The sequence below is a fragment of the Alnus glutinosa genome, chromosome 7 (genome assembly GCF_958979055.1).
Source record: "Alnus glutinosa chromosome 7, dhAlnGlut1.1, whole genome shotgun sequence".
Taxonomy (NCBI): Eukaryota; Viridiplantae; Streptophyta; class Magnoliopsida; order Fagales; family Betulaceae; genus Alnus; species Alnus glutinosa.
The window spans coordinates 9232793-9376971 of NC_084892.1; the positions used below are offsets into that span (position 1 = coordinate 9232793).

General features: G+C 35.4%; 11 protein-coding genes and 1 non-coding gene across 18 annotated transcripts in view; 5 read left to right on the top strand and 7 right to left on the bottom strand.

Annotated features, from left to right (window-relative positions):
• Positions 1-1959, bottom strand: part of LOC133872807 (E3 ubiquitin-protein ligase RHF2A-like) — a 5977-nt gene extending 4018 nt beyond the window's left edge. For both annotated transcript variants that reach the window (XM_062310421.1, XM_062310420.1), the window contains exons 1-3: positions 1708-1959; positions 666-803; positions 480-526 (exon numbers count right to left, since the gene is read on the bottom strand). In XM_062310421.1, the coding sequence (XP_062166405.1) occupies positions 480-526; positions 666-803; positions 1708-1713 (191 nt within the window). In that variant the 5' untranslated portion in view covers positions 1714-1959. The remainder of the gene's footprint in view (positions 1-479; positions 527-665; positions 804-1707) is intronic.
• A 10111-nt stretch (positions 1960-12070) lies between these two features.
• Positions 12071-12559, bottom strand: LOC133873222 (uncharacterized). The gene has a single exon (XM_062310954.1). It carries the CDS (start codon positions 12557-12559, stop codon positions 12071-12073), a length of 489 nt encoding a protein of 162 aa, XP_062166938.1.
• Positions 12560-28266: 15707 nt separating this feature from the next.
• LOC133872856 (uncharacterized) lies at positions 28267-36331 on the bottom strand. Of its 3 annotated transcripts, none has more exons than XM_062310478.1 (8): positions 36132-36331; positions 31292-31613; positions 30871-30963; positions 30256-30400; positions 30034-30144; positions 29878-29960; positions 29738-29795; positions 28267-28602 (listed from the first exon to the last, which is right to left on the bottom strand). In XM_062310478.1, exons 2-8 carry the CDS (start codon positions 31580-31582, stop codon positions 28523-28525), a joined length of 861 nt encoding a protein of 286 aa, XP_062166462.1. In that variant the 5' UTR covers positions 31583-31613; positions 36132-36331; the 3' UTR covers positions 28267-28522. The 3 variants fall into 3 exon arrangements, with proteins under 3 accessions (XP_062166462.1, XP_062166461.1, XP_062166460.1); XM_062310477.1 differs by lacking the exon at positions 36132-36331 and adding an exon at positions 33292-33432; XM_062310476.1 differs by lacking the exon at positions 36132-36331 and adding an exon at positions 32381-32794.
• Positions 36332-45616: 9285 nt separating this feature from the next.
• On the bottom strand, positions 45617-46499 carry LOC133873635 (uncharacterized). The gene is made up of 2 exons (XM_062311365.1): positions 46112-46499; positions 45617-46047 (listed from the first exon to the last, which is right to left on the bottom strand). Exons 1-2 carry the CDS (start codon positions 46332-46334, stop codon positions 45914-45916), a joined length of 357 nt encoding a protein of 118 aa, XP_062167349.1. The 5' UTR covers positions 46335-46499; the 3' UTR covers positions 45617-45913.
• A 12516-nt stretch (positions 46500-59015) lies between these two features.
• On the top strand, positions 59016-59087 carry TRNAC-GCA (transfer RNA cysteine (anticodon GCA)). The gene has a single exon. It is a non-coding gene; the product is annotated as a tRNA-Cys (tRNA).
• A 401-nt stretch (positions 59088-59488) lies between these two features.
• LOC133874128 (sucrose-phosphatase 2) lies at positions 59489-64275 on the bottom strand. Of its 2 annotated transcripts, XM_062311963.1 has the most exons (10): positions 64073-64275; positions 63058-63109; positions 62523-62603; positions 62136-62435; positions 61854-61955; positions 61568-61762; positions 61178-61468; positions 60314-60500; positions 59962-60008; positions 59489-59860 (listed from the first exon to the last, which is right to left on the bottom strand). In XM_062311963.1, exons 3-10 carry the CDS (start codon positions 62580-62582, stop codon positions 59762-59764), a joined length of 1281 nt encoding a protein of 426 aa, XP_062167947.1. In that variant the 5' UTR covers positions 62583-62603; positions 63058-63109; positions 64073-64275; the 3' UTR covers positions 59489-59761. The 2 variants fall into 2 exon arrangements, with proteins under 2 accessions (XP_062167947.1, XP_062167946.1); XM_062311962.1 differs by lacking the exon at positions 63058-63109 and having other exon boundaries at positions 64073-64274.
• Positions 64276-65998: 1723 nt separating this feature from the next.
• Positions 65999-68693, top strand: LOC133874009 (membrane magnesium transporter-like). Its single transcript, XM_062311833.1, has 4 exons — positions 65999-66208; positions 66347-66399; positions 66488-66588; positions 68438-68693. Exons 1-4 carry the CDS (start codon positions 66136-66138, stop codon positions 68520-68522), a joined length of 312 nt encoding a protein of 103 aa, XP_062167817.1. The 5' UTR covers positions 65999-66135; the 3' UTR covers positions 68523-68693.
• Positions 68694-70010: 1317 nt separating this feature from the next.
• Positions 70011-77010, top strand: LOC133872369 (prolycopene isomerase, chloroplastic). The gene is made up of 14 exons (XM_062309868.1): positions 70011-70988; positions 72225-72431; positions 72585-72684; positions 73310-73392; positions 73559-73615; positions 73692-73844; positions 73952-74030; positions 74233-74381; positions 74485-74619; positions 74776-74889; positions 75233-75343; positions 75436-75544; positions 75792-76027; positions 76603-77010. The coding sequence occupies exons 1-13, from the start codon at positions 70212-70214 to the stop codon at positions 75863-75865; spliced, it is 2148 nt and encodes a 715-aa protein (XP_062165852.1). The 5' UTR covers positions 70011-70211; the 3' UTR covers positions 75866-76027; positions 76603-77010.
• Positions 76351-87581, bottom strand: LOC133872368 (ABC transporter G family member 22). 2 transcript variants are annotated; one of them, XM_062309866.1, is made up of 11 exons: positions 87498-87581; positions 86679-87056; positions 82615-82685; positions 81563-81798; positions 80787-80942; positions 80414-80597; positions 79844-80152; positions 78997-79284; positions 77854-78138; positions 77664-77771; positions 76351-76864 (listed from the first exon to the last, which is right to left on the bottom strand). In XM_062309866.1, exons 2-11 carry the CDS (start codon positions 87043-87045, stop codon positions 76643-76645), a joined length of 2226 nt encoding a protein of 741 aa, XP_062165850.1. In that variant the 5' UTR covers positions 87046-87056; positions 87498-87581; the 3' UTR covers positions 76351-76642. The 2 variants fall into 2 exon arrangements, with proteins under 2 accessions (XP_062165850.1, XP_062165851.1); XM_062309867.1 differs by lacking the exons at positions 82615-82685; positions 86679-87056; positions 87498-87581 and adding an exon at positions 81950-82169.
• An 11949-nt stretch (positions 87582-99530) lies between these two features.
• On the bottom strand, positions 99531-106602 carry LOC133872202 (calcium-dependent protein kinase 20-like). Of its 2 annotated transcripts, XR_009900991.1 has the most exons (9): positions 104915-106602; positions 104006-104149; positions 103749-103901; positions 101685-101800; positions 101212-101379; positions 100668-100892; positions 100480-100581; positions 100321-100388; positions 99531-99929 (listed from the first exon to the last, which is right to left on the bottom strand). XR_009900991.1 is itself a non-coding variant. In XM_062309647.1 (8 exons), exons 1-8 carry the CDS (start codon positions 105840-105842, stop codon positions 100374-100376), a joined length of 1851 nt encoding a protein of 616 aa, XP_062165631.1. In that variant the 5' UTR covers positions 105843-106602; the 3' UTR covers positions 100112-100373. The 2 variants fall into 2 exon arrangements, 1 of the variants encoding a protein (XP_062165631.1); XM_062309647.1 differs by lacking the exon at positions 99531-99929 and having other exon boundaries at positions 100112-100388.
• Positions 106603-120873: 14271 nt separating this feature from the next.
• Positions 120874-121568, top strand: LOC133872206 (protein MKS1-like). The gene has a single exon (XM_062309652.1). It carries the CDS (start codon positions 120885-120887, stop codon positions 121275-121277), a length of 393 nt encoding a protein of 130 aa, XP_062165636.1. The 5' UTR covers positions 120874-120884; the 3' UTR covers positions 121278-121568.
• Positions 121569-125501: 3933 nt separating this feature from the next.
• On the top strand, positions 125502-125930 carry LOC133873223 (protein MKS1-like). Its single transcript, XM_062310955.1, has one exon. The coding sequence runs from the start codon at positions 125502-125504 to the stop codon at positions 125928-125930; it is 429 nt and encodes a 142-aa protein (XP_062166939.1).
• The last annotated feature ends 18249 nt before the right edge of the window (positions 125931-144179 follow it).

The window sequence follows — 144179 nt, forward strand, 5'->3', positions numbered from 1 at the left end:
TGTCATTTTTTTTCCTGAGCCCATGTAGCCATCATTTAGAAAGAAGAAAATGGTACATCAAGCAAAACTCTGTCCGTATTAGGTGTTTCAAGTACCACTTTTTTCCCAAAAACAAAAAGACTACAACTCTCTATGCCACAACCAGTTTTGTTCCATTAGAGACGTGCAAATAGAACCTAGTTTTTCTTTCTTTCTTTCTTTCTTTTTTTGAAAGTTGGTTTTAAACTATCTAAAATCTAATTTTACCAGTTGAATCACTAGGCACCATCTATTTATCAAGGAAAGAGGGGAAAAATAGATCAAACAAAATCTATTCCACTGATTTTTTAAACAAATGTAAGTATTTAACAACATACACAAATACAAAATAATTATCAAAAGTTGGAAAATACATAACAGCAAAGGTCGGAGAGAATGAATTATGTCAAAAAGGAAAGTCACACAAGAAATTCAACAGTTGAAAATAACACGAATTATACCATTCAAGGATGCATTGAAGGTGAAATTCGTGTTTGCAAGTAGTCACCTGCAACAAAAAGGATAGAATAAAATCAACCATTCGTTTCTAAAATATTAGCAGATTAAAATAATGCATAAGTTTTCAAAAGAGAGAGAGAGGGGGGGGGGGGGGGGGGGGGGTGTAGATGTATCATGAAATGTATTACCGTTGATGGATCACTATCAGAAAAATCCTCAAGGCATATGCTACAAGAATCATCACAGGCTTGTTGTATTCCCCCTTCCACAAAGGCTGCAGCTGATGTCAGATGAGTTTCAGGATTTGCCTCGTCCATCTCCGGAACCTATCAAACATAAAACCGTCCAAATTTCAGAACAGATACAACAAAGTAGAATTTGATATTCCCGAAAATCAAATAAGTAATCCTCCTGAGTATGTCATTCAAGAAATGCAGCATATTTAAAACCCTAGAGAAAGAACAATCAATATTCAAGACGTAAACATACCAGTTCCTGAAATTGATAACACCCTAATACATATAAATATTCTGGATCTACAACAGATCAACAGAGCTAACTAAAATTTGTTACATTTCGCTAGAAAGCTAACTAGCTTTGAAAGTACTTCATCTTATATTAAATGCTTAAGCATAAATCATTTATTCCTAGAGGACAATATCTCATACTTCTTTCAGTTCTTCCATCTGATCAATTTTTTTCCATGATGATTCACATTAGATTCTCAATAATTACATCACTGACACCGATCTTAACCATCTGGCACAGAACTAGAATTCATTTGCGTTCTGCTTTCTGTATAAATACACTAACTGAATCAGAAATGCAGGCAGACAATTTAGAACGTTAAATTTTCCTCCCTATATTAACAAGAACAGGAAAATTTTAGCTGTAACATTCTTTGTACCAACCAGCAGAAAACTGATCGGTGGCTCTTTTGGGTTTCATCTAAAAACCAGAATAAAGATGAGGATCATCCCTATTTCCACGCGGAAAATCTTACTTTTTCTGTCAAAACTCTCTAGGACATATAGAATTTTATATAGAAACGAACTTGGCTAAACTATACACATACACATATAAAAATGAATACAGACCGAAACCCAGACGGGATATGCATATGCTGCCACATAACAGAAATAAATCCGTGAAAACAAAAATTGAGATTTTCTGAACAGAAATAAAAAAAACTTTTGATTGAATTTCAGTGAAAAAAGATATTGACTTTACCTCCATAGGTGAATTGGAAATGCTACAAAGAAAGGGGTCAAGGATTTAGGGGAAGCCCATGAAACAAGAACCAAGCTTTGAATTTCCCAACCCAATCCAGAAGCAATGCTAGAGATCCATACCAGAAAACCAAAACCCTAGAATTCGGTGATGATTGTGATAAACAAGTGGTAGAGAGAGAGGGATAGAGAGAGAGAGAGAGAGAGAGAATTGAAAGAAAGAACAAGACTTATGTGTATGTGTGGCCTCCACCTTTACCTTTAATTATGGGATGGTTTGTTGCTTCTTTTTTTTTTCTTTTTTTTTTTTTTTTTTTTTCTTTATTTCTTTGGTTTATGTGTTGGAAAACAAACCCACCACCCCCACAGCATCTCAGAGGGGGCCTCTGCTATCCCTCTCTTCTTCCAACGCTTTGAATAATTGGAATCTTATCTCATAGTATAAAGTGGATTCTCATTTTCATTATTTTGATTTTTTTCCTTTTTTTTTTTTATAATTTATTTCTGAGTTTCTTAGTGCTTTTATATATATATATATATATATATATATATATATATTGATTAATTATCAGTTATTCGTAATCATAGGCAATATATTGTCATCATCAATCTATATTTTATCATATTCATGAAACAATATTCCTGCAGGATACAAATTACATCCTTACATGAATGAGTCCCTGTAATTTTTAAAATTTTATATTTTCTTTGATTCTTTTTTGGTTTAACAGGCAATAATTAATAATTCATAATTTGTAGGCTATTGAATGTGACAGGGCTTCCTTTCGGATTAGATTGCTTTCTCCTTATCTATATATATATATATATTTTTTATTGACTTTTTAGAACTCCTATGATATTATAAAAGTAGAAATTACGAATGTTGTTACATTCTTGTAAAAGAATGCTATACACAACAAAAATATTATTGAATCAATCATTGTTAAAAAAAAAAAAAAATTGTTAAATATCTCACTTTTATTCTATTTTTATCCTACTATATTGACGTGACAGAATGTAGTATTCACTGGATCATCCATTGCTTTTAAAAAAATATATCCAATGACTATTAGACCTTGTCACGTCAGCATAGCGGGATAAAAGTGTGATGTATATATCATTACTAAAAAAAAAAAAATTGATAACTATTAGACCCTATCGTGTTAGCATAATAATAAGATAAAAGTGTGGTGTATAACATTACTCTTTCATATAAATCGTGTTATTTTTCTTAAAAAATAAAGAAAGAAAGAATAATAATAACTTAGAATAAGGTCTAATTGAATGCTAGTTTTTAAATTTTAAGGGCCAGTTTAATGGTTGGTTGGGGAGGAGAAAATATGGATGGTTTCTTATATTAAATATATTATATGGGTTGTAATTCAATGATTTATTTAATTCATAAATTTTTTTTAAAAAAAAAATAGAAAAAGAAAAAGTGTTGAATGAGTTGGTCAACATAGAATGGGCCCTTATGGGCAGCCGTCTAATATTATATGGACATCCTTAATAATAAAAGAAGACAACTGACAAGTCTTCGACACAAGCTTAGCAGCCTCAGAAGACTTGGAAATTGAATGTAATATCATTTGAATTTGGAGCATAATAAGAGCAAACCTAAAAAAAACTACTAAAACTAGGGTTTAGAATATTCTAGGCAATCTAGGGAGACCACTTAGATTAGTTTATTATCATCATCATTGTGTTAATTCCTGTTATGTTTTGTACCATCTACTGCCAAAACAGCTTGTAGTCAATTAGGGAACCAGATTTCTACAGAAATCCCACTAATTGTGATTAGTTTGTTGCAGATAACCTTTAATCTTCCCTATGCCCTAATTTAAGCTTGTCAAGTCCAAATAAGACCATGAATGATGCATCTCTTTGATACTTGTTTGAGATGATTTGCTGGAATTTGGAGTTTGGTGACCTGTTCAACCTAGTTTCACTTGTAAACCTAACACTTTCATTCTTTTTAGCCTAACTCCTTTGACGGTATTAATAACGACAATGACGTTAAAAGCTACATTTTTATTTTATAATTATTTCACAATGCTGACGTGACAATATCAATTAACCATCAGACCAATCATTACGCTTTTTGGATCATCAATAGTTAGTTGAAACTGTGAATAAAACGTTACTCATTAATAACGTACTAAAAATTGTTTTACTTAAGTGGATGTCAATTAGTCAAATTGGTAATTTTATTTTTTTTTTAGGAAAAGCTTCACTTAATCCTTCAACTTATATCACTTTTACAATATACCCTCCAAAATTTAAAAATTCTCAATTTGGTGTACAAAATTTTCAATTTTTTGCAATCTTACCCATTTCGTTAAGGTTTGAGGTTAAATCAGGCGGTCAAAGGGTAACCTTTATACACATGTAAACTTTATAAAATTACAAAATTACCCTTACATTACAATTATTTTTTTAATTAAAAAATAAGGGTATTTTGGAAATTTTTCTCCACATCCGTTAGGATTTAGCGGGTGAGATTACAAATTTTTTAAAGTTTAATACATTAAATTGAGAGTTTTTAAACTTTGAAAGGAAGAAGATTGAAAAAGTGATGAAAGTTCAGGGGTTAAGTGAAGTTTTTTTTTTTTTTTTTTTTTTAATTACAATGGAATCAAATTCCACTTGTACGGAGGTGAATACGTAAAATATTTAATTAAAATGAGAAGTGATGACAGAGTCAAGGTTTGGACTTAGAACCTTTAGCTCTAATGCCAAATTAAATCATCACTTATTTTAAAATCTTATACAAATAATAATAATAAAAATTTAATCATTTATTTTATTATAACAACAACACATTTTTTTTTCAAAATCATTATCAAACATGCATTAAAAAATAAAATAAAAAATAAAAAAAAGGAGAGAGAGAGAGAGAGAGAAAAGAAGAAGAAGAAATGACTACATTTAGGTGTTTGATTTGTGGCGACGCAACTAAATATATAGATGCAGGTATGATTGTCTGTTATCATTGAGATGGGTGGTTAAATTTAACCGTTGAAAAGTTGAAACTAAATCTTCATTGGCCAGCCAGCCAGCCAACCAACACTCTAACCAATCATGGTTTCTAAATCTCTTACGGCAGATTATCCCCTCTCCCTACAAAGACAAAAGGATAAAACAGTTGTTCTAATTAAAGAACAGGAGTTGAGGTTAACCATCGTCACTTTTGATTGGTTATCCGGCCAACAACTTTGCTCAATGTAATTGGAAGTTCGAAACGGCACATGATAAGATCCCCTCGACCATTTCATCCTCGGTCCACCGAGTTAGGTTTTACAGGTTTAATGGTGTATATATTGCTATATTATTTTAAAAATTTAAATATCGTGACATTATATACACGGTCAAAGGTAATAAAACTCAATTTAAATAGTAAATAGTTTTTTTCCGTTTCAAGTCAAAGAGTAATACTAGAAATTACATTTTTTATCATATAATTATTTCATAATACTGACGTGACAATCTCAAGTCCTGACTGACCCTTTAATTCTTTTGGAGTAATGATAGAAACCTTTTATGTGGCATTACCAACTAACCCTTGGAACAATCAAAAAAAAAATTTATAAAAAAAAAGTCTCGGGATTGGTTGGGGCTACCATATCAATATTATGGTATATAGCATTACTTTTATTTATTTATTGCCACATTAGCCTAGTAGGATGCGGGTATAATATGTAGCATTACCTTTTCTTTTTTCTTTTTCTTTTTTTTTTTTTTAAAAAAAGACTCTTCTAAGAGTTGATTGGGATTACCAGAATGCCATTGTGGAAATGGGCCTTGAAAAATTGATGTTTAATCAAATGGGGCTTAAAAATCTTACTTGCTCTCGCATGGTGAGTTTTTAAAAAATAAAGGCGGCCATATTAACATTGTGGTATATAGCATTAATTTTTTATTTTTGTAATGCCACATGTTACACTTTCATTTTACTCTTATTTTAACAGATTGATGCGGTAGTGCCTATCAGCCTTTGAATTTTTTATTTATTTTTAACAAGAGACTGATGGACACTGTCACATCAACATAGTAGAATGAGAGTGTGATATGTAACATTACTTTTTTTAAAAAATAAAAAAAAATAAAGACTAATTTAAAAGTGAATTGGGATTATTAGATCAGCATGATAGAGATGGGCCTTAAAAATATGATGTCTAAGCAAATGGGCCTTAAAAATCTTACTTGTTCTTGCATGGTGGGTTTTATAAAACGACCCAAAAGAAAATATGGAGGTCTATCAAAACTGACGTGGCATTTTTCTTTAGTGTGAACTCAAGAACTCCACATAAGTTTGTAGTTTGTACGCAAAGTCGGTAAAAAGTCATGCTTTTGAAGCCTCTTTTTCTTCAACTAACATTGCTTCTTCCACAAACTTCAATCATTTTTCTTTGAATAGAGTTGATTAAATGAAACTATGAAAGACCATAAACATTTTAGTTGAAGTAGCAAAATCATGTGGATTTGCCCATTTTTATCCAACCACATTAATTATAGGCCTAAAGTCCCACGAAATATGATGACATAGCTATCTTAATCCTATTTTTGCCCCTTGGAATATGACATGCATTAATCTATATCATGCTCGGGCCTAAAGATGCTGTTAAAACAATGACCACACAACAAGCGTCTTGTGGAGGAGACTTGCAATGAACACAGAAAGGGCATGGTGGTTCGCTGAGAGTACCGGCATAATCATCTTTAATGCTTAAGTCAATAGATGTGTCGAGAAGCAAATTGTTAGAATGTAGATAAAATAGTTAAGTGTCAAAGTGAGTGTATCACCCCTAACAAAACCACCCTATTTTTTGTTTAATAATTAAAATGAGAGGTGATTGATGGAGACAAAATTTGAACTCATGATCTTTTGCTCTGGTACCATGTTAAATAATCATTTATTATTCAAAAAACGTAAGCTGATAGAAAATTGTTAATTTAATAATTTAATTTATATTATAACAAAATTAATATGAGATAATAGATATGGAAGGCTTGGAGTAAAATAGTAAAAGTAATTTTTTTTTTTTAATTAAAATTTGAAAAATTGTTAGAAAGCTTGTTGAGGATGCTCTAATACTTACCCATAGTGTTGATTCAATTATATATGGGGAGAAAGGATTTGGTGTGATGTGCTCATTTGATATCTTGTGAGTCTTTTTTAATCTTGGCAGTAAAATGGGCCGAAGGTGTGGGCTATGATGCCCATCCAGGCCCATGTGGATTACCACCGACTGGGCCCAAGTGGTACTTTAATAACCAGGTACTCTACATAAAGCCCACTCCACAATGAACAGGAACTTACCCAGATAAGCTTTTCCACTTCACTTCAGAAATCGAATGAAACCAGCCTATGGCTGCTCGTGTCCTTCGGCCCTATCGATAATCATCATTGTGAACTGTTATGTCGGTCCAAATTTTAATAATTAGTGTTACTCTCGTATTAATTTGCAAGAAATTTGTAGTAAAAATCATATTATTTTAAAGGGAACTTCACTTAAGAGTATCGAACTATCGACCTATTTGACTTATGGGTACTGAACTTCAAAACGTCTCAAACTAGGAAATCCAATTTTCAAAACGTCTCAACAACAGGTACTCTGATAAGATTTGCTGTTAAGTCTTGCAAAAATTTTTAAAAAACCCCTCATATTTTTTAGGAAAAAAAAATTGCTAGAATTTAGGTGTTGATCAGAATTTAACGGAAAATTTACAAAAATACCAATGCCAGAATATTTGAAATATACACATAAATATTTTGAGAATTTTGGCAGAACTTAATTTTAAATTTTAATTGAGTACCTGTTATTGAAACATTTTGAAAATTAGTTATTTTGATTTGAGACGTTTTAAAGTTTAATACCCTTAAGTAAAATAGACTGATAATTTGATACCCTTAAATAAAGTTTTCCCTTACTCTAAAAAAAAAAAAAAGTGTGATGATCTAATCATCCTGTCAATGGTAATTTTAGAAATTAAAAATCAAGTAATGATGTGCCACCCGTTGGGTTAAAAAATAATCCAAAAGAGGGGTTTGAATTTCCCTTTGGGTGGATGGGTCGAAGCTAAAAGAGGTCAAAGTGTATTGTTTAATTAGAAGAAAGAATTTTAGTATAGAATTTATATATTGTATGAAAAAGTAAAAGTTGGGACGGCGACTTTCTTTTCTCTCAAAAATGATTTTGGAATCTGATCTAAAGCACCAACTTTCACCATATATTTGTGGGGTTTTCCTTTTCCTAATAAAAAAAAGAAAAAAAAAGCATAATTTAATTATTCTATTTTAGTGGATCTTTTCTTTTTCTTCTCTTTCGGCTCTTCTAAGTTTGTTTGCTTTAATACTAATAATGAAATATTAACGAGACTATATATATATATCTTGTGAGAGAGGAGTTAAATTTGGCATGGTTTTTAACTTTTTATCCTCTAAATTGTGATTGCGGTGACACCCATCGTTAAGAGCATTACCAACATCTTCTTTATAGCCCATTTTCTTTTTTACATAAAAAAAAAAAAAAGAAAAAAAATCACAATAAACCACCCATAATAGATATTTTATTAGTTTCTTAAAAAATATTAAGAATGCTACAGTTCTATCCAATGTGTAGGGAATTAAAAAAGCTTTGCTATCTATTATTTTAATACAAAATATTTCTTTGTTATCTCTTTGCCTTTTATTGGGAGTTGTGTTGAATTTTTGTGAAAAATATGAGGATAGATAGAAACTTATATTTGTAAAAAAATAATATTTAATTGATATAAAGAAAAATAAAAGAAACTATTGTTGAGTTTATATAGATAAAAAAACAAAAAATATTTTTGTTTCTTAATTTTTTATTTAAAAAAAAAAAAAACTACTGTAAATGCTTTAAAAAGTCACTGCCCTTTGCCCTTGGCTTTTTCATGAAACTTTTGTACTTTGACAATCAATGCGGGGCAAGAGACGAGGGCCCTAGCTAGGGGGGATTGTTGAGTTTCTTGGAGAGGTGAAAAGATGGGGGAAGAGGACCAAAATGGTAACCCTCCCCAGGGGCAGGAACCCCACAACCGAACACCACTTGAGTTGAGGATTGGACAGTGACCCCTTTCATCACTCATCAGTTCATGATAAAGTCACTGCAACTAGCCCTTGAATAAAGTCTACCAAAGTACATACAGTTTCTGCCACAAACACTAAAGACCAAACCAATAAATGTTGGAGCAAAAATCTAATTAAATCCTACAGTTAAAAAGTAGATTTTTCGGAAGGAATGCATTTCCTCTCCTTTTATTCTACCATTAGCAATTCTCAATTTCGCATGGTCTAATCTGACAACCTCTTTGAAATTATCTTCTTTTTTTTTTTTTTTTTTTTTTTTTCCTTTTTTTTTTTCTTTTTTTATCTTAAAAGTAATTCACTTAATGCCACATTGGCATTTTAACAGCGAGCTTTTACACAAAATTAGAGAATTGCAATTTAAAAGCGATTAACGATTAATTAGTAAGTAGTTATTAACTGTTTGTCTTTTCACCCGCGGTAAAAACATGGTGTATGCAAAGGGTAGTTCCGTTCCCCAAACAACCAAAAAACTGGTGTGACAAATCACGGCAAAAGAGAATGCACCGAGGAGGGTTGAGTCAGCCCAGCCGCCGCGGAAGAGAAGTCACGTTCCGACGTCCCAGAGTCGCAAACGTATCTCCGAAGCAAGAAAGAAGTAGTATTCCATAGATTGTGTTTATGGAGCAGAACTTAATTCAAACAAAACTGCAAACAGAAGCCATGCACGTGGGCAACATAAAAAGGTAAGCATCAATAAGAAGGTAGTTAGGTAAGTATGATAACGTAGTATGCTACAAACAAGCAAGATTTTCCTTTTTGGTCACGTAGTTGTAGCTTTCCAAACTTTGTCACTGCCCTTTCCCAAACGACAAAGCAAACAAAAAGACGACAGCGAATTCAACCATTCATTTGCCGAGGACTGAGGACCACTACTTTTTTTTGGTCACGTTCAACCATTAGATTTGGGAACCAAACAGCATTCACAATATATAAGTTATTTAAAAAATTTTAAATTCTATTTTTGTTGACGTAATTAATTAGCTACTTTTTAAAGTTATTAAATAAGAAATTCTCTAAATATTTTCCTACTTTAAATAAATACTATTTTTTATTAATAAAGTTAACTACTAAAAGCCCATTAAATTCAACTCAAGCTCAACCTTTTGAAGCATTAGTAAAAAAAAATTTAAATTCACTTTTCAGCGCTTTAGATTTAAAGAGAAATTTTAAGAGCATTCACAATTGTCTCTTCATAATTTTTTTAAATTTAACTTTAAAAATTTACCGATAATTAACCTTTTTTGCAGCGATTTATTTAATAATAATAATAATAATTAATATAAAAAAAACGAAGTTCTCACTTTTAATCCTGAACTTCATAACTTCAAACCAAGTGTTTTAACACAAAGTCAGAATCAAACGATCTCATATGGCCCAAACGATATCTCTCATTTTTTGCAATATTTTTCTTTCAATCTATTCATAATTATCTAATCTTTGATACTAATTAGGTCTCATCTAATCAAACATAATCTAATCACCAGCCACTTTCAAGCCTTAAACAGTTATTGATGTAGACTAGATTGTCCATAAGATGATCTTATGGAGATGTTCGAGGGAGGAAAATTGCTCGAGCAAGATGCTATCGGAAACAAATAGAAAGTTCTCTTGAGCGAGTTTGTAATTATTTTAATTTAGGCTAGCTAGTTTTGTAATTAGAAGTTAACCCTAGAATTTTCTAGGATATCAGTGTGGACATTAATTCAAACCAATATTATGCCCATCTTCATTAAATAACCAAAACCCCTTGCAATCAATGTCAAGCACCTGATTCCCCTCAAGGTGATTCTTCAGATGATGATGCGATTTTGAGTGCAAATTCTCTCTAACTCAGGGATAATGATGTAGATTTTGAGTGCAAATTCTCTCTCACCGGAGGGTCGCTAATGCGAAATATTTACGATAAGAGTCTCGTTCAATGGTTGCTCAAGCGAGATCTTATGGTAGACAAACAAAAAGTTCGCTTGACCTTTGCTCGAGCAAAATTACAACTAAACTCGTGAAAAATAACTTTGGTCAACACTTGAGTGAGCTTGTGAATATTTTAATTAAGGTTAGATTTATAATTTTAAAAGGCGACATTTCAATGTTCTATTTAAGAACAATAATGACAGTCTGGCCGCCCAGTTGATGTTATTTTTTAATTTTATCAATAACAAACACTCTTGAGATATTTTTTCTCATATTTTATATAGTTTTTAGAATTTTCTAAGATTTATAAAAGAATTGTGAAGTCTAGTATGTATATATTAGCTTCATACTACGCCACGTACGTTCCATCAAAACCCATCCAAAGAATGAATTGGTATCCACAACAACTAGCAATTTGAGCAGCTAATGTGAAACGATTCATATAGGACTCACTTGACAGAGTAGACTGTTAAAAAACCCAAAATTTTATTTTGACAAGTGAATTTTATATAGACCCTCACATTAACTACCTAAACCCATTCAAAAAATGGACTGAAATTCACAACAACTAGCAATTTGAGCAGCTAATGTGAAATGATTTATATATGACTCACTTGACAGAGTAGGCTGCCAAAAAATTCAAAATTTTATTTTGACAAGTGGATTTTATATAGATACTCTCACATTAACTACCTAAACCCATTCAAAAAATGGACTAAAATTCACAACAACTAGCAATTTGGGTAGCTAATGTGAGATAGTTTATATAAAACCGCCATCTACCCAAGTAGATGGGCTAGAAAATCAAATAAGTCTTATAAAATTCTGTCGCGTTAATTTTCTAAATTACTAGCAATTTAGGCGACAAATTGCCATGAATTTTATCCTAATTGAGTACCTAACACAAAAGTCAATAAGACTGCCCTTGTAGACTATCTCACAATAGTGTGGAGTGGACAATTCAAACCAATAGTCAGTCCATATGCATTAAATAACCCAGACTTTTGCAATGAACAAAACATACCAAGTCATGACTCATGCATATATACAACACAACCATGCATCCACTCATTTGCATGCCTACTTCACACATTCACAGCCACCACATTTACACCTCCCTCATGTACATACATCCATTATCAAAACTTCAATAAATAAATAAATAATAAAGAAAGAAATAAAGTACGCCAAGTGAGACCAAAAGCGACAAATAGAATTCACTCGAAAGATCGACTTGGAAATTTTCCAGATGAAAGGAACAGCATACTGCACATATATATATATAAATATATAATTTCTTCTTTTTTTTTTTTTTTTTTTTTTACAGTCTTTTTCGTTTTTACTGTTGGGGGGACTCGGACTCCCTCTGGGAAGTACTTCTCCAAAACCCAGTACTGAAGAACGTCTTCCACATCTCCTTCTCCAGCTCCATAGCCTCCTTCTCCGACTCCTCCTTTTGGGGGGGCTTAATCTCCGGAGACAAGCCGTTCTCCGCCACAACGGGGTGAATCTGTATCTCGGTCTCGTCGCACCCGCACCCGTACGAGCACCGGCGGCGCCGAGGCGGAAGCAGGCCCTTCTTGAGCAGCTGCTGCCTGCGGTTCCTCCTCAGCGCGCGGCGGCAAAGGATCGACGGGACCTTGTAGATGGCTAGGTACAGCAGGTTCACGAGCCCGCAGGGGCAGCAGCAGCACACGGCCGCGCACTCCGCGGTGGTGCCGCCAGCGACCTCGGCGAACCGGGAGCTCCCCGACGTGGCTTGGTTCGTCAGGAGCGGTTTTCGCCGGAGGTTCGACGGTGGCGGGCGCAGTATAATCTGGTTAGACATGATTTGGTTTGGTACTGGTTAACAAGGGTCAGAACGGAAAATTAGAAAATGGGTTCAAGGATTTGGAAGGAGGAAAAAACGTGGTGGGATTTTCCGATTTTTGGTGTTTTGGTTCAATGGCGGAATTGGGTGATTTTTGAATCCCTGATTGAATCCCCTTGTTGTGCTGTGTTTTTTCTCTGATACTTTCCTTGGCATCAGAACAATAAAGATAAAGCTCTGAATCATAAAACCTTAACGATTCTCGCGCGAAAATCCCGATTTCTTTTTTCAGAACAGAGGATGAGAATCTCAATCGACTGACTGAAGCTTGGAAGCCAGAGAATCAGAAACCGCGGATAAACAAAAAAAAAGAAAAAAATAAAAAGGATTATATTCTTAATTTGGATCGTGAACGCGCGAGGGAGAGAACGAAGCTGGAGATCAGCAACTCGATCACTCCCTTGCCCAAGGATCCTGCAAAAGAAGAAGACCCCTTCGACCTGAAAAAAAATATTGTCAGGGAGTGGGAAATGGAAGCTGAACCTCCATATAAGGTAGATGAAAGCTAGTGGTAAAAGAAAAAGCTGTGCTTGAGTGACACGAGAAACGTAACCGTGTGTGGAGGTTCAGATTCAGGTGCTTCACGAAAAGCCGAGAGGGTCGGGGTGGGTGGCGAGGAATTTGTTGGTTCAATGGAGGTTTTGACGGGTTCTTGCTTTTTATTTGGGGTCCTATAAGAATGGAGTTTAGGATGTTGAACCAATAGAATACACAGAGTGACAGGTGGCGGTTGTGTGTATCGTTTCCGTGAAACGCTTCAAGACAAGGATACGTGAGGGCAGCTATCTGAGAAAAACAAAAAGGTCCCATCTGAGTCAGTCCAATGGCAATCAAGCGTGGGCACAAAAATATTGGGATTTTTTTTAAAAAAAATGTTTTGAGGAGTGGTTTGGTTTTTTTAATTATTTGTTAATATTTTTGATTTGATAATAAAAAAAATAAAAGATTTTAACAAGCATAACAATAGTACTAATCGACATTCCCATATTTTGTTAAAAATATTGTTTAATTAATATTTTAATGTTGTCTTTTATGTGTGAGTTTAAATTCTCCTTCAACAAGTGAAGCCTAACACATGAAATATTTAATTGGATGAACGATGAATTCTAAAGTTAAAAGTTCAAACTCGAGCCTTTATTCTAATATTAGGTAAATTGTCACTTGTCTCAAAAATATAAAATAATAATAAATAATAAATTCAATAATTTAATTAATATTCTAACACATTTTGATATTAAATAAATTGGGATAAACTTGTTTGCATGACTTGATAAATTTGTCTCCATGAAAATTCTTAACACATACGGGAGGTTATGACTCCATCGGTTCAAAAGCTTTGCCTATCTAACTAGTGGTGGAGATTGAATTCCACAAGTCAATCAACCTGACTATGCTAACCAGAAACCGGATTTGTATAGGGTGCAAAACCTAAGTTATTGCATCGGATGCAATGATATCTTCTTTGAATAGTTCATTTAAAAGAAACGGTTATAATAAATACAAATAAATAAATGAAAGGGTGGTATAAATGATCGTTTGGGTAGTTGAACCATCTTATAACTGAGGATGCCAGTTTAGAGGTGGTTTGATCACCTCCAAACTAACTATCGGGAGTAGCTAAATCACCCTTAGTCAACACCGTAGTTTAATCATCTCAAAATTGACTGTTTTGAGATGACCGAACTACTTATTTAAACTAATTATCAAGAGTAACCAAACTATTCATACGAGATCCACCCTTTGGGGCACTCCAAATCACCCCAAAAACCACATTTTTTTTTTTGTCACAATTTGAGCCAGAAAAAATGCATTGCATCAGGTACAATGATCCACTGAAACCTCATCGACACAGGTTGATTTCCATAAATCCGATGATTCCGATCGGATTGTTGTGGTTTTTTCATTGGAATATCGACAAGTGTGGGGTCTATTGTTGATCAATCTTAGATGGCATGATAAAAACTAACCCAATCGATGATTATATAAATGCCCCTAATCATGTTTTTTTTCTCAATTGGCTCTACAGCTCTACTTCCAAATTAATCTCTTGTCTGTCGTCTCTTGCCCACTCTTCCTCCTCTCTTGTCGCCATAGTTAGTCGAACTTAAAAGGCCCAAAGCAGGTCATGCAAAAACTAAACCCAAATGGCTCGAGCCAAAATTGTACATTTTTAGGTAGCAACATGGTAGCTTCAAATGGGTCGATCGAACCGAAACCGAACAATTTGGCTACAAACATCATCATTCAAATGGTTCGGTTTTCATAATAGATTATTTTGAGTAATGCAAGAAGGAGGATTCACGTTTTTTTTTTTAAAATATCTTAAAATTGATATGATTTTTAAAATAATTATTAGATCAAAATTTAATAGTAATTTATTACACATTTAATGAAAATTTAAAAAGTCATATCAATTTTAAGAGAACTTAAAAAAGAATTTGAGTCTTTATTTAGTATTACTGCTCGACCATTTTCGATGACCGAAACAGTAAAAAACCGACCAATAGTGTCCAAAATTTGCTCTACATTTGATAATGAATTTTTTTTTTATATATATAAAAATTAAGAAAACATTCTTTTTACCATAGATTTGATCCACATCGGACAAAAGTGGTCCTTGTAAATGTTTTCCCGGCATGATTTACCGCGGTTTGTAGAACACCTTGAAGTGTACTTGGAAGTGTAGTGCCCAGTCAGAGACCAGTCGTGCCCCCATTCAATTTACAGTTTCTTCAACAGTCCAGTCCACGTCAGTATATACGAAAGAAAAAGAAAAAATATTATATTACGCGTACTTGACGCGGAGGCAGAGAGACAGCGCTGCCCATATCTAACGTGTCGATTCGATATAAGATGGGATAGCAACATCCCATCCCACGCGCTGAATTAGCGAGTAGGAGGAACAATGAGCGGTTCGATAACGTACGAGGACTGATGCGAGTTACTGTGCTACCACGTGTCGACAGTTTTTTCACCCAAAAAAAAAAACCAAGTGGAAGTACTACTGTGTATGATAAGGATGAGGATCGGATACGGAGCGGCAAAGCAAGCCGGCATGTGAGTGCTTTTGGAGGCAAGTGGTTTGTGTACGTGTCCCCCAACCATCTTTACAACCAGGTGATTTTGACCGTGCGATGCTCCTTCTCGTTTGATGTCTTGTCGGTTAGTGATTCTTTTTTTTTTTTTTTTTTCTTTTTATAATTTTTTTAAATATTATCCCCTATAAATTTTTAAAAATTCATTTCAAATTGAATATTCGTATTTATCATCCGATGACTTCAAAAATCTCAACAATTTAATTTCAAATCGATGCTTGTAATTTAAAAAAATCATAGATGGATTTGAGCTTTTAGAGTTAATAAATAAGAATTAATAACCTAATTAACTTGATCAATGGATCGTAACTAATTATAATATTTTTATCAAAATATTTATATTTTATGAGGAAATAATAAGTTAATCAATAAGCTCAACTTTGAACTTGTTTAGGAAATAAGTGGACCGTTAAAGTGTATTGTAGTTTGGAAATACAACTAAACAAACTAATCTTAAACTTTTAATGCTTTAACTCGATTTAATTATAACCCTACGTACTCCCCACTCCCATCACTTTGGTCAATAAAGTTAAATATTATTTTGTAGAAAAAGAACAAAAAATTGGTATCATTCTTGTGGACATATATATCGAATTTTTTTTTTATTATTCTCTCTTTAGTTTTCTTTTTTTTTTTAAATAAAAACATTAAAAAAATAATTTAAAATACAAAAAACTCACAAAATATATAAAAGTGTTTTTACTTTTATGTTACACCAAAACACTTTTTTTGTTTTTTTTCCTCAAACAAAAAACCTAAAACATAGTCCGAAAAGCATTAACAAACGGAGACGTTAACTTCTTTTTCTTTTCTTTTTTTTCTTCTAAACATTTAAAACCAACTTTCATTAGGATCCTATTGGCTTACCCTTTATCCCTTGATTCATAATCATCTTCATTCATAATCATAATCATCTTATAAATCCAATTGATTCATAATTATCTTCATCAACAAGTGAGTTGACCAATACTAAGGATTCGTTTGGGTTTACAATTTCAAAAAATAAGATTTTAAAATAACGATTTTAAAATGTTTGATTTGAAAAAGTAATTTTTAAAAACGCAGTTAAACGTTTGGTAAAAGTGCAGGTTTGCCTTTAAAATTCTAAGTTTTCAAAAAAGCATAACCTTACATGTGATTTGAAAAAGTAAATTTATGTGTTTTCAAAATTGCAATATTTTAAAAAACGCAATTCTCAAACGATTTCATTTTATGCGATTTAGTTTAAAATCGCATTTTTTGCCTACAAAATCACAATCTCAAACGTTCCCTAAGAAGAAAAATAGAGTTGACCAATCCTTTAAATTATGAGTAATGCTAAAAGTCTCTCTTCTATCATTCCAATAATGATGTACCTTTTAAAATCACCATTGGACTTATAATTGATCACTATTGAATTTTGATCAAATTATTATTTTAAAATTCACATCATTTTTAAAGGAACAAAAGAAAGATTTCTAGAATTAATCTTAACTTATATATATACACAAACAAATATATATTACACTAAACATTATAAATTATAATAATCTGCCTATTTTAGGACGCGTGTAGAGCAATATCTTGTTAGAACATGAACAAGATAGAAGCCAACTCTTTTAGCGAATGGAAGATGACATTAACATTTGGTTCGGCATGAATTAGTTCATGTTTGGCACGTCTCCAAATGAACTAGCTACAAGCTAGGCCTATCGATTATATTCCATCCAATTAAAAATAAAAAAATAAAATAAAAAATCCTCTTCCACACACAATTATCTAATATATAAAATATCTTTGGTCTATGTCTAATGGGTCCCAGGATTGATGACGTGTAAAATATGCACACCTATATTATATTAAATAATTGTGTGTGGAAATTATGATTTTTTTACAATCATTTGTTTAAATTTAAAAAAATTTAAACAGGTAATTATGAGAGACCATTTATGAGATCGACCTGACAGGATAAGTGGTTGGACAGTCTAATTATAAAATATAAAATTTGAAAAAAAAAATAATTATAAAATATCATAATCTAACAATTACGTCGCACCAAATAGTTGTGTGTATTTTATTATTGAAGGAGAATAATTCGATCGAGGAAAACATTATTGTAGAGCTTATCCACCGACTTTAACAAAAGTTAAAAAAACTCTGGAAGACAAAAATCGAGAAACATGTACTTGGTCTTTAATTGAAGAAGAATCAAACGGGGGACAAATTCGTGTCCCTTATGATGTCCTTTTCAAACAATCAAATCGGATTTTGATTAATCTGGAATTAATTCCCCAAATCAACAACTATGAAGGGGAGACACGTCACCCTCTAACTAGTTGCGTTTACTTGAGTCATTTGCCTTTTGCAACCTACCAAATGACACATGCTGATTTAAATTAAATATCAAGCAATCTCTTTTCTTACTTTTGTACTCTAAAAAGTACTCTCCGGTGGCAGCGGAGGCATCGGCGGCGTTCAATGCAGCTGAGCTTAGTCATAAAGAAGGCAACACGCTGCAAGTAGCAAATGCAGTGCGATTCTCAGGACGAAATTGACGGTTAGTGAAGGATACCCGTGCGGTTCTCGATTCATTAAAAAGTTAGCAAATTGGTCACATCAGCAGAGATGCAGATTTTACAGCGCATGGTTAAGCCAATACAGCAGTTAAACATGTTATAGATGAGATTTGAATGTTTCTAATTATGTCTGTCATATTGTTTTAACATGCAATATTTTCATGATTATGAATAAAATCAATTTTTTTTTAAAAAAAAAGAAAAAGAAAAAGAAAAGCAAAATGTCTAACCAAAAAGTGCGACTATTTTTCTTTATTTAAGTACCATTTACTTACTTATAATAATAAGAATAATATCGACAATCATGATCGTATCTATAATAATAAAATATAAATTACCAATGACGTATATTATATTGTAGATGAAATAATTAAAAATGCTATGTGACTTTCATTTTATATTGGCATATATTAAATATTGGCTGTTGCAATAACTTTTCAGGAACTGAGAGGTCACCATATATATATATATATATATTGGCAAAATAAATAAATAAAATTAAAAGTCATTATCTGGAATTTTTTTTTTTGTTTAATTTGAAGTTACAGTCAGGCAATGAACAGGGGCTAAGAATATTAATTAGATCTTGAACAAGAGGCCTCTACGTCTAACCACGTTTTATACTTTATGATCAATTTCCAACACTACGTATGTCATATTTTTCAACTATATATTTATAGGTAATTAAATTGATTGACAATCACTGAATAAAAAAAAATCCATGTAATTAATTGTGACATGCCATTATACATGGTTATAAATTTGATCCCAATTTGCCCTAATTTGCCCAAGACCGCAACCATTTATTAGACTTTAGCAGAAACCCATCTCCATCTCCAACCCTAGACCAGACTAATTAAATAGACTAATACTTTCTACATTAAAGCCAGTAAAACTTTCTTTAAATGCCTGACTAAAAAGTCCACTCCAGGACAATGTGATTTGAATTGTTTTTTTTTTTTTTTTTGGAAATGTGGTTTGAATTGTTAGCTATATGACTTAATCGATAAAGATTTAATTAATATTTAATACTCTTCATCGTACGTGGATCAAACAATATGTAAAATATTTTAACAAAAAATATAAGATAAATTGTAGAACTAAGGTTTGACTTCAAAACATATGCTTTAATATCATATTAAATGACTAGTTATTTCAAAAATTTAAATTTGTTAAAAAAAGAGTAATTTTTTTTTTTTTTGACATATCCACACAAGAGGGGATGAAGATTCGAACTAGTGACCTCCGCTTCATGAGGCGTGGTCCCAAGCAGATTAAGCTACTATTTGGGGACAAGAAAAAAAAGAAAAAAAAAAAAAGAGTAATTCTACATATACATTAAGTGTCCATCAAAAAATAAAGTAATTTTTAAAATTACTATTGAACATGTAATTGATCAAACAATAATTTTAATCAAATGGTAATTTGTTGTTACTTAGATGAAACTATTGCCTCAACAAACCTCAAAATAATCTTAAAAGTCATAATTTTATGTTTCTATTTAATTTTGGTTCCACTTAATCTTTTGAAATCTTGGGAATGGCAACAAACTTCGACTCATTTGACATCACATACGAATCGGAAGCTCATTAATCATTATAGTTGTAATAGAAAATCAGATTTTTTTTTTTTTATATGCATATTAATTTCCTATTTCAGTAATTAACTTGGAACGAATGAGCTGTTTTCTAATAATTAATTAATTATCTGTCATCATATTTACAATTAAAAAGAAATAAAGAAAACAAAAGCACTATAATCGGGAGATTTATTTAAGGTACTAAAGTCTATTCAAGCAAGTTGCGTAGGTTAATAATATTAGAACTTGAACAGTAGAGGTTAATAATATTAAAATTTGTAATTTACCTAATCAAGTTTTAAAAATTTTTAATATTGCCTATCAATTACTTAAGTTTTAAAAATTTGCCAGCATTACTTCTAGGGGTGGCTTAAAACTCACCCCCCAAATCTAGGGTGGCCCGCGAGCCACTTTAAAAGTGGCTCCGACCACCTTTGAGGGTGGCTCGCAATCTACACCCCTCCCTAGAGCCTAGAGGTATTACAATTTCCCATTAGAATGAGATTTATCAAGCCAAAGATGGATGCCCATACCATCCCCTACATTGAAATGGAGAAAGGGTTTTTTTTTGCAATGTCTCTTAATTTCAGCAGCTCTCTCCAACTCTAAGAGCACATTTGTGACACCTCAAGTATGCCAAAAACTCTTTCCTTTCTACATGTATTCTCACACCCAAGCAACCCATAAGGACATAGCCTTTGCAAACAAATCCCATACATACCTCAATATGGCTGTCCTATTCCACTCTTCCACCCTCTTTAATCCCCATCCCCCTTTTTTCTTTGGCAAACACGCCACCTCCCAAGCTACCTTGGCTTTGGCACGAATAGTATCAATACCATACCACAAATAGCTGTTGAACTTTTGCTCCAACAGCTTTACAATCTTCTTTGGCAAAATAAAAAATTCAAGACCGCAAAGCTTAATGCTATAATCCTAACCTTGTTAGTAGGGTTGTAAATAAATCAGTCTGTCCGATAACCTGCTCGGTTAAGCTCAATTCAAACTCAAGTTCGACACCGTAGAAATCCACTCGTTACTATTTAAACCCGCTCAATTAGTAAGTGATACATATTTGACTTGATTGACAAAGCTCGTGAGCTTAATTCGTTTAAAGCTCAATTGGATCGCTCACTCGATTCGTTAGTCTGACTCGTTAGCTCGTTCATATATATATACTAGAAATGAGTTATATAAATTTAAGTATGTATATTAGTAATTAAGTAATATATGTTATATAGATTACTTAATATATAAATATATATGTATGTGTGTGTGTGTATTACAGTATTAGTTAAAATACAAACTAGTTATATAGTTCATAAACTAAAATATTATCTAATTAATTAATATATACTAAGAAAAATATAATTAACTATAGGTTACTCAATATATTATGTATGTGAATGTATGTGTGTGTGTGTATTACGGTATTAGTTAAAATACAAACTAGTTATCTAGTTCATAAACTAAAATATTATCTAATTAATTAATATATACTAAGAAAAATATAATTAACTATAGGTTACTCAATATATTATGTATATGAATGTATGTGTGTGTATTAGCATTAACATACTAACTAGTTAGTTAATACTTTAAAAAAAAAAAAAAAAAAAAAAAAAAAAAAAAAAAAAAAAACTAGTTAGTTAATATATAGACAGGTGCGGCTCAACCATTTAGATGGATTAGGCGGCCGCCTAAGGCCCCCAACAAATGATTACTTATAAAAATGTAATCCATAAAAAAAATTAATGGTTAAATTATAGTCAATTTTTTTCATTAATGTTTCTAGTTACAGTAAATAAGTAATTAGAGAATGGATTAATATCATTTGATTTTGTTAAAAACTTAATTCATAGCATTAAAAACTGATTCTCCAAGTTCTAAAGTTTCATTCTTAAAATAATGCTTAAAAAAAATATGAATGGCATTAAATAAAGTAATCATACAATATTATCGTCATTCTTAAACATCGGATTAAATGCTAAAAAGATGAGAAAAAACTATTCATATTCTCCTTTACACATTCCAAATGGCGGTTAAAGTTTTATTATTCAAACAATGCTTAAAAAAATATAGCATTAAATAAAAGAATCAAACGATATTAAATCCATTCTTAAATATTGGATTAAATGCTAAAAAGACGAATATTTCATTTTTTTTTTTTTTTGGAACAAATCGAATCATTCTTCATAAATCATCAAAATAGTGATCCAATAATTAAGATCTAGGGACAACCTGTTCTCTAAGTACAACATCATAAATACAACTAGGAATCTCCTCCAACCACACGGTCTAGGCAAAGACGAGAAGCCTTCTTTGCAAGGTTGTGTGCAACATAATTGAAATCTCTGGAGGCATGAACAAAAAGGATGGATTGAAAAAAATCAAACTCCCTCTTAATAGCCGCTACCAAATGCCCCAGTCGGGAAAGATAAGGAGGGTTGAAATTTATTTCTTTGACAACGTTCAGAGCATCCCCTTCCATTATAACGTCCCAAAACCCAGCTTCTTTGCAAAACACAACTGCATCCAGTGCTGCAAACATCTCTACAACTTCTGGCTCAAGAGATTGCTTCCTATATGAGCATTTGGCCCCCAAAACTTTTCCTGCATAGTCCCGAGCCACAACTCCAATGCCAATACAACCCAAAGTTTTATTAATAGAAGCGTCCCAATTAATTTTAATAGAGCCAGGAAAGGGAAGTTGCCAACCTTTGGGAGAAGCCACCACCTCTACCTCTGCTTCACAGGAAGGCAAAGAAAAATTACTTGCTTGAAAAGCATCGAGACCTGCCTTAGCTTGTTGCGCGACAGTAGAGGGATTTATCCATTTTTTATCAAAAACAATCCTATTTCTTTTGAACCAAATTCTCTGAAGCAAGAAAGCCATCAACATCAGATCTTCATTGCATAACCGGTCAAAAAAATATTTGAGCAATTGCTAAAAGGATGTTCCAATAAAACTTCTGGAAAATACATGGACCACACCCTCAAATGTCTTGCGCAGCTGGACAACTCCAAAGAGCGTGGATAATGTCTTCATCTTCTATTAGACAGCAGGGACAAGATTTTGAATCAACAACTCTTTTTGAGAATAAGTTTGACTTAGTGGGGAGAATATTTCTACTGGCCCTCCACACAAATATTTTCATTGAATTGGGGACTTTAAAGGACCAAATATCCTGCCAAAGGTCATTTCTTTTCGCTGGATTGGAGCACTCAACTTGGCCTTTTTTTTTTTTTTTTTTTTTTTTTTTTTTTTTTTTTTTTTTTTCTGGTCCATGCAGAGGTGATAAGCGCTCCAGACTGAAAATAACCCTGTTTTTGTGCCTTGCCAAATAAGCCGATCCTCAGGAAAAATCGGGCTTAAAGGAATATTTTGGACCTTTGTCGCCTCCTCCTCACTAAACACTGCCCTCACTAGAGCCGAATTCCATTCCTTCCTGTTAAAATCAATAAGAGCAACAACTCTTGTCTCCGTTGACAAGCTACTAATTGGGGTTTGAATAACATAGGAGGATGGACTATGCACCCATCTGTCTCCCCAAATCTTGATCTTCTTTCCATCTCCCACCCGCCAAAGAGACCCCTGTATAATGAGCTCTTTTGCATAAAACAAACTCCTCCAGGCAAAAGACAGGTGGTTCCCCAACGAGGCCTCCAAAAAAGAGGAGTTCGAGTAGTATTTGGCTTGGAATTTTTTTGCAATGAGAGAATCCGGGTTTTGGAGCAGCCACCAGCCTTGCTTGGCTAACAATGCCTTGTTAAACAATACCAGATCTCTAAAACCCAAACCTCCTTCAGATTTTGCACTCCCCATTTTCTCCCAACTCAACCAAGCTATTTTCGAGTTTTTTGACATATGACCCCACCAAAAACGTTGCATCATGCTATTTATCTCTCTGCACAGGGTGATAGGGAGTTGGAACACACTCATGCTGTAGGTAGGGATGGCTTGGATCACCGCCTTTAGTAGAATTTCTTTCCCCGCCTGCGACAGAAATTTGATCTTCCAATCCTGCAACTTCCTCTAGATTCGGTCTTTTATACAGTTGAAAGCTTGAACCCGAGATTTCCCAACAAGGCATGGCAAGCCAAGATAAGTATCTATCCGGTTGGCCTATGTAAGCCCAGATAAGGATAGGATTTCCTCCATCTTTTTAGTACTAGTATTCCAGCTGAAAAAGATAGCCGTCTTTTGTATATTGAGCTTCTGTCCCGACTCCGCCTCATAAGTGCCCAGAATTTTGAACAAGTGTCTCCATTCAATAGAGTTTGCCTTGCAAAAAATCATGCTGTCGTCTGCAAAGAAAAGATGACTGAGCCTCGGGCCTCTCGTCGATGTGGGAACCCCTATGAGCACCCCCGTATTAACTGCATGTTGGATGAGGGAACTTAAAGATTCAGCACAAGGAAAAAAGAGGTAGGGGGAGAAGGGGTCCCCCTGTCTGATGCCACGGGTCGGTTTTATATTTCCCACCGGCTTCCCATTTACCACCACAGAGTAGGAAACATATTGAACACACACCATTACCAACCGAATCCACCTAGCATCAAAACCCAACTTGCTCATCATAGCTTTAAGGAAATTCCACTCCACCTTGTCGTAGGCTTTGCTCATGTCTAATTTTAGGCCCATATATCCCACTTTACTCCACATCCGGGTCTGCATAGTATGCATTGTTTCGTAGGCCGCCAAAATATTATCTGTTATTAGTCTGCCTGGAATAAAAGCGCTCTGAGAGCTAGAAATGATAACCGGCAGCACACCTTTGAGACGATTGGCTAGGACCTTAAAAATAAGCTTGTACAATACATTACAGAGACTAATGGGGCGGAAGTCAGTGACACAAACAGGATTGGGAACTTTTGGAATGAAGGCAATATTAGTAACATCGATCTTTTCATCTAAAATGCCAGTATTAAAAAAATAAAGGGCTGCATCACACACCTCATTTTGTACTGTATCCCAACTTTATTGAAAAAAGCAAGCGGGGAAGCCATCCGGACCGGGTGCTTTCATAGGGGCCATTTGTTGAAGAGCATAAAAAATCTCTGACCTTGTAAAATTTGCAAAGAGCTTTTGATTCATCCATGCATTAACTTTCCTCTCCACAGGATTGGTGCAGGCCTCCACCTCCAGAGAGTCCCTTGCAATGAATAATTCTTGGAAGTAGTCCACAAAAGCACTCTTAATATCAGCTTGAGTAACACAGGATCGGCCATCTTTATCCAAAACTTCACTAATGGCATTTTTGTTACTACGTTGACTGGCACATGCATGGAAATATTTTGTATTTCGATCCCCATTCTTCAGCTAATTTTCCTTTGCTCTCTGCCTCCATTTCAATTCTTCTTGTTCCAAGAGGGAATTGAGATCTGCCTTGAGAGTAGTTTCTTCTTCATTTCTAGCATTCCCCTCACTAGATTGGAAGGCGAGTAGAGCAGTGGATTTTGCCTTAATCTGATCCTCCACAGAATTAACTTGTTTCTTGACCCAATGTTGAAGGGTCCTTCGGCAACCGGACAATCTCTTACCCAAATCACACCATTTGTTTGATGACGGAGGTTTTGCTCTCCACTCCTGTCGAATGATTTTTCTGGGCTCTCTTTGAACTAACCAATCTGCTTCAAATCTAAATTGCCTCCTTTTATTCCACTTTATGCCACTACCGGTTGAGTAAGCAACATGAACCGGATTATGGTTAGAACAGATTCTAGCTAAGATTGAGACCTCCACCACATCAAACAGCTCACACCACTCCATGTTAGCTAAAGCCCGGTCCAGTCTCTCCAACGTATGATCCGCCCCCTGCTTACCATTTGTCCAAGTGAATTTTGGCCCCCTGAAACCTAGCTCTTGTAATTTGCAATGCTCCAAAGCTTTTTGAAACAACTCCATCTAGCTTCGAGCACGAGAGTGACTCCCAAACATTTTAGATGTCGCCAAAATTTCATTGTAAGCCCCAACACACAGCCAGGGGATTGGCTCTAAAGTTGAGAGATGTCGTAGAAGAGACCACCCCTCCGACCGTTTTGTTGCATCCGGATGACCATAGAATCCCGTGAATTTTCAAGGAGAACCCTTCACCTCAATAGGATGAATAATTGCATTAATATGATGTCTGCTAAAATTTTGAATCTCAACCTTCAAAGTAGACTTCCAGAGAAGCAAAAGCCCACCACTCAAACCTTTACAGTCTACAGCAAACATCATAACTAAGCTTTATTCTTATAGATGAGGCCTTAGCCTGCAACATTTGGTTTCTATAAGGAAAACCAAATGGGGTCGCTTATCCTTCACCAGCCGATGAAGTGTTCGAACTGTCTGGGGGTTCCAAAGCCCCCAACAGTTCCAAACTAAGATACTCATTTGGCTGGGCGGGGCTGACATGTAGCTGCCGCCATATCCCTCTGAGCAAGATAGGAGGGTACCTTTGATTTCTTCATCGCTTCATGGCCACCATCCTCACCTTCTGCTGCCACTAGATCAGCTTTCCTCTTGCCTTCCCCATTCGAAGTTTTGGCCGACCCTCCAGTCTCAAAGAGATGTCCCTTTCTTGCCCGCTTCTTCCAGTTTGAAATTTTCCCCATGGAAACGAATATTTCATTCTTGAAACAAGGCAAATGAAGGAAACGAATTAAAAATTGATTAGGATCACATTCCATTATTGAAACAAGGCAAATAAATATGATTTTGTTTTATTATTATTATTCTACTTTACATTTTACACGTTATTCAAAATGGTGAAAAATAAATTAAATGCTACGAAGATTATAATTTTACACATAATGATCATTTTGTTATAGAAGATTAATATCACATAGATACAAAAATTCATTTTAAATTTATAAGAATTTAAAATTATACGAATTTATTTAGAACTAATTTGTCTTTTCATATGCAAGTTGAAAGTGTTAGATAATCTTATCATAAAAATTAAATGAAATTTGTAGAATAAATAATATCATTAAACTAATGAAAATGTTAATTTATTTATATTTGATGGTGTAAGATAAGTTGTCTTCTTATACATTTATTATTATTTTAAAAAAAAATAAAAAAAAAAATTGGCAGGACGTTCTACTTCAAAAAAGATCAGAAAAAAAAAAAAAAGAAAAAGATCCGGCGGTCTGATACCGATCAAATTATTTTTTTAAAGATCAGACGGTTAGTTTTTTATCTGACTGTGATTTTTTTTTTTGAGATTAAACTTAAACACGTGAGACCCCGCAAACACATCCTGGCAACTGTATTTTTCTAGGCACATCCTAATCACGTCTATTTCTCATCATCTACCCCTACTCACTTAAAAGTTGATCAAACGGTTATTGATAAAAGCTCTCATACACATCTCACCATCTTGACCGTTCAATCCTAAAAACCAACCTTGCTCTTTCTCTCCTGCACTGGTTCATTCTGTATGTTACTTTTTCATTTTTCTTCTCTCTTCTCTTTTGCTCCCTTCTCTGCTTCTATTAACAAAACCCTGTTGCGGGTTCACAGATCTCGTAAGTTCTTAAAGATATAAGAGCATCCTCAATGGAGTCTTTAAAATTTCCCTAAATTTTACTGAAAAAATCTAATTTTTTATGTTTATATATCACTTTTAAAAAATTTCCTACACCAAACTTTCTTAACATTTTTCTATTTTAATTAAATATTATTTTTTATTAGTTTTGGAGCAACTATTTTAACTATTTAAACGTCAAAAATTGATGAGAATTAATTTCTCTTGCAAGGATTTAACAAAAAATTAAAAAAAAAAAAATTAAAAATGAATAGAGAAAGGATTTGAAGGGTTAAATATAGGATGTTTTAGCCAAAAACTTTAAAGAGTTCGATGCATTGAGTATTTTGACAACTTTCACCAAAATTTAGAAAATTTTTTAAACTAAAAAATCCATTATTAATTGATTATGTCAAAACTACCTTCAGGCCAACATGTCTTCCACTCTCAAACATTTATTATTAATTGATGGATTCTAAAATTAAATAGTTTAGTTTGAGCTCGAGTCTAGCCGAGCCTGTCGAGTACTCTGCTTGACTTGGGTAATCGTTTTGAACGAGCTCGAGCTTGAATTTGGCTAAGTGTCTAGCGAGCTGAGCTTAGACAAGCAAAAAAATGGGATCATTGAGTGTTTTGACCAGAAATTTGTTTTGACAACTTCAACCAAAATTTAGGAAATTTTTTGAAATAAAGAATCCATTATTAATTGATTCTGTCAAAACTACCTTCAGGCCAACATGTCTTCCACTCTCAAACATTTATTATTAATTGATGGTTTCTAAAATTAAATAGTTTAGTTTGAGCTCGAGTCAAGCCGAGCCTGTCAAGTACTCTGCTTGACTTGGGTAATCGTTTTGAATGAGCTCGAGCTTGAATTTGGCTAAGTGTCTAGCGAGCTGAGCTTGGACAAGCAAAAAAATGGGATCAAACAAATTCTTCAATTAGTAAGTACTATAAATATTTGGTGGGTGATACAAACAGAACCTAAATGTAAATGACAGTATCAACCACAATCCTTGTAATAACTGACAGATATTCCATAATTCCTACAAAAAAATGCTAAAGTTCCTCAAAGCACTGCACTCTATGGATTACATGTACTCATTTAAAATCAAAGATTTGAGTACCAACTTTTTCAATACCATTGTTAAGAATAGCAGAAGAGTGAGAAGGGTTCACAAGATACTATACTTCTCCTCCAAAGCAATGGTAATCATTGAAATACAGTACGCAGCACTCAAAGGGTAACCAGAAACTGAAAAAACCAAAAAACAAAAAACACAGGTGGTTAGTTAGAAACAGAAAATACCACGCTCATGTTATGTTCTAAGAGCCATGCATATGCTATAAACAACGTTAAGATGTCCATGGGTTTCTGTGATACGTCTGGGTTAATAGCAATAATGGTTGAAGTAGGAATGGTATACGACAGGCGATCAAATTCAGGTTCAGGTTCAGGGTCGGGTGGGTTTGGGGCAAGGTTGAGCAATCGTTGCGCCATTTCACCTAATACAGAATGATGCAGCTCAAAATCCTGCATTGGGTGGGAAAGACAAGGTGGGATTGAGCCAGTCATGCATGTCTGCGCATTTGATTTCTACAAATTTCTGCTAAGTGTCATCCCATTAAGTAGCAAGTTTAAAGTTACAGACACATAAAACAGTGGAACTTTTCAATACTCAATCTAACCAATTCGGGAAACTCTTCCCCATCCTCTATGTAGAATGTTTCTCTTTTGAACTGCCCCACTGATAGTGTAGATGCCTTCAAGGATATTATATCGTTTGTTGAGTAATACTACTTGTCATACCCATTTGTCACATTGACTGACATAACGTGTTTTAAGTGACTTTTTTTTTTTTTGTTTCTTTTAAGTGAGCATATGTAAAGCCACTTAAAAAAACACATCATGTTAGCTGGTGTGACATAAGTGTTATTAATGAAGGTAAAAAGTAGCATTATTCACCGCTTGTTAAAGTAAGGGAAAATCAGCCGCATTTCTATCTCTAGGCTACACTTGTTGACATGCTTAAAAGGAAGTGGATTGCTTTATATCTTCTTCGTCCTATATGACTACTGAAAACCTAGAGAACAATACATGAAATTCGGATGCAACAAATTAGCAGTCTAATTTTATTTGAGAAGCATCCTAAATCCTAATAGATAGCATAATAATATCTGGCAGCCAGCAGCAACGAAGGGCACCAGAATCCTACACTTCTATAAATTCTTTTTGAAAAAAAAAAAGAGAGGATATCTCAAATGCATCCAAAGTGATACAGAAAAACACGAAGAAAGGACATAACATGAAATTAAAGAAGAACATGAATGCTCAGAATTTCTACAAAAATACAATGATGAAATAAGAAACCAATGTAGGAAAAAATTACTTGATATAAAATCATCTGCGTAGTCTTTATCAATTTTCCCATGGGCCATTGCACCAACCTGAAAACACACAAGTTTTCTCTCAGACAACATGCGTGTGTTTGTTTTCATGAGTGTTAAGTTACAGTTATTTTGAGCTTACCACAAAAACAAGGTCAACATCACTACCACCAGAAGCCACATATTGGTTTATATTAACCAATTTTTCTGAACTATGTGAGAATCCTGATATCAAAACAAATATCAACATCATTTTCAGTAATGGAGTAGAGAAAAAATCATACAACCATAACCTCACCTATTCTGCGAGAGTTGATGGGTAGATATTGGGTTACAGGGTTCTTGATCACCCGCAAAAGTTTCTCACGCCTACCAACAGCAGAAATACTCAGTTTTTGTAGAAGCTGCACTGCAAAATAGCTGAAAATAGTCAACCAAGAGAAAAAATAACTCCCCCTAAAAAGAAAAACACAACATTAGCAAGCTGGTTAGAGGGTTAGGTGGAATCAGCTGAACTTACACATGATACCGGCGAACCGCTTAAATGTCCTTGGAATTCGAACATAAGGCTTAACTTCAATAAGAACACCTTTCTCAGTTCTCACATACACAGCTCGCAACCTCCCACTCTTATTAATTCGGCTATCCAAAATCATTAGGAGAGCCTGAAAGCAGCAATGATTAAGATCATTTATGGTTTGAAGTACTAGAAAAATACAAAATCACATGAAAGATAGCTAATGAAATAGATGATAATATAGGCCATTTCAATTTTGAAACAATTGCCTTATCTGAGGGACAGTAGTCATCATGATTGGTTTTGAGGATGTTATACATAAATGGCACAACATGTGTCACCCCGATCCCAAATAAGAGCTGCCCACATAGTGTGTGGTTTATAGAAAGAAACTCATAGGTGCTAACTTTCACATTGGTTACTTACTAGGTAAAATTAGCCTTTATAAGTGATTCAAGGGAAGCTCCAAATTAACTAGATCTTTTGGGGTAGGGTGATAGCGCAGATATGGCTAGCGCTTTTCCTAGGGTCATTACATAAATAGCTGGAAAATTTCATAGCATATCAAGAGCAATGATCGAAGAATAGTGTCAGCCTATTATTGCAAAGTCCACTAACCTGATGAACAATGTCAGGCCTGTAATCAGCAGGATTTCTGTTATTTTTCCGCAAGAAATTAGCATGGTCGTCCGAGTTCAAGAGCTGGTAACTCTGTATGCAATATACTAGTTACAAAAAGAGAAAAAAATTCACAAAAAGCAATGAAACACCAACCACTAAGAAATCCCAATGAAACCCATTACCCTGTAAAACTCATAATATGATGCAACCAAAAACCAATTTTTGTATAGTACAAGAGAAAGCAATTCAACAAAGCCTGAAGAGACCCCAATAAAACTCCCAAAGCAAAAGGTAAAACCCCAACCCCTGAAAGCCTAAAACCCATAACACAACTCCTCCATACAACCAAAAATCAAGTTTTCATATTTCACAACATATATATACAAAAACCCAGAAAAGAAAAATTTAACTTATTGACCTTTCCAACTTTTGCCACTTCCAACGAAGCCTTTTCAAGAATGAAGGTGACCCCAGCTTTGTTGGCATTCTGGTGGTCACTTGGGGCAATTGGAATACCCTCAAGTTCATTCGCTACCCCTTTTCCTTCTTCTCCTTCCTCTGCCTCTTCCTCGTGATTACTTGTTTTCTCTGTTAAAGCTATCTTTGCATCTTGGACTGGTTGTTCTGCAACATCTCCTTCTTCTTCTCTGTCATAAACCTCTTCCCTCTTCTTCCGCTTCTTCCCCTTCACTGCATAAGGCCGCCCCATTCTTTCTTCTTCTGTGGCTCCCAACAAAAGTCTGCCCCAAATAAATAGAGAGGATGAGTAAGACACATGAGAGCAGTGAGCAAAAGCAGATCAGCAATGGCATAAAATATAGCCATATAATACAACATGGTATCATGTTATGACGTGCACAAATGGTTATAACCAGAAGTTATTGGCTAAAACCGCTAGCCACTAACTGCCTAGCGGTTATTACATTTTACCAACCGCAACCGCTAACCACCTAGGTGGAGGCGGTTATTCTTATGACTGCCGCTTAGCAGTTATTGAGTAGAAAACCGGCGATTGTATAACCACTTTTCAATTTGGGTTTTGAGCCAGTTTTGGGCCAGCTTTGGCCCGGTTTTGGGCACTTTTGAGCCGGTTTTAATGCAGGTTTTAATCCAACAGTTTTGCCTTTTGATACAAAAATTAACAAATCTAAATACAAATCCAAAATATTTATTAAAAAAAAATACAAATCCAAAACCAAAACATTACAAATCCAAATAACTAAATCCAAATCCAAAACTAAAAAATTACAAATCCAAAGAACCAAAAAATTACAAATCCAAATACAAATCCAAATCCAAATAACCAATTCCAATCTATGAAATTACAGGAGTTTAACCAGTTGCATCTCCCTCTAAAAAATGCACACAAAATCAACTTCCAATTTTTTTATTTAAAAAAAGAAGGAAAAATCCACCCATCAGCAAATGAAACCAAGAATCTTCATGATCTATCACCCAAAAAAAATCAAAATCCCAAAACCTCTAACACTAACTCAAAGAAAATCACCAGTATAGAGCACGTCAAAATCCAGCCCAACACTTGCCAGAACTCGCACAGCACTGCTACCCACCGATGGAGATCTCTACCTCTTAGCAACAAATCTGAGGGCTCATTCTTCGCAGTTTCTTCCTCTTCTTCGTGTTCTTTGTCTTCGTCAAAATCCAGGAGTGAGGCAAAGATATGGATTTAAAGATCTCTGGCCGCTGCAAGAGATGGGTTGGGAGTGAAAGGGAAAGAAAAGCAGATATGAGAGAGAGAGAGAGAGAGAGAGAGAGAGAGAGAGAGAGAGAGAGAGAGAGAGAGAGAGAGATGGGTTGGGAGAGGCTGGAGAGCAAACGGCGCAGGAGATGAAAATATTTGAAACCCTAAAGGGCCAAGGCTAAATGAATCAGACTAAACAAGCAAGAGAATCACTCAACCTTTTGTGCCCTTCAATGAAAACTTGACAAGTCAGCCTGAAACAACTTAAAGAAAAACAATAAAAAACACTGAATTATAACACCGAGAAAACCCTTTTATTGCCTCTCTCTTCTACCTTTCAAAATCCCCTTTTCCCATTCAAGCTAGTCTAACACCGCCGGAAGCTGTGCGCGGTGGCCGATGGGTTTCTCTTTGGACCTACAATTTTTCCTCAGTCACCTCCAAATCCAAACAAGCCAACAAAATTGCATTAAAACTCTCGTTCTTTCATTTTCCCCACTCATCACCCACCTTCTACGACCCAAACAAGCCAATAAAATCGCATTACAAACTCTTTTTCTTTCATTTTTCCCACCCAGTTGCTTTGGTCAATCGTCCCTAACACACATGGCTGTCCGCTTCTTTCGAATTCTTTGACCCAGTCCTTTTCGTTTCTTTAATATTTTCTTTGTTACCACTATTCAATCAAAGAGAATAGAAGTTATTTAAGAACTTACCGGTGGTGGAGCAGCGGTGGAAGAACTGTTGGTGGGGTTCAGTGGCTGTCGGCGGCACTCGGAGGAGCAGTGGCTCGGTGGAGTGGGAAGTGGCGTAGTTTTCTCATGAACGGGGCGTAGATGGAAAATGAAGAGAATTGGTACAATTTTGTGTTTTCGTCTTCCTTTCATTTGGTGCAATAGTCTGACGTGTTCGTTTTCTATTGGTTGGCACAAAAGACCTAGTTTATGCCACATCCTTATTGAAGTTATTATCAACAAGCAAACATCTTGTGATGTATTGAAACGGCGTCGTTTGGTATTTAAAATACCAGCTGCACCTCTAAATGTAGTGTTATTTTTATTTTATTTTATATATATATATATATATATATATATATATGGGTAGTCGGTTAGTAGTTATTAACCGCTTTCTGTAGGAGAAATGATTTCTACACTTATTTCTCACAACAACCCCACAACAAGCTGACGTGGCTGGTAATATTTTATTATTTTTTTGTTTTGTTTTTATTTCTTTTTGTAAAAAAATAATAAAATATTACCAGTCACGTCAGCTTGTTGTAGAGCTGTTGTGAGAAATGAGTGTAGAGATCATTTCTCTTTCTGTAAACCCTATAACCGCTTATGTGGTTATAAGCAGTTAACAGTTGCAAAGAGTTATAACCGATGCAAATCAATATTTTGGATCAATATAAGAACTAGCACCTTTATGTCTTTCTATGTGACTTGTACTAAACTAGATAACAACAGAGATCCCTAGCCGTTATGCCAAAACCACTTATACAAACTTTTGCAAGATTTTTTTTTTAAAAAAATAAATTAATTCAGAGCACCACTAATTAGATCTCTTTTTTTTTAAGGGATAAGAGGAAATCTCATTAATCACTCCCAAATGGTAATAAAATTACAATCAAACTGAGACAAAGCTCAGATACCATCAAACTGAGACAAAGTTCAGAATATTACAGGGACTCACATTATAGGTACCCCGTTACAGTTACCTTAGAAACACAGATCATACCAACAATTGCTACAAATAAGCCTAGCCAACAGAAAGATGCCTATGCGGTAACATAAAAATTACTACTTGCGCTATGGAGTCGGTCATACAATCTGTGCACAAAGCAATGACTAGGATAGATTGACACATAGCAAAATTTTAAGCACAATCTGAAAAAACAATCTAAAAGCTGCAGATTCTAACCTATTTCTCTTATTATTTGAGAGAAAGCACCACTAGCCACACCCAAATGCGTAGGGACAAATTCAGCACCACATGTAACAGAAGTAAAATCCCATTCAACCTGAATACTTTCAAAGCTACAAGACTAACAGATTTAAAGCCCATTCTTAAAAATCTTACTTCCTTTTTCTTCCCCACATCTTCTCAGCTACACACAGAATATGAGCATTGTTCTCCCTTTCCCCAAGAAGCCTAAGAGTTTGATTGGGATTGAGTTGAGAAGTAAAGTTTTTATATTCCAAAAGAGCTTTTGAGAAAAAAGTTTCATTTTTAAAATTTTTTCAAAAATTCATTATAGCATTTTTTTTTTTTAGCAAAAAAGTCAAAGAAGTACTTTTTGAATTTTTTGTCAAACATACTTATTTTTGTTTTGCAGAGCTTTCTATGTACTAAAAATACTTTTTAAGTTCGTTAACGCAATCCCAAACAAACACTAAAGATTTCCTCGCAACAAGCCGATCTAAACAATAAATTCAAGGAAAACATAAACCCCATCAAACCCATATATGAATATCCGGCAAGCATAAATAAAGAATAGCAAACATATTCAGGATGAAAAAAAAAAAAATTTAAAAAAAAAAGATTTTATTCAAGAACCTTGGAAATGGAACAAAGACGAAGGACCAGAAGGAATAAAACTGACAGATCATCTTCCATAGTTGCTATTGTGTAGATTTTAAATAAAGGAATTTACCAGGATTACATGCTATGGCCTAGATAAATCAAATTAGGCTATATATCTTACAAGCCTACATCAATCACTTGTTTTGAAAATTGGAAACACCCTCCGAAAATTTCTTTTGAAAAAGATAGGATTAGGTGTTATTGAGAATGCCTTTTCTCAAAGAGAACACATCAAACGGCAAAACACAAACTGTAAAGAGTCCATTTAGTCTCAAAGAGACCATTTGGTGTTATTGAACATGGCTTTTATTAAAGAGAACACATCAAACTGCAAAACACAAACTGAAAAGATCGAGTCCTTTAGTATTTAAAGGACGTCGTTTTACATTTTGAGGTGATTTGTGACTACCCTAAAAACTGACAATTTTAGGTAATACTTATGGCAATGATCTCGAGTACCATGCATAAAAGCCTTTTATAGGAGTCCCCACTTTGGAGGCAACAATAAGGATTGTAGATGAATCCAGACGTTCATGAACTACTCAAGATTGATTGAGAAGATAATGATGACAGAAAAACTCAAGATTGATTGGAAAGTAATGAACTTTTTATATTGATCTTAAACAATAAAAGGTAGCTTTTCCGGGTATTGTCACGGGTATTTAACATATATAAGCAAGCCGAGAACTGAGAAGGGACTTTGAGCGGAAAAGAAGTGTGTGGAAACCTAATTCAGCAAAGAAATTTCTTCTTAGATCTATTCCAAAAACCTAATTGAGATAAGAAACCTGTTACACAAGACAGATGATACATAACAGATTTCGACTATGTGCGAGACATCTCATATTTCTGATACAAAAGAGAGTAAAAAAAACATCTCAAGACTCAAACTTCAATCATTTTCCTTAAATCTTTGTTCAACAGCAGAGAACCCACAAAAATCAAAAATAGAAATTAGAAGAGAAAATCTCACCTTTTGAGAGAGAGAGAGAGAGAGATGGAAAGGGAGAGGCCGGCGAGTGACGGTGTGTTGAGAGAATGGAGAGCTGGCGATGACAGAGTCGAGAGGCTGAGGGACTTGAGGGTGTTTAGATCGATGAGCACTCGCAGTGTGGAGGGTCTGGAAACTTGAGAGGATGGTGGGGAGGAGACGATGAGTCGACTGTCAAGGAGTTTGTTCTTTAGGGTTTAGGTTGAAACTGAAACGACGCCGTTTTGGTATTTAACACCAAAACCGCATCGTTGCATATATAAAAAATATTAAAAATAAAATAATATATATATATATATATATATATAATTTTTAAAGCGGTTTTAACAGTTTTGTGGTTAAGGGTTAGCGGACGGTTATTAGACTGTTATTAGAGGGCGGTTATTTCACTTCTACAGTAATAGTATTGTATTGCCTAAAGTGTCCTTACATGTTATTTCAAATCATATTTTTGCTCAAAGCTAGTACTGTACGTTGGAAGAGGGACGAAAGCAAATCTTGCTTGAATTATGTATACGATATTGCAATTTTCTTAGTTTTGTATATGTTGTGTCATTGAATTGGAATATGTTGTATATGTTGTGTCATTGAATTGGACGAAAGCAATTTTTAAAATACCCTTACAAATTGATATGTACATCAACTACCATTTTATAGCTAATAAACCTCTCCTTTAATCTTGGCCATCAATTTGGATGAAAAAGTACATTTTTTTTTTTTTTTTTTTTTTTTTTTTTTTTTTTTTTTTTTGTCTACCTTTCTATACTACCCCTAATTTTTTTTTTTTTTTAAAAAAAAAAAATTAAAATAATAGTAATACTCAAAAATTGATTAAAAAAAAACTAGAATGTCACAACCTAAAGGGTGGCTGAACCACCCATGAGGGTGTATCCGCCACCCACCAAATCAGGGAGGAGGGGGTGGCCGTGAGCCACCTCCATGGTGGTTGGAGGGTGGCAGCGGGTGGTTCAGCCACCTCATTTTTGTTTTCTTTTTTTATAAAAAATTAATAATTTAGTTTTTTTTTTTATTGATTGAACTATAATGGTAAATTTGGTTTTTAAATGGTCAAAATTATGGTATTTTCTGAAGTTAGGTCAAATTTGATTTTTCTATTCGCTCTAACAGTCAACGCTAACGAAATGGTTTAGTTGCAACAAAATGATAATTTGATATATATATATATATATAAGTGTGTCAGTTCGTTAAGCTATTTTGACAATTGCTATCGGTTCAATGAGCTAAAGTATACTTAACCATCTCTTGATACTACATATATAAAATGTACTTCACCACCCAAATTAAGCAAAAAAGGTCTTAGTTTTTTGTGAAATAAATGAAACTTCAATATTTTTTTTTTTTCAAGTACATTCAATAGCAAATGGAATAGATAAACAGAAAACCAGTTAAGTTCTAGGGGTGGATATTTTCCACTATAAATGCGGTAAGAAGGAAAGGGGAGAAGGGGGTCAAATTAGGTAGAAATGCAGCCATAATGAACTCTAGTTGCGGCACAATAATGTTAGAGAATATATTTCCTATCAATATAGGAAATATATTATATTGATATTGTATATTTTATATTAAGGTACTTTCTTTTATAAGATTTGATTGTAATCAAATTTGATAGTAATCAAATCACTTTGATTTGATTACTATACTTATTTACCAAAATTCTCCTATAAATAGAAGTATAATGTATTGTAAAAATATCAAGGAATAAAAGTATAGTGTAGCTCTTTGAGCTTTCTTCGGTGAACGTAGGTTATAGACCGAACCAAGTAAAATTCATTGTGTTCTTATTTATTATTTCCGTATTTTATCTTTAATTTCTGATTCTATTATATTTTCTTTCAAATAAACCACATGGTAATAAAAAAGTTGATACTTTTGTAAGTCTTTTGAGCCTTCCACAAGGAAGAGGCTGGAATAATGGAGATGGAATCGAAGATTAAATCAACAATCTTCCAATCATTTTTTGGTCCCTACTCGATCCAACACCTATGAGTCACTTCATGCTTCATCTAATCTTACTAAAACATATATTGGTTTAATATTTTTCCTCTATTATCTTTGAATTTATAACTTCTTTTAACTCCTTAATTGTCTTAGGTGTTACAGATTGTGTAAGCCACTATTGGAGGATTGACCTCGCCAGTCATTCCTATTGTTGGCGGGGTGGCTCCACCTACCTCCACCTTTGTAGAGGGAAGTGGGCGGGGGAGCCACCCCTCCATCTTCTTCTTTCTCTTCTTCTTCTTCTTCTTCTTCTTCTTCTTCTTCTTTTTTTTTTTTTTTTTTTTTTTTTTTTGTATTTCTTTTTATTTATAGACATACATGGTGTGATGACATGGCTTTTGACACACATAGTATGATTCATTGGTCTTATATGGACAATATGTTAGGTTGTACTTTTACCATTAAATACTTGACGGAAAAATTGACAAAATGGTCTTTTTGTCGAATAACCTGCATTCAAGGAGATACGGGATAATTTTCCTTTCTTTTTTGGGAGGCAACTATGTAACACCCTGAGAAATTTAGTAAGTGGTAATTAACTCAGTGCACCTTCCCTGTAATGTCTAAGACATTTTGTAGTAATTAAAATATGAAAACCGAGTAAATAATTGACTATAGTTAATTTAGTGTCCTTAAAAAATGTAAGATAATATTTTAGGTCCAAAGAAAAGAAAATAGAAAATAAATTGGAAAATAAAATAAAATAAAACAAAAAATGAAAGAAGAAAAAAATAAGAAAATAAATGAAATAAGAAAAATTAAATAAAATCAAAAAAAGACAAACAAAAAAAAGGGTCGAACGGCCCTTCTAAAACAAAGGCCTGACGGCCATTTAAAAAGAAAACAAAGGTCGGATGGCCTTTGATTTCAAAACGCACAGACAGCAAAAAAAAAGGACACTGACGGCATTTTTTTTTAAAAAAAAAAAGGACTCAAATGGCCATTTAAAGGATATGGACGGCATTTCAAAAAAAAATAAAAAATCGGACGACACTTGTTTTAAAAATGCACAGTGTGCCTTTTTCGGCCATTTTCAGAAATTTTGAGGCATTTTCCTCATTTTCCCTTAGGGTTTTTCATAGAAAATCCTAGATTTACTAAAGCCTAAGCCCCATATCTCAAATCTAACTTCATAAACGTGATCTACGCGTGATGATATGCGTTTTGACCGATTGTTTTGAGATAAATCACTAAACTTGTATTTTTGAGATTTTTGGTTAAATATTGTAAAATATGAGTTTGATCTTGATTATTTTTTAAGTTTTGTACTATTTTGAATATGTTAGTGTTCTATGTTAATGGGTTAGTATTTATTGTGATTGGGTTAGTGAATATAAATTTTGGGTTAGTGTTTATTGTTATGGATATTTGTTTAGGTGGTGATTTTAATGTCTAACTCTAAGCAAATATTTTGAGTTAATAGTGTATTTGGGTTTATTTAGTGTTTAAGGTTTATGAATATGTGTTTAGAACTCTAGAAAATTCTATTGGTTTTCCGTGGGTTAGCTCTATTGTTATTTAACAGCTAAATATTAGTTAGTGTTAGAGAAATGTTTCGTAATTGCAATGTATTATTTTTACAGTGGCACATTGCGAGAAGTTGTCTAGGAAGCTTAGTTGAGTTTGTTATCCGCACAGCCAAGGTGAGTATTCTACTCATTGAGAAAATGATACTACATTTATGTATTTTATAGAAATGAAACAATATGTTGACTATATGTTTTAGATGATTTAAGTAGTTTCAATTATGTTAAGATATAACAATGTTGTTTATGAGAGTTGAAGTATGATTGAAAAGTATGTTTGACTGCCTGCTGTGAGATTCAAATTATGCGAATTATGATTTAGCAAAATAACATGTTGATTGGTTACTATTTTATAAAGAAAGCATGTGTTAAATGCATAGTTCTTGAAACGCAATGGTATATGATTTTGAGCATAAAGCATTAGGTTAGAAGAGACCTCAGGGCCAGTATCCCCTTTGGCATAGTGAGTGAAAGACCTTAGGGCCGGTATCCCCTTTGGCATAGTGTGTGAAAGACCTTAAGGTCGGTATCCCATTTGGCCTGGCTAGGTTAAAGACCAATGAGCTTGCATCCCCTATGGAACAACTTTAAAGACCAATGGGCTTGTATCCCCTATGGCGCAACTTTGGGTAGACCAATGGGCTTGCATCCTCGACCGGCATATGTGTGTGTTCAATAGTATGCATGTATTTTATTGGGTGCATTATAGTGTTTTCACGGGATTCCATAGTACCATTGGGCTTGCATCCCCATGGCACGGTGTTAGAAAGACCTTAGGGCCGGTATCCCCTTTGGCATTGCATTGTGTTTATTGACCATTGGATCGACATCTCCTTTGGCACTGCATTGCTTGTATTGGGTTGGTAATTGAGCATACATAGCATTGTTTATGATATGTTGATATGGGATGATGATTGAGATATAGTTATGAATGGTTGATTGAGATATAGTTAATAATTGATGATTGAGATGTAGTTATGTGTTGATTGAAATATAATATGAATTTGTATGTGAGCATGTTGGAATAAGAACAATACTGTTATGTTATGTCTGTGTTTACTCTATCTACTATGATGGGAATTCAAGGGACAAGTTTTTATGACCAAAACAATAACTGTTACAGTAAACAAGAGAATAAGTAAAATGTCGTTTTATGCAAAAACTTAGTGAGTCTTATACTACTGAGACCTCAATAAATTATTATTGAGGTGGTGAACTCATTTTTTCACCTGTATAGATGTGGTTAACCCTACAACCGTGCAGATACTGATGTTTTGGTTGCAAGTTTAGTGGATCTAAAGGATGACCCCGTAGCATGGTATTTGGGTCGGGGTACTGCGATTGAGGCATATTGCTGGTGTCGTAGCTGTGTGGACTTGGGCATCCCATTTTGGTAGTCTTTTGTTATGGCTTGTGTCCTTCGTAACACAAGTATTTTTAGAGCCAGTTTTTTGGGTATGTAATTAGATTAATATGATATAGAAACCTTAAACAGATAGACTTATAAATGACTCTTATTGTTGATTAACAATTGTATTTATAGATGTGTTCTTTTTCGCTGATGTGATATTATGTTATCTGTTACATAGATGTAACTCTAAATATTAGGTATATTTTATGGGGCATGTGCCATATATTTGTTTTGCGACAAGTAGTTGTGACATTGTGATGACTTATTTGCATTTTTTTTTTTTTAAAAAAAAAAAGGGTTGTCACATCTCCGAACCTATTTACCAAGTAAATAACGTCCAAAGAATACCTCTACTCTTCAAATCGAGAATATTATGCAGTGGAAACATATGATTTTTCTTTTATTCTATTAATATTAATCATTATAACTAGAACATTTACTAAGAATCATCACATTAATTTAATCTAGTACATTATGCACATCATCACTATAAGGAATATCCATATTAAACCTTAATACACAAATGCATCACCAAAACACTAAGTCTGCATTGTCAACCATAAATACTAATTACTATGAGTAGCCTTTGAAATCTTGCAATGGGTCTTCAAGTAGTAGTCAGATCAATATCATTACTCCAAACGGTCGCATTTTCCCCAAGGTCTTTCTTGCTCAATCCTAGATGGCTCCTCTATGAAACACAGAAATGTTTTACAAGTGGAGAAAGTATAACGTAGGTCAACGACTTAGTAAGCAAGTATGTTGGTGCTAATGTGTGACTGTGAGTATGTAATTATGCATATAAAAGTATTTTTAATGTAACGTTCTTTTCTAAATTAACATTTAGAAACATTTATCTTAAAACATTTTACTGAAGACATTATCTTTGTAAGTGTCATTATTTCATACATAGTATCATAGAAACATCACTAGCTCTGCATCATTCCCAAAACAAGGTTGTGCTTGTTCTACACAACTCCTTTCGACAAGGACTTGTTTGTTCAATCCCTTTATGCGGAACCCTATTGGCCTAACCCCTTATGAGACCACACCCCAACTAATGGTATGTTGCTCTGCTTCTTAAGTCTATTAAACACACGCACACACAGTGCCAATGGCCTCATTTATTATTTCATTTCACATCTCATTTCTTTCTCATAACTTTTACACATAACCGCATAAGCATTTCATTTCATATACGCATATTAACATAATAAATCGGTCTTTAAGACATTTCATGCATCATTTGATACAACATTTTTAAAAATAATTAACGTCACACATTTCATGCATAAGAATATTTTCATACTTTTCATAATGCTAAAAAGGTAATCCAGGCTTTTCTTTTGAAAACTTTGCATATTATTGTACATAAAATGTACCGGATCAATATTTACAATATATTAGCACAATGATAGCTTGCTTACCTCGGTTGCTCAAACTCCCCATTCGGTTCTCATCTTTGCGCATCGCCCTATTATTGCGGTTGATCCTTTGAAAATTATATTTGAAATCTTTGGGTTAAATACGTCTGAGCCCCCAGTGGTTTACTGAATTTACTTTTTGCTCCTATGGTTCATTTAGTATCGTAGGTACCTTATTTATGGCTGAAGACAGAGATGGTACCTCCGTCCAACTTTCATCCAAAAATTGAAGGAAGCCCACGTCACAGGTCTTAAAAAATGACACGTGTCCATATGTGTAATTAAAAATAAAAAAACCTAAAAATAATAAAAACTTTTAAACAAAACTTTTTCTTTTTTCAAAAAAAAGAAAAAGAAAGAAAAAGAAAGAGGGGTGGCTCGAGCCACCCCCATGACCGGTGTAGTAGTAGTTGAAACCACCCCCAAGAGCCTTGGGAGTACTCGACCACCAGCGTTTTGCCTGGGGTTGGGTTCGGCTACCTCCAAGGGCCAAACGACCCAAACCCTAACTCAAGGTTGCCTCCCTCCCCCTTTTTGGGCTTGTGGGGGTGGCTCGGCTCTTGGGGTTGGTTTCGGCCAACCCCATTTTACTAGCCCATCTTATCTTCTTCTTTTCTTTTCCTTTTTTTTTTTTTTAAAGTTGTTCTTATTTTTAGTTCTTATTTTATTTTTAATTATAAATAAGGACACATGTTGTTTTTTAAGGCATGTGATATGTACTTCCGTCAATATTTGAACAGAAGTTGGGCGGAGATACCATTCCCGTCTTTAACCATAAATGAGGTACCATTTACGATACGAAATAAATCATATGGAGTAAAAAATAAAGTCGTTAAACACTGGGGGTAAAAAGATATTTAACCCAAAATCTTTACACAAACCCTACAATCATGTCACATAATTTCCTTAAGGGGTAATTACATTTTCCCCCCATCAACTACTAAAAAATGTGTGATGCCCCCATGAACTACCAACTCGACCAAAAAAGAGCATTCAACTACTACAGTTACATGTTTTGCCTTTTTCTGTCAGCCTAACCCGTAAAAATACTAAATACCATAACTCAATTTAAAAAATGATCTAAATACCCTCAACTTAAACAAAAAACAAAAAAAGGAAAAGGGGGTGGCCTGCGAGCCACCCCAGGTTATGTGGGGTGGCCGCAAGCCACCTCCTCCCCAAAAGGGGGTGGTTGCCTTTTCCTTTTCTTTTCTTTTTTTGCTTTTTTATTTTTTTTTCTTTATTAAATATATTAGTTTTAATATTTTTTATTAATAAATTTAAACCAAATTTTTTATTATTATGTTTGATCAATTGAGGGCATTTTTGTCTTTTAATCAAAATTAACGTCCAAAACCAGCATATTCCGTCCATGTTAATGGGTCTAACTGACGGAAGGGGCAAAATGTGTAAAGTTGGTAGTTGGATGCTTTTTTGGTCAAGTTGGTAGTTCGTAGGGGCATCACGCATTTTTTGGTAGTTGATGGGGGAAAAGGTAATTACCCATTTCCTTAATTAGAAATGTCTCGTCTAAAAGCCATATCTTAGAGCCTGAACCCCAAAACTTGACAAAACAAACATTCTGCCCGATTATCAATCGTTCGATGGACCATTGATCGTTCGATATATACTTGAGTCAAACATTTGATATTCTCGTAGAACCCCCATTTTTCTGAAAAAAGTCCTAACTTCTCCCATTATTACACAATCTATGGTCTTAGTTTAATTCATAACACTGTTCTAAGTATAAACCTGTCCTTAATACATAGTTCATATATCAAAGTTCCGACCTTTCTCATCTACATCCAACTCAACAAGAAGTCTACCATAATATATCTATAAAACACATGGGTCTACATTTAATTTATCTAAACAATAGGTTAATCATAATGAAACAACGAGATATCACATGCTTAACATAAACTATAACCTACCTACTCAATAATCAACATCAAACTTGTAATATTCATCTTATAAACCTTAAACAACAAACCCACACGCATCACATAAATGTTGAAATAATAGATCAATGTACCAATAAGATGAGAGTGTTTGGATCTTACTCTTGAAGCTTGCTCTAAGCCCTCTTATTCAAAGCACACTTCGTTCTCTTCATCTCGTCTCAAATCTCTCATTTTTCCTTTCGTTTCCTTTCCTTTCATTTATCTCTTTATCTCTATATTTTCTCTCTCTAAAGGCCGATGGGTTTTTAAATGTTGGGGGGCACAAAATAGAATCCTAGCCTAAAAACAACATTTTTATAGCTCAAAAAGTGACATATTCGCATTCTAGTAGGTCTCATCGATTATTCCATGGTACCATCAAATGTTATATGTCGATCAATCCATGGTTTTCACGGATCGATCACTGACTTTTCTACAGCTTTGACCGCATCGCACAATGTTCAGTAAAACATGCATAACTTTTACTATGGGTATCGGAATTGTGCGTGCGACCCCATTTCGGAAAGCTCTTTTCGAGATGCACGCCATGGTAACCATTAATTTTTTTTTTTCTTTTTTTGAGTATCCTTTTAGGATTTGAAAATCCAATGTTTTTCCTCTTAAGATATTGTTTCTAGTGCTCTCCTACACTTTAGAAATCCTACATTAACTTTCACACCATAATTGATCTCATAATCATTTCCCCTTAGTTACCATGTTTTTCCATCGGGTTTATCGACATTACTATAGATTTTACATTTTAATCTATGATTTTGAAGCAGGGTGTAGTTACAAAAAAAAAAGGGGAAATATGTATAACTTTTTAGTATGGAAAGAAACTTTTTCAAGTCTAATGAAAAAAAAAAAAAAATCGAAATGGAGCCGGCTCTATAAGGATTCTCTCAAAATTATTTGTCTAAATTACAAATAATCGAAATAGATAATCGCTTATAATCCGAACAAATAATTACCGAGGATCTCACCATTTTTAGGTTTTTATTTTCGTAAAAACGGAAAATTATTGTCAGGAGAATCCTGCTTCGAATGCCAGTCCATTTTCCAGGGAAACATATATAGATATATAGATATATATATATATATATATATATATATATATCTCAAAAGTATGGTCAACTGAAGCAACTAATGAACAACCCATTCCATTCCCATATATCAATCGTCAAACCTCTACAACTCCTACTCTGCGTTTTCATTGCCAAAATATAAACAAACACAACCACCTTTGTACATCTAAAGATAGAACTGCGTTCATGGAATCCCATGCTTACAGCACCCCCTAGCCCTAATTACAACAAGAAAAACAAACAAAAACCACTAGATGTCGGATTAAACACAACAACAAGAAAAACATGTAAAAATACATTTTGCTCTTCAGGTGTCTTATTTTGAATAATCCCTAGCCTTTTATATAGAGAGCAAGCTAGCTTGCCTGTTGGCCGGCATGGTATGCTAGCTTCAGCACCTGTCTCCGGCGGTATTCTTTGTTATTTGACGATGGCTCTTTGACATCATCTGCAAATCGGACCTTCTTTTTGGATTGACATTTCCCAGATCCTATAATAAAAACAAATCAAATTCTACAAAATTGACAGGAAAAGAGAGAATATATTTTACATACCACCGTTAAATTTATTTTTGGCGTGGGCGTAGAAAATGGAACCCATTTCAGATTCAACTGTTTTCTTTTTCCCACAGGAGTGAACGACAGTACTACCCAATTCAGATTCAACTTTTTTCATGAAATCGGAGAGGAGACGCTTATGGGCTTGATGAACAAGTAGAACTACGCTTCCCGAGACCGCAAAGACTGCAATGAATCCAACTCCCACAGAGCCCCCCATTTCTCTCTTCAACTTGAATCGTCAGATATCCTGAACGTCTGAGTCATCGACGGCAAGAGAGAAGGAGAAGAAAATAGACATTCTGGGCAAAGAAGAAGAAGAAGAAGAAGAAGGATGGTATTGGTAATGGTGGGCATGGAATGGACGGTCAGGGGTCAATACAAGGGAACGAAGGACGGCTTCTCTTAAAAAAAATAATAATATCTACCCCACATGGCATTGACTATGTTGAGAAAGCTTAAATAATATCTACACGAGTCACGAAAAGAACCTTTAATTTCCAGTTTCTTCTTCTTTTTTTATTCTTTTTCAAAAACTGGAAAACTAAAAAAAAAATAAAAATAAAAATAAAGACGGCTCAACTTCCATATCCGTCGTGTCTTTTTTGAATTTATGGGATGGGAAACTAGCGTAATCTCCCTCTTCCTCTCCCTGCCGTTAATATATATTTCACTACAATTTATTTTTAGGGTGAACTCCTTGTATTATAATCTAATTGAAAATGTTTCACTAAATTTTTTATTTAAGACAATGTCCTTTCAATACAAAAATACTCTTAATAAAATATATATATATATATATATATATATATATATATATATATAAAACTAAAAATTCAAAAATAAATACAAACAAACTAAGGGTGGCAAAATTTAAAATTTAAAATAATTTTTATTTATTTTTTTAAATTAAAAATTTTGTTTTTTGTTTTTAAAAAAAGTTTTTTATTATTTTTTTTGAATTTATAGAGATACTTTTGTTTTATTGAAAAAATTATAAGGTTATTTTTGTATTTTTACTGTCTTTGATGGGACATTGACAATATTTTGATAGTTTGAGAGTAGACATTATCCCAATAGAAAGTTTAGAAGCAGAGGTGGAGCCAGCATTTGAGATTTGGGAGGAAAAAGTGAAAAAATAAAAATAAAAATTTAGGGGACAAAATTAAAAAAATAAAATTTGGGGGTAAAGTTTTTCATTATCTTTACTAAATTAAGTGATGGATGGAGATTAGTCTTTTTTTTTTTAAAAAAAAATACTATTCCTATCCGTAATTTCTTGCGGTTAATTATTAGTTTCTCTCTCTCTAAATATGGGGCTGGTGGAACTTATGGCCAAAGGGAGATTCCCCTGCGAAGGGTTAGAGAGGGGAGCTACCATTGCCGATTGGGTGCCATGATGTTTGGTAAGCGAAGGCCAAATGAGTCTTTTTTTCTTTTTTCTTTTTTTATCGAAATTTGAATTGATATTTAGTGTAAGAGAGTCTTTATGAAGGTCACCTAACCGAGTAGGTGAATGAATGAACTGCTCAAGACTTGTTTGAGCAGGTCATGAGCACGTCCACATAAAAGGATTTTTCACATTTTTTGCTTAAATTACTAACAATTTGAACAACAAAATTATTGGAGATCTTTAACCAAGCTTCTTTAAATGGTAATACGAATAAGATAATTGCAAATAATGAGGAGCTACAAGAATAAGGGAGGGAATTATCAATATTATAATAATTAAAAATTTCTATTTCTTTTGCATAGCGTATTTTATCTATGGTATATGTTAAATCACCAATTATTTCAAAAATTTAAGTCTTGTGCTCAAATTTCTCTTTGATAAATGATGCCCAACACGTAAATCATCATTTATCTAAAAAATTTAAACTGATAAAAAATAATGAGCTTAATTATTTAAATAAAATTTTAAATGTATAGAACAAAAAAAAGTTTTATAAAAACAATTCAAGATGCAAATTAAGGCATTTATTAAAAACTTACAAATACGTGTTAAGATTAACAATAAGAAATTGGGACATCTCTATTCAACCATCATATAAAAAGAAAACATGAATATTATAAGTATCTTAATTAAGTCATTCATTTGGCGTGAGAAGCATGTATGCTCTACCATTACAAAATTGGTTCAACCATCTGCTGAAGAAAGAGAATTAGAATTAAATAAATAGTAGGACCGTTGATTACAACATATTTATTTTAATATATTAATTAACACAAATATTATTAGGTATTCTTGATATTCTAAATAATAATCCCATATTACTGGATTGATGTGATAGTCTTTAACCATTTTTTTTTAATAAAAACTGATCCAAAGACTAATGAACACATTCACATCAATATAATAAAATAAGAGTGAAATAAAAATTGAATATATAGCAATAACATTACATTACATAGTGTTGTTATCCGGGACAGAATTAAGATTTCTTATTTAAGAGTCAGAGCATGAATATAAGGAGCTAAGCTTAATTTTTTTTTATTAAAAAAAAGCTGTAACAGATAGAACCATGACCTATCGACCCCTTAGTTCCGTCCCTGGTTGTCATATAGTAAAATCAATTTCACGAGATTGACGAAAGGTTATAAAATTGTTATCAGTTAACACGCTTGATGATCATCCTTGAATAATACATTATAATACCAATTTACTTTGAAAATGTTTCTCTAATATTGTTTATGAATTTAAATTAGAAGATAAAGATCGGAGATTAACATCAGCCTACAGCCAAATATAGAGAGTCAATCTCTGCTATCCCATGCTCACATCGGACAAGAATGAAATGGAGAGGATCCCAAATGCGTTCACATCTGATTCATTTGAGTAGAAGTCAGTACTGATGGCAATTTGGTCATATAAAATCAATGGAATTGCATTGCTGCTGAAAAATCGAAAGCAATTTGTCATACCGTAATCGGAGACTAGACTGTCTGCCTCTAGATGACAGAGACTTGTAGGGTTGTGACACGTGTCTTTTGCTGTCCGTTTGACGATATTAACCTCAGTCTTTTTCCATAAGTCCAAACGGCCTCGACAAGACCTGGTCGGCGTTCGTTCATAATTATAAATAGGAGCTTTCTGAAGAGGAAGTGGACCACGTGGTCTTATCTGAACGACAGAGAGAGTTCTTATTAGAACAATCCAACGGTGTAACTGCCCCCATCAGAGAGTTCTTATCTGTCAATTGTCACTTTAGATGCTTCTACCTTAATAACTAACCTTAATCACATGAAAATATCTAGGACAAAGAAGATACTTATTGATCACTGGGTTCCGATAACCCATGCAACCTCCACTCGGGTCGGAGATCCATTGGGGCGGGCTTGATAAAGACGTGCTATAATGACCTCTAACTATTCTATTTATTTATCTATAATGACCTCTAACTATTCTATTTGTTTTTTTCTTATTAGGTTGATTTATATTATTCTTATTAATTAATTAGCAAGCAGCCTATTTTATTTGACTCACCTTAATTACCATATTTATCACACTTTAGAATATGTTTTTTTAAAAGTTTCTCTGTAGGTACTACGCAATATTATAATACAATTATATACAATTCAATACAAATACTATTATATACTTATCAATAGTGCATGTATACCTTTAAGACTCAAACCACTTCAAATCTTTTATATTCTTTTTTATTTCTTGCTTCTACTATTACTATTATCTTATTTTGTATTTTACTTAAATTTCTACACTATTTTAGGAATCAAAACATAATGCAATTTGTCCAATTGAATGAACCAGATCACAAATATTATATTGCTGAGAATTTTATAACCAAAATGATCAAATAATGCTTATATCAGCTGGTATACTTGTGATGCTAAACAAAATCAAGGGAGGCTAAGTTTCAAATCTCAATCTCAGTCTTACAACAACAAAAAAAAATCTTGCATTAAGAGGCAACTATTTAATATTATTGTAGAGAAACAGGAGGAGGATGTAGCATTCTGTGTAAGAAAATGCCAAAAAATAAAATAAACATTAGAATTACAAATCAGTCTCACTCTTTAAAACCTTCATGCAAGGAAAAGTACATCCAATGTCAATGGAAAGGCTAACTGCCAAAAGGACATATTAACACTTAACAAAAACCCCCATAATCTAGATCTACCAGATAGAGTTACCCAATATTCCAAGGAACCAACACTAACAGAAAGTATACAAGCTAACATCAAACCTTCAAGTTAAAGGCTGTGATGTTATATCTTTGAAGAGAATAAACCCAAGATATCTTCATTCTCTCCCCAAACCTTTTCTCTTTCTCACTATAGGGTTCTGAGGTACAGAGGGCAACCAAAATGAGAGGGTTGGATGTATGGATGAATTGATAGACCCTTCATGGTCATGCAAAAGGGATGAGCTGTCTAAGGTTTTTTTTTAAAAAAAAGTTCTTTCAAAAACTTATTGAACGTTCGACATCCCACTCGATCATTTGAGATCCAAATCAAACATTTGACGTCCCATTTGATCGTTCGAGATTCAACTTGAACGTTTGTCATCGGGCGTTTAAGGTCCCACTTGAATGTTTGGCCTGCACATGAAATTCTTAAAAGGCCCAAAACTACACCCCAAAACACTTGTAGTAATTTCAATACTCAAACAAGAAATGTTTGGTTTCCATTTTTTGTGCATCTCTTATCCATTTTCATACAAGAAATGGACAAATTCACCACTAAATATGTGGGACCACATGGAATCAACATATGGTTCCACAAATTCAATAATGAATTTACAAAAGAGATGGGTAAAAAATGGGCAAGAGATGAATGTGTATCATCTCTCAACTCAAATACACCAGTTAGAGCATACTTAACCCATATTATATGTTGGAGTATTACCACAGTAATGAAGGATTTTAAGCTAACAAGAGTAAGTAAACTCCCTTTCAAAGCAACAAATTCATTTTACATGAAATTGTTTTAGCATGTATATGATGTGGTCGTGAGCGCGCGTATCAATAATAATATAAACCATTCATAATAGAACGAATCTTTGTAGGATAAGTTCAATGTGAGGGTGTCAACCCTCAAAGACTGTGGGTTGTTGTTAAGTTATTGAAATTAAGCCTAATTTACAAAACAAAAATTATATATATATATATATATAAAATTTTTGTTTTGTAATTGAAACTAAATAAAAACATAGAAGTAAAAGTAAGATAGTATGGAGAAGATATATATAGGGAATTGATTTCACTACCAACCTTATAATAATGGTGAATTGCATTTAATATGGGAATTTCACTTACATGAATTACATGATTTGTGTGTGTTGGTACAGTTTCCGGTATGGTGACGTGTCGCTTGATGATTCGCTATGTCGGGAAATTGATCTTATTTCCTAAGACCCGTTAGGAATGAAAAAATTGAGAAGATAGGGGAAAAGATGACACAAGGATTTAAGTGGTTCCCTCAAACCGAGGTACATCCACTGTAGGAGGCATAGAGAAATTTTACTATTAAGTAGCTACAGGGGAAAATCACTTATAGCCCTTAGCCCTGATACACCCAGATTTCCCTCTCTAAGTTTCTCTGCTTTCTCTTCTTCTTGTACCGTTTTTCTCTCTCTTTCCGCTCTTTATGTCTTTGTTTTTCATATCCCTTTTTCCTGGGGCGATCATCTCTCTTTATAGGCCGGGCTTCTGACCTTATTATGTTTGCTGCCTTCTTCGAGTTCTTCATGCCCTGTTTTTCCGGGAGTTTGAGTCCTGCCCATCTTTTCATGTCTGCCACTTTCTAGTTCTTTAATATTTGTTTTTGTTGTATCCTCGAGTGGAGAGAGTGATTGGAGATTATTTAATGATGAGTGGGGATGATAATGAGTGGAGTGAAGTTGGTCGAGAAGTGCATGGTCTTGGAAGGAGTGAGTGGACGGTTATTTTATGATTAAGTGGGATTATTTTATTGAGTGTATGCATTGTCCAAGAAGCTTGGAGGAAGTGCTGCCTGGGATGGAGGAAAGTGCTGCCAGGTTTGGAGGAAAGTGCTGCCCATGCTGTCTTGATGTTGTTGTCCAGCAGAGTTTCTCCAAAATCATCCACTAGCATTTGTTTAATGCTGAGCCCCACCTCAATCGTTAAATAACTACCTTATCCCATTAATCATGGAATTCTGTCCTTATTGTACTCTGAAACATCTGCGGCAAACCTTCAACCAGATCCCGAGGCGATGATGTCCGAGACATGTTCGTTCTACCTTGGAGACCTCGGGATGTCGCTGCATCATAACGGGGTTATAAAAAGCTAAGACATTATTGTACCGACTTGTTGTTATCTCCGAGGCGAGGTTACTCCGAGACTCAAATACCCGAGATGTGCTCACTTCATTCAGATTAGGAGATCTCGGGATGTTCTTCATACCGTAACCTGGAGTGTTAAGATCGTTATACCTCCGAAATGTATTTACACCGAGACATCGTTATACCTCCGAGATGTATTTACACCTAGGCAGTCTTTTCTTTGTTGGCTGTAATAAATGTCCGAGACATAGCTCCGAGATTTTTCCGAATCCACGTGTCTCTAGGGTTGATTTTATCCCTAACAGTGTGTGTTTGTCAAGCACCCACCGATGTCGTCAAGAAATAAGAATAACCTATCTTTGGTTAGCACGGTTTATCTACTTAATCACTAAGATACGGTACGGTCTGTCTTTCCTAGGTATAAGTTATCAAATCTTATAATTAACTTACATGTAATCAAGAAATAAGCATAACTTATCTTTCGGCAAGGCATGAATTGTTCTACCTAAATTAAACTAATTAGGGTGTAGAGTAATTCATCATTCCTAGGCATGGCCTATTAAAACTGTAACGACACACCCTCAACGACACAATATTGTCTGCTTTTGGCTCTTTCAAACCAGACTTTTCAGGAGGTCACCCATCCTAATACTACTATCGCAAAAGCACGCTTAACTGCAGAGTTCTGATAGGGCTCACATCACACACTAGTTTAGTCGGGCTTTTACTTATTGAATTGTGGACTCATTGTTTTGCTTGTAAATTTAAATTTAAATTATTATTATTATTATTTTCAGAAATTGAGCACGTTAATGCAGAGGACGAGTAATCGAAGTAATCGATAGGCGAGAGCATCGAGGTTATTTTGATTTTGAATAATTCTATTCTTCACACCCATTTTATTATGAGAATACATTTAATCAGGATATAGTGTAAAACTCATTTTTTACGGCATCCAATAAGAAGTTGACATATCAGCTAAAAACACAAATTACAATAGGCATGAGGCATGAAAACACGAGATCTTATGAACATAAGAAAACCTATCGACAAAAAGACACGTTTCCCTTTCAAAAGACACATTTGCTGCTGTTGGTGCTTCTTCTTCATCTTCTCGTCTCACAACTACCCCACTTGTTTTTTTCTTCTTTCTTTTGCGATAAAATTAGCTTCACTTTCTCTTTCTTTTCTCTTTATTTATTTATTGGAAGACCCGTCTTCTAGTTCTTCCTATTCCTCTTTCTTTTTCTTGTTCTTGTTCTCTTTCAGCTACAAAAGCGTCATTCTTTGCCGACCCAGTACTTCTCATATTGATTTCCTCGTCAACAACTGACGAGGTCTCTTGGAAGGGAAAAAGTACCCTATTTTATCGATTTTTTTTTTTTTTTTTTTTTTTTTCAATAAGATCTGGTGTATTCATGTCTATTATATTTTGTATTTTTAGATAATGTGTCAACCTCTCATTGGAAGCTGTAAAAGTGAGGTTTACGGCCCATCTGAATAGATGAGACTCTCTTTTATTATACAACACACATCGACTGACATGGCATAAGTTGAATGGCCACTTAAAACAACAAAATTTTCTACCTTTATTCAACTCGTGCCATGTCACTAGTGTGTATGTGGTGTGATAAACTGGTTGTGAAGTTGAGCATTATTCTTTGACTTTATAGTTTTGTCTTAGCTAGAGGTGCATCCTTATATGTAAATGTGACCAACATAGATACTAGATGGATTATGATGTTTAGTTACAGTTGTAAGTCGAACAAGAATGTAGTTGTGCTGTAAATGTGCTTAACATGCTTATACTTAGTACTCTGTTGAATTTTGTGTATTGTGTAATTAGTTTAAAAAATGAAAAAGAATTATGATTTCTTAGAATTGGGGTGCCCAAATGGCATTCCAATTCTTAGTAATCCACAAAGAGTGGATTGCAGGGCTCACTTGTCTTAGGTCGCCTAATGCATATGATCCGCCTATCCGGTGTAAGTGGCCCCGTAGTCCAATTGTAGGGGACGACGATCCAACATAATAATTGAATTAGAAAAGTATGTGTTGGTGGAAGGAAGAGCTGAAAATTTTATTAATTATTTTTAATTAAACTTGGGGGAAACATAAAATGACAACACCATTACCAAGTAAATCAAGTTTGGAGCAGGAGATTACAATTTTTACCTTGAAGGAAAGGTAAGAAATTCCCAAACGCTCGGTGACCATGGAAATCCTTAATAAATAAATAAATAACTTCCAATTTGAAGCAACTCTTGGGAGGCTCAAAGAGTAATTTTATACACACTTTAACTTCTTCATGCCAATTTTCACATTTCTTTACGTGGCTTTTAAAACTACTATCGAATAAAAATCTAATAAAAATTCATTATAAATTCAATGGTAATTTTAAAAGCCACTTAAGGGAGTATAAAAATGAAAGTGAAAGTATGTGTAGCATTATTCTTGAATAATTCATAGATAGCGTATCTTCTCATTTCAATGAGAACAATTGCCATTTTAGTATTAGTGACAACTAGAGTTGATTGATAATCATTGGTTCGAGATTAATGTTAAAAGAATAGTTTTTCTATATCTCTAAATGGAACCTTGGTGGGATATTTTGAGGGAAGGAAGGGACTGAGGCAAGGGGACCCTCTCTCCCCTTATCTTTTTGTCATGGCCATGGAAGGGCTGTCTTCTTTATTGGGTGAAGTTGCTGGCTCCCCTGCGTTTACTTATCACCCAAAATGTGCTGCAGTTAATCTAACTCATCTGATTTTTTCTGCTGCTACTACTTCCTCAGTTACTGCCATAGTTGAGGTTCTTGCTGAGTTTGAGGATTTATCAGGGTTAAAGGCTAACCCTTCTAAGAGTTCTATTTTCCTTGCCAGTGTTCTTGTTGCTGTCAAGCAACCCATCTTGGAGATTCTTCACATGCCAGAGGGCTCTCTTCCAGTAAGGTATCTTGGTGTTCCCCTCGTCACTAAGCGTATATCTTCCTTTGATTGTGAATGCCTGGTAAATAGAATTACAGCAAGAATTGATTCTTGGCTTGTAAAAAACCTCTCCTTTGCTGGCCGGCTTCAACTTCTGTCATCCGTGCTTCTTAGTATGCAGGTTTTCTGGGCCAAAGTCTTCATTCTGCCCAAGGGAGTTATTCATTTGATTGAGCAGAAACTAAATAGATTCTTATGGAGTGGTAGTGATTCAAAAGCTCATGCTAAGGTGGCTTGGAGTAAGGTTTGTCTTCCTAAGAGAGAAGGGGGTCTTGGGATCAAGGACATTGCTATTTGGAATCAGGCTTCGATGCTTAACTATGTTTGGAATTTATTTTCAAAAGCAGGCTCTTTATGGGTAGCATGGATTGAAGCAAACTGGTTGAAAGGTAGGAGCTTCTGGATAGTTCCTATTCCAGCTTTTTGTTCTTGGATTTGGAAGAAGATTCTCAAGCTCCGAGACCTAGCCAAAAGATTCATTCGATTTAAGGTTGGGAGGGGTAATAAGGTGTTCTTGTGGTTGGATAATTGGCATCCTGCAGGCTGTCTTTTGGATAAATATGGTTATAGAATCGTTCATGATTCAGGTTTTCCCCTGCATGCCAAACTGGATGTCATTATGAAGAATGGTGCTTGGTTTTGGCCTTATGCCCGGTCAGATGATCTTGTTGAGATTCAGAGTCAACTCCACACAGTTGAGGTTGGAGATGCTGATGAGCCAGTGTGGAATTCTCGAAGTGGCATATATAAGTGCTCGGACACTTGGGAAAAATTGAGAGAGGTGCATCCGGTAGTTGAATGGTGGAAGATTGTTTGGGCTCCTGCTTCTATACCTCGGCATTCTTTCATGCTTTGGCTAGTTTTCGGGGATGCTTTGATCACTAAACAACGCATGTGTTGCTGGTGGGGTTATTCAGGACAGATTCTCTGTCCTTTCTGCTATGGAGCTCAAGAGAGCCGTGAGCATCTTTTCTTTAGGTGCAGTTTCAGTAGGCGGATTTGGACTGAAATCATGGCTGAGTGTTCTTTTTACAATGTGCCTTTGGATTGGGATGATATTGTAGTCTGGAGCTTGAAGGTGATGCAGGGGAAAAGTTTAAGAGCAGTTTTGGGTCGACTGTGTTTTGGAGCTACTGTATACCATATATGGAAGTAGAGGAACGACCTTTTGTACAATAACACTCCACGCACGGAGGAAGCAATTTTGACTCGTGTTAGGTGGGAAGCTCGAGTGAAGATTGTAGCAAAAGGGAAGATCAGCCATTTCAGGAAGAATATGAACCTTGTTGCTAAATGGAATTTGCATTTTCTGGAGTGATGGGATGTTGTGAGTCCTATGTGTCTTTGAGGATTGATGGGGGTTTGATTTCTCTGTTTTGATCTTGTAGATGTTTGCTTTGTTTTATGATGTTGTGTACTGTGTTCTTGGAAGCAGTAGGGTCGTCGTTGATGGGTTTTTTTCTCTTGGTTTCCTAGCTAGGGGTTTGTTGTCCCTATGCAGGAGTTGTTTCCAGTTTTCACTGGAGTGTATTGGTTGCTGAGTTGAGCCTTATAAAATCTTTTATTCATAAAAAAAAAAAAAAAAATGTTAAAAGAATAATGTTAAAAATCACATTTTTATTGCATAATATTGACATGATAATTCTAACCAACTCTTGATTATTATTATTATTATTATTATTATTATTATTATTATTATTATTATGATTTATCAAAATGTTACTTGGAATTGTCGTTATAAGATAGTTGTGGAATAAGATTAAAAAAAAAAAATTGTTTTTATCATTTACACATTTTTAAATTGGGTATCTGCAAATTGCCATGGAAAAGCAATGAGCAAGTAAATGAGAAACACAGTAAAAACTCATGTACAATTTTAGAGAAATGGAATTTTTTGAAAATCTTTAGGTTGATATACTTTTCTTCTAAATTGGATGTCTCCAAATTGCCATGGGAAAGCAATGGATAAGTATATGAATCATGATGAGAACTGCAAAAGCAATATTTTCCCAAAAATAAGTCTGTTTTCGTTTAACTGCCTCTTCTACTTTTTCTTTTTCAAAGAAAAGAGGAAGTGGCGGTTGGGAAGAGCCCGATTGATTGCTTTGAGCTCTCTCTTTTTATCTTTTTCTTTATCTTTTCATTTTTTTCCTCTTTCCTTTTCTTTGTTTTAGGCTTTTAATTGATTTTAACCATTAAGGTGCGTTTGATATTATAATTTTATGGAGAAAAATACGATTTTAAATTAAATTATAAAGAATAAATTGTTTGAAATTGCATTTTTAAATCTCAATAAGAATATGCATTTTGAAAACGCACAATTTAAAAGATTAAATTACAATTTTATCAAAGGCTTGGCTGCATTTTTAAAAATCAATCATTAATTTTGCACCAGGTTTCCCAGATTTTGCTTTTCCTTCGTATCCAATTGATGGGTGAAAACCACCGGCTGTGATTATTTAATCTCACCAAGCTTGACTACTTATTTCCTCATTTTATTTTATACTCAACTTTCCCCAATAAACATGGAGAAATATTTGGTAAATTTGGGATTATCATGCACTTCTCATCAGAATTTGAGCAATTGAAACTCAAATTTTGATTTGAACCCAATGATCACTCCAAATTCTAAAGAAGAAAACAACAGAAGCTTCCATTTAAACAAGAATCTAACATACAAATCCCTGGTCCAACAGAGCCAACAACAAAGCAAATTGAACCATCATCATCATCATCATATCAAATACAAATTCTTGAGCCAACAAAGCAAATCGACTCCCATGATATCTTCGTCGCACCAAAGCAACAAGCGTTGCTAGAACGACACCCAAAAAAGGGAAAAACACGACATACCAAGACCAAATCCGAAAAACCAGCGAAACAGAGACAAACCCATTACATGTATGTATATGTTTGCAGAAGAAGTAAAAAAAAAAAAAAAAAAAAAAAAACAGAGACTAACCCATTTCAAGATTCAACCGGAACATGTGTGAGGGGGTTTGTCAGGAGGTGAAGTAGAAGACTGGGTGGAGCATGAGGTGGATGAACTTGATGTAGGCGCAGGAGAAGGACAAGAACACCACCCCGTACACGATCCGGAGAGCCATTGGGGGAGTGTAGGCTTTTGCGTGTGAGAGAGAGCAGAGAGATCCAACAGTAATGAGAGAGAGACAAGGCGGACAGAAGAGAGAGGTCTAAAAAAAGGAATTGGATAAGGCTTTTTAAATTTTAAAACTCTAGGGGAATATCACACGTGTCAAACAAAGGGTACTGGCCTACTGGGCTGTCGCCACGCGGGAAAGTTGATTGAGGATGTCACCTATCAAATTGGACCGTTAAAGATGGAGTTCGTTGCTTCTGTTCTGGCCGCCAGGAGAGACTTTATATTAGGGCGGTGATGATGCTGCTATGGCTTTAGACTTGAAGTTGAAGTTCAACATTTTTGTGATTTATATATATATATATATATATATTGAAATAGGTTAATTTGTGTCCTTTGCAATTCCAATGGTTTGAGGTTGTACTGACAAAACTTAAGAAGAAAGCAAAAGGAATTCTTCTGATTTTGGATTAGTTCGACTTTCTTTTCGTCATCAAACATAATTTTTCAACAGTGAAAAAAGGAAATCTGTAGGGTACAGCACAAACCGGGTCCATAGCTCAGTGGTAGAGCATTTGACTGCAGATCAAATGGTCACCGGTTCGAACCCGGTTGGGCCCTTCTGTATTTATTTATTTATTTTATTTTTTTCCAGGTAATTTGTTAGTAATTCTGTAGCCATTTAAAAGGTTTTTAAGTAAATAGGGAATATCGACCTCCTTACGGCTTAGTTCCGTACAAGGTTGGGCTAGTGGGTAGGCCCAAATCCAATACTATGATATCTAGGTTTGGAGTAATACGTACTAATGCATACGTTATAGCTAATTAGCTATTGGAGTAAACATGCCAATCTTCAGAGGATTGTGAGAGTTAAAGTTTGGCTTTTATTATTATTATTTATTATTTATATTTTTTCTGAGAGTTAAAGTATGACGTAAGATGTGATTGTTGGGTACTATATATGTTTCCAATTAACCAAAGGTAAGAATAAAATATATATCTTATGATCAGTTAAAACTCAATTAACCATGGAATATGGGTTGATGATTATTATTTGAATCATAAAATACAAAATGTAAAAACAAAAACTGCAATACAAATATATTTATTTGTCCAAAAGAGGCAGTTCAATCGGCTGGCCGGACCACACCTCATAAAGCAAATGTCACTAGTTCGAATTTTTCTTTCCCCCTCTTGTGTGAACATGTAAAAAATAATAATAATAATAATAATACATTTATTTGATAGAAATGCTCTTATAGTATACGAACTCGAGGTTAAGCTGTAACTGTTATCTAGAGGAGCCAGGTTGAATGATCTTTGGGTTCTGATTCTTCTAACCATGTTTGATGCACATGCATCCAAGTGAATCCATCTGACATACTGGTGGCATCCTGCAAAATAAAAATAAAAAAATAAGGAAAGGAAAAGCCAAAGAAAAGGTCATGCACAAGTTTTGTTGGGCGCATGCATTTGCATCAGTTTCATAACTCACCTTTGAACTCAGTACGGCAGTTGTCGTGCAACATCGCCGGTCCTCGCCTACAAGAGAGCAGAAAAAAACCATAAGGAACTAATCCCACCATTCCATGGTGGCTTTAAAAGATGATTATTCCTTTCATGGCCTCGGCATATTACTACAGAAGAAAGGGTATAGACTGTAACATATGCAACAGTCATACAGGTGAAGAGAACTGCTCTTGATGGTTTTACGAGTACCAATATAGTGCTTATACCATGACATTGTCATTGTAGAACATGTTAAATTGATTGAATCAGTGAGAATAAGAAAAGGTGCAAAATATAAAAAATGAATAAAAGAAGTAAAGCCGCAACAAATACAGTACCAGATAACTCCCATTTATTGAACTTCACAAGCCATGTGTTCGAACTAATCTGTATGGGCAACACCCGATCAACCCAAACCCGGAATTGTTTTCCATGTTTGTCTCCATAGCATGATCTCATTGCATTTATGGTGTCACAAAGAGATTGCTCAACGCCAGACGGATGGACAAGAATCGCAGATGGATCCTGACAAATGTGCAAAGAGAAAAAATAACTAGACTCCTAACTAAACAAAATGATGCAGATTACAGAAGGAGGCGGGGTGGGGAAGGGGGGGGGGTTGATTCAAAATATCATGCATACATTAATGTCTCAAAAATTCTCTAGATTTACACTTAAAAGACACGTGGCAATCCAAGATGAAAGTTGTACAACTTCAACTCCACTTATATGCCTGACCACCACATAGCTATGTTTTAGTAACACAAGTGAGTGTCCAAATATACATGTTCAGTGAGTAGGGGTCAAACTTATTATCATATTTCAATAATTGTATTCATGTCCTACAAAATTTAATCTAATAATGTACCAAAATTAATAACCTTTTAAGCAAACACAAATATGAAATCTAATTTATTATCTGTTATATGGTAGGCTAAAGAAGAAAAGAGAATACTTATCATTCCTTTACAGCCCAGAGTTTTACCAGAAGAAATGTGTTCACACCAGTGCAGTAAATGTTAATTATTATGTAGCATAACAAGTCGGGGAAAGTTGCAGAAATAAGGCAGATGTTATTCCCTCGGAAATACTACATATCACCAACCTATACCAGATAAGATGCTCTGTACTTTCTGTATAAGTAATAATGCGCTCTATAGTTATAAAACTAAACTGAAAGGTAAAAAGGATATCAGACATACACAAGCTGATTTCAAACTTGCCAGATACGGCTCAGAATTCTCAACTTCTGCACGCCTCCATCTCTCAAAGAACACGTAAAATTTCACTACTTCATGTCCAGGATTAACATTTTCCAACTTGCAGTCCAAAAAGTCAGTGACATCTCTAGGAGATGTGTTTGGCCCCAGGCTAAAATGACCGATGGCTTGTATGATCCCAGATGCACACCTCTCTGTTGCATGAATAATCTTAGGGTTATTCTTAGCATTTTCAGCATGCCACTGCAGCAATTCTTCTTGAGCATTGCTAACCTACATGATGGACAAATGTTAGCATGCAAACAGTTAGGAAGACAACCTCAACTGCTGAGATAATAAGAATGATAATGATGTATTAGGTGAACTACCAACCATGACACCATATACTTCCGGTATACTAAATAGTTCAGCATCATTTCCAGAGTCACCACAAACAAGAGTGTTATTGGGTAGTTTTCCCTCCGACTTAAATTTTTTTAGTAGATACGCAAGAGCTTGTCCTTTGCCAGCACCTTGTGGTAATATATCTAAATCCATTCCTCCACTGTAGATTACTTTAACATCGAGCTGGCCAAGAAAAAGCAAGATTTTCAAACATCAATAACAATACATGACATAAAATCATGGTAGATAAATCAACTTGGGAATTAAATCTTACTCCATGCTTTTCAAAACACTCTTTTAGAGCCTTTGTCACAGCCTGAGCCTTAGCTTTCTCAACATAAAAGCTAATCTTGTGTGGTCGTTGCTCTGTTTCTGACTGTGTCACCCCATAAAATTCAACAATTCAGAACTTTTAAATACATGAAACGTTTTTAATTGACAACTCAAGCCAATAACCTTAAAAATAATTTATAAATCAAATTATCAAATTTAATGTTGCCGCTGTGTACCAGGGGAAACAATCAACTTATTTCATCAAAACATCTTTAAGCAATACCTGAAGAGTGAGTTCAGGAAATTTGCTTGATTCCTCTATGACTAGGTTCCTATTCCATTTCTGATTTAAGATTTCAACCCAACCATCGTCTGGCAACAATGAGTTTCCATATGTTATCTCAGTTCCAACAGACGTTATGGTTATATCTGGAGTTAACATGGGTTTCTCCTTCCTCAACTGTTTGTAAAGTGTAGGTGATCTTCCAGTTGAGAAAACTAGCAGAGAATCATGACGGTAATTGGATTCCCATAAGGCATTAAATCTGAGCAGAGAAAGGTTCTCAGAATCATGATGATCAACCTGCAAACGGAAACAACTCGCCCATAAAATCACTGCAGCAAGAGAATGGAGTGATGCGAGCACAAAGAAGAGAATTATAGAACCTACCATTGTATGATCAAGATCTGAAACAATCATGAGGCGTGCCGAAGACTTTAGCAGATCCATGATTCTTCCCCTGACTTGGTCCTGTCATTAAAGTAATTAAAGCTACAAAACAAGCATCTATAAAAGTCTGTAACGGAAAGTATCTAAAATAAATCAGAAGTATAAAAAACTTTCATAGTTTATCATTAAGTGCATATACACAATCTGCAGAGAATACAGATCAATTTCATTAGCTGTATGGGTGATTTCATCGATTGTATTTTTTACTTGTATGAGCATTATCATCTTTAACATTTTACTGGGAAATTGAGAGCATGCAACTTTATTTCAACCAACAATAATTTAAAGGACAATTGTGGCTGTTATACCTTTCAAAACTATAACTAGCACTAACAGATACAGAGGATTGCAATGCAGAATGACAATGCTAAGAAGTTGTAAAGCATTTCAGTGGGAAATTAGCTACCATAAGTTGGGTTGTTTAGAAAATTCTTAAAACAATAAACTTGCCAACAATACCACAATATTGCCCTACCAAAAATTATTACAGTCACACTTCTAAAATGATTGAACCCCTCTCCGTCCTACTGCAAAAACATAAAATAAAAAATAAAATACGCATGCACAACACAATAGCAAATTAAAAGGAAAAAGAAAAAAGAAAAAGAAATACCGCACTTGTTAATAGTAATCAATAACTAACTAATCACAGGGAGTACATGGATTAATGTCATTTGTATTCTTTTTAAATACAAAAATGCATTGATATTAGTGGCTTAAATGTATTAAATACTTGAGCTTTCATATGCATTCAAGTTTGATCTTGTTTAGCAGAAGTAGACTGTCAAAACAGAAACCCAAGAAAGCAAGAGCAAACAAACTACGTGTTTTTCCAAAAGAGCAGTTCATTACATACTCATACCAGTCAATAGTCATACTAGCACACCCCCCCCCCCCCCCCCCCCCCCCCCCCCCCCCCCAAAAAGAAAAAAAAGAAAAAGAAGAAGATATATAACAGTTCCCTAACAGTAAAAAGATATATAAACACAAACGATCAACTTGAATTAGTAAAAACTATATCCCGTTACAGCTAATAAAACATTTCAAAACCACAGCACATACATTAAAAGATACGCATCAAATATCCGCAATCCAGTTCGATTGAATAAGACAAATCCGATGAATTATCATATTATCGCTGAGAAACCTAGGAATATATAGCTTTGATTTCCAACACTAAGCTAAACCACTACTCAATACTCAAACTTAGATGGAGCGTTTACTCCCTCTCACGCCCTAAATATTGAAAAATTGTACAATTCAAAGCTTCCAAATCGTAACTTTGTCTCACATTTTCTCGGCAACCAAACAGAACTTAAAGCAATGAAACCAAAACAGAAAAATATAATAAATAAATAAATTAGAGATAATGTAGGAAACAATCAGAAATCAATAGGATTGGAATTCCAAAATCAACATCGAAAATCTCACAAAGAAAGTAATCACGGACGAGTTGTACAAAAAAAAAAAATACATATCAATTTAGTTACCAGAAACTTGATCTTGAATATGGAATTGGGAGGTTCAGATTACGTGCTTGAATGAAATGAAATGAAACCAGAGAGAGAGAAATGAGGTGGCGAATGAATGAGTGGCCTGTGGAGGTGATAATGGGGACGAGAATTGGATCCAATCCAAATTCGTTGGCGCTTCTTTTGTAAGCAGAGAGAAAGCTCAGTGGAGCATGATGAGCATCCAAACAAAAAATAAATTAAGATCTCGTAAAAAGGAAAAAGACACTTGTCAGCCACTGGTGTTGGATGTGGGGGCCACTCTCGTCGTTTGACGGTGGTGATGAAGATGTTGGTGTGAGTAAGAAAATCTGTAGAAAGCATATTCTTTCGAATGTTTTATGTAATTCCCGAACCTCCGCTATTTTCCTCCTTTTTTTTCTTTCGATAATCTTCCATCGGATGCGGTTCCTTTCCTTACTTCCTTTATGCCTTTTTTTTTTTTTTTTTAATATATATATATATAATTTATGTTTGGCACGATCAAAAATTATGGTCAAATCAAAAGTATTTTTAGTTAATAATAAAAGTTTTTTTAATTTCTGTAAAATAGTTTTTTTTTAAAAAAAAAAAAACAAAAACTACTTTTCAAGTTTAATACTTTTCATTCTCAAATCACGCAAACTTTTAATGGAACACCGCATTTACATCGCATTAACAAATACCTTTAAATATAAAATAATCACAAAATATTTAAAATTACTTTTATTTTTATATTGTATCGTAACACTTTTCAACAAAAATAAAAAATAAAAAACACCCTCTAACAAATTTTACCAACAAACTCAATATTTTATTATTATTATTATTATTTTATGATCTTTTGGACTTTGGAGCAATATATATATATATAGAAATGATCCCTACACTCATTTCTCACAACAGCTCCACAACAAGTTGACGTGGCTAGTAATATTTTATTATTTTTTTTTCTTTTTTTTTTCTTTTTTTTTTTTTGTAAAAAAATAATAAAATATTACCAGCTACGTCAACTTGTTGTGGGGTTGTTGTGAGAAATGAGTGTATGGATCATTTCTCATATATATATATATATAGAGAGAGAGAGAGAGAGAGAGAGAGAGGAAAATGCTAAAAAGACAATTTTAACACAACTAATGGACAACTTTAAGGCATAATGGGGTGTGTCTCATGTATGGGCTCTACCCAAGGGAAATGATCAAAAACACTCACGATACACAACAATGACACAACACTAAGGTACATTAGGATGGAGTTCATATATTGGGTCCCACCCCAATGTGCCTTGGTGTTGTGCCATTGTTGTACACAAAGAGTACAAGGATCATTCCCCCTCTATCCAATGTACTTTGAGGTTGTACATTAGTTGTACTAATGGTTGTGCATAAATCACAACTTTTAAACATTTAATTGAGAAATAATTAAAATACTCACACTACACAACAATAACACAATACCAAGGTACAATGGAGTGGAGCCCACATATGGACCCCACTCCATTGTGCCTTGATGTTGTGCTATTGTTGTGTAGTGTGAGTGTAAGGATCACTCTCCCATTTAATTTGTACAAGCTTATGTTGAAGTGTTATCTTTTCCTTTTTATTTTTTTTTTATAGATATATATTTTTTTTTAATCTTTCCCGTATTAAATACTTGTTAATTTGAAAACCTCTAAAAATTGTGATGCCCTATAATTTTTAATATGAAAAAAAATGATACACTTATATTTTTTATACATTTATATTTAATCAAATTTTAAATTTATCATTAAATTTGTAGAGTTCAATGTAAATTTCATAAATTTAAAAATAAGATGTACAAGTGATATAAAAGACAAAAGAATTTCATTTTTCTTTAATATAACGCTTCTAATGTCCTTTCAAAAAAAAAAAAAAAAAAACACTTCTAATATCGACAAGCTGACGAAACGGTGAGTTTCGAGAAAAGAGAACAAAGACAGACTAGCCAGTAGCCACACACAGAGAGAGGGGGAGCACTGAGCAGTGCCTGGAGCTCTCGTCGGCCGGATATCTGAGAAAATCACCAAAAGGGTCTCGGTTGAAATGGGTTTGGGCTTCGTGGTAGGCGTCTTCGGAGTCCTAATTCTTGTCCATGCCGCTTATTCAACCATCCAATGTAAGCCCTTTATATTTATATACATATATACATAAACATGAATTCGCATGAACTTTATGAAATTTGACGTTAGTTTTCTGGGTGTCAAATTTTTTTTATGCTTTGGTTTTGTTCTGATTGATATGGTTGTGGTTGCAGATAGGGGCGTGTTGGAGATTATGGAGGAAGAGTTTTCAGGACCTCCAATGAATGTGAGTATTATTTTTTGGCTTTTCTTTGATCCTTGAATTATGGGTTTGTGGTGTTTATATGAATCTGGGGGTTTTATTGGTAGTGCAGGTGATGGTTGAGTTGCTTCTAGGATTAGTCTTCTGTGTGTGGGCGGCGCTTACCGTGCCGGGGAAGTTTCTTTCCGTACATCCTCATTCCGAAGATAATAGGTATTGCTATGCCTTTCTTTCTGTTTCTTCAATTTTTTTGAGTTATATTTGAGGTTGGAGATTAAGAGGTTTTGTTAGTCGCAGTTTGATTGAAACCTATGACATTTGACATTAGGAGTATGTACATGATAAATTGTATGTTGAACAATGTAAATTTCTTTTCTGTAGCATTAATTAAGGTTTTTTCCTTATAAAAAATATATTCAATTGTTAAGGAATTCTAAACCTCACAACTGGATGTCTCTGAACTCAATCGTCTTCTAAGTCTAATTCTAAAGTTAATGAGTTGTACGTTAAATGGGACCTCCTCCTCCTGTTAGAACAGGATGAAGGCTGAAATCGTGCATTTAAAAGTCACTAGGTGCAGTGTAATTTACCAATAAAAAGAATATATTCAATTATCTTCAAAGAAGCAGACTATCAGCCTCTTGCCACTTAACCCACATTGCTTTCAACTCTCCTTGTCCTTGAATTGCTCTACAGAATTCTTGTAGATGCTTGCCTTCTATATTGTTCGAGCTTTGACCTTTAATATTACTTTGTTGTTTTACATATGATCAAAAATAAGAGAGTCACATGCTTAGTCAGATACTGAATGAGGGGTCGATGGGAATGATTTTTCCAATCAAACCATATTTCAGACACTGAAGTGTTTTTATGTAGGAGAAGCATTGTTAAATTTTTGTTAAATAGTTGTAGCTCTAATGGCACTTACTAGTTACTACCCCCCCAACACCCCCGCAAGAATGGGGTGGAGGGTGAAGTCGTGGATCCAAAATCCGCTGGGATGAGTGTAGTGTACCTATAAAAAGAAAATAGAAGCATTATCAAGATTAACGATTATATCCATGCCAGTGCATGCCTTTTTCTTTACTTCCTGTTCTAATTTTTTTAATCTTTCAGGGAGTGACCAAGTTGCAAATGGCCTTCACTCCCTTGTTTTCTTCTAAATTGTTGAGATAGTTACCATGCATGACTTTCCTTATGATATTTAAACTTTCTAGCTTTAGAAGAGAGCAACTATGTCTTGTTGAGACACATGAAAGTATGTGCAAGGCAGCGAGTGATGCTATGTGATTAAGTTTCTTTAACCCTTAGAACAGAAGTTTGAAACTAATCCTTGCATTTAATGAGTTAGTTAATCTTCTTGTTAATTTATGCAGTAGATTTCCCCTTTGAAATACTCATTTATATGAATTTGTTTAGCTGTTTCTTGATAAGACTGATGTCAATCCTGATGCCATTTCTTGCATGTTTAAAGAGCAATTTTAGCACATTGTTGGTTGCAAATTGTGAAGATTGAACACCTAGATTCTTTTGGTAGCCTTAGTGATGCAATTAGCTAGCAGCCTAGCACATAGCTACTATAGAGCTTGTTGTACAAACGACCCTAGCAATCGAAAGAGTAAAGTTATGTGGCCTTTTCTTTTCTTTTTCCATGACAGTTTCCAATTCATACTACTTAAAGTTGGAAATAAATCATGAAGCTTTTTGCGACTCTAATCATCCATTAATGTGATAAAGGTGCATCTGAGTTGCCTTTGTTAATTCTTCAACATTATATATACTTCCCATACAATAATAAGTGGTACCAATACAGCAAGGACCCGTGATTCGTGAACCTTGGATTGCTTGATTTAAGTCGGAATTGCTAATTTGGAAACATATCATGGGGTTTTTCTTTTGAGACAGAGATATCCTAGAGGGTTCATATCTAACTCTAGAATACCTTCTGCTATTTTCTCCATCACTTCTCAAGTTAATTGATCTGTGCATCCTTTTTGTTTTTTCTTTTAATTTTCTTATTACTTGGATTATTGAAATCTGGATTGTGTATTTTTGGATGCAGGATAGTGTCTTTACCAGCCAATTTAGACTTCATGATTTTCAACCATCGAGGCAAAGTATTTCCTTTGGTTTGGAAAAGGATTTGAAGCTCAAACATTGAGTTCATTTCTGTCAAGTAAAAAGGATCTCCTTTGGGTTTACTCGAAGAGAGAGTCATTTTCCTGTCTCTTTAAAACTTGGCCTATCAGAATAGATGATGCCATTGTATCATCTCTTTACTTTCGCAACTTAATGCAAAAATTCTTCTCTATTGGCTACCTTGGTCTGCTAGTTTAAACTTGGGACTATATTTTTCCTTTATATAATCTCAATGGGATTTGTTTGGTCGTTGTCTAACCCTTGAGGGTTTATAGCCTGCCTGTGGAAGTTGAATGAACAACAGCGGTCAGCGGCATGCGTTCGGCATCAGGGGCGGATGAAACATCCCCATTTTCTTCGAAAGTACCAATCTCCTGTTTTATGCACATCCAACCAAGATTGGTGGAGCAAATCAATTCTGTTTTTCACCATGGAAGAGCAAATTTAAGTAGGGAGGTTTTTGAAAAGAATGAATATGAGGCCAATCACAAGAGCAGAATCATCAAGATGGCAAGACTAAAAAATAAACATTATACAGCAGAATAAAAGCCAAAAAAATAAAAAACTATGTTGACTCTCTTGAAGAGGTCACTGCAGGCCTGTTATTATCGAAGGTTCACAAACAAATTCAGGCTTGTGACCTAGAAGGTCTGGTGTAGTCTCTATAACATCAATGGGGTTTGGCATCCGACAAATGTTTGTGCCCTTGCTGCCATTCCCGAGTGTTTCAGGGTTGGTCAGGAGTACGTAAAGGGACTGGTTTTTAAAGATAAAATTTTGGGAAGGGAGGTGGATAAGGGCCTGGAAGTTATGCTATTTAATGAAGGCTAATGTCTCTTGTACAACTGTTGTGCAGGAGAGAAGAGACATGAGTGGGTTTTACGTGAAACCCATGTAGTGAGAGCCACCACGTGAAACTCACTCATGTCTTTTGATTCCTTTCACACTATTGTGTAGGAATCATGTCTCTTTAATGAAAGAATGGAGTTATGTGCGGGAGAAAAAAAGAAAGAGATAAATGACAGAACATTGCAGATCTACCAAACAAAATATAAAAGATTAAAAACTTTATATGTGAAAAGGAACCATAAAGCTAATGAAAGATCTTGAAGGACTTAGCAAATTGAAAGCAAAACTTTTATCGCCCCATTAAAACTTCAAGCATGCTTACTGAGTTCATAGGTTGTCACTTGTCTGTCTATATATATATATATTCAAGAAACTTGTCCGTCTATATTAAAGTTCAATGACAATTTTAAAAATTATATTATTATTAAAATGACACAAAAATAAACTTATAGAATGGGGTGGTAGATACGGTCCTTCCCAAAATACAAAAAGAAAAGGCAAAAGAAGGAAAATGCTTTCCGACCTATTTGCTGCCATGCGTGAGGGATATCGATCATCCCTCGTACTTGACAGTGGACACAACCACTGCTCTACGACAAAACCCAACGGCCAACTAAAAAAAGTCTAAAATAAGCCCAAAAGGCAATGCACCCCACTATCCAAAATCTTTGAATAACAATTTTTCTTATTTTCGCTCAAAATGATTTCCCATTTGTCTCATCTCCTTGAGGAATCATGAAGTGGAATCGCAACCAACTCACCAATCAATCCTAATACAGAAGAAATAATAACAAAAACCAGCCATAGCCCAAAACCTCCATCCCTTACCAAAGCGAACACCCAGGAACATGTCACTCTCCCACTCACTTTCCATGCCTCAATTTGGGTTTTCTTCTATGCCTGCCAACCACAATTCCCAGTTTTTCAATCACCATAGTACCACAAAGTTGGGCACCATAAGACCCACAAACTCAAAACACAAATTCAACTTCTTTGTTAATAAAAAACCCACAGGTTTCCTTTGTTCCAAGCTCTGGGACTTCAACTCAGAGTTTAACAATTTTCAGTTTTTTGGTGAGTGTTATGCCATACAATCGAATAGGTGCAGACCCAGAAGTCAAAAAAACAAAGTTTTATCTCTTAAGTCTGCCCAAACCCTAGCTCTCAATGATTACCAGCCCTGTAGAATGGTTTCAGGGTTTTTCAGTACCATACAGTTGGGCACTTTCAGACCCAGAAATTTAGAAAGCAAATTTATCTCTGGTGGTGCCCTGACAATTCCAAATTCCAATAGTTTCAAGCATGGTAGTGGGAATTTGGGGTTTTGCGAGGTGAATTGGAGCAATAAGAATTTTGTATTAAGGTCCAAATCGGTGTTGAGTGTAGATAAAGCGGTAGAGAGAGAGGAAAGTGGAGGAGAGCTGATTAGGGAGAATTCTCATGATGCAATTGTTATTGGGTCCGGGATTGGAGGGTTGGTTGCGGCTACACAGCTGGCGGTGAAGGGAGCTAGGGTTCTGGTTTTGGAGAAGTATGTGATACCTGGTGGGAGCTCTGGGTATTACCAGAAGGATGGGTATACGTTTGATGTTGGGTCCTCTGTGATGTTTGGTTTCAGTGATAAGGTCAGTTTTAGCATGGATTCCTTGTGTTCTTTTGTACATTGCGCTTACTCATTAGCTACTACTAACAGGAACTTTGAGTTTATGATGATTGAATTAAAACTTGTTTCATATCATAACATGGGATTTTGAAGAACCATAATGGTGTGAAGTGATTTTTGGAGAAGTGGGAACTAGCGTAACCTCGGACAATGCCATTGTATTGTGATAAAAAAACTATCTTAGTTGAAAGGAAGTCTATTATTTGTCTATATGAAGAAATTAGAATACATTACATGGTACAATCAAGAAGAATTGACGCCCTGTATCTTATTGATGGGAGTGCTTACCATTCCATAAGTCATACTACTATTGATTACAATGTTTGGTGTTTTAGTATGTTCAATAGTAGGAACTTCATGGAAGTTTAAAATTTTCAAATCCATGAACAAGTTAGCTGGAATTTGAGGTTGAACATTAGTTGCATGGATTTAGATCAATTCCTGGTAATTTAGTTTAAGTTTTAGAACCATGGAGCACATATTATTGCCATAGGAAATTTTATTCATGAGACTGTCATAGCTTTTAACTGTCAAGCATTGTTCTATATTGCTCTATGTCTTAGGCAATCTATTGGAAAACCCTAAAGTAAATGAGAGAAGTGATATTACTAGATTAGTTTTAGGCAACTTGTTGGTGATGGACATGAATTTCCCTTACACTTCAGTATATGACTTGTGCATCTAGAATAATCCTATGTCTCTAATTCCTATTATATTGATAATGTAGTATTTGTAAATTGGGGGAAATATATTCTGCTTCCATCAATCATAAACATTGAATGCTTTTTTGGGTTATATAACTTATGTATGATTTATTGAACTTTCTTTTGGTTGGATTTTTTTGACACATTAGATTTACTGCATTTTGTCAATATATGAATAAATCAAGTTAAAAAGATACCTGTATCATATATATTGCATTCACTTGCTTTATTTATTATTACAAATGATTTGAGCATCTACTTCTAATCTTCTTAATTGTGTACATGGGGTTGCACCATCTTGTTATTATCAGTTAAATTACATAATAAAATATACTTGATCTTCTTCACTGCAGATGTTATTTTTTCCTTTAAATTTTTTTTTTTTTGCGCCTTTTACTGTAGTTTGTCTAGTTATCTTAATAATTATCTACCATTTTTCGGTTGGTAGTCTGCACAGAACCCTTACTCTTGATGTGTTCCTCAAATCTGGGCAGGGCAACCTAAATCTGATAACCCAAGCATTGGCAGCAGTTGGATGTGAGATGCAGGTGATACCTGATCCAACTACTGTCCATTTTCATTTACCCAATAACCTTTCTATCCAAGTGCACAGAGAATACAGTGAATTCATTGCAGAACTTACCGATAAGTTTCCCCATGAAAAGGAAGGGATCCTCAAATTCTACAGTGAATGTTGGAAGGTCTATTTCAGTTTTTATTTTTTTTTTATTTTTATTTTTTTTGAATTAGTGGAAGGTCTTTTTTTATTGCGATGACCACAACTTCCTCTGGCTGTCTTGCCTCCACTTATAATTTATTACTCATATTAAGGAACTTGTGTACATATTGGGTAGATTTTCAATGCTTTGAACTCATTGGAATTGAAGTCACTTGAGGAGCCAATCTACCTTTTTGGACAGTTTTTCCAGAAGCCTCTCGAATGCTTGACACTTGGTAATCATTGTTTTCTTGATTTAGTTATGTAGCTGTGAATTGGAAAACAATGTCATAATTGTAGAAATTATTTGGGCATTGGTTTATCTTACTAGTTCCAGTTGGGATATCTCTTGGGCAATAATTTTGATCAATTGCTAAGTAAGTGTCACGTGCGTATGTATTAAGATTCTTATGTAGCAATGGCGGGAAAAGTAATTGAGACAAGGAAAGATGCATCTCTAGGCCACTTGATACTTGCACTTATCTGCTGAAATTTATGAATATGCCAAACGCATTTTTCATTAAGCTTAATAGAAGTTCATCCGCACTACATGAAGATGTGATATTAAACTAAAGATCATTGCAGTACTACCATCATGTTTATTTTCTTGGTTGGTTCTGAACTTGAGAACCTTAATGTTGAGATCTTTGCACTTTTAGTCCCTACCATTTGTGTATGACCCTTGTTCGCAACACCCTGTTGGTGGACCTTCTTTGTGGACTATGGCACATATTTCCAGTATTTGTTTATTTTTACACTATTGACTGTGATTGCTTCCCAAATTTATAATTTCTGTTTAAGTGGTCATGTAAAGTTTCAGATCTCTTAGTTTTGGACTTAAATATATGTTGTCCTCTGCAGCCTATTATTTGCCTCAAAATGCTGGAGACATAGCTCGTAAGTACATTAAGGATCCCCAGTTGTTGTCTTTCATAGATGCAGAGGTGGGTTGAATTGACTTTTTTTATCCTATTATAATTTTTATTAAACAACTATTTAATTATCTATTTAATAGCTATGGCTCATCCCATTGATCTCATCTGAATTTTTTTTTTTTTTTTTTTTTTTGTGTGTGTGTGTGTGTGTGTGTGTGTGTGTGTGTGTCTGCAGTGTTTTATAGTGAGCACAGTCAATGCTTTGCAGACCCCAATGATCAATGCAAGCATGGTAAGCTGTTAAATTAGCTTTTCAGGCTATTTTCTGTTTATTCTTATCTTGTTTCTTCATGTATTTTTTGTCCCAGGTTCTTTGTGACAGGCATTTTGGTGGGATTAACTACCCCGTTGGTGGTGTTGGTGGAATTGCAAAGTCCTTAGCAAAAGGCCTGGTTGATCAGGGCAATGAAATATTTTACAAGGCAAATGTGACTAGCATTATAGTTGAGCAGGGCAAGGCTGTGAGTTTGACATTAGTCTCAAAATAAGTGATGCTTTAATATCCAGGCTTCATTCTATGTCACAAGGATGTGTTGTCGCTTATTTTATTTTATTCTGCATTTTGTAGGTAGGAGTTAGGCTGTCAGATGGAAGGGAGTACTTTGCCAAAACCATAATATCAAATGCTACTAGATGGGATACTTTTGGTTAGTTTTGGCAAGGAATTTTTAAATGTTCATTGAGAAATACTGCACACATTCTCACTCTCACACTCTCTGATGTGGCAGTGAAAATCACCATTAGATCCAATAGATGATGATCCTTTGTTGCTTTGTTTCTATTTCATGTGCCAGTTTGCTTAGCTATCTTGCTGATAATTTAATTACTTTGAACTTTGATTTTGTGTAGGAAAACTCTTAAAAGAAGAATGCCTTCCAAAAGAAGAGGAAAATTTTCAGAAACTTTATGTTAAGGCTCCATCTTTTCTTTCCATTCACATGGGGGTTAAAGCTGAGGTCCTGCCACCAGATACGGATTGCCACCATTTTGTGCTTGAGGTATTTCGGTTCTTTCAATAGCTTCATTTGCTTGGAAATTTTGAGGGCCTACAAATAAGTGTTTTTAAATTAATAATTTGTCTTCACTCAAAATTTCTTTTAGAATGACTGGACAAGATTAGAGGAGCCATATGGAAGTATATTTTTAAGCATTCCAACTGTTCTTGATTCATCATTGGCTCCAGAAGGACGTCATATTCTTCACATTTTTACCACTTCTTCCATAGAGGAGTGGGAGGTAAGTATATTACTGTCAAAATTAAATTGAAAGGTTGTCTTATGTGGATCTTTAATTCCCACTCTGTCCTCTTTCCCCAGCACCTGCTAAATTTTAGCTGGGGTTCAAAAAAATATGTGACATTTCAAATAACGAAAAAGCTGGTCTACTTTCTAGGGTCTTCCTCGAAAAGACTATGAGGCAAAGAAGGAGCTTGTAGCAGATGAAATCATAAGCAGATTAGAGAAGAAACTATTTCCAGGGTTGAGGTCATCAATTGTTTTTATGGAGGTATAGGCCTTACTGTCATACCACTGAACAATATTGCAAAATTCGTTTAACAATTTGCAAAATGTGTTAATTTAAAACTGAACTTTAGTTGCAGAATGCTATATGTAAGTAAAGGTTAAAATTGAAATTTGGTTGCAAGCAAATCTGCTATGTCACAAATGTTTGTCTGCTCAAGGAAAAAAAATGACGAGGTTATATATTACTCTCCCCCCTTCCTCCTCACAGTAGCTTTGGTTAGGCTACTTTCTCGCACCCCCAGTTTAATGCAGTTGGCTGCATAGGATTTCTGCAACTCCTAACTCTTCATAAAATTATGTAAATTTGAAGTTTATGATCATGGCAGGTAGGAACACCAAAGACACACAGGCGGTTCCTGGCTCGTGATAAGGGTACCTATGGACCAATGCCGCGCAGTACACCGAAGGGATTGCTTGGAATGCCATTCAATACAACAGTAAGTTTAATTATAAGCTATGGTGGGTCATTCAGTAACTAGTTTTATAAGCATACTGAATTTTATGGCTCATGCAATTATGTAAACTGCAGGCTATAGATGGTCTGTACTGTGTTGGTGATAGCTGCTTTCCAGGACAAGGTGTTATAGCTGTAGCCTTTTCAGGAGTAATGTGTGCGCACCGAGTAGCTGCTGATATTGGTGAGCAAGAGGCCTCTTTCAAAATAGAATTAGCTTGTTAATGGCTGGAAATGATCTGGCTGATCCTCTTTCACAGTTTAATTACTTATATTTAAGCTCACAGTTTTGACTTGGTATAAGCTCACACTAGAAAAGGAAGCTCAAATAAGATTAGTTCCAGGAGGAAGCTTTGTCAAAATTTTTGAATTTTTTAACAAGATCTTTATCAACGAGCACTTCTCATTTGCCTAGATCTTTTCTTTGACAGGGCTTGAGAAGAAGTCTCCAATATTAGATGCTGCCCTCCTTCGACTACTTGGTTGGTTAAGGACATTGGCATGATATACCATATGGGGAAAACATGAGATTCCGATTATCAATTGGCTGCAAAATAATAGCTTGCTTGCCTAATGGCTGCGATCTATAACAGGTTGAGGCATGAGAAAATTTGCTATCATTTTATTTTTTCTCTGGAAAGGTCACCAATCATCGAAGCCAATTGAGGTATTTTGCGCGCCATGGCTATTTAATCAATGTCGGCTCACAGGATTGCCCTGTAATTCTTATTTGCTTTTGCTAAGCTGACACTATGCATACGAGAATTGTGGAGTTGTCTACATCATAATTATGTCTCTTTTGCTGATTGATTTGGTAGCGGATTGCTGATTCTTTTATGTATAGGTCTAAATGGTTACTCTTGTAATACACTGATGCAAAATTTGATAAATTTTGCCTTGCTGCATTTTCCCCTCAGTCTTATTTACTGGATTTTAAAATTCATTCCTAAAATCCAGTAGTAGATAGTAATTGTGGTTACACACGTCTACTTTTTACACATAAGTTGTAGTCAATTACAATTAATACAAAACTACTGTTTTTAATAATAAGACCACCTGTTAACATGAGTTTAAGATTTGCCGAGGACATATCTGAGAATTCTGCATAAAGTGAAATTGACTTACACGCCTGTGGAAACATGTAGCATTCTCTTGGTGCTATCTATTTGAGATGGTTTTTGCTCATCGATGAACCTTGCTAGCATATACTAAGTCAAATGGTTTTTGCTCATTGACACTCAGGTCTTCACGAGATAGCTCCTGCTTTGCAGATTGCAACTTATTAAGCTCCAGATTGGAGCTTCATCCTTCTCAAAGAAAGGTATGCCAGAAGACGGTAACCAAAAACCATGGCCACCAGGGCACAGACCTCTGTCAAACCATTGTCTAGTCTCATCCCATTTATGCTGGGTGTAATGTCTTCATACTGCACCTTCAGAAGAAGCTTGTATGTGTGGTAGTTGAAGGATAGATAGCGGATCCAAGAGATGAATATTGGAACTTTCTGTAAAATTGTAGAGAATGTATTGTTATTTCTGCCCTTAGATTCATGTAGCAGCAATTGAGAGAATTTTTGTTAAGAATCTTGGACTGTAATATTTATGGTGAGGAGATCATCTTTTGTTTTGATATAATACAGTATTAATCAAATTACATCTTGAAGGAAAAATTTAGGCTCCGTTTGTTTCGGCATAAAATGTTTTCCATTGTAAAATATTTTCAGGAAAATCAAAGATATTTTTTATATTTTCATTCAATCATATTAACCTATAAAAATCAATTTTTATTCACAACATAAAAATATAAATATAAAATAATTGCTTGGTGGTGGTCCGAAAGTGGTTCAGTGGTGGTTTGGGGGTGGCTTGATAGTGGTTCGAGGGTAGCTTGGTGGTGGTACGAGGGTGGCTCGGTGGTGGTCTGGCGGTGGTCCAACGGTAGCTCGAGGGTGACTCGGTGATGGTCTGAGATGGTTTGCTGGTGACTAGGAGGTGACCCGAGTCTATCTCAAAAAATGATTTACGGAATTTAAAAATGTAAATAATTTTTCGAAACTAAATAAGTTTTATTTCTCAAATCCAAAATATTTTCGGTCGTACAAAACACCAAAAAATACGAAAAATGTTTTACAGAAAATATTTTATGCCGAATCAGATGAGCATTAGTTGTTTTGGCTTAGATACAATGAAGCGGATCCTTTATTTATATAGATGAAAGTAAATGCAGATTTTGACTTCCAACTTTGCATGCTTGACATGTCAAAAAAAAAAAAACACACAAAGACAAAAAACATTCATGCTTACCTTCACAAAGAACCCACCAGCCAGCATGAAGGTCATCACAGTTACTGAAGCCAGAGTTGTTGCCCTCTTTAAGTCCATCAATGTAGCCCCAATAGCTAGTCCAAGTCCCTGTTTTGCAGCTAGTCATATTTAATTGCATACGGTATTGTATTTATGGTGTCATCTTAATCAGTAGCTACAGGAGGCATACCTGAGCTGCCACGATGCAGAGGAAGACTGTAAGCATGCTTAAGAAAAAGGGTCCAGCACTCCGTCTCAAGCCTGCCATAAAATAGACGACAAGATGGAATAGTACTGGTAACATCAAGTCAAGTGGAAGGTCGCTTGTAGTTCTAGCCACAAAATATGCACTTAGTCTATACATGTCGGCTGCTCGTTCCTTGCTCAGCATGGCTCTCTCTTGAGGAAATGTGAAGATTGCTGTGAAGACAGGAAAGAATCCCCAGAAGACACCAATGAAGAAAAGCAGCCCTGCCTGCAAGGAAGGTAGGTTACGCTCTATGTTTGATTGAATATTTCTGCATATATTACTCGCTAAAAAAAAAAAAAATTTCTGTAAATGCACAAGAATAGACTATACAGTTAATGCTTGCATGAGGATGGTTACACTGCAAAACGATTTAACCATTTAAAGTTCTTTTGACCAGGCTTCTTGAGATAGTACATTGAGTAGCTTAATCTTATTACTTTAGAATCTCATTGTTCCCATGAAATGGAAAGTTAGGAACGGATCTTTACTTCAGCTTGCATTAAATAGCTTCTTTAGAAAAGATAAGAAATAGAAATGCCTCTTTCCTTTTTGCTTGGTTTGTTTTCTTTTGCCCTTTTGATTACCCTCTGATATGTTTAACCGTCATCCTTTTCAACCATTCTTCATAGGCAATATGTAGTTTTATAATTAGACAAGAAAGTGAGAAATGAAGAAATCTTATGCACAATGACAAACAGCTCAGCTCTGAGAACAAATGGGTCTATGGATGGCACTGGAGAGGAATACCTAGTATGGATTGAATGCCTGATATGACATTGCAAAGGTAAAATAATGTTTGATTGAGTTGGTAAGGACATGTATTGAGTATAAACAGATACCTTATCAGAAGCTATGGAATAGAAACATGAAATGAAGAGTGGGACTAGTGTAATAAAAAGCCAATTAGCCAATTATTTCTGAAGACATACATGTCCGACTTATTGCTCTTTTTGTACACGTAAAAGCTGTTTATCTGTTTGGTATAGTGACCGTGATTGTGGTTTATTTGGTGGAATGTAGAGGAGAGTTTTGAGTACCATAGAAGTCACTCAACTTGTATGCTTTAACAAGAAAATGGTTTACCTGTTCTTGCAGGTCTTTTTGGCTGTTACTATCAGACTGCCACCAGAGTAATCCCAAGATAATTGCAGTGGAGAGAACTTGAGTGATTCTCAACAAGCTAAAATAGTCATGCCGCCGTTCTTTGATTCCCCTCCAAAACAATATGGAATATTGTTCCCACCAGCTTGCCCCCCATTGTCGCTTTGGAGAAGACACCTTCGATTTTACCTCTTCGTCCAGGGGTATTGGAACCATAAGTTTCTTCTTTTCCTTTTCTGCAACCCGCGTCTCATAGGCCTCCACCAGATACTGCTTTTAAATAAAATATTCATTAGGCAGAACCACAGGTAGCACCTGGCACAACACTCACAATTATGTGGAATTCGATCTTCAGATGAGGAAAACTAAATTCCACTTTTTGCCTCTTCAAATTTTATGCAGGGGCATATACATGGTCTGAGCACTTAGGTTTATTGAGGGCATTTCCTACAGAGGGAAACAGTGTGCTACTGGAGGCAGCATTCAGCCGCCACTTTATGGGTTTACTAGGAATTTTGTTCTTTACTGTCACATTTGTTTTGTTGGACTGGTGGTGATTCTGGTCACTTGTTCTATGAAGCAGCCATATATTTTGAGCATGTCAAGGAGTGTCGGTGAAGGGGTTTGCTACATGGTTATCGTGTAAATGTCTGAATCTCTGCCTGGATACTTCTATAATTGTTGTTTTGGTGGATCAGCCTTTTTTATTCCTGAATCGTGTTGAATGCTCTGATAATTTATAGACATTTAAGTTTACAAGGAACAAAAATTTCTACTTTTAGTGTCTTTCTGAGTTGGTAATTTTAAAACCGATAAAGACTTATTTTACCTCATGCACTACTGTGGGAGATGGTTTCCCGTTCCTCGTTTCAGTCTCTGAATTCTCCGTTTGAACTCTGTCCTCTAATTCTGATGGTACTGAGACATCGTGTAGGTTTCCATTTGCGAGGTCTAGCAAGAATTCTGCTGGGTTCATGGCAATTAGAGGAGAACATCCTATGGATGAGAAATACGCCAATGCTTCTGATGCTTTTCCGAAGTACAGCAAGCTCCCTTTGCCAAGAAGGATTAACTTGTCAAATTTGTGGAAGAGTCTGCTTGACGGCTGGTGAATTGTTGTTACTACTGTTTTTCCAGCCTGCCATAGATTTGGAACAAGGTATTAAACACAATGCCATTACTTTTATAGGATCACATTGCCCCATAAATTTCTTGTGATATAATTTCCACATGAAACATGCTTGGTTTTAATTTCCAGGGTAGATTCTAAAACCTATTCAATTTCAGCATGGATCTGGGCATCTAAGAGATCACTCTTTGAAAATGTACAGGAGAGAAAATAATGGTTTCTTCAGAGTTCAGGCTGATGAAGCTGTTTAAGGACGTCAATGTAAATTACCTCTGCAATGTCGTGTAACATCTGGACAGTCCTTAAAGCAGTAGTAGAATCCAAGCCAGAGGTTGGTTCATCAAGAAACAGAAGGGACGGGTTGATTATGATCTCATTGCCAATACTGACTCTCTTCCTCTCTCCACCTGACACTCCACGAACAAAGGAGCCACCAATCATAGTGTCTTGGCACCTGTGCACATATTTCTCTTACTGCATTAGCTTTCAAGAACAAGCTCAACTAATGGTTGTTTGCTTCAGCACCCCTTATTTATATCAAAATTCTCTAATTTTACTAATAGAATGAATGCTCCAATGCTTAATACTTGTATACAAAAGAAACCCCAAGATTCAATGATAGTGGGGAAAGAAGTAAGCTTACCTCTCCAAACCTAGCTCATAGATTACATCTACTGCTCGTTTTTCCTTTTGCTCTCTTGTCAATGTCTTTGGGAGTCGTAGGAGGGCAGCATAAGTCAGTGTTTCCTTCACTGTTAGGTGAGGAAATAGAACGTCGTCTTGAGTCACAAATCCTATCCTGCCACACGTTTCACGTTATCATGATGAACGTTTAAGCTTTGTTTCCTACATCTCCTCACCATTTGAAATGGAAATGAACAATTTCATGTTCAAGATTATGTTCTGTTGCATCTAACGATACATATGGTGACAAGTCATTTTTAATTTTAAATTATGTCAGGACATTTACACCATTAGATCTTGAAATCTAATATTGAACATGAAATGGAGACTGGAGAGGATCCTATTCCCTCTACTGAAGCTTATTCTAGTGTTCCTTGAGATAAAACTTGAAAAAATTTATAGTAGTAAAACCTTTTATAGGTTCTTAATGGAAAACCATTTTGATTCCTAGAAGGTTAACCAAATCCCTTATGCTTAAGATTTTTTTTTATCCAAAGTGTCCATTGTTACTGCTCTTTCATTTGATCCGACTGTTTTGATGATCAATACCTTTATTTTGAGTTATTAATGTTGAGAAATTCTTGTAACTGCACTACTTATGTATTACTGCATGCTGGTTATGCATTAGCTGTGCTCTGCAGAAGATTTATATTTTACTTTTTGAAAATATAGAGCAAGAAATTATTGATTATTTTCTTTTGACAAAGCAAATTAAGGCTAAGTTTATATTCTGACCTGCTTTTTAGGAACTTGGAGTAAGGCTGGTCATTGTAAGTAATGGAGCCACCAACAGTTGGCTGCCTCAACCTGCCACCAAGCAGATTTAGGAGTGTCGTCTTTCCACTTCCTGAAGGTCCCATCAATGCCAAAACCTCCCCAGGATTCACTGAACCGGTAATGCCATTTAGGATATCCTTCTCCTCACTTGTTCTCATTCCTTTTAGAATTACCTTGTATGTCACATCTGTGAACTGCAATTTCCAAATGTACAAGAGTAAATTGGTCACATATTGTTGGTTTAGCAGTTCATAAAATAATAATATTTATGCATAATATTGCAACAAGCTCACAACAATTATAAATAATAATACAAAATGCGTAATTGAGGCACGGATATCTCACTCTCTTCAAGGCGTTTTGCGCCGGCCACCACCGGAGAATATTTCAAGAATAGATCTCAACCGATGTAGCGGGGTTCATTGGGGTCTACACTATACCATACAGCAAAAGTTCCACCAAAGAAACACTCTTCTTAACTCTCAAAATAAAATAATATCTCTGTATGACATGTCATATATCTTTCCATTCTATATGAAGTAGAGCTATAAAACACCATTATATAGACCATGGATGCATTAAATATCAGCATAGTGGAGAGATAATTACAAAACAAAAGAGATAATTAGTAAAGTAACAATCATTTGATTTAATTAATGGGTTATAAATGTTTAAAGTTGAAGGCTGAGTGAAGATTGAACTAGATTTTGATTGTTGGAAAGTCTTGTACATAAAGATCATATAGGATGAGACTCTGTACAAGACTGAACCTGGCCATGCTATTGCTAGCCATGCATCATGTATGTTCTATGTGTGGGCGTTGATGCAAAATCAATCTCCATCATGGCCTGTCCAAATACATAGTATAACATCAATCAATCCATGCATATATTAAACAAATGCAGTTTTGAACACCGGTACGTGCGGTAGAAGGGTAAAGGAGAAGCTCCATATATGATATATATATATATATATAACATAGCTTAGCAGCCTAACACTATTGTTGTTACCTTGAGATAAATTGGCAGCGTTGGTTCTGCTTGAAACCTCATGTTGCGTGTCCCAGCTTCAAGATCCTCAGCTGCGATCACATACATGTCGTAGCTAATTAAGGTTAATGTCTGCAAATTCATTTCATGCTAAGCAATCATCACGAGTTAGATGGTCATGTGCTATTAAAACAGCATAATACCACTTTTTTGATGTGAAACTGACAATAAACCCTTGGATCAGTATTATATCGGCAAAAGTGAGATAAAGTGAGGAATATAATGACTCGTATTAAAAAAGGAAAGCTATTATTGTACGGAGATGTGTTATTTGTACGCACTTTGTAAACACACTTACAGTTGGTGTGAAATCCATGTATATGAGATGGATCACACATGTTAAAGTATTAATGAAGTGATTAATATTGTTTGTTCCGACCCAATTTACTTCAAAATATTCAATTATTTATAATGTTTCACTAAATTTAAATTTGAATAATCTGCCTCTTAATTAAATAATGAGATTATTTAAAATTTTAATTATATTTTAAGCTCTCTAAGATTATTACGTGATCATAGAAAATATGTAAAAGGAAAAAAAGGAAAATGTTAGTGTGATCAATGGCTCCGTGATTTTAGCTATGATTATGAAACAATATGAGAGACAATTCTATCTATGGCTACCACCGAAGAGCTGAAATCCCAATTCAAACAGCATGGTGATTTTTTTTTTTTTTTTTTTTTTTTTTAATAGAACACCTTGGTGATTTGAGAGTAGGTGTTATTAGTCGTTAATTTCTAAGATATGGGGCCCGATCATCCTTATCAATCGTTACTAAGATCAAAGCCTCATTGTGTCTTTGGACCCACTTTTGACTTCCTTTTGTTCGTTACCACACAATTCAACAATAATTATGTGACTCATCATGTGTGTGACGTGAAAGATCATATGTAAGAAATATCATAGATATTTTATATCTACATAGATGTTAACTATGATATGACCTAGCCTCCTCACTCTCTCTGGTTCTCTCCTTCAGAGAGAGTAGGCTTCTTAGGATATTTTTATGCCCGTTTAGTAATCTCCTTTCCCTCCCCTCCCCTTCTCTTAAAGGAGAATTTTTTTTTTAGTGCGAGTAAAAAGTGATTGATTTGATATAAAGTAGAAAGAATTTATATAGAAAAGTAGAAATTTTTTGTTTTGTAGTGAATTTTTTTTATTTAAATAATAATAAAAAATTGTTGATATGATATAAAAAGTAAAAAAGGTTAAGAATGTTTTGAGTTGATTTTTTTGGGAAAGGTAAAAATAAGGGGAAGGGGGAGGGGAGGTGGTTATTAAACAGGGCCATTACCGGGGAGGGAGGTTTCACGCCCCCTCCTCCCGATGGTGGTTACCTCCTAGCCTTTTTAGGGTTATGGAGTATTTTTTGTCCATTTCTGGTGTGAACCAGTGGATGTTAGGTCTCTCTCAGCTATTAGGGCTGTGGAGTTTTGTTCCCTCCGATAGAACCGGTGGTGATTGATCTTCCCCTAGCCCTCTCAGAACTTTCACCTTCATTTATATTTTTTATGCCAGATCTACGCATGTCCGTCGAATTCTGGGAGACACACACCGATTTCTAGCGAAGACAGCCCCTACCGCCAGCTGGAGTTGAGTTTTTCTGTTTGTTTATGTTTTTCCCTTTGTTTCTCCGGTCACAGTCTGCTTTAATATTTTTCAAATTTTACTGAAATATCTATTGGCTTGTAGCTAGATCAACCCTCTTTTCATTTTAGAGTGTGTTATTGTAAAGAGAGGCTCAAATGTTGTTTCTTTTAGGGTTTGTGTTTCTGCCTAAGCAGCTATTTTTTAAGTCAGATCCTTTTGGCTTTGAGTGTAGGGGGTTTTGTCCCTCTGATTTCAAGATGTATGCTTTCGGGTCTTTTCAACATTAATGATAACACATGTTATTTGTTCAAAAAAAAGATATTAACTATGATGAAAGTAATTAATGTTATACGACTTTTACATAATTGAGATGATATGTCAGCTTTTGAATCAGTAATAACTTATAAAAATAAAAATTAAAAACTGATTTTCACTAATACGTTATTTTTATTGTATATGAGTCTATTAAATAACATTTTTAATATTTTAAAATATTTAGAGAAAACTTCACTTATAACCTTTAATCTTTCATCACTTTTACAATTAAGTATTCAAATTTTAAAAAGTGTCAAGTTATGGTATCTATCGTTCAATTCTTTAAAATTCCAACCCTCCTTTAGAATTTTCCGTTAAATCTTGTCAAAATTTCTAAAATACCCCTCTTTTTTTTAGGAAAAAAAAAAAATCAAAGATTTAAATGTTGGTCAGAATTTAACGGAATTCACAAAAATACCTATGTTTGAATCTTTAAAAACATTTATAAATCTTAACAGATGATTGAAATTAAAAAAAAAAATTGAAAGATAAATACTTTAAATTAACAATTTTAAAATTTTGAGTATTTAATTATAAAAATAATAAACAAATCAAGAATTATAAATTAAAAGTTTTCAAATATTTAAGTTAGAACCATGAGAAGGGCATAACCAGTCCATGATGGTTAACTTTAGAGGATATATATGTAAAACAAAAGAATGAGAGAGGGGGATGGTGGGGTTGGTGTCATGGTAGGTAAATAAACTGAAAGCCAAATAACAAAAAGCTATACACACTAATGAAACACCACACACTTCAGTGTCTTTTTAATATCAACCTCCGAAAGTGCGACCTTGACAGCAAAAAGTGTCGCACCAATGACTAAACTCCCACTATTTTAGTATTTTTCTCTTTTCTCCCAAAAAAATAAAATAAAATAAAAAAAGACAACAACAAAATACGGCAACCAAACAAGCATCAAAATACAAAGAGGATGATACAAATTTCAATAGAATGGAAGGGTTTTAAGTGTACGAGACATTTGGGATTGTAATATATCGTTACGTTTTTGAATTTAACATTAATGACGGCCCATTTTATTTCATAGATCGCTCCTTCCGTTACTCAAATTCATAACGTGAAATTAGTTCTGATATTAAATGATACAAACTTCATGTAAAAATTATCTTTAAAAACTGACTTGTAGTAGTAAGATGCCTAAAAACTTATATACATATGATTAAGACAACACTTAAACCATATGAGACATTTAAGATCGTACTAAAAAGAGGATTTCTACTAAAACTCGAACAACTTAAGATAATGACCGCAAACCTTATGTATCTTGACTCTCGAGTAAGTGAACCCACGACCCCTCTCTCTCTCTTTCTTAAATTGTCTAAATTTTTTCTTAGAAAAGTCTAAATTGGGAAAATACAAAGTGATTATTGACTATACATATAGTAAAAATTTGGAGCCTTGATAGGAGTACGTACGGATGTTTTGCTCTTTTCCTTTTCAACCCAAAACTTCCAAGAAATGAGTTAATTAAGAGATGGGCAAATGTTGCCTTTTGGGGGAAGTGGGGGCCATTTCTCACCGGAATCACATTTTCCCAACGTCGCTATAAACCTTTTTTAAAGTCATAAACCGGCAGTTTCTGTTTATTTTGTGGAGTGAAATAAAAGTTGGGAAGCCCCCCTTCCCCCGCCCCCCCCTTTGCCTCACCTTTTTCCCATCATCTCACATCAATCATTTGCTCCACCTCTCTTTCCCTTTCCCCAAATTTGTCTTTCAAAGCATAGAAAGACCGAAATACCCCCCCCCCCCAAGACCATTAAACAAACACTTCTGTTACTTTTTTAATGTTTTTGATAAGTACTTGAATTATTAATTCAACATATGCAAGAATAGTAATGCCCAATAAATCAATCGTGGAATGCAAGTGGCATTGCAAGCACCAAGGATATATATATAGTTGCTGTAGCCGATGTTTAGTGACCTCAAAGACGACCAAATTTTGAGTCGGATAAGGTTTTCTCGGCTTGGAAGACGGTGTTTTAATCTGGTCTATTAAATTGATATATATTTTTTTTATATAAAAACTAAAATTAAATGTTATAAAAACACAGATAATTTTCTCAACCCAAATTGATGTAAGAAATGAACAAAGACTTACGGATGTCATCGTCGCTAAATGGCTTGGAGTCGGCTATTTCATCGGGAGGCATGGTGAAGCCGGTAAAGGAGAATGAGAAGCCCAAGCTAGCACTGGAGGCTCGGCTGAGAGCCGCACCGCTGCTCACTTCATCGAAATCAAACTTCATTTGGGCACTTCTAGACTTCCTAATGTGTGCGTTTCTGCTGCTGCCATTAGTGCGCCCTGGTGATGCCACCATCATGCGCCTGCTAGACTTCCTCGACAGGCTTCCGCCGCTCTCCCCCGAGGCCGCTCCCGCAGCCTCGCTCGACGGCGGTGACTTAAACGCCGCTGCCGTCTCCGCCACCAATTGATCGGATTTTGCCCTCGCCAACCCTTTCTCCATGTTGATCGCCGCTGCTTGTTACGAAGACATAGCAAACACCCACAAAAACAACACTTAGAAAGACTCATAATGCTGCATATATGCCGCACCAAATTGGCAAAACCAGATAATGTAACATATGCATGTGTGGTCCGATATAAAGTTGTCTTCCCTTTGCACTGACATGCCAAAAGTAGTAACTGTTCATTATATATTAGAAAATGTCACATAATTGACACTTAATTGTAGTTATTGTACTTCAAAGGTTTTTAGAAGAAAAATTTGAAGAAGACCAGGAGGGAGAGAGGGAGAGAGAGAGAGAGAGAGAGAGATCTACAAGATAGTAATTATTGTAGGAGAAGATAGATAGATAGATAGTTCAAGGATGGATGGGTTAAAAGTAACATGATATGATTTGAAGAGTAGAAGAAGATGGAAATATATATATATATATATAGTTTGATTATCCATACCTTGAATGACTAAAAGGGAAAGGCTAGGAGTAGGAGTAGAAGAAGACCTCAAGAAGAAAGCTGTTTTTTGCTCCAGCTACATGTACAGCACCCTCATAGTGCGTCCACTTCTTATAAAGAGGCTAGGAAAACGCGAAGTTACCAAAACGCCCTCCCACTTCTCAACAAATTAATTACTTTACTCCCATAATTGTGATTACAACTTGACGGACGACATAAGGACATGAGAACAGGTGGATGAACGATGATGAATCTTGCGTTTCAAATTCATCGTTTAGTCCGGCCATACTTGCCGTACACGTGTTCGGACAACTTTTGTTTTCCTAGTTTGCATGGAATTTCTTGGGTTTGGTTAATTCACGTATAATTAATATATATATATATATATATATATATATTCATGATACGATGGCGTCGACTGGGCGGTCGACTGGTCGAGGATGGAGTCAACAGGAATACTTTTGACATTAATGAGTTTTAAACTTATTAGATCGTGGTTGATTGCGCCTGGCCTCCTAATTGATCAAGTAGGCCGGAGCGAGACAAGGCAATGTGGAATTTCTTTGCTATTTCGGATCGGAGGGCCTGCCTGTCGAAAACATGAGGCCCTGGTTTGATCTTAGATTACCTGTTCGACAGGGAAGCACTACTTTTGGAGTTTTCTTCATACTCGATCATGTGCATCTTTTTCTTTAATTTCGATCGTATTGGATTTTTGTACGATAGATATCGACTAGATTTGGCTGCTAGTTTTTGCCATTACGTGTTGAGGATAATGAAGAAGAAAAATGATGTATACAATACTATTCTATCTCTTCGTCATCCTGATATAATTATTGTCGTCATTTATTTGAATTTCTTTTTTATTTATGCCTATATATATATATATATATATATATATATATATATATATATATATATATATATATATATATATATATATATATATATATATATATATCCATTTTTTACAGAAAAAATACGTACTCGTATGAATTTACATTTATACATACGCTATAGCAATGATCATGAAGAAATTATCTCATCAAATTTTGATGGACAGTATCTATATATATTTCAAGGATATATAGTGGTATTTAATTAATTAACAACCCAATTTTAGATGAAGTTTAGGAATTATGATGCCTTTAAGAATGTTGCTAGTAAAAAATTTCATAAAATAGCTAGAAGGAATATTTGTCAATGTTTTACTGATCTTGCAAGGAAAAAATAGAGAGTTAAATCTCACGCGAGATCTTTGCAGTACGTTTGACGACTAAAAACCGGGATTTAGTGTCGTTTAAATCAAACAACGCTTAATATATACAAAATTGTCTTCCTTTCCTTCTATCATCAAGATCCATTCTTAATTATTTTTTTAAATAAGGGGTTTTTTAATTAAACGAAGCACCTCAATCTCTCTTATATATGCTCTTGTTGTCCTCTAATTGTATTTTGGAATACTTTCTTAATTAATTAGTAATGATGATGCAGTTAATCGCACTATCAACCTTAGATAATGAACACGTGTGAAAAATAATGAGAAAGGTCGAAGACTTGTCAGGGGTCTCGACAAAAATGCCTCCTATGAGAATAGGACAAGCGAAATAATTTTGCCCAATTGGATATGGGATAGTACTGTTTAGACTTAATGCTTTGAACATAGACAAAAGAAACTAGGAAATTAATTTCTATAAATACAAGTTTTACGACACAATACAATAAATGTATAATAATTTGGTTAAACAGAAAGGGTATAATTGTAATGTAAGGGGGGCGGGTGTCTTTGTTGAGGATGAGTGGTCTCACATTTGTACTTGACGTTGATGGGCACCGAAGAAATTGAGAACGGACAAAATCACTCAAAAGGACAATTTTGGTGGATCCTGATGGTAACGAGCTCTCGGTCGGATGGTGGTCGGTCACCTTCTGTGCACGACGACTTGTCGTGTGCCATTTTGATACTATAGGGATTTAATTGTAAATAAGGTCAATTATATGAACTAATCACGCGTCATAATTTTATTAGTTCTTACGCATCGTATATTTCAAGAACTTTTAACTTCATTTTAATACTATAGGGAGATAATTACAAATCAAGTAATCCGTAAGGACTAAGTTTTCATTTATTTTTTCCTATTTTAAAATATATATTTGATAAGTCTATTATAAGTTATTATTAAAAATATATATATAAAAGGTTATAATTCACATAATTCTATCATATATATATATATATATATTGTTGGTACATTTTCCGATTTGGTGACTGTCGCATTTGCTCAGATGTCTAAGTTAGATTCTACTAAACAATTTCAGGGAGTATTGAGAGCAAAGTAAAGTCATAGAGATCAAAGTAATTTCGTACCTAGGTCACAACCTATTTATAGGAACACAGTTCTGAGATAATTGGAGTACTCTCATACAATTTCATTAGGAGTCTAATCCCTATATTATATGGGATCAAACTTATCTTCCTAAGAGTCCATTTCGGGTAGGATTTCTTGTCAGCTGATTTCATGTAAGTTTAAGGTATCTTATCCCATATTTTAAGGGATAATAGCTTATTCCGAAAAACCTGGATAGAATCCTTTTGCGGCTTGATGGGATGATAAGATCAAACCTTATCCCCTGAATTCCAACCATAATCTTAGGATGAACTTTTCGTCATGTTTTATCCATATCGCCACGTGGTGATCTCGGGAAAGTTGTTTCCCGAGACCAACTAGATATGGCATTCAATGTGTTCTTCTAGCATTTCCGAGACGATGACAATCCGAGACTAGAATGACCAAGCGAGTCTTATCAGTTAAGTTGGACTTACTGGACTCAAGGCTCAATCGTGGGCCCACTTGGATTTGGAAATGATAATTTCCCCTACATATATCAATCATGATATTAGTCCCAAATATTTATTTGTGTATGATTAGAATTATCCTCTTTAGTATTACAATGTTGTGTTAATTAACCTATATAGGAGGAGGGAGCATATCCCTCATCTCCCTTTCTATTTATACTCTCTGCTCCTACCCTCTTCGTCCCATTTTAGTTTTTTTTTTTTTTATTTGTAGGTGTTCTCTGACCAGATCAGCAATTTTGACATCTTCACTATGCATCTATCTATCTACCTCCATATTATGTCGTTCATCTCCTCCCTGACCGCTGTTGTTGTTTGCTAGTTGTGTTTTTGCTTTGAATAAGAGTTTTATTCTCTTTAAATCTGTCATCATCGGTGATCTATGCGATAAAGGTTAGTAAGGTGTGAGGGGTTATTTCTCACGGCATGGATAGTTCAATGTGAGGGGTTATCTCTTAGAACCGATTTAAATAATTTTTTAGAATATTTAACTACCATTGTCTTAGATCTAGTTTGCTCGAAGAATATCTTCTCTTTAACTATTTTAGTATATGGGTTACAGAAAATAAAAATCACAGATAACAATTTATTGTAAGAATTTTGTTTGTATTTATAACTATATAACCTCATAGCATGTTATGTTTTGTAATGTAAGAACTTTATACTTGTTGGTACATTTTTCGGGCATGGAGACGTGGCAGCTTCAGATTGGTTCTTCTACCTGTGACTTGCAAGACAACAAAGGCCCAGCCAGACGCCCAAGTTAGTTGGGCTCTTGAGAAAGAAGAAGAACATATTAAATGATATATATTACCTCTTTAACTATTAGGTGTGTATATATAGGCATCATCTCAATTGCTGAGATGCACAGTAAAAGTTTCATAATTGTACAATATAAACAATAATCAGTTATGATATTTTGACACCCAATGAGGTGTGTAGACATTAGGCGCAGGGTTCCGTGCTGACACCTGATATGATTCCTGATCTGATTTGGTCAACTAATAAATACTGGAGATCCTAATAAATGCTGATGATCTTGGTTATATCCTACCTATTTGCGTCCCGTGGGTATAATTTAAGCATGTATCTTGAGCACATAATCCAAGCACTTTATGACCCTTGCATAGTCTAGGTGCTGTGTACTCCAAGGGTGTAGCCGTACAATCCAAGCATACATCCGAGAGCCTCCTCCGGGCCCACCTGGTATAGGGGATAATAATTCCCCAGCAATACTCGTAATATTTGATTAATAAAATACTCCAATTTTCGTTAAAAAAAATAATAATAATAAAATATCCTCATTAACCACAAAAGTAGTAAACCATTTATAATTATTAGCTCAAGTATTTAATCGGATATTAGAATTAACCTCGCTAATGCCAAAAGTAGCCTACCAACTTCCTTGTATTATTGTATAGCATGTTTCGTTTTCCTAGCTAGGTTGCTAGTTGGCCGGTAATCACTAATCATTACAATATGCAGGGACTTTTATTATATTATTGATAATTATTTATTAATATACATTTTATAATCTATATAAAACATATTTTTTTATGAGTATTTAAAGATTTAATCATAAATAAATATCATACTAATGTTTACGATCATATCTCTATATTTTTTCTTTCTTTAAAGATAATAAAAGAAAGAAGAAAAAGAAAACTAGTTGTCGATCTCCTAATTAATAATTAATGCAAATGCAAGGCCACGTAAGGACAACACACACGCGTACGTACACACTCTCTTTCTGTCTTTCACTATAACTGAGAGGGGCGGTGCCGGCCCCGGGAGGGCAAGCCACGTGACAGGGACGTGCCGGTGAGAGAGTGACAGAGACGGGCAGTCTTTAGGTCCAGACTTGCAGTTGTCCCAAACTCAAAGCGACCAGCTTAGCCGTCATTCCCTCGCCACGCGTACAGTCCAGAAACGGCTGTGGACAACTCATCACGCGTTAAATTTGATGGCTTTTATTCACCACCGCACATGACTCGACACGTGAGCGCACAATCCACGTGGATCGTTTTTCACAACGTATCAAATCTTTTTCTCCTCTTTCGGCCTCTTTTGAGTTTTGACAAAGGGAATTATCACGTTAAAAAAGTTTGATTATTTAATGAAATCGACATTCAAGAATATACCTTGCAAGCTGTTACCTGTTAGATTAATAATATTCTATTTTTTATTTTTTATTAATTTCAATTTTTATGTCGGAACTCATTTTTAAATATATACTAATTTTAATAAATTGATAACTATCAAGCATTTTTTACTTTTCAAAACTCCTATTTTATTTTTTTTTACTAGGTTAAACTTATGGAATAATGGTAACAAAGCAATCATATTTAAGTTTGGAGATAATTGCACCATTAGTCCTTAAGGTTGGTTTAAATTACGAATTACTCACTTGTAGTAAATTATAATTATAAATCACTCATTAAATCTGTTTTCATCCATAAATTAACAGAGTTGATTAAAATATTAAATAAATAATCAAATTTACTGCCATTACTTTAGGAGTAGCGGTAGAAACCAAACTCAAAATAAAGTTGGGTGGGTTTTTGAAAAGTGGAAAAAAAAGATGTTGTGTGGTAGGTGGAGTGTCATGTGCTCGATGGATCGATGGATCGATGGATGTATGTGGGGTATTCCCACACATGCATGCACGTTAATTATTGCAAAAATATGTGATTTTATCCAACACTTTTTTTGAGGTTAATTATTTTTTAGAATTTATTCTACGATTTTGTTGCTTTAATTTATTACAATACATACAGTAGTCTTTTTAATTTGAATTAAGATCCCCTCAAATTTTTTACCCGAATTTGATAGAATTCGGGCAGGTAGTTGTGAGTGAGCATTTATGAGACCCACCTGACCAAATAAAAGTTGGGCTGCCCAACTGCTTATCCGGTCAGGTGAATCTCATAAATGCTTACTCACAATAACTTGCCCGAATTGTATCAAATTCGGACAAAAAATTTGAGGAGATCCTGATCCTGGTCTTTGTCTCGTTTGTTAGTTAATTACTTACCTTTCAATGCATGCTTTCATTATGTTAATTAATTAGCTTCTGGTCGGGTGGCCGGACGTCATTTAAGATCGAGTACGTAGGCCAAGGGTCTGAGTTCCCATCTTATATAAAGGATCTTAATTTATATATATATATATGCACGCACTTTTCTCTGTTTTCTCTGTGTTTGTTGGTTGAGAATATTATATATGGTGGTAAATAAATAAGTTTGTTCGAGAACTTATTTGATATTCGCTCGTATAAGTTTGACAAAAATATAGTTTGTAAAAACAGAAATTTGCTCATGAAAGTAGAAACCCATTTAATTATTAAATGAGACGTACTCGTATAACACTACAAAAAAATAAGGTATTCGCCACGTGACTACAGTATTCTACAGTAGCAGTTACTGTAGCCACATGGCCATATAGCAACGTGTCTTCCAAAACACGTTGCTATATGTAGGAAAAAAGCCGAGGTAAATATTTGGCCGCGTGTAATTATTCCACGTGGCCATGTGGTCATGTGTATTAATTATGCGTGGCCACATAGCCACGTGTACAAATTACACGTGGCTAAAATATTCATATTTTTTATAATTTTTTCAGGAATTGAAATTTTTTCAAAATTTTTTTTTTTTAAGATTTAAAATTTTAGTCACGTGTTCTATTGGCCACATTGCTAATTGGCCACGTGGCTTATTGCCACATCACCAATTAGCCATGTGGCAATTAAGCCACATGGCTAAAATATTCATTTTTTTTTTTTTAAGATTTAAAATTTTAGTCACGTGTTCTATTGGCCACGTGGCTTATTGCCACATCGCCAATTAGCCACGTGGCAATTAAGCCACGTGCCTAAAATATTCATATTTTTTTAAAAAAATTTTAAGAATTAAATTTTTTTGAAGATTTAAAATTTTAGCCATGTATTTTATAGGTCACGTGGCAAATAAACCACGTTGCTATTTGGAGGGAAGGGACGTAAGCGGGAGTTCTCTTAAAATTCAAATTTGAGGTTTCTTCCTTTTTGTTTTTTTATAAATTTTAAGTTTTCTTTTACTTCTTAAAAAGCCGTACCATGCCTCTCAACTCTCCCTCACTCTCTCTCAACGTGAACGAATATGACCACATGTTGCCTTTCTTTTCTTTTTTTCCTACATATCTCTCTCTCTCTCTCTCTCTCTCTCTCTCTCTCTCTCTCTCTCTCAATATTGAATTAAAAAAAAACTCTCTTCAACTCTCTCTTCTTCTTCCTCGTCTCTCTCTGTCTCACTCTCTTTTCTTTTTTTTTCTTTTAATTTTTTCTTTTTTTTTTTAAGAAGGTTACGACTCACCCACCAGCCGCACGACTCGGTCGCCACCACCCGGAGAAGGTCGTTTGCGTCGTCGGTGACGGAGATTTAGGCGTCAAGCTCCACTCCAAACCCGATCTCACCAGTGACCCATGAAGATCGGGTCTGATCTTCCACTTTTTCTTCCTTTTTGAACTCTCTTGGAACTCTGTGTTGCCCGGATGTTAATTTTGGGTTGAATTTCATGAGGGAGGAAGGGGAACGGAAATTTTTTTTTTTGGGTTGAATCTCTATGCCGGTTATTATTTTTCGTCGCCAGGGAACGAAAAATTCGCTCCAAATCTCGCCAGAGATCCAATGAGATATAGTGATATACGTATACGTATATCGTATACGATCGATATTAAAAACAAAATAAGAAGAGAAGAAGAAGAAAAAAGAACAAAAATATATGTTCTTTTTCTTCCTTTTTTTTTTTAATCTAGTTTTTGTCGACGAGGGTTTAGGGTAGGTGGCTAAAAATACCTATTTTTCTTTTTCTTTTTTCTTTTTTCTTTTTTTTAAATGCATTTAGCCACATGGGTGTCCCACGTGGCTAAATAACCATGTATGTGAAAAGCCACGTGGCTAATTGACATTTAGTAACAACCGGATTAACTACACAGAACCCACGTGGTTAATTGCACGTGGCTAACTGCAAGTAGCTAAATATCAAATTTTTTGTAATATAAACTCGGCTTGACTCGGTTAATGCTTACGATGCTAGCTTGTGTAAAGTCTGGCTTGACGAGGATAACATTTGTGAACCTAGCTTGTATAAAATCCGGCTCAATTCGATTAACATTCATGAACTTAACTCGTATAAAGTTCGGCTCAACTCATTAATTAGGTCATTCATATATCTTTGTATACATATATATTAATAAAAATGGGTTATAAGTATGTGTATTAGTAATTATGTAATATAGGTTATATAAGTTACTTAATGTTTACGTGTGTTTATATATATATACCAATAAAGCAACATATTAACTAATTAGTTAATATATACTAACTTAGTACGTATTACTAAGCAACGGTTTGGGCAACTTATTGAGGACTCCAGGTTGATGTTGCACAGCTTGTCTTCCTTCGAAGTTTTCCATGTTAGTAGAGAAGCCAACCAAGCGGCTCACTTGTTAGCCAAAAATGCGCTAATAACTACGGAAGATCTAGTCTGGATGGGGGATTGTCCATCTTTCATTCAGAGTCTTGTACTTGCTGAGCAAGTTTTTTTTAATTGATTTTGAAATATAAGATCATTTCTTCAAAAAAAAAAAAAAAAGTTAATTAACATATATATATATATATATATATATATATATATATATATATATATATATATATAAGTTACATAATATGTTACTATGTTGGTGTATATTAATTATACTTAATTACATAATATGTACGTTTAAAGTATATATATATATACGTACGCCCTTCAAACTACTGAAGATTGGGCGAAGGTAGTGAATGTGTGTCAGGTGTTGGAAGTTTTTTAATGAAGTGACTAATATTGTATATGGAAGTGATTATCCAACTTCTAATTTGTTTCTTCCTAAGCTGGGGATAATAAAATAAGTATTGGATAATAAGTGTAGGGATGGAAATGAATACATCATAGCAATGAGACATTGACACTGGAAATGAATGATAAGCTTGAGAAATATTGGATTGAATGCAATTTATTGTACTGACTGCCATAACTGCGGTGTTGGATCCAAGATACAAAATGTTGGTGGATATAGTTTTGTTTTTCTCTAGTTTATCCAAAGCCTGAAGCCTATCCAAATATTGAATTTGTTCTTAAGGTTTTGTGAGTTGTACGATGAGTATGATTCAGACCTTTCGGAACAAAGAGTGTTCAAAAAAGTGCTCGTGATAGTTCTTCAGGTGGTTCTTCTACTAGTATTGATGTACAGAATGTGTTCAGTGGTCGACCTATGTTTCATTCTTTCCTCAAAAGTGCTTATCCTGTTTATCCTCTTAAAACTAATTTGGATGTATATCTTAAAAGCAAGAGCAGAACCAGAATTTGGTTCCACCCCCTATAGCAAATTATGAGCTAAATGAAAGAATAATAATAATTAAAATATATATATATATATATAAAAGTTTTTTGAGATGAAAAAAAGGTATTGGGTTTCTCTTTTCCTCTCTCATCGGCTCTTTTCTTCTTTGCTATTCCCAAAGCACATACTACAAGGTTCTTTTCTCTCTCTAGTCTTTATAGTTATCTACTTGTTTCAATTTTGTTATTATTTTCAAGCTCTCTTTCGTGATTTTTTCGAAGCTGGGAGAAAGCGATTTGCCATTAGAGTAGAAATCTGTCTACTATGCAGTCTTGGGTTGTGGAATACTTTTTTTTTTTTTTTTTTTTTTAACACATGCTTTGAAGTAAGCCAAAAAAAAATAAAAAAATAAAAAATAAAGGTACAAAACTCCTAATACCCTTTAACAAATAACATGTATTATCATATATTATTAAAGAAAAGCTCAAGGGTAAATACAGAGAATAGAGGTACAACACTCCCTACACCCTAAGCCAGATAAATCTGACTTAAAACAGCAACCTTACATTGACAGCATTGAGCCACTCTTTACTTTTAAGCACAATCAACAGATAAAAGATGGCAGATCTAGCACCTAAGCCAACAAATAGTTCAGTAAACATTTAAGCATCAAATAGGCAAACTATGAAAAAAAAAAAAAAAAAAACAGAAGCAAAAAAGGGAAACGACGTCACCGGCGATAGCGCATGTAGAACACGTGCTACCACCAGGGACCTCCTCTGCAACAAACAACCACCGAAAAACCACCAGTCGTGCCCTGGAAGACAAGCCGTGACCCACACGTGCCAGTCCAAGAAGTGACCTCCCTGACGCGTGCTAGCCACACGCCGAGTAGGAAGAACCGACACAGCCGTGGCTAGAGGCTGCTGGACCGAAAGAAGTCAGTGACCGCCGTGGAGAGGCGCATGTCTTCGAAAATCCAACCGAAGTAAACGGATTTGACTCCAAAGAAAAGCAAAAAAATCACAGTCAAAAACTTCGCCGGAAACACACCAAAAAGTCGCTCCCTAACTCAAATCCTATGAAGTCTTCTGCTAGGGAACATCAACCACCACCGGATCTAATCCGGGGGGAACAAAACTCAACTGCCCTAATGGTTAGGAGACACCTAAACTCCACTGAATCTAACCAGGAAGGAACAAGAAACCTTCCCAACCCTAGAAGGGCGAGGAGGGAGGCGTGGAGCGCCCCCCCCCCCCCCCCCCCAAGAACTCCCAAACTCTTTCTTGAACTCTCTCTCTCTCTAGAAAACTCTCGGGACCCCCTCTCTCTAAAAGTCTCTCAACTTTTTAAGATTAAGGTTGTGGAATACTTGAGTTGCCAAATACCTTGGAGTTGCCAGAGTATTAAAAGTAACATACTTATAAGGATTTTCAAAAAGCTTGGTGTGCCATAGACCCAAGCTTAAACATAGCTACCCCTCTGTCCGGAAAAGGGTGTTTACATATTTGAGGAGAGTACAAGTATGGATATGGGGTTTGAGGCTTTATAATGGTGGAAAATTAATAATCTCAAGTACCGCATCTTGCCTAAGATGGCACCGAACATATTAGTAGTTTCTATCACCATAGTTGCTTCAAAATTGACATTTAGTGTTGGTGGTAGAGTCATCGATCCAATCCATATTGGGTATCTTTGTCAACGGACAATCCAATGCTATTCTGAGGGGCAGATTGGCACCGAGCACTTCATGAAAAAATAAAATAAAAAATAAAAAAAAATGAAGAACCATCATTGGTGGAAGTTGTCTTACCATGATTCAAGATGTTGTAAAGTCAAAGTTATGTAATATGATATTGTACTTTGAATTGATACCACTATCATTTTTTGGGGCTTTTTGTTGGACAATTTATCTGGATAATTAATTCAAGAGGTTGAGGTAATGCACTTTGTTCCCTACTATGGCTTTTTAACAAATTTTATGTCATTTATTAAACAAATCTTGACATGTTTATCAATGTTAAAAAAATGTAAGTAAATAGTGTAAGGGAGTAAAAATACATAACAATTTTTTTTGAGAAATGCTAGACATCCCAACACTTTTTTCCAGAATTTGGTTCCAAACTGATGTGTCACAATCCTATGAGATTGTGGCACACTTCCCAAAATGATAGATCTCATGGGATTGTGACACATCAGTTTGGAACTAAATTCTAGAAATAAGTGTTTGGATGTCTAGCATTCCTCATTTTTTTTTCATTTGTATTTTATTCAATTACGTAATTTTCTATATTTTTATTTTATTTGTAATGTAAGCTTCTTTTTTCCATTTTTTTTTTTTAGATTATTCTTGTAATTGGTAGAATATTAATAATGAATAAATTTATAGAATTTTTATTATATAAATTGCTTTTTTATTATTATTTTTAACTTTGATAAAGTACTTAACGACGACTCGATTGGGTTTCTTAGCTGAGTTCAACTCGACTAGGGCCTTTAAATTTTTTTTTTTTTTATTTAAACGAGCTCAAGCTGAGATAAGCCATTAATTAAAAAGCTAATTTTGAGAGAGGGACGATGCTCTCTACCATGCCCTAGGATTTTTTAAAAAAACCTTAAAAAGCTTCATTTTGAGGATCGTTTAACAAGGTTGAGATAATATGAGGCATTAATTAATATAAACGATTAAGATTGGAGAAATGATTTTTTATATTTTTTTGTACATCTCCCACACATTTCTTTTTTAAACTAACCATTGAATATGTAGAACCCACAATGACTCACATATAGGCCTTACAGATCTAATAGTTGATTTAGAAAAAAAAATGTATGCGTAACATATCTCTTAAAATTATAGGGATACTCCAACGAGATGTTTTATACACTTGATATACACTTGATGTACACCAAGACACATTGGGTGTGAGTCTCATGTATGATGTACGCTTGATTGATGTAGACACCAAGATGATGTACGAGAATCATCAGCCTACTCCAACAATGAAATTTGAGCAAACTTAGAGACTATCTCCTAATGCCCATGTCTAAAAGAGGAGTAAGAGTAAAAGGCATAACACAACTCTATTTAGAAAATTGGCTGGCATCCAATTTGGTTACATACAGATACCGTTCCAGCATGTCAGACGCGGCTTCGAACAAATCTCGTAGACTCTGGACTCTGGACTCGTGTTGGACACGGCAGCCTTAAAGAGTAGCTCTAAAATATTGAACACAACGAAACATATAGATAGATATAGTTAATGCATGCTTGACAAAGCTGTTGTTAGGGACACGCAGCAAGTGTCATTTGGTGAGTAAATGAAATGAAAGGAAAGGAAAGGAAGGAAATGTCTTTTGTCTAGGACTAGGGCCCAAAAGCTAGCGCAATTTAACATAAAATAACATGAAAGTATTGCTTGCTCTATTCTTTGTGGAGTCGAATAATTTAGGATAAATTCACATGTTGGATCCTTTGTGAGGTCCCTCAACTCTCAAGTAGTAACAAGGTTCTACAAATTAAAAATAATCAAACTATTCCAATATAATATTATCAACGGAAAACTGAAAGGAAAATACAAGAAAACACTATAAATGAGCAAAAGACTCACCCTCTCCCACTCTGAAGCCTGAAGGCTGGTTGATCTTTACAACACTATGCGCTTCAAATTTTGTTAAGCTACGAAAGAGCAAAATATTAGCTAGAAAATATATATTAACTATCAATTCTTTTGTTGATTTGTCATTCAATTCCGGGATCAGATATTAACTCTTAAATGTTTTGCAATGCTCATGTTATTTTGCAACCCCTTCTTTCCAAAACCAGTGTCTTGCATCATAGCCACGAACTCACTGTAATCAATGCGCCCATCCTGTAAAGAATGCAAAGAGTAAATCACAGAGAAATACGATAAACTACTAAAATGGTACATGCAATTCATATGGAAGTCACACTTACATTATCCTGGTCAACTTCACGTATTATATCTTCTAGGTGAACATCTTCTAAGCCAAACTGCTCACAGGCCTGTTGTAGTTCATCTGGAGTGATGTATCCACTCCCATCTTTGTCAAAGTATGAAAAGGCTGCATACAAATGATCCTCCCTCTGAACCTGGTTTAGATGGAGCATTGCTGCTATGAACTCGCCATAGTCTATGGTACCACTGTTGTCAATATCTGCCTGAATTTTTTTAGAAGAAAAGGGAATTTTCATCAAACAAAATAGAAGAGTTGATACTAAAACTGCTAAGAAAGCATTCTATGTACGTATGATTAAGCTTGGTCTTAGTAATCCAAATACTCATTCAAGCCCACCTAGGACATTTATTCTAATTTTGGCCATCGACAGCTAGAACAACTCAATTTGAACAGAGTAAGGAACTGTGATGCTTTGCAACCCCGGCGACAACTGGTTTAACAACAGACACCTGGGGGGAGGGGGAGTCATGGTTTACATGGGCACCAAAAACTCTCAATGTGCATATCAAAATAGTGCTTACTGCTTGCATTAGTCCACTAATCTCAGAATCCTTGAGAATAGCTCCCACTCTTTCCAAGCCGTTTTTCAGTTCCTCAAGGGTGATTTGTCCACTGTTATCTGTGTCTATCATCTTGAACATTTCTTTCAAACCTGCAATTTCCTCTTCAGACAAACTTTCAGCAATGACCTACAAAATAAATAGAAATCATATCATACCTTAACAAGATATGGTCACCAGAACAAATGTTTCAGATGCCATGAACAGCCATAAATATTTATATATATACATATTTGCACTTCGCACTCCAGATAATTTCATGACAACCAAGATGCCTTAATCATTAAGTACCATATGCTTGTATTTTGTGATACAGCATATTCAGAATGAAACAGCACTTCTTCGGGCATTTTAAATGAAACAACATTCCAACATTCCCGTGTCTGACATGTGCCATCCCTAAATTTTAGGGCTGAAGGATAAGAAGTACTCACTCTGATGACAATTTTCTTGAGCTTGTTCATGGCAGAGAATTGCTTCAAGCGACTTAGAACAGCAGAATCAAGAGGCTTATCAGGAGCAGCACCATCGACCTGAACCCATGGGTGGCCTGCAGAGGAACAAAAGCACGTCTTAAGAGAGTAGAAATCCCGAAAACAAACAGGTGCAAGTGAGTCAAATGGTTTAAATAATTAACTGGTGTTAAGACCAGCAGCTCTTTGACTTAGATTCTTTTTTCTTTCGTAATATTATTTATTGCTTGACAAGTAAATTAGTCATATATCCTCAGACAATATATATTTAGAATATGTTGGGCTGGCCTTTTGATTAATACTTTTTTTACCCCTATATTTTGTAAATTGAAAATTTGTGAGCCATCCTATCATGAGCTATCCAAGCTAGAACAGATGTAATTTAGGAGGGCAAGGATTCTGTTACAGTATATGGGACTACTTATTAACTAGTGTAAGTTCTTGCATACGCTTCTTAACACCTAGGTGGTCGTTACTTCAACCTTATTTTAGAAGATATTACAAAGTTTCAAGTGGAGGAACACTAAAGCTCTTAAGGTTCAAATGATGATGGTTTCATTCATCATGCCCCACTAAGTTCCACAAGGAGATGTAGTATGATGACTATCACTAGTTTCACCATTTCTTCATGACAAATTAAAAGCACATCCTGAAAGCATTACAAAGACTTTTTGTTTCAAGAATATAGAATAGTAGGAACTGGGCAGAGAAGGATCTTGAAATAGAGGAACGGCTGATGTATGTGCTGTCTGCTGCCGTCTTGCAATGTGACATTCAATGAGAAAACAAAAATCAACATTCAATCTTGAGAAACAAAATGCACTTAATTAAAAAATAAATAAAATAAATAAACAAAAAAAACAAAAAACACAGCCTCACGGTTTCAATCCCTTACTGGTGCGTGTGGTGCCCACCTACAAAGAAATTATTAAAAAGATTTGGCCAGTTCCCATATTTCCATCTATAAATTCGCATGGCCCCCAAAGAAAATTCAGATGGGTGCCCCCAAAGACCAAAATCTCATCATCCACTACTCAAGTGTGCAATTCTCAGCGGTATTTAGTTATTGACCAATTGATTTATCAAAGACACTCCACCAGTTTGACATAGCCAGTCCTCAAGCATCAAAATGAAGCATGATTTCTGAACATTAAAAAAATAGAGCACAAAAAATGTGCTTTGTCATTTTCATTTTGCTAAGCAACTAACTGTGCAGGTATCAGTTGATACTTTATATTTAGTTCACTTCCATGCCTTATCCTTCCACTGCAGTCCTCATGCTCACAAGCAACCCCATCAAAAGATTTAAAAAAAGAAGAAGATAGAAAGTGTTATTTAGTTAATGAATCCTCTTTCCATAATTTAATCAGGCTCAACGCTCTAATTTTCATGATTCTTTACACCACCAATTTAACTCCATGCCTTATTACTTTTATTATTTTACTGCCTTGTACTACAATAACCATCACTTTCTCCCCACTCAGATCAAGCTTTCGCAACAGCAAAATCATTAGGCAAGTTACAAATATGTGTCTGAAGCACTTGAAGTTTATCAATTTTTGTATCTCCATAAACAGAGACAATTGAAACCATTTTGTTTTTTTTTTTTTTTTTTTTTTTGGATACGTAATAATACCGATACAAATAAGCCTTCCCTAAATAACTATCAATTAAGCCAACAACTTCCTATAATCCAATGTTGCCAACCAGAACTTCATAACAACATGATGTTGGCATGGGCACCCTTGGGCCACAACATCATAATTTTTCTATTTTCAGCCAAAATACATTTGCTAAATTACTTAAGACAGATGCATGTTTGCTGCTACTTTGCAACAAAAACAACAATATTATCCAAGGTACTCAAATAGCAAATCCAAAATAATACCATACAGCATAACTGCATCGTTAATTTAATATGACGAGCTACTAATTAGGCATCTCTAACAAAGTAATAAACAGTTCGATAATTATGTCCAAGGATAACATAATAAACGATCAAGTCATTGAGTCATTTATACTCACGAAGAACTTCATGGGCTGTAAGTCGCTTTTTTGGATCTCTTACAAGCATCCTTCGAACCAGATCCTTTGCACTTTCTGATATACTAGGCCATGGTTCTGATACAAAGTCAAGTTCGCCTTTTAGGACTTGCTCAAAAATTCCTTGCTCCGTTTCTGATATATAACATAACATAGAGAACCGAGAAATTAGATGCAATTGACCTATGCCGATTAAATGCACATCATGAGGAGAAAGATTTGAAACATGAGATTCTCACCATCCCAGAACGGAGGGACACCGCTTAGTAAGATGTAAATTATCACTCCGGCACTCCAAACATCACATTCTGGACCATAATGCTTCCGCAACACTTCTGGGGCCACATAATAAGGGCTTCCAACCACATCCGTGAAAGTTTCACCTGGAGGATGAATTAAATTATCTAGATCAGACATAGACAAGGACTAAATCTAAAGGAGTGAGGAGAAAAGGCAATGAATGTAAACTAAGTTCAAACTAAACACAACCAATTGCAAGACTATACGAGCTAAATATATCACTTTCAAAGGGGAATATTGACAATATAAGACATACTAACATGCAAATAGGAAATCAAAATATCATTTGGCGTAGTCAACTAATTGAGAAATGGAGTAAATTTCTATTTTATAGATCAATATCCATGCATTCTACCAGCTAAGCTAAGATGGCAGCATAAATAGAAACCTTATAAAACAAGAAGTCTACATGTCATACGTTTGGAAAGGCACGTTTTAACTTACATATCAGTAAGAGTTCTAATCCTTAAATGGTTTACAGCATGTACTTACTATTGTTGTTAACTATTGCATGCCAATATGAGGATTTTAAGTTACTTCCGCATGCACAGTATAAGTATACAAAGTCAGATCGACATTAAAACGTTTTTTAATCAATTACTTGAATTATGAAGACAATAGGCATATAGTCGTGAAAGTCACCTTGACATATGCAAATTTAAAGAAGAGAATTTTACCAATAAAGAAAACTGCAAACATCAACCTCACTATACATTCATACACCAGCTGTTTGTGCATGACAGTAGGGCCAAGGCCAAGCAACAATCAATAGTACGAGAAAGCTCTGAATTCCGAATTTGATAATATAATTACCTACACAAGGATAATATAACCAATCAAGAATGTACCTGGCCGAAAGAACACCGAAAGCCCAAAGTCTATTGTTTTAAGTGGCGACTCCTCTTCCTGGTCGACAAAGAGAAAATTCTCTGGCTTCAAGTCCCGATGCATAACACCCAAAGAATGGCACGCTTCCACAACACCAACTATAATCCTTGCAAGCTCAGCCGCTTTTCTCTCCGTATAATGCCCCCTCTGTATAATCCTATCAAAAAGCTCCCCACCCGCACAAAGTTCCATAACAACATGAACGGCAACAGCATCCTCATAAGCACCCACGATTTGTATCACATGGGGATGACCCGCCAAGTGGTGCATTATGTGAATCTCCCTCCTAACATCCTCCACATCCTCTTGCGTGGTCAGTTTCCTCTTGGCGATAGATTTACAAGCAAACTGTTTGTTAGACCCTTTCTCCAAGCACAAAAACGTCGTCCCAAACTGCCCTTGTCCCAGCTTCCGCCCCAATGTATACTTCTCCTTCAAATTATCTGTTTTCCTCCCTAACACCGATTCCATTTGAAGCCCCGCACTTGACAACCTCTTTATATGGGTGGGTTTCTTGGGTTTCCCAGCATTCTCAGCCTTATTCCCCTCCTCTTTCACCTCCGGCTTAATGGGTTTCTCGGGTTCTTTGGGTTGAACTTGCTCATTGGCAGCAATCTTCACCGGCTCAGGCGGTGTGCTCTGAACTGGCATTGGAGGATCAGGACCTTGAACTGGCATTGGAGGATCGGAAACTTGAACTGGCATTGGAGGATCGGAAACTTTGGGAGCATTTGAACCTTCAGGGGAATCCGCACCGCTTTTGGTGCTCATTTCGGCACTGGGTGGGGGAAGCTGGCCCTCCGGTGGCCGGCTTCGCCAAACCGCATCACTAACAGATTGGAAGAATCCATTAGCACTGAGACTTGGACCTACACATGTGTTCCCCATCAAAATATGCTAATTGATCTTCCCCTTCTGAATCCCCAACATCCTAATTGATCAGATCAATTATCGCTAAAAGAATTCAAGAAGCTCCAGCTGTGTGTGCGATCGCACTGATCAGAGACCTCGAACAAAACCCTAACCCTAACTCTAACTCTACGCGTTTTTTTCTTTTTCGCTCCTAAAGGCATGAAACTTTGGAAACCTGATTGCACCCACCCTAAGCTAATCCTCCTTAGGAATCCAACTCGTAGATTCTCGAAATTTTCAAGAATTTCACTACAATTACCACAAATAATTACAAGAATTGCTAAATGAAATGAGATATCAGGAAAAAAAAAAAAAAAAGTGTGGTAGATCTCGAATTTCAAAGAATAAAGAGAAAATCTGCAAGAAAATAATTATAATTACCACAAAATGGTCAGGCAGAAGAATGAAAATAATGAAAAATAGTACGAAATAAATTGTAGAGTTTGCGATTATAAAATGGAAAGAAGAAGAAAGAAAAAAAAGTTATTGTAAATGAATGGTGAAAATGCGGAAATGGGAGAGAAATGAAAAATGAAGGAAATGGGCCTGTTTAGATTGAGAGCGGTGAGCAGAGTCGTCGTGAAGAAAAAGAAGAAGAAAAAGGTCTGACCAAACGATCAGAGGCTCCGGGATTTTCTTTGTTCAAAAATGGAGGAGACGCCATGTCCAGGTTGTTTAGCTGAAGAGAGAGAGAGAGAGAAATTGACGCTAAAAAAAATCCACTGATTATAGCATAGGATAATAATTGTGGCTATCAGGCTATACATTAGTGCTTGCAACTTGCAAGTTCCATTATCCTTTTCAATTAAATTTGTTTATTAATTTCTTAAAATATTTTAAGAAGTTTATCAAATTTTCTTTTTTCTAAAAGAAGAAAACAAGGCCAATTGGATAATCCGACCACCCCTTAATTGGATCGCCCCTGTCCCCCGGCCCTTTTAAGTCATGTTCGATGAGAAATATTACTAGCCACGTCAGCTTGTTGTGGGGCTGTTGTGAGAAATGAGTGTATGGATCATTTCTCGTTCAACAATCACCAATATTAAGCCCCATATTTTCCACTCTCCACGTCAACAACGTAATTTTTTTTAAAAAAATTAATTAATTAAATCATCACAACCCCATTGTTCATCGTTGATGTCATTGTTGATTTAGAATACGTTTGGTATTATGATTTTATAGACAAAAATTATGACTTCAAACCAAATTGCATAAAATGGTTTGTTTGTAATTATAATTTGAAGACACTGAAAATCTACTTTTTAAAATCGCAAGCAATAAATTATTGTTTTGAAAACACGTAATTTTAAATGTCAAATTATAATTTTATTTTATTTTTTATGAAAAAAAAAAAAAACCTTTATAGCACCAACCAACCAGAAACACAATCCCACTATTACAATCTACACACAGGCAAGAACGAGCAATAAGCTCTGCAATCCCTTTCAACTAGGGCTAGCAAAACGGGTACCCGACACGACTCGTTAAGACCCGCGACCCGTTTAGGCTAGATCCAGACACGACCCGTTTTATGTTAACGGGTCGGGGCTCCAAACACGACACGACACGGCTATTTCACAGGCCACCCGACATGACCCGTGAAACCCATTTAGCATAACGGGTCATATCGGGTCGGCATGACCTGTTTAACCCGTTCAAACTAACCAAAGGGCAAAGAAAAGCTAGAAACAGCCACCCTCAAAGCCCTTACAAGTTACAACCAAACAAACTGCAGGTTTCATTGGACTGCAGCAAAAACAAAACACACTGCCTAGCTGGCCCTAGCAACCTAACACAGAACCAACAAAATAGACAGCCTAACAAAGACTGCAGACAACTCAACAATACAAGCAGAAAATTAAACCACATTCTGCAGATTCCATAACTGGACTAGGTGAAGAGTTACTTTGCATTCTATAAATATGGAATGGGGTCAGAAAGTTTTTCTCAATTTTTATTTTGACAAATTCGTTTCTCTTTGTCCTCGTAAATTTCCATGCACCCTATTGGAAAAATCCTTCCAAATCATTTCTATTCAATATCTTTCAATTTCCTTCGGTATTTGATGCAAGCTCATGCCATGCTATAAGCCACAAAGCTAAAATCAGAAATCCTAAAGACATGGTAACTAAGAAAATGACAGAATGACATTAAGATTAAAGCAAATATAAGGCTATACATTAGTGCTTGCAACTTGCAAGTTCCATTATCCTTTTCAATTAAATTTGTTTATTAATTTCTTAAAAAAAAATCATGTAAATTTTTTTTATTATATTTTAAGAAGTTTATCAAATTTTCTTTTTTCTATAAAAAGAAAACAAGGCCAATTGGATAATCCAACCACCCCTTAATTGGATCGCCCCTGTCCCCCCGGCCCTCGGGGGCTTTTAAGTCATGCTCGATGAGATAGTGATTTGGCCACTTTTCCCCCTTTTTTTTCTTTTTTTTTTTTTCTTTTTTAATTTTGTATGATATAATTGAGATTCCATATATTGTTTGTTAAAAAATCAATAAAAGATGTAGATGAAGGATCCATTGAAAAAAAACAACTAAAAACTATAATTAAAAATGGTTTTTGGAGTTTTGTTTTTATTTTGTTATTTGCTTGTTTTTCCCGTTGTTGTTTTGGTTTGTTCAACAATCACCAATATTAAGCCCCATATATTTCCACTCTCCACGTCAACAACCTAATTTTTTTTAAAAAAATAAATAAATTAAATCATCACAACCCCATTGTTCATCGTCGATGTCATTGTTGATTTAGAATACGTTTGGTATTACGATTTCATAGACAAAAATTATGATTTCAAACCAAATTGCATAAAATGGTTTGTTTGTAATTATGATTTGAAGACACTGAAAATCTACTTTTTAAAATCGCAAGCAATAAAGTATTGTTTTAAAAACACGTAATTTTAAATGTCAAATTACAATTTTATTTTATTTTTTTATGAAAAAAAAAAACCTTTATAGCACCAACCAACCAGAAACACAATTCCACTATTACAATCTACACACAAGCAAGAACGAGCAATAAGCTCTGCAATCCCTTACAACAACAAACAAGGAAACAAAGGCAGACAAACAACAATCTGCCTAACACCTAAAAAAAAATCAACAACTAACAACCAAGAAGACTATAAAAAATGAAGGTTTCAAAGATGGGCAATCTTCAGATTCTCCTTTGTCCTCTTGAAATTCCCTTTAACCAACAATCTTGCTCTAATTTTCCATTTAATCTTTGACAGTAAAGCTTCCTCAGTAGAAACATTACTGTTATGAAGCAAAGCATTCATCTGCCTCCACAAATTATAGACTGCAGCACCCAAACACAGAATCCTCAATCTGGTTTTAAAACAGTCTCTACTCAATTTAGTAATACACCAATAAGTAATCTCTTCCCATGTCTCCAAAGAACGATGCTCCAAACAGAGGACCATAAGACTTCTCCATATACGTTTACTAAAACCACATTGGAATAAAAGATGAGCCCTGTTTTCAATACTACCTCGGCAAGAAAGACACAAACAATCACCCTCGTACCTCCACTTACACATATTTTCTTTGGTTATCAAAGTATCCTTGAACACCAACCACAAAAGAAAAAAGTGCCTAGGAATAGCAACCGTGTGCCACACTACTCTCCACCATTTCACCTGAGGAGCCCTTGTCCTTAAGAAATCTTAGGTATCAACACAAGCATACTTGCCTATTCTGCTATGCCACACAAGGAGATCAACTTCCCCAATATCAACCTCCGGAAGCTTACTTTGCAGCTCCACTAGCTTATCCAATCTAGCATAGGGCCAAAACCAATCTCCATTCCTTATCACAGTGGATAACTTGGCACCAAGAGAGCTCCCTACATCATACACTGCTCTATGGCCATACTTTTCCAGCAAACATCCATCCGGATGCCAAACATCCAACTATAAAAAAAAATACAACTTCCATCCCCCACTTTGAACCTCAACAGCCTCTTAGCTAACTCCCTTAGCTTAAGAATTTGTTTCCAGCTCCATGAACAAGATTGAGGAATTGAGATTTGCCAAAAGCTCCTCCCCCTCAACCAATTCTCATTCACCCAAGCTACCCAAATGGAACCAGCTTGAGCAAAAAGATTTCACACATGCTTCAACATGGCTGATTGATTCCATACATATAACCTCTTAAACCCCAAGCCACCTTCCTTCTTTGGCAAACAAACTCTCTCCCAAGAGACCTTAGCCTTAGCATGTTCATCCTTTTTTTTTATATAAGTAAATTTAGTTTTATTGAAAGCGGAAGGCGCCCCTACGTACACTGAAAGTATACTACAGGAAACACCTAACTATAAAAGGAAAAATAAGCAAGAAAATCAGCAAAGCTGATGGATAAAGGGTACAAAAAAGCCATCGACCAGAGATACAGCGTGTGGAGAAACAGCTCTAACACTTCCTCTAGGGAGTTCTCTAGGTTCTCAAAACACCTAAGGTTTCTTTCTCTCCAAATACACCAAAAAATGCATATAGGCACCATTTTCCATGTTGTAACGCTCCTTGAACTCCCAGACTTCCACCAACAAGCAAGGAGGTCTAGCACACTCTTAGGCATGACCCAAGAAATACCAAAGCGAGAAAAAATGTTATTCCACAGAGCGGAGGCCACATCACAATGCAGAAGTATATGGTCCACTAATTCCCCATCTTGCTTGCATAGGCAGCATCTATCTACAATGATTATGTGCATCTTCCTGAGATTGTCCAAAGTAAGGATTCTACCTAGAGCTGCAGTCCATGTGAAGAAAGCCGCCCTCGGGGTGCCTGAGACCGCCACACACTCTTCCAAGGGAACCGAGTTCCTCCAAAACAAGACAAGGAACCAAAATAAGACTTAACCCTGAACACACCTTTCTTGGAGGAGACCCATCTAAGGTAGTCTGTCCGATAACTGTTCACCTTGATAGAGTGCAAAATCTAGAAGAAGGAGGCAAAAACATCTACTTCCCAATCATGCGCCTCTCTAACAAAGCTCACGTTCCACTGAACGGACCCGCCCAAAATCTCCATATTGTCAGCCATTGACGCATCCTTCACCCAAGCAATACCATAGAGATCAGGAAACACTTCTTTTAGAACCGTATCTCCGCACCACAAGTCATGCCAAAATCTAGTCCTACTCCCATCCCCCACCTCATATCTAAGAAATCTAGAAAAAGTCTCTCATCCTTTCCTTATGTACTTCCACAACCCTACTCCAAAAGTCCCTGCAAACTCACGGGAGCACCACCCACCCCACAAACTACCAAACTTGGAGTCCACCGCAACTCTCCACCGAGCATCTCTTTCCATGCCAAAACGCCATAACCAATTTCCTAACAATGCACGATTGAACAACACCAAACTCCTAATGCCAAGCCCCCTTTTTGAAATTGGGGTACAAACCCTTGCCCAACTCACCAAATGGTATTTAAATTCTACTCTCATACCCCCCCAAAGAAAATCTCATTGTAGCTTCTCAATGGGTGCAGCAACACACATTGGAATAGGGAACAGAGACATGTAGTAAGTAGGTAAGTTGGAGAGAGTACTCTTGATAAGAGTCACCCTTCCACCCTTAGAGAGGTATAACATTTTCCAACTAGCCAGCCGATTTTCAACCTTCTCGATAACTCCATCCCAAATATGAGTGGACTTGTAGGAAGCCCCCAAAGGAAGACCCAGATACTTCACTAGAAAAGAAGCAACTTCACACCCTAAAATGTCTGCTAAGCTTCCCACTTGAACAACATCCCCCACTGGAATAAGACTGGATTTAGCCAAGTTTACCTTCAACCCCGAAACAGCCTCAAATAAGAGAAAGAGACTCCGCAAATACCGCAATTTAGAGGAGCTAACATCACAAAGAATCAAAGTGTCATCAGCAAACAAAAGATGCGAGAAGGAAGCATTACCCACTTTAAAGCCATCCAACAAACCCCCACTGACTGCCGCTGTGATCATACGACTCAAAGCCTCCATAACAAACACAAACAAAAGAGGAGACAAAGGATCCCCTTGCCTCAAGCCTCGAGAACTACTGAAAAAGCCATTAAGCGATCCATTAACTAGCACCGAAAATTTCGCAGAAGAAATGCATCGATCTATCCACGAACACCATTTGCCCCTGGAACCGCATCTCCTCAACACATACAAGAGAAAATCTCAATTAACATGATTATAAGCTTTTTCCAAATCCATTTTGCAAATGACGCCCGGCTCCCTTGATCTAATTCGACTATTAATGCACTCATTAGCAATAAGGATCGGATCGAGAATCTGCCTCCCTTTGATGAAGGCACTCTAAGATTTGGAAATAACCTTTTCCAAAACCGTCTTCAATCTGTTAGCCAAAACTTTAGCAATAATCTTGTAGATACCTCCCACAAGGCTTATGGGCCGGAAATCATTGAGAGAGATAGCACCAGGAAGCTTGGGAATAAGAGCAATAAAAGAAACATTCAAACTCTTCTCAAACACTTCTCTAGCATGAAAGTCAGAAAAAACCTTCATAATGTCCAAGCACAAAACCTCCCAACAAGCTTGGAAGAAAGCCATAGTAAAACCATCAGGAGCCGGCGCTTTGTCACCATTCATAGCAAACACTACCTTCCTAACCTCTTCCTCCTCAAAGGCTCTCTCCAACCAACTTGCTTCTGACTCTAGAATAGCATCAAAGGAAAGATCATCCAACCGAGGCCTCCATCTGTGCTTCTCAGAGAAGAGATCTTGATAGAACTGAACTACATGCTCACCTATCTCAGCCGGATTAGAAGAAATAGAATCACCAATCAATAAGGAATCAATAGAGTTGTACCTTCTGTTCGAATTGGCTATGGAATGGAAGAATTTAGTACATTTATCTCCTTCGTTTAGCCACGTCACCCTGGACTTTTGCCTCCAACTAACCTCCTCCAAAAGAGAGCATCTCTCTATTTCACTGACAATCTCTACCTTCTTTAGGAGTTCCCCCTCACCCAAAGCCATGCTGCCTTCGATAGTATCAAACACCTGAAGCTCTTCTAAAAGCTTTCTCTTATTTCTCTCAACGGTACCAAAAACCTCTACATTCCATGTCTTCAAATTTTGTTTGAGCGCCTTTAGCTTACAAGCTAACACAAAACTAGGAGTGCCATGAAAAGAGTACGAATCCCACCACTGTTTCACCAACCCCACAAATCCATCCGCCTTAAGCCACATATTCTCAAACTTAAACGGCCTACCTCTTGCAAAAGTGAGATCACAATCGAGAAGGATAGGAAAATGGTCAGAGTAGAGGCGGGTAAGCCTCTTCTGGGAAGCCACAGGAAATCTAGCTTCCCAATCAGGAGAAACAAGAAAACGATCAATTATGGACCAAACAGGCGGATCACAAGAGGTTGACCAAGTATAAGATCCTCCAGCAAGAGGAAAATCCATAAGGCCCTGCTCAGAGATAAAATCACACAAATCCCTCATGGCAGACACACTACCATCTCCAGATCTTTCGCTAGGGAACCTAGTAATATTGAAATCACCCCCAATACACCAAGGCAAGTTCCACCAACTAAGGATCCCAGCCAACTCATCCCAAAGCCCCCTCCTATCACATCTGAAGTTCGGACCATACACACCTGCAAAACCCCACTCAACAAGATCTGCAACATTCTTAAAGGAGACTGCAAGCGTGTAAACCCCCACGCACACATCCACCTTTTCCACCACCCTCTTATCCCACATAATCAGGATACCCCCTGAAGCCCCACTAGAATCCAAACAACACCAATCCACATGATTGCACCCCCATAAGCTTCTCACAAATCTTCTAGTCGAATCTTTAACTTTTGTTTCTTGGAGACAAATAATATCTGTTTTCCAATCTCTGAGCAAGTTGCAAATCCTTAGGCGTTTGCGCCTATTGTTCAGCCCCCTCACGTTCCAAGAGAGAATCTTGGGCTTCATGGCACTACTATAGACCCCCTTGTCCTCCTTTTACCGCTATTCGAGCAAGAGCCTTTGGCATCATAGTTTATAGAGCTCTCCAAGTTCTTAATCTCCCTCTTACCCTTTGTGCATCCGTCTCCAATGCGGCGCTCCTCTTCAAGACAAGTCAGAAATGCTAACAGTTGCAAGTTTTGACCCGCAAATGACATCCCTAAAATGGGATAAATCGCATTAGCACACTGAATAACCCAATCAAAGTGCCCCAAACCCCCCGAGGCTGGAGAGTAAGCATTGAGAGAAGTACCCACATCTTCAGCCTCCTCACCCACCTTGAACTCCACCAATTCAGCACCCCCGAGAGTATTGTCACTAGAGGCCTCACCCTCATCTTCAACCTGCAGACCAGATGATTCTAGCTCCAAAACTGCCCCCCTTCCAATCACATCCCTCCCCTCCAGCACTGTCAATGCACGGAACAACCACAGTATCCACCAACGGTTGAGGCCATAACTTAGTACCTGACAGCACCCGTGGCACAATAATAACATTTCTCAACTGTAATTGTTCCGAAAAATCCTTCACCTGAACTAGACCAGCCTCTGAAGACACTACAGAAAGCTCACGGCTATCCGGCTTTGACTGCACCAAGGACCTCTTCTCCAAATCTGATCCGGACCCTACGTTCAACACACCTTCCTTCCTCTGACTTGGGACCTCCAACACCTGCACTGGCTCAGAAACCACAGTCAACTCAGTGCTGCCTCGGGGTGAAACGATCGTGTCCGGGAAATTGGGTTGGCCTCGTTGAAGACCGGCAACTAAGCCCGAAGTAGAGGATGTCGGAACACCAACAACTGGGCTCTGAGGTTTATCCACCCGAGCGGCCGACACTCCTAACCCCAAAGGAACCGGCGATGGTGAATCCATCACCGGTGCTCGCGTCTGGCCATCAGATGACGGGTTTCCGGCGGCTGGGACCAGAGAAGGTGCCGGCCTTGAGGAGGAGGCGCCTGGTGTGAAGATCCCGTCGACCAGGCCAGGAAGTGGATCAACCCGAGAAAGCGAAGCCCCTGAGCCCGAAGATTCCGAAGGGGAGCGAAATCATGGACCCTCCTTAGCCATGAACACCTTGGGCCGGTCAGCAGGACACACCAAGGGGCCTTTGCCTTTAGAAGCCCGCGCTGACTTGGAAATAGCTAGCACTTTTGATTTGGGCCGTGTCACTTTGAAGCCCATGGCAGAAACTGCACGGGCCCTAGAATTGGGGGACAAGGCACGACCTATACCACCACCTTCAACCATGGCTAAACCCTTTAGGCAAAAACCGATTTCTGTTTGAATCCTTTCTAACGACTCTTTGAAGGCGCCCACATCGAGGCTTTCACCAACATGATTGATGCTTGTTGTAGGGAGCAACGTAGCTGAGGCTTCTCCATGCCTAGTGTCAGACTTCTTTCCCATCATAGCAGATAGCCCTACTGGAGCCGGAGCTATCTTACACGCCGCTGAACCTGTCCTCGGCAACACAGACGAGACCGTCTACCGTTGCTGAGTAGCTGGAAGCCAAGGATGGTTTCTCTTCTCCTTTGTTCTGTACTTCTTCGCCGAAAAAAACTCCTAGTCTTGACAGCCCTTCGCCAGAAGAGATACATCACGCTTCGCCGGATTTTGGGAATACTTATTCCCCTCCGAGCGTTCTCTAACCCATCTCGGCACTCTAGCTACTGGCCCGGACACATCACCAAAAGGCGCAACCATCGGTGGTGTTGTCTTCGCCAGCACCTCTGCAAAACTTCTACTCCCTCTCATGTCTGCATGAAACTTCGGTTCTCCCACCGTGGCTCTTAAACCAACTATGAAGTAATCAGAGACCAGGCATAATTCTGCGCGAAATCTATTCCATCCTTGGCCGGATCTTCCCTCCGGGATAAAGATCGAGTCCTTCCTCCGATCACCATTAAATTCTTCTATAACCATGAATCCACCATGTCTGTTAAAATGCCGCTACGCAATGATCCGCGGGAACCCGTGCTGAGATTGATCCCAAAACACCCGAGAATCTTCCACGCAAACCAGATTCTCAAAGCTGTTTAACAGCCATGCTAACTCAGCTCTATCTAACAGGATTGACCTATTCTTACCCTTACAACTCTCCCTGATACGGACCCCTAACTCCCCTCCCACTACCACCATTTCAAACTCTTTGGACTCCACCGACCAATTACTAGAAAAACCCATGATCTCTTGAAAAATAGATAATTATAGGTATGCATGTAATCAAAAGTAAGCATAGCACTCATCACTACCCTTAGCATGTTCATCTTTGCCATACCAAAGGAAACAGTTAAGCTTTTGCTCAAGTAACCGAATCACATCCTTAGGGAGGATGAAAACATTAGACCAGAAAACTTGGAGGCTGAAAAGAACAGAAGAAATCAATTGCAATCTTCCAGCAAATGATAGATGTTTAGCACACCAAGAATCTATCCGTGAAGTAAACTTGACCGCAAGGCCCTCACAATCTGTAGCAGTAAGATTTTTAGTTATTAAAGGGACTCCCAAATACCTCACAGGGAGACAACCTTCAGCCATCTTCAAGGTTTCCAACAGACGCTGCTTCTCTTCAATAGGGACTCCAAAGCAAAAAAAAGAAAGAGCTTTTAGTAGGATTAGCCTTCAATCCGGATAAATCTTCAAACTCCACAAGGACCCCTTGAATGACCCTAATGGAATTTGTTGTAGCTGTTGAAACAATAAGTAGATCATTTGCAAAGCATAAGTGAGTTAGTCCTAAGGAATGTCATTTAGGATGAAAGCCAAACCTCGGATCAATAGTAGCAGCCTCAGTCAACAATAAAGAAAACATTTCCATAGCAATAACAAAGAGATAAGGAGATATAGGGTCTCCTTGTCTCAGCCCCTTCCTTCCCAAGAAAAAACCCACTAAAGAACCATTCAGGGCAATAGTGAAACAAGGACTGAAAATGCACTCTTTAATCCACTTAACAAACCTCAATGGGGCCCCAAAACATCGCAAGCAGTGCAAAATAAAAGCCCAGCTGACCGAGTCATAAGCTTTCATTAAATCTACCTTTAGAGTACACCTTGGCCGACCACCATCCTTGTGATAATCACTCACAATTTCTTGTGCTAGAAGGATGTTTTCAGCAATGCTTCTGTTTGGAATAAAAGCTCCCTGATTAAGGCTTATAATATCCTCAAGCCCCGGCCTTAATCTATTAGCTAGGATCTTTATAATACATTTATAGACCACATTACAGCAAGAAATAGGCCTGTAATCACTCATGGAAGAAGGATTATTTTTCTTAGGCACAAGAGTAATGATTGTAGCATTAGTTTCTTTAAGTAATCTACCTGAACTGAAAAATTCAAGCACTGCATCAACAACATCCTCTCCAACTACCTCCCAAGCTGAATGATAAAATCCAGCCGAGTACCCATCCGGGCTTGGTGCCTTGTTCTTTTTTAAATAAAACATAGTCTTCCTCACATCCTCTCTAGTTACAGCAGCCTCCATTCCCATAATACAACCAGCAGAGAATCTCTTTTGGACCAGCCTAGAGATGCGCTCAGCCTTGTTAAGAGTAAAGGAATGGGAAGTTTCACCAAGCAACTTCTGATAGAAATTAATCACAATCCTCTTAATTCCCTCCATGTCTTCAACTGAATTCCCTTCAGCATCTTTAATAGATTTCACCAGATTGTGAGAATTCCTCATTTTCACCACTTTGTGGAAATAACTATTATTCCCATCCCCTAAGTTTAACCACTGGTTTTTGGGTTTTCTAAACGCTTAACGTATTTTTAAATCACAAATTTAAATGGACTTAAAAAAATTATAAATCTCTGACAACGGCAACAAAGACACTAAACAACACACTTCAAAATGTGTTTTAAAATGAAAAATCCAAAAACCGCTCATGAAACTTGATTTGACTTCTTACCATATACGTATGAAGTCTTTACTAAGAGTGTATATGTGGGCGTATATTAACCATCAATATCCGCTATCCACAACTATCCGCTATTCAGACATGTAGATGCGGAAACGGATAGCAAAACTTACTATCCGCGTATGCGAATTCAGATAGCGGTTTTAGGGTATGCGGATGCAGTTATATTACCCATCTTATTTAATAAATTAATCAAAACGACGTTGTTTTGATATTTTATACCAAAATGACGTTTTTTATTAGGTATAGGTTATGTTTACATTGGTTTTGTTAATTGTGTTACTTCCTCGTGTAACACTTGAGCAAAAAGACAAAAATAATGTGAAATCAATATATTTTTAAAAGGTTGTGGCATAAAAAATATAAATAAATAAAACCTAAAACAAGCCAAAAACACTAAAATTTGGCCTAAATTATTTTCAAAATTGTTTAAACTAAGTCTTAATAGAGATCCAAATAAAACCAAAAGGGTCATTACCTAATATGTGAATAATAACCGCATATAATAACCACAATAACCGCGTAGATGCGGTTAGTAAAAAATTATGCGGACGCAAAATCTAAAAGTGACATTCGTATTTTATAAATACGGTTACAGATATTACAAATAACCGCACTCACATCCTCATGTACATCTATAGGACTCTTTACCTCATAAATCATAATAATTTTAGATTGAACACATACTTCAACCCTTTTGGGCAAGAAATCATTGATGCGATTCACACAATCTCTACGTGTCAATTACAACCCAGTTCTTAAAGCGGCTCAAAAACTTTGTAATACTGGTTGGGGGAAATTTATTTGGCCAGATTTCTGAGAGATTTGTGAGGGAAGACACAAAACGGCACAGAGATGCCCAAAAGTAGGCTTGGCAATTTGGGTTATCGTGTCAACCCGTCGGATTAGCGTGTCAACCCGTTTAGCTAATTTGGTAAAAAAATATGTCATTAACGCGTCATAAATATGTCATAAACGAGTTGACGGGTCATAAACGAATTGACGGGTCATAAACGGGTTATAGCCTAAACCCAAACCCTATATATTCGTGTCATGCCCGTGTCGGATTCGCGGGTCGTGTCAAAATTGCCAAGTCTACCCAAAAGTGAGGAGGGTGGCGATTTAAAATTTTATCATTTTGAGCTGTGATTAAACAAATTGGACACATGTCATTATGTAATTTGTGATGATATGTTAAATCAATGGATTCTGTTAACTTTAACTTTTTTAATGGTAAAATTCAATTTTATTTTTCCTCTCAGAAGTAATTAATCATTTTTTAAATTCTATAAAGCTATTTATCACAATTCCAAACCACTAAGATTGAAAGTGCATTTTCCCTTAAAAAGAATCAAAAGATCATATAACTGTGAAAGGAGCGTATGATTAAAAACACATTATCCAAAAAAAAAATAAAAAATAAATAAAGACAAAGTCATATTTTGTCTTTTCAAATTTGATAAGGCAAAACAGTTGCTTTAACATAAGCTTTCAGTCATGCTTAGCTTTAAGGGACAATGGATCAAAATTTAGATAAATATATACAAAAAAAAAAAAAAGAATTTAAAGTCATAATTTTATGTTTAATTGTTTATTTTAAGACTTTATATATTGGTGTATCCAATTATGGAGAGCCTATGAGACCCCCCAAGTAAAAGATACAAAGCATTAAATATTCATTGGGCCCACAAGGCTGAAAAGCCCCACCCTTCTTTTCGTGTTTTTAAATAAAAAATAAATAAAAAATGTCATTTAATGTCACATTAGATAACAATAACACTCTTTTAATTTTATATTAAAAAGGGGGGGTTGGGGGACCCTTTTTCGTCCCCATGTATCAACTCTCTTTATTGTTTTCTCTTAATCCATTTTTCCTCAAGCTTTCCTTCAATGATTTAAGCATCGGAGGTGTTCCCACTAGCACGCCCATTAAACCTCATTTCTTACCTTTCACCTCTTTCGGAAGCACCTTTTACCAAGTCTTTAGCGTATAGTCAACTGTATCCACGACACGCACGTACACATACAAATGTCTGTAACTTTTAAACATAGAAATTTAAGTTAAGTAAAAAAAAATGGATCAATGAGAAAGAAGTTTCCATCTCATAATTTAACCAAACTGACTTTGTTGTTATTTATTCCCCCAATTTAAAAGAAAATTCTTTAGAAAGTAGCAAATACATTATGAGTACTTGAGTGTTATCCCCACTTTAAAAGGCCTTTCCATATTTGTATATATTGTATGTCCTTTTCTAGCTTATCCTCTTTTCTTTTTTTTCTTTTTTCTTTTTTCTTTTTTTCCCAACAAATGTCAAACCAGCATGGTATATATATTTGTTACTGATCAGTGATCACAGACGAATATCCATGCATGTCTTTCTCTTTCAAAAAAATAAGTCGTTTTAGCATGCACATGATGAGTCATGACTCATTCTCGAAATAACTATGTGAAAAATGTTTCCTTCAATTTTATTTGAAATTAAAATGAACTATTTTATAGTCAATATTTTATTTATTGTATATATTTAATGCTATACATGTCGCATCATTTAAAATTTCTAATCCACCAGTACTGCTGCTACTTGACTCGAAATTAAAATACACAAATTAAAAGAAGTAATATATTGACATCTTCTCGGAGAGAACCTTCGATGTGAACCGCTTCAAGCTAAGCCAAGAACTAACTGACATTTTCATGGACTTGCATGTTTTGAAAGAATCAACTAATTAATTTATTTGATCAATTAATACGATCGATACGATGATTGATCAGTTATATATATACATGTATAGTATGTTTAAGAAACATATGAATTGAAGGTGATTATATATATTATTAATACCGTAGATTTATCAATCTAGAAGAAAACAAAACCTAGCTTGTACAGAAGTAGAGAAAATGGAACTGACTTTGACTTGGACTCACTTTTGACTTATTATCATTTCTGTTTAATTGTTCAACTGCCACATTAGAATTGTTCTTTCTGGACAAGCTCTACTACATCAGCAACAAAGCTAAGACTTGGTCAAAGCAGACCATATAAATATATAAATATATGTGGTTTCTAATTCTAAACCTTAAAGCTCGATCAATCCCACATAACATGAGCTCCCAAACAAGAAAGCAGCAGCTTCAGGGTCCCAGGCCTGCGCCTCTTAGAGTGAGCGAAGGTTCCAGAAAGATCATCAAAAAGCCAGTTATAGTATATTTGGAGTCTCCCAAGGTTATTCAGGTCAGACCTGAGGAATTCAAGGGCACAGTTCAACGCCTTACCGGGAATCATGCGCCGGTCGGACCTGAGGAATTTCAGGGTACAGTTCAACGCCTTACCGAGAATCAAGCGCCGGTAATGGTTGCTGCCGATGAAGCCATGGGCATGGGAATCTCAAGCGACGGCCAACAGGAGTATCATGACGCCGGTTCATCAGCTTTTGGAATGCCTCCATTAATGCCTTCCGACTTTGCCGCTCATCCTAGCTTCTATCATTCTATGTGAATGGAGATCTTCGCTAAATGCTCAAGAAATTTTATATTGTATACCAAAAAAAAATTTTATTTTTATTTTTTTAATTTTTTTTTTCTGGGTGGGGGGGGAGAGTGCATAGATTCTCGGAAATTCCACCTAGCTAATAGAGTTCTTCTGATCGAACACAAATATTTTTTCATAATTTTTTTTTAGGGCAATATTTTTTCATAATTAAGGGTTGATATTAATTGTGACACACTTAATCAATTGAGTGTCGTGAGGAATACCACAGAATTTAATTATTACAAGTTTTTTTATTAACGTCTTATGTGATAGTACTGCGCGCATGTGTCAATAACCATGTTAGTTATGCATTAAGCAATTAAATTTATCTCTCAAACTCTGTTTATCTTTACCAAAACAAACAACTAGTACTGCATGTTGTGTGGTGAAAAACGTGAGAATTTTGCAAAACTTGCAATTTACAGCCTCCCAATTACTCATATATATATATATATATATATATATATATATATATATGTAGTTAACTATTGTTCCTAAATATATCTTTTAACCTTGCCTCAATTGAATCAAAATTCTCTCTTAACCTTGCCTCAATTGGATCAAAATTTTAACTCCGCCATGCATTGTCGGTTCGCCGACTCCAAGAATATTCACTTGACTTTGCCAAATTCTTCGTAAAGACGTGACCGGTCAACCAATGAGTTATTATATGTTCTTAAAAAAAATGATTGGACTCTGTCAGGTTACGAGCGAGTTCTCAATATCGATCAAATAGAATTGTCTGAGGCTCATCCTACAATTCTAATTTTTACCACCGAACTGTAAATTAAATGGTAATTTTTATCACCAAATTGTGAACACAGGAAGAAGAGGGAAAAATATTGAAAGGCAAAATACAAAACAAACATATTATGAGGTTCAACTCATGGCCTTAATTATATATCCTTTAGTTTTTATTTACAATGAAAAAAAAATAAAATTCATTTGTTGGATTATATTGTTCACCCAATGATTCATGTTTTTGGAGGGTAAAAAATAACTTACCTTCTTTCTGAATTTTTCATTCTATAGATGGTATTTGATTATATAAAAAATAGTTAGAAGGAATTGAATAAAATCAATAAATGTAGAATTTTTGAACCATGCATTCTATATAGAAAATCTCAAGAGAACCAGCTGCTTGGTCAATCAGATCACTAAGGTCGTAGTCCGATCCCTCGTGGTTGGACGTGAAACGACGCTCATGGATAGCAATACATATATCATGCATGCATGTGAGGCTATCATTTTGTCAAATTGATGGGGTCCGGACCAATCTGACTATCATAGTCCCTCGTGGTTCGACATGCAAGGCTCATGGATAGCAACATATATATATCATGCATGCATGTGAGTTAGCTAGGCTATCATTTTGTCAAATTGATGGGGTCCGTTTCACCCTTTTTATATTTCAACTTTTGTGAAATTGATTGTTGATGGCTCAAGAAAAAGGAAAAAGAGTAAAAAAGAAAAAATATTAGTGGTTGACGGGTAAATAAATCAAATTTTACTTTTTATGTGGAGCCCGTGGAGTTGACCCTTGCCACCAAGTCCTACAAGAAGGACAAAGGTGCCGAAGACTCCAAATTTCCTTAGAATTATTTAATTGATAAATGCCTTATATACATATCTTGTTTATTTTTAAATATATCTTTAAATTTAAGGGATCCACATAACCACATCAGGCTCCATAAATTCAACGATAAATTTAAAATTTGATTATATATATGTAGATGTACAATAAATATATAAAAAATGTAAATGTATTATTTCTCTATTTAATTTCTACTAGCATGCAAGATGAAAAACGTACATGATCGTTTTATAACTACGTGATGATCGAGCTGGATGGGTAAGTATTAATGTGTATAAAAACTGCAAGTGATTCACGTATTTATTTATCTATCAAAGTGAACAAGAGAATATTAATGTTAGATTTTATTAAATTAATTAATTAAGATTATTAATATTGATCGAGTATTTCAATATTTTTTTCAATCCAAAGTTTTTAAGTGCATAGATTGATCATTAGAAAGATTGCATTCAAAATTTAGATTGAATCACGATGCACAGTCGGATCAATCGACCAATATCTTAGTTTGATTGAACGAACTAGATCAATACCAAACCCACCGGCGGCGAAGCCACATTAGGGTCAATGGGGGCTGTGAGGGAGCCTTTTAAAAAACTTTTATTTGTATGAAATTTTTTGAAAATGGCACCTACATACTTGTCATTTAAAAAATAAAAATAATTAAATAAGAGAGGCTCGTTTGGTCTTTTGAGAATCAGTGTCTAATTTTTTTTTAATCACGCTAAAGCTTTTTATGGAACTACTATTGGTGAACCATCTTCTTTTCTTTAGTGTATAAGATTGATATAAAATTAGTTTGTAAAAAATTTCGAAAAATATGTATATATAAAGAAAAAAGTTGGGTAGTGTTCATAATCATAATCAAAGCAAATTAAGTAAACACTTCAATTCAGTACATGCGTGTGTAATTAGTTTTTATTCTATAATTATTTATTTATTGTTTATCAACCTAGTTGTCTCTTATAAAATTGTAATTTAACTTTAAAAATTTAGGTTAATGAATATCGTCAAAATTAATCAGTAATGCTAGGGACCATGACGTAATTTCAACGTAATTTAGGGTGTGCTTAGGTATTGTATTATATTTTATTATTTTTGAAAATGTTGTTTGGGTGGGTTTTTAAAATTAAAGTTGTATTCGAGTTTTACCCGACCCACTTTTCGACCCGTTTTTAACTCGACTCAACGAATTTAACACAATACAAAAATAATAATAAAATAGTAAAAAAAAAACAAAAAATAATAATTTAAAAACCCAGGGGTGGTCAAGCCACCCCTGGGCGCCTGGGGGTGGTGGCCGGACCACCCCCATGTGTCCGAGGGTGGCCGATCCACCTTTAAGGGTGGTTCAAAAACCACCCTAATTTTTTTTTAATTTTTTTAGTTTTATAATAATAATAATGAATCATTTTTATATATATTTTTGTCAATTATATATTCAATTCAATTCACACTTCCAAACATATTTTTCAAATTTTGTTTCAAATTCTCTAAATTATCCAAACATAATTTTAAAATTCAAATTTTTTCAGTATTCACAATTTTGAATATAGTAGAAATATAATACAAAAAAATCCAATACCCAAACGTGCCCTTAGCTTCTTTTCTTATTGGTGTCATGCCGTAGTTTTGTATTAATTAAAAATAGCTGTTTGCCATTTTGTCCATACTATATTGTGTTCTCCTTTTCATTTCCTTCTGTTCTTTTTCAGATTATAGACTGAATTGGTAATGAAAAAGCTAAGCCATATGCATTACATACCGGAGAGGCCAGGGTCACGTTCAATCGACCGATCAACCATAGGCAAGAGCAATTAATCCAACCGGGTCAAAAACCGGTCAAGAGTCAAGAATTTCCGGCCAGGGCCGACCGAAGACTTGGTCAGCCTCAAATCAGTCAAAGGACGTTTATATATGGTTCATTAATTAGATGGAAGTTGTAGGGACACTTCATATTTTATACTTGTTTGACAAAATGATCCAGTGAGGAAGACATTGATATTACATTAGGTAAACGCGCTTGAGGATAATGCACGACAGAATAGTCAATTTTTATTAGCGAGGCCGTGTATTTAGAGTTTATAGACAAAATTTTATGGACTTATTCGGAGTTTTTTTTTTTTGACAATTGATTTTGTCAATTAATAATTTTTTTTGTTAATTAATCCTATTTTTTCAACGTTTCTGGAAGATAATTAAATTTGATATAGAAAAGAATATATATGTAGGTTGAATCGAGTCGAAAGTCAAAACGTTCTAAGATGAAACTCTTTTCCGGAAGTTATGGTTGACAGTAGGATTAGGAGGGTAGTTAATCTTGTGTAGATTTCTTGTTAAGGAACAGTTAAACCTAATACAGAAGGAAAACTTTGACTTTGACTGACTTTGTCGTACTATCCACTGCAAATTAATTGTTCAACTGCAATTAATAGATCGATATTGTTGAGAAAATTCTCTCTAGACAAACAGCCGGCGCTAACTCTACTAGATCATGACTAGATCAGCACCCATTAATTAATAATAATAATAATAAATACTAATTCAAAGCAGGCCAGGTAGATTTTCTTCTAAGTAACCAGTATAAATACATGTGGTTAATGGATTCATTCGGTGATAAGAATCATAATATGGTGAGCTCTCAAACAAGAAAGCAGATGCAGGGTCCGAGGCCGGCGCCTCTTACGGTGAGCAGAAGTTCGACAAAGATCATCAAAAAGAAGCAACCAGTTCCAGCGCCTGGGCAAAGCCGTTCTCCGGTGATAATATATTTGAAATCTCCCACGGTTATTCACGTCAGACCGGAGGAATTTAGGGATACAGTGCAACGGCTTACTGGCCTGAATCAGGCTCCGAGTACTGTTCCTGATTCGGCTCACCACTCCTACTCCTCTCCGAGCTATTGTGGAATGGTGGCTGATGCAAACATGGGCTGCATGGGAATCTCATCCAGCTTCTGGAATAACGTAGATCTGTGCATGCTAAGTGGTGTGATGTCTTTAAGAAGAGCTTTTGATGATATTGTCTAACAAATTTCATTCTTTAATATATATATATATATATATATATATATATGATCAAGGGAATCAAGTTGTTTTTGTTTAGCGTACATTTTTAATATGTTGGAGGACATGCAGTAGTATTTCTTGTAATTTGTTCCAGTAAATATGGTTCAAATCTATACAATTTCTTTTTTCTTTTTTCTTCTTTTTATGAAAAAAAACTATATAGAGCTCAACCTCAACAATCCAAACACTCCAGTGAAGACTGGAAACAACTCTTGCATAGGAACAAAACCCCATAACTAGGAAAACAACAAATACAACACAACAACAAAACAGAACAACGAAGAACAGGAACAAACAAAGGCTACTGCACAACAGAACTTTATAACAACTACACTGCTACAAGCAAACCATATAACAACGGAGCAGAAAAATCAAAAATAAACCCGCAACAACCACCAAGAACAGAAGTCAGTAACTTCTACGAGAGAACTTCAGAGGAAACTTAGCAAACAATCTAGTCTTCACTTCCCATCTAATCCTTGAAATAATTCTCTCTTCGAAAGGAGTAGTATTATCATGGATCAGACGATTTCTCTGCATCCAAAGATGATAAACAACAGCCCTAGCCTAAGAGAAAGTTTTCTGAAATGACAGGTAGAGCAATTATTTCCTTTCATCACTTTAACACTCCAGGACTTAACCATATCCCACTCTAGAAGAGGACAAGGAATAGAAAAACCCATAAACATAGAAAAACCCCAGCAAACCAACATCAGAAACACAGCAACCCTCCATACCAAACAGAACAACTAGATAAGATTCTGCATGTTCCATCTAGAAACAAGACTCCTAGAATTTCGGAGGTTCTTAAAATGCCCTTTAGCTATGATCCTAGGCCGGGCTTCCCACCTAATAAGAGCCAGGAGTGCTTTCTCAGTGCGTGGAGTATTATTGTGCAAGAGATCATTTCTCTGCTTACATAAATGGTACACAGTAGCTCCAAGGCACAACCGGCCCAAGCTGGCTTTTAAGCTTTTCTCTTGCAGCGCCTTCAAACACTATACTTCTATACTTTCCCAATCCAAAGGCACATTGAGGAAGGAACAATCGGCCATGATTTCAATCCAAATTCGACGACTGAAACTACACCTATAGAAAAGATGATCATGACTCTCTTGGGCTCCGTAACAGAATAGACACAAAATTTATCCTGTATAATCCCAACCACTCATACGCTATTTTGTGACCAAACCATCCCGAAAAACTAGCCAAAGAATGAAGAAATGACGGAGGATAGAAGTGGGAGACCAAACAATCTTCCACCACCTGACAATTTATACAATTTCAACTATTATATAATTGCAGCTACGTACTAAATGCGTGATTGCTATATATGAATTTTCTTTCCTTTTTTCTAGGAAAAAGGCTAAGAATTATGTGAAGTGAAGAGATGGGTAAATCCAATTTCAATTACCCAACTTTATTCAGCACTAACAATATAGTTTATGCATAGGATTTTCACTAATTAAGCATGATAAAATTGAATTCCTGAACTCATAAAAAGTACTTTTCAAAACTTGTTTCTCTTTTGGTGGGCTAAAAAAGAAATAACCACGTACGTACATTCATGTGATCGATGCATATATCTTGGATGTGGGGAGAAACTGTGTTATTATTAGAGTTTAATTAACACAATTTTAACAAAGGTTAATTACATATGTTTGAAAGAACACGTACATCATTTAGGAAAGATAGTTGAGCTCAATCGACACATCATTATTGGTATATATATATAGGTTCGTTGTATATCTTTGAATTGGGGTTGTTTTTCTTCTAATAAGAAATAAGAAAAGAGAAAAAGCAATTTGACTAATGTTTTAGGTATTTCTTGATCCTTAATTAGCACATTTGTTTGAAATGGATGAAAAGTTTCTGGAGAATCAGTTTGACTTTCGCTTAAAATTCAGTCAATTTGACTAATGTGCTCCCTCGTGAATCGTGACTGGACTTGAGGCTCGTGCATGGCAATATATGCATGTGAGCTTGTCATTTTGTGGTGCCCTTGATAGCCAAAGATTTCTGAGTGACATGATCCGCTCGTCAGCATTACGTAGATATACATCCGTTTTGTGGTATTTTGAATTGTTACTAATTTCGATCAGAAATGCGAGAACTCCTTCTAATATTTTTTTGACGTCCTTTTAGGTGATATGAATTTATTTTTTTAGCTTAAAAAATTACATTTCGGTGGTAACCTTTTGAGATAACCCTTTTTTTTTTTTTTTTTTTAATTAAATCCATGCCATCTAGAAAAAGTTATCTCATAAGGTTACCTACGAAATGTAATTTTTTTAAGCAAAAATAAAAAATAAATTCACGTTATCTAAAAGGACACAAAAAAGATGTTAGAAGGAGCTTTAGTATTTTTCAATTTTGACAGTTTAATTCTAGAAGATTGGACTTTATTATTATTTTTTTTTTAAAAAAAGGTAATCATTAATAATAATAATAATAATAAATCCTCCCACCCTTGGGTTTGTCCTTGGATCCTAGGTTTTTGAGGGGCGACGGTGGGTATTTTAACCAGGGGTAAAGCGTTTAAAGTTTGCTCAAGATTGCGTTAAAAAGTTTAAAAAGTGCATTGGTCGTCTTTTACAATTATGATAGTTTTCAGTTTGATTTTTTTCTTTTCTTTTCTTTTCTTTTCTTTTTTTTGGGGGGGAGGGGTGTTATAATGGATAAAATTATAGGGTAAATGTCTAATAAATTTATGAGTCAACGTGCGATTTGATATCAGTCATTCACTGTTTAAAAATCAATTTTTGCACCTTAAATATGTCGCGGATTTGAAATCAGTCATTCCGTGACTTTTCCATCCAATTTTTTGACTTTATTATAAGAAATTCGCTCATTAGGGGCGACACTATAAGCGTTGACTAAAAGTCGACACTAATAGTTGACTATTAACACTATTAGTGTCAACATCATAGTCGACGCTAATTGTCCAAAAAAATGCACTATTAGCGTCGACTTTGGTGTCAATGTTAATAACCTGACGGAAAATATTACCGTGCGCGGTTGCAACGACATTTCAGTATTAGCATCTACTTCCGTCGACGCTAACAAAGAACCATCAGAGTCGACTATGGGGTCGACACTAATGACCCTATATAAAAGAGTTAAAAGTTTTTGAAAAAAATGAAAAGTACTAGCGTCGACTTGCAGAGGTCCGATCAATAATGATAAGATCAATTTGATCGATCCTTACACATTAGTTGGATCAATTATGATACAATCGAATGATCGATTGAACTTGAAACAATTAAAGGTTTGATCGAAAATCCTAGTGCATTAGTTCGATCGAAAATCCTAGTGCATCAGTTCGATCGATTAGTGTGATCGATTCTAGTGCATTAGTTCGATCGATCATGATATGATCAAATGATCGATTGAACATGACACGACTAAAGGTTTGATCGTACATCAAATCAATCCTAGCACATAAGTCCAATCATTTGTGATATGATCAATTGATCAATCAAACTATATGGATTTAGGATAATCCATCAATAGAGGTGCTCAATACTCAAAATACCCAAGTCATTGACTAATTGATGGCTTCTTAAAGTATACTTTATAAACATGTGAATTAATTTATATGATTGAATGTTCGATCAAATGTCTTATCAACCATAGTGTATTAGTATGATCGGTTGTACTCTAAGGAATTTTTATTATCCTAGTGTATTAGTCCAATTGACTGTAATACGACCAAATGATTGATAGAACTTTACACAATTCAATATTTGATCGAACACCTCATCAATTATAATGCATTAGTTTGATCGATCCTAATGGATTTTTCAATCGATCGAACTAGTTCACAAGAATAATGTAAGATTCATACAGTTCGATTGAAAATAAAAAAGAAGTATATATTTTTTATATTTTTCCCTATATACGGTGTATGTTTATTAATTAAATATGATTTTTTTTTTATAGGTTTTATTTTTTTAAAAAAAATTATTAGGATTCTATTATTAAATATATATATTTTTTAAAAAAAAAATAAAAATTAATAAAGTTAAACAATTTTTAAATTGCATAAATTAAAAAATATAAAAATTACTATTAGCTTCGACTTATACTAGTTGACGCTGATAGTATGAGTATCAGCATCGACTTCTACGAGTCGATGCTGATAAGTTATCATTAGCTGGTTTATATACTACGGCGTTTTGGTAAAAAAAAAAAAGAAAAAAAAGCGGTTGTTCTTGGTGCTACTATATTTGCACGAAATTCTATTCTCCCTCATTTTCTCCAAGTCGATCAACTATCCAATTTTTTTTTTCTAATATCACGTATGCTTCTTTCTATCTCCCTTTGCCCTAATATCACGCCTCATTTTCTCATGTTCTTGGCCATAGTATCATGCCTCTCTCTCTCATGCTCTGTCTGGTATGCTTCTTTGAGATCTGAGTAGGAATTTTTCCTAGGTGAGTGGCTATGTTTTAGGGTGGTAATTGGTTGCTTTGTGCTTTTTCTCTATGTCTCTCTGATTTATGTCTTCAAACGTCTCTGTCTTTTAGTAAAATTGGTTCCTGTTTATGCGTGTGTTCTAGGTTTTTTTGTTTAATTGTTGCTATGAGAAAATTTGAGATGAGTTTTTGACCTGGGTCTTTGCTTTATTTTGATGTTTATGGTTTGAATTTTTTATGGGTTGCTAGTGGATTCTTGTTTGGTGGCTGTAATTATTGGGGTAGGGTAAACAAAAGCTAGCAATTTTTTTTGTGATAATCCACCTCAAAGAGGGTCTTTACTGGTTCTATCATTCCATCTTGATATTGTGCTTATTGTTATTGTAGACTATGTGGTTATTTACGTGGATGTACGTTGATGCCTTAACTTGGTTTTGTGAATATGGTTTTTGAGTATGTGTGCGTAGGTGTGTGCTTTGGGATTGCTTGTCGTGGTCATAAAATGTGTCATTTGTCGAAATGTACTGAGTTGGGATCTAGGTTTTGTGTTTGTTTTTCTTTTTCTTATGTGTGGTTGAAATTTCGTGTGATAGGAACGAGTTGATGAGTTATCTATTTATGATTGGGAATGAGTTGATGTATTGCTCTCCCACAATCCAGTTTCATTGTTTAGGCTAAGATTGTAACTTGATGATTTACATATTCATTGGTGCTTTTGTAGAATTAATGACATCCTATGGTGCGTTAATAAATGATGCCTGGGACTAAGTTTATGAATTACTGAGTTTGGTTGGTTAATTGGTTTCTTGGAAGATTTGAAATCTTTGGGCAGTTATTTGTTTCTTTATTTCTGCTATTATTTCATGAAACTTTGCTATTCACGATAATTGATGATTGTTGAGATTGGTTTTGGGTTCAATCTGAGTGGGTTTATTTTATGGTATTGTTCTTTTTACTACAAGAATGTTGATTTTTAGTTCTTTTTGTTATGCTACTGAATTCTTTACTTGCCCAAAAATTGTGAAGACCAAAAATTCCTTGAGTACTTAAGAAAATCGTTGGCTGTTGAAACTAGTTAAGGAGTAACAAGCGTTTAGTTTCTATTTTTGTTTTCCTTGTTATGTATCTGTTTTTTATTGTCCTTCCCTGTACTTGGCCATAAAGGTAGGAACGAAGTTACCTTTTATAGAAAAGTTAAGATAGATAGGAGTTGGATGCGGGATACTACCCGCTGTTCAAGGCGATTTCAATAAGGTATTCAAGAATTTATGAGAATGGTAGTTAAATGTGTGGATGTACGTGGTATGATATTGTGTCCATGCAAAGATTGTGCAAACCAATGCTATCGTCCTATTAATTAACATGGTGAAGGGTCACTTGTTTATGTACGGATTCAATCCAACATACACTCAATGGATTTTTCATGGTGAAGTAGATCAGTTTAGGGTAAATACTTATGCAAATGTGCACACTGTGTAACGCCCAGTAATTTCACGCTCTTAAGAAATCATTGATATTGTTGAGGAAACAATGTCCACATATTTTTATAAGCAAAGCTAAAGTTGTTTTGAAAACTTAAAGATCAAAACCTAAAAACCCTTAAAAACCTAGTAGTAACTTCTAAAGCTTAAAACTTTGATCGAACCGAAAACTGATCAAACGGACTCAGATTTAGTTAATTCAAAGACCGTTGTTCTCACAAAAGAAATATCTATCACATGGTAAAATTTGGTGAAAAGTCCACCGGTTGACTTTTTGGGTTTATAGTTGACTATTTAGATGCCAAGTGGCACTTTTAGTTGAATTTTGACCTCTAAATTAGGAATGATAAATATATTTTTATGGTTTTTAATTATTCAATATTGTATATATTAAGTTCATTCTTGAATCCTGTGAAGTGAGAATTCAATTTGGTAACAGTTGACTTTTTGACCAAAACCGATGCCTAATTGACCAAACTGTCGAATTTTTAGCAGAAATGAATTAGAAGCTTAACACTAGCCGGCCCTAATATCTTCCAAATCTGTTTATTTGTATTAAAATCCCCTAGTGGCCTAGCCATCATGAGTGAGAGAGAGAGAGAGTTGGCTTAAATTTCATTTCTTTAATTATAATGCAAATGCACTACCTTAGTAATAATGAAACCCACTTGCATTAGAGATAAGGCTATGATGCATCAACTCCCATCCATTAGATCAAAATGCGTCCACTTGATCCTAACCATTCATTCTCCTATAAATAGAACCAAGGTGGAAGGATGCATTACCCATCAAGCTTCACACACACACACATCCATGATCAAGAGAGAAAATTGTGAAATTTGTGTAGTTTTGTGTAGTTCAAATCTTGAAGTGTGCTAGGAAGTATTTTGGTAAGCTTCCAATAATTTGTTTCATTGATTTTATGGTTTAAGTTTTGATTTCATTAGTTCAAGCTTGATTATGTTCATTATGTGCAAAAGAAATAATTAAGGTTAAAAAGAAAAGAATTCAAGAAAAGAACACATATACCTCTCTTTGATCTTATTTGATGTTATTATGAATTTTATGAAATTATGGATATATATGTATATTATTCTTGTTTTATTTTAGCTTTGTGATGGTCTTGGATCATCATAGGTAATTTTTATTGCTTGTGTATTTATCATATAGCATTCCATATTAATTATTAAGATTCATGTTTGAGCGTTATGTCACCAAGAGCTACGCTGTGTTTCGGTGCGTAAACATGAATCGTTGATCGTATTTACTTTTATTGTCCTTATGATATATTTTAAATCCTTTAAGTTCGTATTTGGTGGTATTGGTCATATAGCCTCGTCACCAAATCATGAACCAAGGTTTTAAAATTGTTATAAGTGATCATCTCAAAAATAATGAAGTAATGGATAATAATAAATATAAAAAGATGAGTGTCTATAAACAATGTTTTGTTTGATAGATAATTGATATATATTTATTATATGGATTGATTTATATGCAGAAAAATGAGCGAAGAAACTATACCAAAGAGAGTAAGTATGGATGTACTTACTGAGGAATGATTCTATGTTTCATTAGGACTGTGTGGTGTGTGTTTATTGCATGTGGTTGTTCATGCATTGCATGTTGTGTCCAATTAATATAACGGCTGAAGAGATAGTCATCAACAAGCTGATGTAGTAGCAAGTGAAAGGAAGGTTAATCAGTGGACCCAAGGAGTTCAGAGTGACCCAGGGGAGTCCGATGTCCTAATAAATAACTAATGCTGGGACCGGTAGGATTCCAGTAAAAACAGGTAAGACTTCAAAGTGGGAGGCAACGGACGTAAACGGGTTCAGATAACCTAGGATGAGAGGTCTGAAGAAAGATGATCATAAAACATCAAACTAAATGGTTACTACGATGCATATTCATACAACCCTCGCATTTGCATTCTTTATGAACTGTTATTTGTTTGATGGTAACTTATATATGAAAATAGATGACTCACTTGCTTGTCTATGCAAATATGATAACGCCATATTTGCATAGTTACTGATGCAGATCTAGAAGAGGAAGGCATGGACTCATATGCCAGTTTTAATGGTTTTTGAAACCATTACTGAAGTAATATGTGCTAGCTTAGAAATTGCTAGGCATATTTATGTGTGTTTTATTTCAAGGCTTGTAATAATTATGACGATGTTTTGTTTAGTGTATTTTTATGTTGTATGTTTATGTGCCGTTTGTGGCACTTATTTTTAATGCACCTAGTGTGCAAATGGCATGTAATGATAACCTAAGCAACTTTTAATTAATGTATCGAGGTATTTCAGTCAGCTCTAACATGTTATGCTATCAATTTCTAAGTCTTTAAAAGAACAAAAATATATTCCGCTGCGAGAGTTATCTCTGATGTAGTAACGTCACGTGGAAACCGGAGGTTTCTGCTTACGAATTTGCTGGCTCAAATTTGGGGCGTTACACTGATACAAGTGAAACGATAGAGGAAGTTGATGCGGTTGAAGAATTGTATGGTGATGTTTGTATGGGGACATTTCTAAATGCTAACATAGGAGAATCCTCTACTTCAAAAGGTCCCACGATCGGCGCTCATGAAGGTATCAACTCCTTTTATCAATTGTTGGAAGATTGGCTTTTTATGACTAAAGATGCTTCATATAACGACGATTTGCAATATAAGTAACAAGGCGTTTGATATGATGATTGACTTGATAAAGAAGGCCCTTCCAGATGGAGAGAAATTGCAACCCTCGTACAGAGAAGCAATGCGATTAAGGCGAGACTTGGGCTTTGATTATGAAAATATACATGCTTGCAAGAATGAATGTGTGCTTTTTTGGAAGGAACATGCAGATAAAGTGGAATGCCCAAAATGCAAAACTTCTAGATTGCGTAGTGTCAAAGGCAGAAAAAAGAAAATACCTCAAAAAGCCTTATGGTACTTCCCAATAAAACCACAGCTACAACGGTTTTTTATGATGAAAGAGATAGCTGAAGAAATGCGGTGGCACAAAGATAAACGAAAAGATGATGGCAACACTTTGCGGATTCTATTGTGTGGAAAGATTTTGATAAAAGATATTACCGGTTTGCTAGTGATTCCTGTAATGTGCGACTTGGTTTAACAAGTGATGGTTTCAACGCATTTGGTAATATGAGTACAACATATAGCATGACCAGTAATATAATGGTATACAGTTTACCCCCATGGAAGTGTATGAAGTCTCCAAATTTATTGTTGTCTCTACTTATCCCTGGCCCACGTCACCCGAAAACAAAATTGATGTGTATTTGCAGCCGTTGGTTGATGATTTGAAAGAATTGTGTAATGAAGGTGTAAACACATACGATGAATTGACGAAAGAGACATTTCAATTGCATGCGGCATTACTATGGACTATAAACAATTTTCCCGCATATGCAAACTTATTTGGGTGGTCTACCAAGGGAAAGCTTGCGTGTCTAATCTATAACAAGGATACATATATTAGGAGATTGAAGCATGGGCATAAGATGTGTTACATGGGTCATCGTCGATGGCTTCCTCAGGGGCATGTATGGTGCATAAGAAAAGAACTGTTCGACGGTACTGAGTAGCATAGATTAGAACCTGAAGAACTATCTGGAGATTAGCTATTGCAACAAGTCCTGGATTTTACAAGAGTGCAGTTTGAACAAGAAACTAACTCAAATATTGCGTTGAATTGGAGGAAGAAGAGTATTTTTTTTCGGGTTACCCTACTGGTCAAAAATGAAACTTCGACATAATTTAGATGTCATGCATATTGAGAAGAATATTTGTGATAGTGTCTTAGGTACGCTAATGAATATTGATAGGAAGACCAAGGACACAGCCAATACACGAAAAGACTTAATGCTAATGGATATACGTAAAGAATTGCACTTGTAGAAAAAATGTGCAACTTATTTGATAGCGATTGCGAAGTACACCTTGACAAGAGACGAGATGAAAAGTTTATGTGAATGGCTCAAAGGTGTTAAGTTTCCCGATGGGTATGGATCTAATACAGTCGGTTGAACAAGTTGCCTGGTAAAATTTCCGGTATGAAAAGTCACAATTGTCATGTCTTCTTACAACGCTTACTTCCTGTTGCAATCCGAAAATTTTTAACACTTGAAATACAGACAACTTTGACAGAATTGAGTACTTTTTTTAACTAGTTGTGCGCACTAACATTGAAAATAGATGTGTTGAAACAAATGAAGGAAGACATTATTATGATTCTATGCAAGTTGAAAAAGATATTTCCGCCATCATTTTTTGATGTTATGATCCATCTAGCAATTCATTTACCTCGGAAGGCTGAGCTTGCTGGTCTAGTACAATTCCGTTGGATGTATCCAATTGAAAGGACACTCGGAAAATATAAGAACTATGTGAGGAACAGAGCGTGTCCAGAGGGGTGCATTGCAGAGGGTTATGTAGCCAGGGGCGGAGCCACCTTGGGGCTTGGGGGGGCCAAGGTTCTCCCCAAAAAAAATTAAAAAAATTAAATTTTGCCCCAAATTTTATTATTTTTTCTAATTTTGGCCCCCCCAAAACTTTTTTTTTCAATTTGGCCCCCCAAACTTTGGGGGGCTGGCTCCGCCCCTGTATGTAGCTGATGAATGCTCAAACTTTTGCTCCATGTATCTTAGGGGGATTAAGACAAGATGGAACCTTGAAGAGAGAAGTGTTCACAGTGGGGTGGAAGGAACAGAACAACGCTTGGATGTGTTCTCTCAACGAGTTTGGCCATTTGGAGCAGCATCAACTGTAATACTATATCATAATGAGTTTGCTAAGGCATGATTGTATGTACTTAGTAACTGTAATGATATAGCTTCATACATAGAGTAAGTTTAGTTTTAACCTTATTTTTTTACCTTTATGTTATATCCAATTCATAGTGTGGATGATTACCAATACATTTATTATTTTTTTATGTAGTGAACATTATCATATGATTGAAAGAAAAGGCGACCCTGATATTGAAAAAAAGCATGAGGCAAAATTTGAACGTTGGTTTCATAAGCATTTATACAATTGTAGGCGTAATGCAGAGAATGTCTCAAAACAATTATATCATATTGCATTCAGGCCTGATCATCAAGTTAGATCGTATAGATGTTGCATTGTGAATGGGGTTAGGTACCAAACGAAAGAATGTGCACAGACTCGTACTACCCAGAACTATGGTGTTGTTGTAAAAGGTGAGCATGACATGTTGACAATTCAGTACTACGGTGAGTTGAAGAGAATTTTGGAGTTGCGTTACCTCGGCCTAAATACCATGTATTTATTTGAGTGTGATTGGTGAAACATTGGGAATTCAACAGGAATACGAATGGACCAAGGCTTCATGAGTGTGAATATTGATCGTAAATGGTATGAGTTCGACTCGTTCATCTTAGCATGCCAAGCTATGCAAGTGTTTTACTTGGATGATCCCAAACTTGGTGGTAATTGGAAAGTGGTGTAAAAGCTGATCAATATAAACATATACAACATTCCAACAGTACAAGAGGGAGATAACGAAGAAGATGACCAAGGTATTAGAGATGATGCATACCAGGAAGATGAATGTGTTGGGGGTAATGTTGTCCATATTGACGACACAAATAATGAAGAATACACTAAATTACGCAGAAATGATGTGTCAATACCAATTGATGGATTATTTGTGCAACTTGATGGATTAGAGTTCATCAACGATAACATGTTGAATGAGGACCATAGCATAAACTCGAATGATGAAGAAGAGTTATCTAGCCACGACGATACAGACTCTAAACACGAACAATCATTTTCAAGCAACACTGATGCAAACTCGGACTCCGATGATGATATGTGTTGAATGTAAGCACCATTTCGGTATAAGTAAAAAGTCCATTAACATATTTAGTAAACAATGGCTATATATATATATATAATCCTTTATTTTTAGTGTTTTGTTTTTTTGTAAATTACCTTATGTGCATAGTAAAACACTAGCACATTTGATTGTTAAAATTTATTATAATGAATTATAACATGGTTATAATTTTATCGATCTAACTTTTTGGTTTTTGATTTATGAGTAGATTGACCATGGTTAGGGAGGCGAGGAAATGCAACCAAGGCTGTGGCCGAGTTCAAGGCATCATTTCAACTGCCAGACAGTCTTCCGACCATGTAATTGATGCTATGGATACGCAGACAATGGTCCCCCATTCGTCGGCGGAGTCTTTTGATCACATTCCGTCAGCTACAAGATTGGATTGACTAGAAGCCACCCCTGCTGCAGGATTGGATTCACTAGGAGCCGCCCCTACTGGGTCTTGTAAGTGCATATGGATTATATGTGTATTTAGATTGTATCTTTTTTGGTCCTGTTGTGTTTGTGTTTGTTATGGACTGTTTGTACTTTGCCCGATAGAATTGACTACATTATCATGTTTTGAGATAACAGCTAGCAGGCTTGTTAAATAAGGTAGGAGTAAGGCCAAGTGTAAGAAGTTGAATGACATTGTAGCTGTGCATGGTCCCATGCCAATAGAAATTTGTGACGGCTACCAGGCTCCCGTAGGCGATAATGCATCGATGTTCGTGTCAAAAGTAGGTGAGATTATTCGTTGCATGTGTGAACTGCATCATGATTGTTGGACTGTGATGCCACCTGAACAAAAGGATAATGCAGCTGAGCATATTCAAGTATGAGAGATATTGTCTGAGGTAATGTTACTTTAAATAACGTGACAAAGAAAATAATCATTTTTCTTTTAATTATTGTCCCATAGATTCTTCAAGCTGTCATATGGTCGCAACAAGGAAGTAACCACCGTATGCCATAAAATGAGTCGTGCCTATGCTAGAATTCACTCCAAAATGTATAAGAAAGAGTACAAAATACATTTTCAAAGTGTTGATGTAAATGATGCTGAAGAGATGGCCACGACTAAGGCTGCTGTGAGGGAAAAACACCCGAGTGATATCCATCTCGATGCTTGGAAATCAATATGTGACTCATTTGAGGCGAATTCATGGGTGCTAAATAAACCTGATTAAAATGACTATACAATTAAATTTTATACGATTTGCATATATTGATATGAAATCTTATGAATAATGTAATTGTTTTTTGTTGGTTGAAATTCATCATAAACGGTTGAAAAGGAACAAAAAGAATAGAAGAAAACTTTATACAGCTCACTCGGCGAGCATGTGCTCGTTCGTTCAAGTAGTATACAAAAGTGTAATAAATTTATAGCAAAATATTTAGTATATACGTTAATTATGTGTATACATTATATAGTGTATGCATTAATTATGTGTATTATGTGTTGGAACAAGAAACTGAAGAGCCTCTCAAACCTATTGATCTTTACAAGGATACACATACAAGAACTAACAGTTCTTTTGTGAACCCAGTAGTCGAGGGTTTATATATGAATAAATGAAATGTTTTTTATGTGATTGTTATTTTTATTAATGAAGAATATTAATGGTATATTTTGATACATGAATATATGGCTTGTGCAAAATGAGATGAATGAATTAGTAAATAACGGGGGACGAGGATAACCTTATGCAAGAGGAAATTACAGAAGAAGAAAGGCAAATGGAAATAATGACAAAAGTGCTAGGGGCCTGACGCTCAAGTTACGTGGAAGGAATGTGGTGTGATGTCATTCACACAGTTTCACAACCGTGAATACATACTAACACACCAGACGACAGAGAAGAAGCTAGAAGAAACCCAAAGTGAATTACAAGAGACCTATAATAGACCAAAAGTGAGTTACAAGGGACCAAAAGTGAATTACAAGAGACCAAAAGTGACTCCAAGAGACGAAGATTGAGTTCGCTGAAACAAGAACTAAACAAGCTAAGCTGGTGGACATAACAAAAAATCTCCAGGCTACTATGGATATAATACTGTCATGTTTTGGAGGGTTAGACAATATTTCTTTACGCTTTACTTTTTCAACACACACACACACATGAAGTCATTGTTAGAAATCTTATTTTCAAAACACACGCACATGTTAAATAATAGTTAGAAATCTTATTGATCATGATATAAAAATCTATTCTTGGTAGGTCATCTGAATGTAGCGTCATTGCGGGTAAATCAAGCTAAGATAACACTTGAAGAAAATTTGGAACAACTGTGTAGTTGAGTATTTTTTGGTGGTGTCCATTTCGGTTGTATTTCCGCCCGCATAATCGAATAAATTTGGTTTGTATTATATTATGATATTCGGACAATTTTCGGTTGAACAACTTTGAGTTAGTAAACCTACCTTGTATTATATTAAGACCTTCAAACAATTTTCGGTTTTAGAACTTTGAGTTAGTAAACCTCCATTGACATGTTTATCAAGGTTAAATAACTTTAAGTAAACAATGCAAGTGAGTATATATATATATATATATATATATATATATATATATATATATATATATATATATCTTAATTAGTCTTTTTAAAGTGTTTGCAGGACTACAAGATATATAGATAGGCAATATTTTCGGTTGAGTGGTTGTGGTGACTAGGCCATTGGTGTCAATTGTGAAGGGTACTGACCTATTCTGTTATCATCGATGCTTTTGCTTTTGCTCTTCCAAGTAGCTTATATTTAGAAGTTTTTCAATTAGAACTTTGACTTAGCAAACCTCTCTTGACATGTTTATCAAGGTTAAAGAACTTTGAGTAAACAATGCAATGAAGTATATATATCTTAATCAATCTTTTTAAAGTGTTTGCAGTCCTCTCGGGTGATAGGCAAGTTACACTTTGCAATGAACAGGTATGTTCTCCAATTCATCCTACCTTGATATTTTGGCTGTCAAGTGAAAATGTATGCGTTAATCTCTCTCTCTCTCTCTCTTTTCTCTGGAAAAATAAAAGTTTCCTAAAATCTTCATGTCGATTCTATTGTTCTTGTGGTAGATATTTTTCGACTAATAGATCATATAATAGGTCAAAAAGGTTTGATTTTTTGTAGCTTACTTGATGATATTTCATGCTAGTTTTGTTTTTGAAGTTAAAAGTTTTCATTTCTACTTTTATTATCATTGATTCCTTTTGAAGCTATTTTAGTTTTGATGGAGGGAGGAGACAACATATTAGAAGGGCAAATAAGAAGAAGAATAAGAAAAAGAAAGGTGGTATGGGCCGAGAGTTACAGACATAAACAGGTGATTTTCTGCTAAAGTGGGAAGAAAGATGGTTCTGCTTTGTATTGATGGGGCTCCTATCGACATTTAGTTACTTATTTTACATGGCTCCTTGATTCACATATTTCTTTCTATGTTGATAATCTAAAACTTCATAATTTATTGTGTTTTATTCTTGTTCTTGCTTGCAACATGTTTTGGTGTAAAGCTTGAATGTTTCATTCTTTTGATATTAAAGTGTTACTAAGGGAGTTCAATAACAGATGCTTGTTTATGTTGTTGGTTTTCATACTGTTTGCCATAACTTTTTGGAATGTTCTGTTGAAAATTATGAAAAAAATGAAATGTAGATGTTCTATTGTAATTATCATAATTGAGTAGATTTGAAAAGAATCATACCAAGTTAGATTTTAAAGAATAATGACAACTTTTTCATCCCTGTTTATGGTGTCTGTGTTCGAAAATAAATTGAAAAAAAAAAAAAAGAAATAGGAATTTTTAGAATTTGCTCATTTTCTCTATGGAATGTACTCATTTGGAGTAGTAACCTATTGTATTACGAAAGAATACAGATATTGCTAGGGAAGAGGACCTGTAGATATTGAGTATAACTATATATCTCCCTGTGCTTTATAGGATTTTAGAATTAGGATTTGGGAAAGAATCTTTTTGAGAGAGGAACGAAGTTACCTTTTTGTTCTAATGGTCATACAATGATGTCTTCACATGATTCAATTGGCATGGTATTGAAATGCATGTTAAAAGGTGAAGCTGACTTTCTCATAAAGCCGGTTAGGAAGTATGAGTTGAGGAACCTTTGGTAGCATGTATGGAGAAGGCACACTGTATGTTTCTATCCTTTAACTTTTTCTTTGCTTATTTTTTGGATTTGTTTTGTTTCTTTGTTATATTATAGCATAGAAATCACATGTAAATGAAACCTTGTGCAAAGCTTGCATGTCTTGATATCCTGCAGTGCACATCAAGTAGATTTTTTATGCCAGAGTGTTTTTTTTTTAAGTAAATCATTCAACAGGGTTCATTTTGTGCTTATTAAAAAAATTAATTAGTTGCATTTGGTTACAAATTAAACCTGATATGTGAATCATTTGCTTAGGTTTTTTTTTTCTTTGCTTGTTGAAAGTTTCACCAGTTGCCTATTATGATCCTGAAAAATGAATTGAAATAGAATTTGAAAAATGAAATTGACTTCTAAAATGAACAGCAAGTGTGCGCACAATGTGTTAACAAAAATAAATAATGCGGAAAATAAACAACACAAGAATTTTTGTTAACGAAGTGGAAACTCAAGATGAGAAAAACCACTTTGGGGCAGCCAAACACATGATATCCATTATTCAGAAGACAAGGCTAGATACAAGATAGTAACACTCACATACCCCTGATGCAGTGGTCGTACCTTGCTCTCTAACGTGTAACCCAACACGAACGCCTCCCAACCAGGTCTCCTACCTGAAGGGGTCTTCAATGGAATCTTTTATCTTAGGGCCGACCCTTAAGATAGACTTCAGTTGTAGCGCAGCAACATCACACTCGTAATGGCTTGAGAGAGAACAAATCAGCACCAATAACTTCACAAAATAACTCTCTAAGCTATGATGGATTTCAATACCGAATTCTTGCAGTTGTCAATGCCCAGGGGCCTCTATTTATAGGCTGAGGTTCAAATGGGCAACTTTAGTGAAATATACGGGTGCCGTCCGGTCGGTGGACAAGGGCCGTCCGGACGGACAACTATGCAACCAGAATTTCTGAGATTTTCGCTGAAAACTTTCCTGTTTGAGAACCGCGTCCGGACGGTAAGGCACAGTCGTCTGGACGGTCGCACGTCCGCTGCAAGTAATTTTCATATAAGGCTTCGCACGTCCGAACCAAGGGGGATGACCGTCTGGACGGTTACTCTTCAACACGCAATTTCCATATCAGATGAGCGCGCGTTCGGACCAAGCTGACTGTCGTCCAGACGGTTGTATTTGAATTACGATTCTTGCCTCATGTATGAGCGCTTCCGGATGGGAATCCACTTCGTCCAGACGGTTGCATCAATCTTCCCTTATTTGAACTTGGAAAGAAAATCTGAAGCTGATCGATCACTGGACGTCATCCGGATGGGCTGCTGAGTCGTCTGGACGGATGCAAGCTGGAACAGAAGCTTCTCGATACAGTGAAGGGTCCAGATGGAAATACACGTCGTCCGGACGGATGATGCTTGATTTGTCTTGCGTCCGGATGGTATGGCACGTCGTCCGGACGGCTAGAACTGTGGACAAATGAGCGTCCGGACGAGATGACACGTCGTCCGGACGGCTGACAGGGAACCGATTCTTCTGACTTGTAACCAGTGCAGAATCTCTGAAATACTTCTGAATAGTGGACTCTCTGTGAATAACATCTTTACATACAAGTGATTTTGTCCTAAACAGAATGAAGCTAATCACAAACTAAAAGAATTTGTATACATGTTCAGGGGCTCAAAGAGCTGCAAAAATTGGTTCAGGGGATGCCATAGTGCAAAAAGTCAATGCAGAAGTTGTCAATGCCCGTGCTTTGCTACTGGACGTGAGTGTGACCCAGATGTTTGTCGAAATTGTTGGGTTAGGTAATTAGTTTCATATCTTTGATGCAAATACTTAACAGACGCTGGATAAACTTAATTTTATTTATTGGTCTTCCCTTATTTATGAAGGCATCTTATTTCTTTTATTTTTTGGTATCTTTTCTTTTTGTTTATAATTTTTTCTGCCTCTTTAACAATTGCCGGTTTTGATGAGTTTCTTATAGAGGGCTTTTACTTTTGACAATTATAAATTGAAGTACATCAGATATAGGTTTTGTAACAAATATTTCTAGTTTTGTGCAAAATTTAGTATCATTTTACGTTGTTTCTTAGGTTGGCTTCATGAACTTTAACATAGAGATTGCATGTTTTGCCATTTCTACAAAGAAATAAAAAAGTTAACTATTTGTATGTTTTATCATTTTCTTTCTGTTAGGAATATAAAGTTATAAGAAGAAGAATCAAAACAAAAACACTGAAAATTGTTAGGAAAATATTATGTGAAAATGAACAAAAATCTGAAACAAAAAGATAGCTTTGAGGCACGATAAATCACTATCTTTAAGA

Bases quoted from the DNA above. Each gene is read 5' to 3' on its own strand.
- LOC133873222 (XM_062310954.1), bottom strand. From the start codon at position 12,559: ATGTCTAACCAGATTATACTGCGCCCGCCACCGTCGAACCTCCGGCGA.
- LOC133872856 (XM_062310478.1), bottom strand. From the start codon at position 31,582: ATGGGGCGGCCTTATGCAGTGAAGGGGAAGAAGCGGAAGAAGAGGGAA. The intron at 29,961-30,033 runs GTGAGGTTATGG...TTTTGATATCAG, and splicing joins CATCAACTCTCGCAGAATAG to GATTCTCACATAGTTCAGAA. The intron at 29,796-29,877 runs GTAAGCTCAAAA...GTGTGTTTTCAG, and splicing joins ATGTTGACCTTGTTTTTGTG to GTTGGTGCAATGGCCCATGG.
- LOC133873635 (XM_062311365.1), bottom strand. From the start codon at position 46,334: ATGGGGGGCTCTGTGGGAGTTGGATTCATTGCAGTCTTTGCGGTCTCG. The intron at 46,048-46,111 runs GTATGTAAAATA...TTTTTATTATAG, and splicing joins CAAAAATAAATTTAACGGTG to GATCTGGGAAATGTCAATCC.
- LOC133874128 (XM_062311963.1), bottom strand. From the start codon at position 62,582: ATGGATCTGCTAAAGTCTTCGGCACGCCTCATGATTGTTTCAGATCTT. The intron at 62,436-62,522 runs GTAGGTTCTATA...TTCCGTTTGCAG, and splicing joins CAGATCTTGATCATACAATG to GTTGATCATCATGATTCTGA. The intron at 61,469-61,567 runs GTTGGTAGTTCA...TCCATCATGTAG, and splicing joins CGGAAGTATATGGTGTCATG to GTTAGCAATGCTCAAGAAGA.
- LOC133874009 (XM_062311833.1), top strand. From the start codon at position 66,136: ATGGGTTTGGGCTTCGTGGTAGGCGTCTTCGGAGTCCTAATTCTTGTC. The intron at 66,209-66,346 runs GTAAGCCCTTTA...TTGTGGTTGCAG, and splicing joins CGCTTATTCAACCATCCAAT to ATAGGGGCGTGTTGGAGATT. The intron at 66,400-66,487 runs GTGAGTATTATT...TTGGTAGTGCAG, and splicing joins TTTCAGGACCTCCAATGAAT to GTGATGGTTGAGTTGCTTCT.
- LOC133872369 (XM_062309868.1), top strand. From the start codon at position 70,212: ATGTCACTCTCCCACTCACTTTCCATGCCTCAATTTGGGTTTTCTTCT. The intron at 73,616-73,691 runs GTAAGCTGTTAA...TTTTTGTCCCAG, and splicing joins CAATGATCAATGCAAGCATG to GTTCTTTGTGACAGGCATTT. The intron at 75,344-75,435 runs GTAAGTTTAATT...TGTAAACTGCAG, and splicing joins GAATGCCATTCAATACAACA to GCTATAGATGGTCTGTACTG.
- LOC133872368 (XM_062309866.1), bottom strand. From the start codon at position 87,045: ATGGAGAAAGGGTTGGCGAGGGCAAAATCCGATCAATTGGTGGCGGAG. The intron at 80,598-80,786 runs GTAAGCTTACTT...ATATGTGCACAG, and splicing joins TATGAGCTAGGTTTGGAGAG to GTGCCAAGACACTATGATTG. The intron at 76,865-77,663 runs GTAAGCATGAAT...ACAATTTTACAG, and splicing joins CTGGTGGGTTCTTTGTGAAG to AAAGTTCCAATATTCATCTC.
- LOC133872202 (XM_062309647.1), bottom strand. From the start codon at position 105,842: ATGGGGAACACATGTGTAGGTCCAAGTCTCAGTGCTAATGGATTCTTC. The intron at 101,380-101,684 runs GTGAGTACTTCT...TTTATTTTGTAG, and splicing joins TCAAGAAAATTGTCATCAGA to GTCATTGCTGAAAGTTTGTC. The intron at 100,582-100,667 runs GTAAGTGTGACT...CATTCTTTACAG, and splicing joins GTGAAGTTGACCAGGATAAT to GATGGGCGCATTGATTACAG.
- LOC133872206 (XM_062309652.1), top strand. From the start codon at position 120,885: ATGAGCTCCCAAACAAGAAAGCAGCAGCTTCAGGGTCCCAGGCCTGCG.
- LOC133873223 (XM_062310955.1), top strand. From the start codon at position 125,502: ATGGATTCATTCGGTGATAAGAATCATAATATGGTGAGCTCTCAAACA.